This window comes from Rattus norvegicus, chromosome 1 (assembly GCF_036323735.1).
Source record: "Rattus norvegicus strain BN/NHsdMcwi chromosome 1, GRCr8, whole genome shotgun sequence".
Lineage (NCBI taxonomy): Eukaryota > Metazoa > Chordata > Mammalia > Rodentia > Muridae > Rattus > Rattus norvegicus.
Window position 1 is genome coordinate 64,960,537 of NC_086019.1, and position 135,279 is coordinate 65,095,815.

The window sequence follows — 135,279 nt, forward strand, 5'->3', positions numbered from 1 at the left end:
GATTCCAGATGACCTCGCTTCATTCAACCTGACGGATCCAGTCAAAACTTCAGTCAAGTCCTGAGCCTTCTAAACATACAGAGACTGGATAACAGATGCTAAAGCTAGCTTTCTTAAGTCTAACCAAATTTTCTAATTTTCCTACCCCTCCCCACCTTTTAAAGAATTTTCGTCACCCCTATTCAGCAGGAAGAGGTTGTGGAAGAGTCATCATCCCGATCCCTTGGGTTTGGGTGTCTGGTTATGGTTATTTTGTAAATTATAGATATGTTGTCATTTTAAGGGATAATTTGGAAATGGTCATAATTTTGAACAGGAAGGAAATAGAGGGGATGGGTTACTAACTTTATTCTTGAACAAAACATTGTATAGCCAAAATCTTACATTGATGGAAATCTTTGTAATTGATATAAAATCAAAGTTATAATTTCATACATTGGTACACAATTTATATATTGATATAAAGTTAAGGTTTTCATTGATAGAAATCTATATATTGATACATTTGAAATTAATATTGTTAAGTTTAGATAGGCAATGTGCCTATACAGCTCATTCATGCATACAAGGTTTTGACCCAGTCCTTCTAACAGCTGCTATTACAGACTGTTTACCATGATTAAGTCACGCAAGTTAAGGGCCAGATAGTAAACTCATGATTATATTAGATTCTGATTTAATTATTATAAAGCCTTTTCAATTTACTCAAATAGAAATGGCTAAGAGTTGTTAATGTTTAACAGTTCAGATATACTTTGCATAGATAGATAGGCTTCAAAAACATCAGAAATCCACAGAATATGACATTTAATTATTAAGGATCACTGACAATGAGACATATACACTCCTGACAGTTTCCCCACTCCCCTTCAAAGAAGAATTTGAGCATCAAATTTTCCATATAGAGTTGCTCCGGTTATAACAATGACATAACCACTGGACAAAGATTGCCCTATTCATCTACAAACAAAAAATACTGTCCAAGAAAGGACACACAATGCAGAATAGTGCCAAGACAGAACAAACTCGTCCTTCATAATTTCAGATTCATTTCAAGGCCTGTCCAATGCTTCTGGGCCAGAAGGCTGAAGACAGATGCTCCAACATTACAAGAAATTAGGAACTGTCCAGGTAGTCAGCTGTCTCTACAGTTTGTTTAAGTTTTGAAAGCTATGTTTTCCAGGATAGCTAAAGCTATCCTCAACAATAAGAGGACTTCAGGGGGAATCACTATCCCTGAACTCAAGCAGTATTACAGAGCAATAGTGATAAAAACTGCATGGTATTGGTACAGAGACAGACAGATAGACCAATGGAATAGAATTGAAGACCCAGAAATGAACCCACACACCTATGGTCACTTGATTTTTGACAAGGGAGCCAAAACCATCCAATGGAAAAAAGATAGCATTTTCAGCAAATGGTGCTGGTTCAACTGGAGGGCAACATGTAGAAGAATGCAGATCGATCCATGCTTATCACCCTGTACAAAGCTTAAGTCCAAGTGGATCAAGGACCTCCACATCAAACCAGACACACTCAAACTAATAGAAGAAAAACTAGGGAAGCATCTGGAACACATGGGCACTGGAAAAAATTTCCTGAACAAAACACCAATGGCTTATGCTCTAAGATCAAGAATCGACAAATGGGATCTCATAAAACTGCAAAGCTTCTGTAAGGCAAAGGACACTGTGGTTAGGACAAAACGGCAACCAACAGATTGGGAAAAGATCTTTACCAATCCTATAACAGATAGAGGCCTTATATCCAAAATATACAAAGAACTCAAGAAGTTAGACCGCAGGGAAACAAATAACCCTATTAAAAAATGGGGTTCAGAGCTAAACAAAGAATTCACAGCTGAGGAATGCCGAATGGCTGAGAAACACCTAAAGAAATGTTCAACATCTTTAGTCATAAGGGAAATGCAAATCAAAACAACCCTGAGATTTCACCTCACACCAGTGAGAATGGCTAAGATCAAAAACTCAGGTGACAGCAGATGCTGGCGAGGATGTGGAGAGAGAGGAACACTCCTCCATTGTTGGTGGGATTGCAGACTGGTAAAACCATTTTGGAAATCAGTCTGGAGGTTCCTCAGAAAATTGGACATTGAACTGCCTGAGGATCCAGCCATACCTCTCTTGGGCATATACCCAAAAGATGCCTCAACATATAAAAGAGACACGTGCTCCACTATGTTCATCGCAGCCTTATTTATAATAGCCAGAAACTGGAAAGAACCCAGATGCCCTTCAACAGAGGAATGGATACAGAAAATGTGGTACATCTACACAATGGAATATTACTCAGCTATCAAAAACAACGAGTTTATGAAATTCGTAGGCAAATGGTTGGAACTGGAAAATATCATCCTGAGTGAGCTAACCCACTCACAGAAAGACATACATGGTATGCACTCATTGATAAGTGGCTATTAGCCCAAATGCTTGAATTACCCTAGATCCCTAGAACAAACGAAACTCAAGACGGATGATCAAAATGTGAATGCTTCACTCCTTCTTTAAATGAGGAAAAAGAATACCCTTGGCAGGGAAGGGAGAGGCAAAGATTAAAACAGAGACTGAAGGAACACCCATTCAGAGCCTGCCCCACAGGTGGCCCATACATATACAGCCACCCAATTAGACAAGATGGATGAAGCAAAGAAGTGCAGACCGACAGGAGCCGGATGTAGATCGCTCCTGAGAGACACAGCCAGAATACAGCAAATACAGAGGCGAATGCCAGCAGCAAACCACTGAACTGAGAATAGGTCCCCCGTTGAAGGAATCAGAGAAAGAACTGGAAGAGCTTGAAGGTGCTCGAGACCCCAAAAGTACAACAATGTCAAGCAACCAGAGCTTCCAGGGACTAAGCCACTACCTAAAGACTATACATGGACTGACCCTGGACTCTGTCCCCATAGGTAGCAATGAATATCCTAGTAAGAGCACCAGTGGAAGGGGAAGCCCTGGGTCCTGCTAAGACTGAACCCCCAGTGAACTAGACTATGCGGGGAGGGTGGCAATGGGGGGAGGTTTGGGAGGGCAACACCCATAAGGAAGGGGAGGGGGGAGGGTGATGTTTGTCCGGAAACCGGGAAAGGGAATAACACTTGAAATGTATATAAGAAATACTCAAGTTAATAAAAAAAAAAATAAAATACAAAAAAAAAAAAGAAAGAAAGCTATGTTTTTGTGCATCCTGTATATTCAAGTAATAATTCATTCTCAGTTTCTGACAGGGTTGAAGACCAGCTATAGTCTCATACTCAAACTCAGGATGTTTAGCATTGAGAGCAATGATATAGATTTAAAAGGATGGTTTTCAGATGGTAATGCAAGCTTAAATCAGAACATAATTCAGATATAGAACTATAAGTTCTTTAACTTAGGATAGATGGTAGAGTACTTTATCTAGTTGACAAATATGTATATCATGCTTTGTAATTTACATAATTGTTCTGGTTGTGCTCGATTTATGTCTGAAAGAAAAGTCTTTTTAATTGGACAAAAAATGGGAAATGAAGTGGGTTTGGCCTAATGCTGCTTGTGTTATAATGTTAATTTTGGTCCCTAAAACTACACGAGTGTTCATATGTAAGACACTGAGGGACCCCCCCCCCCAGTTGGTTCCAATTGATAAATAAAGTTACCAACAACCAATGACTGGGCAGGGCAGAGAGGCAGGACATTTAGAATTCCTGGGCTTGGGACAGATAGCAGAGAGAGAAGGAGACAGATTCACCAGACTTGGAGGCAGAGGGATCTGGTTAATGAGCTACAGAAGAAAAAAACATCCAAAATGTACGTGGAAAGGAAAAGCAGCCCTATAGAAGGAAATTCCCAGAAGATAACAGGGCAGCAAAGATAAACATCAAATTGTTAGGCCAAGCATACCAGAGGGAAATATATGCTAGCTGCAGGGAGGATTAGGAGTGCCTAGACACTAAGCTAGCCAAAACATACCAAAATTAACTGGTGTATGTGTGTATCTTTCATTCATGAACCCAGAGAGCTTCATGGGCATAACCACCAAGAGCTCAGAGCGGGTTAACTAACTCGCCACTACACTTGGAGATGGCAGAGATAGCCCATTGATCTTATGGCGCTCTAAAAGAAGGCAGAAATGATTTTAAAGGCAATGTTTAAGAGAAGAAACAAAGTTACAAGGAGAGGATACTTTTAAAGACCAGGTAGAAAGTCAAGTGACAGGAGAAAACCTCTTGGAGTATGGGAAATCATGTGCTTACAATTTTAAACATATTATGCTTTAATTAGGAAGTTGCCTAATGTCCCAACTCAACAATGATCTCCTATTCCAACATGCTAGGACAAGAGGTGACAAGTCCTACTCAATCGGGCCATTGTATCTAGGTGATTGATTTGATGGGCTGGAAAGTCTAAGGTAAGAAAAGGAGCAAAAGACACGGGTTCTCTCTAACTCCCAGTGTAGACCTTGAACAAAAGGCAAGTCATGGCCCTTAGGACTCCAAGAGACTCCCAGAGATAATCCCTGAACCTCAGGCAGGATCCACAAGGGCTGCTTTCACTCCGCCTCCTCTTTGATGGAGATTCCTACAAAGCTGTATATTTACAGACCCAAGTCACATTGTTGGCTTTTATTACAGATGAAAGTGATCTACAAGATGCTACCTCTCTCTAACCCACAGCACAACTCTTGAAAGAGCTTACTGCCTCTACTCTGGTGAGGGGCCATTCCTGAAGAATCCAGTCCATGACTCCAGGAATGGTCCTAAGCAATGTCCCAACATGGCTGGCAGTTCTCAGAAGACCAGGAACCCTATGGACACAGCCCAGAGCTTGGGAGTTCCCTCATGCCCTCAAACACAGATGACTCCAGCATACAAGATAAGACAGAACTCTCTCCAGCATAACCTTTGTTCTCCAGAAGCCCATGTGGACCTGACTTTGGACCCTGGAAAAACACAAGTTATCTCAAACTCAGAACTGGTGCACCAGTACTGAGGGGCAGATGGGGAATATCAAAACTCATGGCTGTTCCTCATTCACTAAGCTTGTGAACTCACTAGACATCTTGATCCCTGGCGGAGAAAGTAGTACAGCCTCTACACATCAGAGGTCAGGAACTACTCAGGTGAGGTCAGGCCAGGTCAGGCCAAAGCAAGAATTTACAATTTTAACCCTGTAGGCCTCTGCCTGTTCTTCATTGATTTTTACAAGGGAACCAAACTATAATAACATCTATTTGTCTGCTGCTTCCAAAATATTGTGTAAGAAACTACACAGACACGGAGCTGTGTGTTATCTATGAGCTTCAACTCCCCCATTCCTTTGGTCTCCAGCTATGAGTTTTGCCAGCTAGCAACGGCAAGCCAAGAGCCCTGTAATTATCCTTGAAAAGTCACAGTAATAGAGCCACTCATTTGTCTGTGGCACTACAGACACCACTGAGAGACAGGTGGAACCCCTGTTAGCTGAGCAGCTGGGAAGGACAGACTCACAGCAGTGTTGTAGCTCAATCTGTGGAAGCGAGAACAGCATGGGAAAGTGCCCTGACTGTCTTAGGAGCTGCTCCCACATAGGATAGAGGTCACAGATCTGACGACAATGAAAATTACTAATACACACACTGTCTCAGTAGCTTCTTTACCTTTTGGGTTGCCTAACCACAGGCTGAATGAGTTCCACATATGGTCAAGAACTGTTCTAAACTCAGGAAAGAAATAGAAAGTCATTCATCTCTTGGGAAGAAGCAACATACATACTACAGCTTTGCTGGAGAAAAACCAACCCCACACTGCAACTGGGTAGAGGCTTCCTAAAGAAGCAGACATGGAGGATAAATTCCAGTTTCTTAGGATTATGGTCTCAGAGATAAAGTTTGTGGAACAAAACTGTTGGCATTATCTGGCCCAGCAGGTTCTACCCAGCCAGTGTGTAGTAGTCAGCTGAGGAAGCAGGCAAGCCAAGGTGGGCAAGTCAGGATAACCATGCAACACTCAGTATCCATGAAGACATATGGACCATCAAAGACTCTTTTCCATTCACTGACTTAACCTCTATCCAAGAACCCCACAGACTATCAAGACCAGTGTTCTGGTGTGTTTTGAACTAGAGTCTATGGAAACCCTGAGCCCTGGGGGTCATTTCTTTGTGCTTCTCCCATGGGAATGACTTCCAAAATGGAATTGTCCTACAACAGATTAAAGAGAACCTGGAGAAACATAGTTCTCATAGAGAAGACGAAGACATTGAGAGGAGACCCAGCTGTGGAGGGTGGAGGACCAGAGCCCTAACACACACACACACACACACACACACACACACACACACACACCAGTCTAAAGCAGGGAGCACACACATATATACCAGTCTAAAGTAGAGAGCACATACACACACAAGTCAGAAGCAAGAAGCACACACACACACACACACACACACACACACACACACACACACAAACACCATTCAGAAGCAGGAAGCTACATGCTCCAGGATAGGGGTGAACTTCATAGGCCTAGGACAAGAGTCATTGGCACCTTTACTATGTGGTTTGCCATCTCATTTCTAATTCTCTCTCTCTCTCTCTCTCTCTCTCTCTCTCTCTCTCTCTCTCTGCCTTCCTCCTTCTTTCTCTATTTCTCTATGCCTCTCTGCTCTTGTCTATCTCTCTGTATCTCTTCATCTGTCCCTTCATATCCGTGTCCTACACACACACACACACACACACACACACACACCAGTCACACACACACACCAGTCACACACACTGGTAACTGATGATTTGCTCCACGTTGAGTGACAGGCCCTGGTCTGTTGACACCTCAAAGAGCTCTGCATCTCATTTTTCTATAAGGAACCATTCTATGGAGGCTGACGCCTCTCTTGTACCCAACTTACCTACCCAAGGAAGAGAACAACCTTACGCATCCATACATAGAGATCAAATGTGCTTTGTGCAGCTAAATGAGCGACTGGCCCAATGGGAGCATTGTCCTCTCTAAATTCTACCACAAACAAAGATGTGTGTTCTCATGTCATCTTAATGGTTCTTCTCTGGCAAGCAGACGGCATGTGCACTCCTAAGGCTGGACATTGCTGCTGACAAACATTTCTGTTTCTGGCAGGAAATTAAGGTCTATGAGTTCTGGGCACTTACTTAGAAGAATAAACCAGGAACAGACTCCTCAACACCATTGTTGGCGGGGAATCCTTGTGTCAGTACCAGAGGCTATTAAAGCTGTGGTCCATCTCATGTTTGCTGTGTGCTAACTCATGACTGCAACTCTCCCCAAGAGTACTTCTGTGAAAATGACTAGGACAGTTTGGACAGAGAACCATCACTGCTTATCACATCCCTTCCAGCTGCCCACCTTTCACCTGCCCCACAATATTAATTGATTAGGACTCTTTCTGGGACGTACACTGTCATTTGTGGGACTGAGACAATACTGCACTGTGAGGACTGGGGAGGCGGTCATGGTGATACGAGAACAGGCTAACAGAGAGCAGGCAGTTGTGATTGGCTAAGCCTCCAGAGAAAGGTATACTCTCCCTCCCTGCTAAATAACAACTAACCCACAACTGCTCAGACTCCATAGAGTAACGTCTTAGCTGGCCCGGATGAGCTTCTCGGGTAGTAGACACCAGACACTAGGGGCAGGCAAACTGCAGGCTTGCACTTAATGGGATGGAGGCCCCAACCATAGCCTGTGGTTGCAGGTGGGCAATCATTGTCCAGTACAGTAAAGGTGATGCCACCTGAGGCCGACTGTCACATGAACACATTGGGCTGTGGAGCCTCTTGTATGCTGTAAACATACTGGGAAGCTATAACTGTGACATATAGACATTTTCAAACTGCCAACTCCACTTACCAGGTTCTGTGCTCAAGGACAGAAGATGAGAAAGAAGAAACAGGCTCAACTCCCGTCGTTTTTTTTTTTTTTTTCTTTTTTGGTTCTTTTTTTCGGAGCTGGGGACGGAACCCAGGGCCTTGTGCTTCCTAGGCAAGTGCTCTACCACTGAGCTAAATCCCCAAATCACTTTACTGTACGTGTATGAGCGTCTCGCTTGCCTATATGTATGCATACCAAGTACATGCCTGATTCCCAAGGAGGTTCCTAAGACAGGGCCAGAACCACTGGAGCTGGTGTTATGGATGACTGTGAACCATATAGTTACTGGGATTGAACCTAGAGCCTGTGCAATAATGCCAAGGGCTTTTAACTGCTGAGCCATCTCCAGCCCCCACCTTTCGTTCTTAACCCCTTTTTAGAGCAGATTCCCACATAGCCCAAGTTGTCTTCACATTCACTACGTAGTGGAAAAACGACAAGTTATTGATCTTCCTCCCCCTCCAAAATGCTGGGATTACAGACGCTCACACCCATTTTATTTCATGTTCTTTCCTTCCTTCCTTTTCACTCCGTTTCGTATGAAAAATGGCGTGTAGGATCCGACCAGCGCCTAGCCAGAAGCTCACTGGTGATGGTGAGTTTTCTTTGGGTTAGCCTCACAGTGCAACAATGCTAGCTTCGGATAGCAGCTGTGGGTTTCTGGAGTGACTAAACTGCCTGGAAACTGAGGCTCTGTCTCCACACAGCCAGCTGTTCCTGTCGGCCCAGGGCACATGACACTTTGGGGCCTCCCCAAGGCTGTCATCAGCACAAAAGACATGGGGCAAAAATAAACCTTCATGCCAATAAATGAGCCAATGAAAATAGAAGTTCTTTTTTTGGTTTACTGCTGCCACACATAGACCTATCTTGGGGGTGAGCTGAGACGCTCCGAGTGCATAGCTCCTCCCTCGTCTGACTCCTGCAAACCTGAGGAGGTAGACATTCTATGCTCTGTTTCCAGCCTGTGATAACGCTGCCGCTCACAACACCACAGCCCTCTCACAAGAGCAAAGCACCGTAGCTACGGCTGGCCATTCACACGGGGCTCCTTCTTCAAACAGCTCACAACCCTGTCTCTGCCACAGACATGCCCACTCACTCGGGCAGATGTAAGCACTCAAAGAGTTGAAGTGAAGCAGGAAAGATATATATGCCCAGGACGGTGGTTTTCAACATGTGGGTCTTGACCCCTTTCACAGGGTTTGCCTATCAGATATCCTGCATGTCAAATATTTACATGATGATTCATAACAGTAGCGGTATTGCAGTTATGAAGTAGCAACGAAATAATTTTATGGTTAGGGGGTCACCACAACATGAAGAACTGTACTAAAGGGTCCCAGAATCAGAAAGTTTGAGAAGTGCTGGCCTAGGATGTAAGCTTTCTCACAAATTTATTTACATCTAAGAATGCTCTGAGCCATAATAAAGTCTGACATAGGAGATCACACATTTTTTCTGGGTTAAATAAATATGATGGCTGAGAATTATATAGAGTAAGTCTCTAAGTCCTCATATCTACTCATGGTCTCTTACTTTCTAGAAGCAAATGAAGTGGAAACTACTATCCCTACTCCTTAAAGGGGGAAGGGGGACATTACAAATCAGACAGAGAATTCACACAGAGGTAATACTGCTGGATCCCTGTTAGAACACTGTTGACCAAGGCTCGAGCCCTCATGAGAACCAGAGGGGTTTCGAACACCTCAGGCCCCTTGCCATGCTATGGAAAAGTTGCCACAGCAATAGGGAAGGGGTGAGAAATTCCACCTTCTCATCTCAGCTGGCTTGGTCGGATTTCAGAAGGAAGTTCTATAGCAAAGCCATGTCTGCTGCCCTTAGCCAATTACCCATGACTGCCTTAGCACATAGATGTCAGCTTCACAAAAACGTTCCAAGTACTTGCTGAGTTTCTCTGGCAACATTTGATGCTGTAAACCCTCTACTTACATGAAATGCACAGAGAAAAAAGTGAGTCCCTAGACAGTGTATGTGGGCCACAATGTCCAAGCTTGAGTGAGAGGTTCAGATGAACAATGACGAGATCTCAACGAGAGGCAAGTGCCGGACATCTCCCAAGTCTCCTCTTGAGCCAGCAAACACAAATGGATGATGTACAACCAAGAGGGCAGGTGTGAAGGGAGCCCTATGGTCATAGTCCTCAGAAAAGGATACTTAGCCACGTGCAAAAGGCCATCCCAGTCTAGAAACAATGCGACTTCTCCAGCTAGCCCAGGCCATTGGTCTTTTTTTTGGGGGGGGGGGGGCTAGAAAACAAAGACTGAACAATTTCAGAAAACATATTCAGTGTTCATTTAACTGATGGTACTTGCTTTTTTTTTCTTTGAGACAGGGTACATCTGTGTAGCCCTGGCCTTTACTGGAACTCGCTCTGTAAACTCTGCCTCCTGGGTGTACACCCCAGCTGCCTGGCAGTATTTACTCTTTTAAAAATACTCTAAGAATGGTTCTCAACTTGCGGGTCATGATCCCTAAATGGCCACTGGAAAACACAGATATTTACATTACAGTTCATAACAGCAGCAAAGGTACAGTTACGAAGTAGCAGTGAAAATGATTTTATGGTTGGGGGTCACCACAACATGAGGAACTCGGATTAAGGGTCGCTGTTGAATTAATTATTAATTAGTAAGTCCCAGCGTGAGGTCGCTACCTGCCTCAGTGGTTTATGAAAGACACACACACACATACACACATACACATGCACACAGCCTTTATATTTTAATGTGCCTTATGCACACAAAAGCTGGGCGACTTCCTAACCTCCATGCTGCTAAATTATAACTCCCACTGATAATTCTGAGTTACTACTTACTAAACTCTGTGTTCTATCTTGGCTGCTCTGGACCCAGTTGGGCAACCCTCTGGGCCGTGCTCTCCTAGCTCTTTCACAAGGCAACCCTGCCTCTCTATCCTGTATTCTTCTAAGGCATGGCGATTCTCCTCTCCTCCATACTCTCCCAGAATGGCAGATCTCCTCCTTCTCCTGCCCCCAGGAAAACCTAAAATCCCACCTTGGTCTGTCCTTCCCAACTATTGGCTGCTGACATCTTTATTTACCTATCAGAACCAACTGGGGCAGTTTCCCAGAAGCTACATGCAGACCCTCTTGTGCAAACAGTATTCTGGGGGATACAAATTAGCGTTAGAATACAAGACACTACAGGTGGCAGAGATAGGAAGGTTGAGTACACTGCTCTAGAATATAGGCCATGAGGAGAAGCACAGAGTGAGTGGTGGTCTGAGGGATGGATGCAGATGTGGAGCTCTGGTTCCTGGAGCCTGAAAAAGTTGACCTCTACTCACCCGTTATCTACAGAGTGGTAGATATTAGAGTGAAGCATTCTGGGTAAAATGATTTGAGCCTAGTTGCTTGAGTCAGGCATTAACTTTCCTTTTTGCTTTTCAAAGAGGTCAAAGATTGGAGGCCTAAGAAGAAGAGGACAGAGACTCAATGTTGCTTCTTAGAAAACAGCCTCTCTATCAGGAGAAACATTTCTGTCAAAAAAGTCAATGCCAACCAGATGTCACTAGCTTTTTTTTTTTCCTTCACAAGTCCCCTCAACAGCTGGCAAGAATATCACTTTAAATTATTCACTACAGGTGTACTCTTTTTATTTGTCTCCAGATAAAGGGATTTAAACACTGTTTGTCAGTTTGGGTGGAGAAAGCTACGTGAAGGACTTTTCTAGACTGACGGCATATGGCTGGTTCTTCATTGCCCAGTGCCATCTTCAGTCATAGCTGCAGCTCCCGTGATTCTAAGACAATTCCCTGGACGAGGCAGGCTCAGCAGGCCATGACACCCGTCTACACACCTGCATCAGCTGATGGAACCAACCCACTACATTCGAAGAGTTTCCTGTGTTTTTTGCAGCATCTGGTCTAGAGCATTCTTCCATACAGGCTGTCCCACCGTGCTTGGTTAGTCACAGGAACGCCATCAAGTAGCATGTGTCAATCTGAAGAGCATTGTTATACCTTCATCTACTTCCCTGGGTATTTAAAAATAGAGGTCTCAGAAGTCACTGGATGAGGAAAATCCTGGGACAGAGGAATTTGTGAGACCTTGGTTGATGATGGTTATCTGTAGAAGTTACCATGGGACCTCTCAAACTTGAATTCATTCAGACCTTATCATATGACCCTCACAGAGAACTACTTTGCTGTAGTTATGAGTAGAAGGGAGAGCAGGTTGGACTAGACTGGGCCCTAAACACAGACTGAGGTAATTAAGCAGAAGAAAGACAGAGAGATAGAATGTGACTACATGCTGAGGCAAACCAAAGACGAGTATCTGTAGAGGCCCAAAGAGGCCAGAACAGACTCTTAGGGGAATCATACCCTGCCTAACAGACCTCAGACATCTGTTCTCTTCCACTGTGAAAGAGAGAATTGTGACACTAGCCTACCAAACTTGTGGTATTAATTATAGAGATTGTTTTGGAAATGTCAAAGACAAAGAGAGTAGTAGGTATTAGAGTAAAGCATTCTGGGTAAAATGATTATTAACCCCCCCCAAAAAAAAAAAACCAGCCTGGTTTCCCTTTGATAGAGGCCAGCCTGCAATGAAATAGAACCCCTAAAATAACTGATGCCATAAGGGGGCTAAGGAATCTACCACAGAAGGCCTATTTTATAAAGTGAGTGCCCCCTACCATGTTCTCAGCACCACAGAGAGGAAGTCTCACCCCAGAGGGGCTTCCAGAGTCCTGGTGTCTTGGTCACTGTTCTAGTGCTATGAAGAGACACCATGACCAAGGTAACTCTTAACGAAAGAAAACATTTAATTGAGGGCTGGCTTACAGTTCAGAGGTCTAGTCCGTTATCATTGTAGCAGGAAGCACGGCAGCACGCAGGCAGAGGCTGAGCAGTAGCTCAGAGCTACTTCCTGATCCACAGGCAGAGAGAGAAATGCTGGTGTTGGCACTGGCTTTTGAATACTCGAAGCCCACCCCCAGTGACATGCTTTCCCCAACAGGCCACGCCTACCAATCCTTTTAATCCCTTCAAGTAATACCACTCCTGGTGAGGAGGCAGTCAGATATCTGAGCTTTTGAGGGGCCATTCTTATTTCAACCTGGACCCTAAGAAGTTAACACTAGCACTGAGTGAGTGATGGTGTGGGAACAAAAGGCTCCTGGTGTCAGCTCAAAGCACTAAGTCTTCCGGAGTAACTTCTCAGGTAACTGCTTAGTTTTAACTGGGCAGGTCTCCATTTTACTCTGGGGTCATAACAGGTGAGAAAGTAAAAGACCAGATGCCATTCTTCCTACCCAGAAACCAGGAGATTATACCTAAAGCTGGGTAGTTGGTTAGTTATGGGCTAAAAGCTCATGGTATTAGCTTGCAGCAGGCCCAGGGAGGGGTCAAGCTCTCAGCCACAGCTGGGGCAGGACACTGCAGAACGGCATAGTGCACCTTTCATGCATCAGGCTAGGCAGGGTCTGGGTTCTTGAAGGCAACATCCTTTGTCAATTCTGAAAACATCCAAGGTACTATTTATTCTTGAGGACCTGCACTGATACCCCCACTCCTAGCCCACCCCGGGAGAGTTGAACATGCAACACCTGTTTTTAAGGCTCTAGAGCAAAGCCTACTTTCCTCACCCTCCTTCAGCCTCAAGCTGAAAACAAGGGCATTGAATCATCAACATGGAGAAACAGCGTCGTTGCATGAAAATCGAGAGTGGAAAGTGTTGATTTGCCTGTGTAGTCTAAGTGCTGTGGGGCTGTGGGACCAGGTTCCAGCTTGCAGGCCTTGGGCCTTGCTTTATCTCCCACGTACGGTAGACACATTGCACATCTGTCCTGGGGGCCATAAATGCTCTGCTGTGAGCAGGCACAGGCCCGGTGCCAGGTAACTCAATAAATATTTGTGGAGTGAGTGAGCAAGTGCGATTACAGCCTGGGATAATCCCTGTGCCCTGGCTTGTACACACGACAGCCAACAGGGCTCGAAATGCTGTGTGACAGTAGTGCTGGGGGCGGAGGGTCTGCCAGAGACCAGACCAGCTCTAGCTTGGCTGTAGAGCTCCTCCCCCCTCCCCTGTGCCCTTGAAACATTAGCCCGATGTACACCCTCTCTGGGAGCACGTCGTAGCCTACCTAGGCTCACAATGGAGCCAACAGCTCATCTCAAAAAGATACCAGTGAGGAACCAAATGCTGTTTCAAAGCAACTGCAAGGGGTTAGTAATTGAGGTTTCCCCTCTGACCTGTGGCTTCCCAGTGTCCTGTCTCCTGACTCAGCTCACAAATAACCAAAGCTGCTGCCATAGGAAAAGACAGGAAACAGCCCTGAGCACCAGGCCAAAGCACCTCTGAAGTTCTTGGTTTCCCCACACAAAATGTATTTGAAAGAAGAGCTGCTACCATCCACAGCTGCTCCCGGCACCTGTTATTTATCCCCATTGTTGAAGTCCTAATGTCATTTTTGGAAAGAACTGTGCATTTTTTTGCTGGAGGAGTACCCTGGCCTCTGGACACTCTATTGGCTGCGTTCTAACTGGTGGTGGAGACAAAGGGGCTGAGAGGTAGATGGTAGAACCAGTCGCTGCTGACATCAGCCCCAAACTTCCTTCTTTCCTCCCTCCCTCTTTGTGTGCCCACTCTGCCAGGGCACAGGTGTCCTGACAGGGGTGAGCCAGACTGACCCCTACTGTCATAAGTGTCTGGGGTAATAGAAGCCTTCAAGGAACAAGAAATAAAATCGCAACATCTTAGCAGTCTTCACAGGATGGTGAGCAAGGAACCTGCTCTGGAAATTTCCATCTGTCTCCTTGCAGTCCCTTCCAAGGAGTTGCCCTGTGTGTTGTCAGCTCTGTAGCTGCTAGAAGAGCATATCACAGCAATGGCTTTAGCAGCGCAAGTTATCACTAGAGTCTGAAGGTCAGGGGTTGAACTGGGACTTTATTGTAAAGTCCAGGGGTCCTTAAGGATCTTTCCCCTTAATGACTTCAGAGAGAACCACTCACCGCTCCACCTCAGCTCCCAGGAACCACCCCAGTGGCTCATGGCTTCTCTGCAACTTCAAAACTCATGACCTCTTCCTCTAGACACTCTGAGTCACTGGCCCCGGTGGCTGCCTCCTTCTCCAACTCCAATCCTCATGCCTGCCTCTTCTCGGGGCCACCAGTATTTGGGGAATGATGGGGATGTAGTAGGCCCAAGCATAGTAAACAAGACACTGGCAGGCCTTGCTGTTCCCTCTTCTCTCTCCCTTGCTAAGCCATAGATTCTATCCCTAAAGTTAACCACCAAGGCCTATCCCCTTTATTTGGCCTCTTCTTATATTGAGGCTGATCACCAGAGTCCGGCCATAAAAGTATGGAAGTCCAGCAATCAAAATCCTTCCAGGAGCAAGAAATAAAGTTCCGTATCTTAACAGACCCCACAAGATTGTGAGCAAGGAACCTGCTCTGGAAATTTCCATCTTGCTTACCCTAGTTCATGTGCCCAATCAAAGCAAATCAACTCAACCGAACATGGGATTAACCTTTTTCCCCTTCATAAAATGCCATTTGCCTATCGGCTACACCAAGTCTGTCTCCTCTGTACCCAGAGACAGTCCTTTGTCTCTTGGGGCAAATATCCCTTCCCTTCTTCCTCATCCCCTGTCTCCTAACTTTGTCTCTTATTCCCTGCTTCTTGTCCCTCTGGGGCAAATAAATCTCCTTTGTGCTGACTGAGAACTTGGTCTTGGTGTGTCCCGTGTCAACTCAGGTCCCTTCAGGGAAAAATCCCTGATTTAACCGCATCACAATGCTAGAGAGATGGCTCAGTGGATAAGGGCACTTGTAGCTCTTGCTCTTGCAGAGTACCCTAATTTAGTTCCTGACACCCACATGGTAGGTCACAACCATCCATAGGACCAGCTTGGAGGATCTGATGCCCTCTTTTGACCTCTGAGCACCCTCTGAGTGCCCAAGCTGGACCTATATACATACAGCCAAAACACTCATACAGAGAAATTTGAAGGAAAATTAAGTCTCACCTCCAACCATCCACCCCCCAAATGAGGTTCCAGGATTAGGACAATGGCATCCTAGGGAACTATTGCTCTGTCTACATTATTAATCTATATAAATGCTTAGTGACCAGTTCTATCACTCCATGCCACAGACCTCTTTACCCAGTGTTTGACTTGGCTTGCAGTCTTTGTGGATTGTTTGTTTGTTTGAGACAGAGCTTCTCTGTATAGCCGTGCTTTTTCAAGTTGAATGGATAATTGACTAAACTCTCTCTTGCTTGGCCTAACAATAGGTACTGAGATGCGTTTAGTGAACTCCCACGGTCAAGTTCTGGCTCAGGCTCTGGAAATAACCTGGGAGGCCACAATTCTAATGATAAACCCTGTCAGGTAGTGGTTTGAAAGGGATGGAGGCAATACAGGTCATGTGTGTTCCCCATTCTCATACTTATAACACCTCAGACCCCAACTTATGTCTACAGTCCCTAAGTGCCCAACCCCCCTCCCATGCCTGGTCTTCAAGTCCCTGTCCTCGACATCAGTCAGAAGTAATGGTTTAATCTGACAAACAGGTAAATGAGGAGGGAGGGAGCGGCAGCTCTTGCTCCTTCCTGGAGTCCCTGAGAGAGCCATTCCTTGCTGCTCTAGCCTCACCCCTCCAAACTTCCTAGAACTGACACACTAAGACCTTTGACCAAGGAGCAATAGCCTCAAATAAGCAGAATGGCCCATTAGGGGCAAAATCAACAGATTGATGGGTTCAAGAAGTGGGACACAGAGCTAATCAAAGCCATTAGCATTCATCCTTGGGAACCACAAGATGGTTATTAGACAGATTGAGCTGAGAAACCAAGTCACATCTTCTCATGTGAGTGAGGAATGAGGTTAGAATCCTAACCATCTGTCCTGCACATGACAACTCTACAACTCTATGGAATCTAAACGATGTATTAAAACAGCACCAATTCCTGCAGATGCTGAGGGGTAACTCAGATAGATACACAAGAGAGAAATCCCACATGTCATAGCATTTTTAGCTGGTTGTAGAGGTCAGATCTATGGTCTTGATGGGGATGACTACCTAGAGGGCTCGAGGGTATTCTCTAGGTACAATGGATATGTTTCGCCTAGACCAAAGATTGGGTCTCAGTATATGCTCTTTTGTGTACATGACACATGTAACACATATGTAAATCATAGAATACTATCTTCCTTCACTATATGTAAACCATAACCACATATCTATCTCCCAGTATTGATAAACACATTGCTGTATATAAACTACTGGCATACATTCCCATCACTGTATGTAAATCATTGGAACACGTCTACTCTAGCATGCATAAATCACAGATACACATCCACTTCACTGTATGTAGTTCATAGGTACATGCTCCCTTCACCGTATTAAAAATCACAGTGTAAATCATGTGTAGGTAATTTATTGATGTATGTGTAAATTATTGACAGTTCATAATCTCTATGTAAATCAATTATATACATGTAGCTATGTGCAAATTGTGCTTAAAATAATACTCGTTTTAATAAGAAGGACTAGGCAAGTGTCTGTAATCTCAGAAGTCAGGGCATGAGGACTGAGGATGTGCTCAAAGTCAGCCTGGGCTATATAGCAAGACTCTTTCTCAAAAAGGAAGGAAGAAAGAAAGAAAGAAAGAAAGAAAGAAAGAAAGAAAGAAAGAAAGAAAGAAAGAGGGGGGGAGGGGGGGAGGGAGGGAGGAAGGAAAGAAGGAAGGAAGGAAGGAAGAAAGGAAGGAAGAAAGAAAGAAAGAAAGAAAGAAAGAAAGGGGGGAAGGAAGGAAGAAAGGAGGGAAGGAGGGAAGGAAGGAAGGAAGGAAGAAAAAAGGGAAAAAACAAGAGGAAGAAGATAAAACAAAACCACAGCAACAATCAATATCAATCAATTAATCAATCAATCAATAAATAAATTAAGTCAAAGCACATGAAAGTATTTTTTAAATATCTGGTGATTTCAGATAGGGTGCCCAATGGTCTGTGGAGAAAGCAATCATTTCAGCTAGAAGGGAATGCCCACATTAGAATATATTAAACTGAGTTAGAAGAACTGGGTTAATTTTCATTTCTCGCATTGACAAATGAACTTTAAAAATCACAGTACCTCTTTGGCAAAAGAACAGCTGGCGGCATTCTGAACTGGTATAAATCTTCTGAAGGGAGTTCAGAACAACGTAACAACACTCTTTAGAGTGTTTACTCCTCTTGACAAAACAATGTACTGCTAGCAATTCATCGTAATTAGCAATGAGATAATTGGCGTGTTGAGTGTATGATTATTCAGTAAAATGTTATTAGATTGTCAATATTTTGAGTCAATATAAATAGAAGTGGAAAAATATCTTAGCACACAGAGGACAGCCTGAAGTAATCTTTCCACTTGAAATTTTTTTTACCGGTTGCAAAATGTTGGGCAGGTCTGTTTATTGGTTTGCTGGCTGGTTAGTTGACAAGCGTTACAGTCATGTTATTTCTGTAAGACAGGAGGTAGCACCCAACATCAGATGCCAGGGCTTTAGGGATGAGTTAACAGAGTCCAGAGCACTGGCTCAGCATGAACTGCTGAGTCCCAGTGCCTACATCTCTTCCACTGTGGATCCTTGGCCAGGATGACCACATGATTAATGCGACCCCAACTTTGAGGGAAGCTTAATTCTATATAATCCTTGGCTATAGTTTTTTTGTCTAGGGGGTGAGACCTCATAAGATTTTCATGTTAGCATGACTATTAATGTCCTTGTTTAGATCTTATTTAACCAGGCACACTGTTGAGGTGTCATGGGTGAAGCTTCCCTGACATTTCTGGGAGACAAAATTGCATGGCAGAATTCCTGCTCTGGCTCTCACAGTCTTTTCATTCCCTCGTCTGTGATGGTCCCTGAGCCTTAGACGCAAGATCTGTGATGTAGCTGTACCCACCGAGGCTATGGATTCCATGTCGACCTGTTCTCTGCATTTTGATGAGTTGGAAACTTCTGTGGTGGTCTCCATCTTAAGCAAAGAGAAACTTTTAGGAATGGGGAGAACTACATTTACCTTTGGTTATGTGTGTATAATGCAGCTAGGAGTTATGTTGCTTTAGTACCAGACTAATTATTCTCCTCCTCTTCCCTCCGTCCCTCCCTCCCCCTTCCTCCTCTTTCTCCTTCTCCTTTTCCTCTTCCTCCTCTTCCTCCTCCCCCTCCTCCCCCTCTTCCTCTTCCTCCCTCCCCCTCCTCCTCTTCCTCCTCCTCCATCCCTTCCTCCCTCCCTCCCCCTCCCCTTCCCTCCCCCTCCTCCTCCCTCCCCCTCCTCCTCTCTCTCCTCCTCTTCCTCCTCTCCCTCCTCCCCCTCTTCCTCCTCCTCCTTCTCTTCCTCCTCTCCCTCCTCCTCCCTCCCCCTCCTCCTCTCTCTCCTCCTCTTCCTCCTCTCCCTCCTCCCCCTCTTCCTCCTCCTCCTTCTCTTCCTCCTCTCCCTCCTCCCCCTCTTCCTCCTCCTCCTTCTCTTCCTTCTCTCCCTCCTCCCCCTCTTCCTCCTCCTCCTTCTCTTCCTTCTCTTCCTCCTCTCCCTCCTCCCCCTCTTCCTCCTCCTCCTTCTCTTCCTTCTCTTCCTCCTCTTCCTCCTCCTCCCTCCCCCTCCTCCTCCCTCCCTCCCCCTCCCCCTCCTCCTCCTCCCCCTCTCTCTTCCAATTCCCTCCCTTTCTTCCTCTCTCTTTCCTTCTTCATACCCTCCCTCCTTCCACCTACCCCCTCCCCTGCTCCTTAGGCTGATGTGCAGCAAGAGAGGGACTCAGATCCTATCAAAGATTCATCTCAGGCTGCTTTTTTAAAAAGCGCAGTGGCCCTCATCATTCAGACCAGAGCAGAACCCACAACCTGAACCGCCATTGATATCTGGTGTCCACATGGAGGTTAGCTGGAGTTCAGACATCAGGCTAAGGAATCAGCTACTAATTCTGTCTCCAGAAAGATTTTACCCATCACATATATCTATCCCTCTCTTTTGATAACTTTGAAGCTCAAGTTCACTTTTTAAAAAAAAATTGCCAAGCTTTTCTGACAAAGAGAAGCTTCAGGGCCTAAGAAAGGCTGTGGCTGCCATTTTTCTGTATGAACATTGGTTTAGTTTGAATGTTCTGCTGAAAGTGACCAATCTTCTGGCGGATCATGGACAGTGTGCCATCTTCCCTCCTTTGCAGCAGCAGGCCCAGCCTGACATCCTGAGCAGTTTCCTCTCACGCAGTTTCAGTTTCTCTGTTAAGAATTTAATGAGTGACTCTGGTCTTGTCATTTTTCCCATCTGTGCTTTGGCAAGATATGATACACCCTGCAACACAGTTTCGTTCTGGTTGCTTCCAACACTTAATCTCATTTCTATTGAAGTTGAGATGAGAAGGATGAGTATCCAGAAAACGCTGGCTAAAGAGACTTGTATGTTTTCTAAGAAGCAAGAAAAAAATGAATGTGTTTCTTTTCAAAGGAAGACCTGACAGTGACACTCACTCCCCCATCGACCGTGATATAAGATGGAGACATTTGTTTGTTTGTGTGAGTGAACATAAATACAAGCTGTTGTGTTTTCTAAAACATGCTAATATTTTATGGAGACACATATACTCTTTTTAAATGTCATCTCTGACTTGCTTTCAAATGACAAACATCAGAAATGTCAGGGAATCCTCGAGTATCTCGCTCTTGCCGTGGAACTCCTGTCAATCCTACCTCACAGCACGCTTCCTGTGTGTGAGCTACGTGAGAGTAAGAATAGTACCCTCTTTCTGCAGATTTCTAGGTGTTCAGGTGCCATTTTGGAAACCCTCATTGTCCCTGATGTTTTTCATAAAGTCCATGGACTAAAAAAAAGAGGTGACTTTACTCACCTGACACCAGGTTAAAAAAATACACCCACTCACTGTGTACTTGGGTTGGATCTCAGAATAATCACAGTGCAGTCATACACTCAGATAATATCTGTGTTTGGATTCATGTTAAAGTTACGGATTCTTAGGACCCCTCTCATGACCCGATGCTCAGGCAAAGCTCACTGACAGCAGAAAGTTCTGTAGGAACTTGATCAGAATGACAGCAGAACACGGGCAAGCAGCTGGAGAGTTACTTGCAAAGTTCCAGGCTTCAGGAGCTTCCCACAGCCTGCTTGGCCACAGCCAAGGGCTAAAGGGTCAAAGGGAGAAGAGCATGAAGTGAAACTCCAGGGACAGTCAGGAGCCAGATTACACAAAGTCCTAGGAGGTCAAGTGAAGAATCTGGAACCCTGTGCTGAAGGGAGGCAGAAACTATTATTCATCTTAGCCCATGCTCAGATTAGTGATTTGAAAAGCCCAGTAGAGGCAGCAGGAATAGAACCTTCACAGTCGGACGCACAGCCTCACTACTGCCTCACCAACTCATCCTAGGCTCACTCTAGGATGTGTACAGAGCCTGCATGTGACAGAGTTTAGACCCAAGATTCCAGCACCAAAACCCTTGAGCCAACAGCTCTTTCCACTCGACATAAATTGCTTACTTTGAGCTTTGTAAGATTGTTCATCTGAAAGATACATGGACCAAGGTGGAAGACCTCAGTTAAGCCCATCACCCACATACCACCAGTTAGACGGTCACGGCCCACAGAGAGATCACTGGGCACGTTTAAAAAGTCCATCTTAGAACTTCCACTTGTGGAAGGTTTCAAGTATGCAAGAAAGAAGTGGAGTCAATTCTGACTGCCTTTATCCAGCTTTCATTATTTGGTGAAGCCCCTGTTTTGTCTGGAACTCCCACTTGACAGAACCTCCCATCTGGGGGGATGGAAACAAATTCTCCAACTCATTGTTTCACTCATAAAGGCTTCAGATGGTTGTTTTTTTTTCTCTAAATGATAAGGACTCACCTGGTTACCGAATTCAACAGTGAGAACATATCTTAACTAAATACTGAACAAGTACACTTTTTCAACCACTGACCTTGGTGGACAGCATTTACATTTCTCCGGCTTGCTCATACATTTTTAAACTGTCTGAAATGGGAACCATCTCTAGACACTGCAGTCAGTTGATACAGATCAGCTCCTTTCAATTTGTCAGTTCTCTATCAATTTCTTTGTCGGCCCAGCCCCTTATCTGACCTACATTGTCCAGGGATTGCTGAATATAGACCCATGCTCCCCTCCAGGACTATCTTAGTCTCCTGTGACCCTCTGCTTGATCATGAGATGCAGGTTCAATTTGATAGAAAAAGATTACTTTGTCCCTGGCATTGTTGACCAGTGTAGAACGTACACTCATTGGTTCACAGCAGGACTGACACCTATGGAGCCCTGCCCTTCCAATGAGTACACTTATGCACTGAGCCCTTGAAGAAGCATTTGCAGTGTCAGCGTACTTATATTTTGGTGGTTGCCATTACTTTGAACTTCATAAACACAAAGTAACAAATTAATAAAGTAACAAAGTAACTGCAGTTCTTCTCGCACTCAAAGGAACCAGGGATGCAGAAGAAAAGTAAAGTGCAGGAAGCATAGAATGAATCTGCAGAGAAGAAAGTGCTGGAACACAAGCTCTTGGGAGACAGCCCTAGCCAAGAGGACAGCCCCACTCAGCCCCACTCAGCCCCACTCAGCCCCACTCAACACCATTGCCTCCTTCCTGATATCTAGATAGATGGCCGCAACTGTCTCCACTGGGTAACGCCTTCCCAGGAGTCCATGAGGCTGTGACTAAATTAGCAAAGACACAAGCACCCACTCACTTCCCTGTAAAGTACCTGACCCATGTGGCGAATGATGAGCTGCAGAGCCCTCAAAGACCAGGATTTTAGTAATCAACTTTCCCCGTACTCATACATTCCTGGAAGCACAAAGTTAAGTCCAAACAGAAAAGAAAAATCTATAAACGAGAATATGTCTCTCCCCTCCCCTCCCTCATGACCCGTGGTCTTACTGAGATCCCGAGATGCTGGCTATGGGATTTGACTGGAGGAAATCCGGGGAGAGGGAGAGCAGGGATTGGAGCCTCCTGTTCTGACCACTAGGTCTGCGTTGGCACATATCTTTCCTACTGTGCTGGCCGCTGGCCATACTCCAGTACTCCTCAGAACTTGAAAAATGCTGAGATCCAGCTCAAGATTATTCCCATTAAGAAGGAGCTTCTATTTTTACAGCATCATCCTAAGCGCGTTTGCTGTTCCTTCCTTCCTTGTTCCTTATGGCATACTTGGAGAGAAGCACAGTGCAGGCCTTGGCAGGCATGACCGGAGGCTAAACATGGCTGGGCGCTGTTTGGTGTGGTGAGTCACCACTGGCCCCTCACGCCTATGCTTTTTTATATGGCTGTTTTGGACTGATATACTTGAATTTCCCAGTGCAAGTGGCATCAACCCCATCTCTGAAAAACCACCCCATCACAGATGTGTTCGCTTCTACTGGGGTCCTGGATTCATAGCCAGAAGTTCTAAGCTGCCTACTGTCTTCTTAAGCAGGTCATGTGCTTTCCCTAGATAAGAGATGAATTACTCTTTGTTTTTATAAGAAAGTTGGGAAGATGAAAGTGATGTTTCATCTAAACTCTTTAGGAGACTGGGCCTCACATGAATCCTAGCATGTTACACACTCCTGAGACTGGCATGGTCAGCATACCAGGCACTACACATCCCTAACCGCTTATTGAAGGAAAAACAGAGTCGTCCCATTACCCTTCCCTAGGTCCCCAGATGCTAAGAGCCCCAGAGTGAGCAAGAGAGAGGCTGATGATGTGGTGGGGTGGCATGCGGTGGGGGTTGGGGGGACCGAGCCCTGAACTAATTGACATAGACAGTACCATTAGGCATTACTCTAAACTAATAGCCAAGGTGGTCCTCAGTGAGGACAGTGCCTGGTCATGCTCAAGACAGAAGAATCTGTGGACTGGGCCTTCTTAGCAGTGTTCAACCCCAATGGCCCCCGATACAAAGACTGATATCTGCTCTGTCTGCTTCACCCAGCTAACCATAGGAAGCTTTCTCCCGCTGCTTGCCCTCTTCGTACACAGCAATCAGGCCTCCCTTTCCCCAGTGTGGACTTACCCTCTGAGAACTGAGCCTGTACTGATTCCTTGGAAGCAGCCATTCAGACCAAGAAGGGTCTTACATTCCCAGATCATTATTTGCCTGGATCTCAACGTTGATCCCGCTGCCTGTGAATCCAGGGGCAGGGACTTCACCTACTGGCTCCATTTTTCTCTCCTGTCAGGTAGGAATAATAATACCAGCCTTAGAGGTGGACCATAACGAGGACCTGGCATACAACAGGTGTGCAAAAGAGAACACATTCACCGCTATCTGTGCTCACGGCTGTGCTTGAATTAGCCGGCAACTAACTTCTTGAGTTAACCAGAAATAAACTCACTAACAATTGGGTGAGCATTGTTCTAAGACAGAAGACATTTGCCGTGGTGATAGAAAGTCACTGACATTTGAACCTCGTAAAGTCTTGTTCCAAGTCTTTAAAAATATAAAGTTTGGGAGAAATCACAAGCTCTCCAATGATATCTCATTACCACACAAATATAGCATTAAGAGAGGAAGTGTCACTCTAATGGAGACAACTTGCGATGGCCAATCAGGAGTTCCAGAAAAAGCAGAAGAAACAATTTCCATGCTGCACTGAAACTAGGGAAGGCCTTCATGAAACACCGATGCCGCCTCTCTTCTTGTGAATTGGATGCCTGGGTGGATGACTGAAGAGTAACACCCGAGGTTGTAGTTCATTATATTTATTTTGGAAAAATATTTTTAAAATGAATTTCTTCATTAACAAAACAGTAAAAAAAACTCAAATAACATTTGCACAATATTCCATAAATACATTTATATACAAAAAAATATAGTCACATAGACCCGAAGTGCCTTTGTACATATTTACCAAAAATTTAAATTATAAAAAAAATGAACATCACAAAATACTCAAGCTTTACAGATATCATGAAAAATATTTTTACAAATCCAAAAAAATAACACACGTTTTTTTTCCCCTTCTAGAAAAAAAAAAAAAACAAACCACATTTCAGTATCAAAAAGGACAATAAAGGCAGTTGTGTTTCTAGTTCAAGGAAAGACTGGCTCATAGTAATCCAAGATAGACATGTCCGGCAGTGCGTGCTTCCTGTGTGAATCAAGTCACTCGTCCATTTAAATATATACTCTTCAAAGCAACTGTCCATAGTGCAACGGGAACATCCAGCAGGCAGTACAGCGGCAGCCAACGCCTGGGCTGGCAGTGTCCGGCGCCTCTGCTAACTCCGAGAGAACCAGCTCCGCCTGAGTCTGTTTCTCAGCAGCAGTCCCTGGGGTTTCCTCTCCCTTTCCTCTCTCAGCAGCATTCCTCGGGGCTATATCCTTGGAATTTTATTTAAGAGAAATGGGAACTTTGCCACATCACTTCCACCTTAAACCTAAGGGCCCAGGAGACAGGACAGGAAGTTAACGTCAGGCAGAAAGGAACCTTCTCCACATCACTCCCGTCCGTGACAAGGGGGCCACACACTGACCTCAGTCGCTATAACACACTCATCCTTTTCTGCAGATAGAACATACACCGACTGGTACTTGGTGTCCTTTGAAGTAGAGTAGACAGATTCGGGCCTTTTTCTGTCGGGAACCTCCCCACTGAAAGGAAAATTAGAGAGAACCAATAAACACACGGGGAAGTGGTTGAATAAGCTTATACCCAGAACATGGAGTGGCCTTCCTGCCCTCCTTGCCCAGCTCACAGTACATACCCCCTGAGCGTTGAGGTGCTCTTCTCTTCTCCTACAGAGCCCTGTGACTGGCACTTGGTGTCACGTTTGCTGTGTGCATCCCTGACCGTGGCTTCATCTCCCTTGAGGTCTCGAATGAGGTTATAGTCCACAGTGGGGTATCGGGCCTTAAAGCTGCTCTTGTCAGCACCATGGTCCCCATGAAAGTCCGCCTTCTTGTTGGTGTTCTTGATCTGTGTAGCCCCAATGATGCTAACAGAAACATCCTTCTCACGCTGGCAATTGGCTAGGTTGTTCATGGTCTCTGTCTCTCCCCCGCAAGGATCAGGCGGAGGCTGGTGTTTCTGTAGCTTCAGCCGGACGCAGACCACCACAGCAGCACAGCCCAGCAGCAGCAGGAGGACAAGCACCACCCCGGCACACACAGCCACCCAGGGGAAGGACCCGCCCTGGGCCGCCACTATGAGGTCTGGTGGTGGCTCAGGGAGCAGGAACTGGCAGTTGGCGCCGCCATAGCCCTGGGCGCACTCACACATGTAGCGTTGGCCCCTCTGGTGGCAGGTGGCCCCGTTATGACAGGGTGCATGCTCACACCTGCTGACAGGGGCGCTGCAGTTCCTGCCTGTGTAGCCAGGTGGGCAGGTACAGGAGAAATCGTTCACACTGTCCCGGCAGGTGCCCCCGTTTGCACAGGGAGAAGAGGCACAGTCATCCACATTGTCCTCGCAGTACCTCCCGGAGAAGCCAGTCTGACATCGGCACAGGTAGGAGTTGCCGAGGTCCACACACTTGGCACCTGGAACACAGGGCAAACACAGTCATATTTAGGCACACAGAAGTTTGCTCACCAAACATGAGCAGATATGCCACATGTAAGTCCATAATTCACACACACCACAGATACACTGATAGTTTAGTTTTTGTACTACATAACGTAGGATCTCAAATCCAAGGCTGTGAGGAGAACTCCAGGTAGAGACGTACACAATAGAAGCAGTAAGAGCTTTTTTTTTTTTCCACATATTAGGCAAACACTCTACATCATCAATTCCTCTGGTTCCCACATTTCCCGCCTCCAACAGGGTCTTGCTATATTTTCCAGGGTGGCCTTGAACTTGACTGCCCTGTCCCAGTCTCTGGAGTTTATAGATTACAGGCCTGTGACACCACACCCAGGCTCTAGATCAGTGTTTTGACAGCAGCACTGTGTAAAGCATTTTGCCTGATCGCTGCATTCACCCCACAACCACCAGACAGGGGATAATAAATACACCATTAGATCCAGGTTACAGGTGGAGAAATTAAGAATTAAAGAGAATATCATGCTTACTGACTGTTCGTGGAAAAGTCAGGACTGAAAATGATCAGAAAAGAGGGAAGACAGGAACAAATACAGAAGGCAAGAGAGGGAGAGAGGAAGGAGGGAGAGAGAAAGGAAGAGAGAGGAAGGAAGGAAAAAAAGGAAGAAAAGACAGAAAGGCATCTATAGGCTCAACCTCCTCCCTAAATCTATTTTAGGTGTCTCTCTCTCACTAGCAAGAGGCTTGTGGTATCCAAAGCCTCCTCATACCTGGTACCCAAACTGCTATCTGGAGTAAACTTCCTTCCCAAAACACCATAGCTATGCTTTCTCTACCTGAGCAGAGCCTGCAGAACCGTGAATAGCAGTGATGACGTGCACCTAAACACTACTGGCCCCAAGCAAGCTGTGGGCTGCTGATCAGGTCGTTCCTTGCATTGTGACTATGATCTTAACACTCCTGATGGTCTTCCTTCCTCCTGAGTCCTCATGGAATTGACTTGGGAATCTACACGCCCAAGGTAACCCACAAAGCAATGCATTCCCTAACAAGAATGCACATGCTTTTGAAGAAGCCAGTCCTCCAGACATCCCCCATTGCCCCTCACCGTTAGAACAAGGGGAAGAGCTACAGAGATCAATCTTCTTCTCACAGTTGAAGCCAGAGAAGCCCGCAGGGCAATGGCAGGTGTAGCCTCCATCGGGGTTATCCGAACATCGTCCCCCATTGAAGCAAGGACCATCTGCACACGTCATGGCGCTCAGCTCACAGACCTTGCCATAGAAGCCAGGAGGGCAGGTGCAAGAGTAGCTGTCCTCAAGATCCTGCACAAGGGGACCGACCACACAAGGCTTCCTTAAGCTGTTCCAAGAACCCACACGTTTTATTAAAACTAAGGATCCTGTCTTCAGCAAGCACAGCGCAGTGCACCCCACTCACCGTGCAGCTCCCTCCATTCCTGCAGGGGCTGGGAGCACACTCATCTACCTCCAGCTCACAGTTGGCCCCTGTATACCCGGGTCGGCAAGAGCATGTGTAGCTCCCCTGGCCCGTGTTGGTGCAGGTGGCTCCGTTCCTGCATGGCTTATGGTGAGTGCAGTAGTTCAGATCTGCCGGGTGGAGACAGGAAAAGAGACAGGAAGCCCAAGGTCAAATACAGGAAGAATCTATTTTTCCAGTGGGCATTTGGGCTGCTTTGAGGAGATCTGGCAATCATAGAGGAGGGGCTTACCCTGGTTGCAGAAGAGGCCCCCCCAGCCTTCCTGGCAGTTACACTGCCAGGGCTGCTGGCAGGTACCATGGAGACAGCCTGGGTATCGGATGCATTCATCGCAGTAGCGGCCCTGCCAGCCAACTCTGCACCTTGGAAAAAGCAAAACATGATCATACCACCTCCTAGATTCATAATGGTATCCTAGCACACCCAAAACCACCCATCATCACCAAGAAGCTAGCTGTCCTCGGCCTAGGCAGGACATTGAGCCATTTAAAAGCTTAAACCCCCTAAGCCATCCCCTCTCAGCATCTTTGATGAAGGGCACAGGGGCCATCCTGGTTGTCTTTAACATGCAAAAGGACAATGGATGTGAAATCTCATCTTTCTATACAGACTTTTTAACGGAGGCCTGTATATTTCTATTAAGTATGAGCTTAAGTTCATGGAAACCTACGCTTGTATATTTTCAGACCTTTAGTAGAATAACAGCTCCCACTCAACTAACTCCCCATCCTATATATGAATAATACACACACGCACACACACACACACACACACACACACACACACACACACACACATCAAGAAGAACCAGGCATGGTGGCTTTAGGGAGCCTGGGGAGAAGGATTATGAGTTCAAGGCCTGCCCAGGTTACATAGAAAGGCCCCTGGGCAACGTAGAAAGTCTCGTAGAAAAAAAAAAAAGACAAAGACAACTTTGCAAACTTACTTGCATTCCCCCGGTTTGTCACAATATCCATGTTGGTCATCACAGCCTGGCAGACAAATGGCTACAAACAAATAAAAACATAGGTTGGAGCCCCAGCCCAGGGATTTCCCAGTATCACCAGGTGCGACTGAGACAAAATTAGCAGTACCCACTCTGTAGGTCCTGGCTGAGTGGATCTTAGGTCACAGAGCCTAGCTCACCCTGGCTGGTGGCTTTGGACTTCATTCAGGCCAGGGATGAGCATTCTTCTTAACATAGTGCTTCCAGGACAAAAGGGCTCTCAGAAGCCCCTACTCCTACCCCTGTCCCTTTTTCTTCTAAAAGAGGGTCAGAAGTCTTCTCCCTCCTCCTCCCCCACTTCCCAATTCTATGCACAAAGCCCCACCTCTTAATATCCCAGAAAGTGTGTGTGCAGATAAGAGTGGACAGCTGGTGTGCAGTATGCAGGGCAGGACAGCTGCTCCATTGTCTCTTCCCTCCCGCAGCTGCCCCAGCACAACAATGCTGCCCCCACCCCACCCCCCCCAGCCCTAGCATGTGTGTATGCACTCACACAAGCGTGTGTGCGCACGTACCCTTCTACCAATGGGAGCAGGCAGTGTCCCCACCGCCTTTCCTCAGAGAGATCTAATCTATGGCACGTGTAAGTAGGGGCGGGGAGAGACCCCAGTGTTGGAATAAGAGAAGTTTAGATTTCTGGCTACCCTAGAACTATTGGCCCTGAGAGAGGAAAGCTACTGTGGGAGGCCAGAGGCGCCTGAAGGGGTGGGGGGATGGCCACAGGCTGAGGCTTTGAGCTGGCTCACTTCCCCAGTTATGAAACCCATTAATGATCAGCAACCCCAGTTCTTAAGAAAACAGCCAGCTCTTGGCCAAGGCGGAGCATCAAAGGACATGGAAAACTAGGCAACAATGATGTCCAGGCTCTCACTGAAGTGTGGACCCCCTTCATCCCCAAGCAAAACCTAAAGCTAGATAGCTAATGCATATCCTCCCCCACACACTGACAGAAGTTCCGGGCCTCACACAGTCCAATGTTCAAACTGCTGTGGGGCAGAAGAACAAGAGTTCACCAGGCCCTGATGTTGGGAGGAAATGCCAATCCTACAGGTTGGCCTCAGATTACTGGAGAGAGGCCCCCTGAAGTGCCTATGAGCAGGAACCAGAGCAGAAGTCCTCCCTGTGGCCCTAGTACCCTGGTTTGCAAGAGGGTTATAGGACGTCAGTTACTGCTTTTCTTACAGACAGCGTGCTGTAAGCATTTACACAAGACAAGGTGACCCTCAGCTGTGTAGCCCTGCAGTCTACCTCAGCACACCTGCTAGTTTTGCACAGCCCCAAGGATTGAAGGCCTCCCCACAGGACAGGGCACACAGAGTACAGCACAGGGAATCTTTGGAAATAGATTTCTGTAGGCAGGTCAGGCACCCTAACTCTGTGGAGGAAAGGGAGGGCTTCCCAATGAGACATTGTTGCAACAAGGAGAACTGTTGGAAAATGAGCCCTCCACATCCCCTTTCTGCCCCTCCCTTCCTCTCTTCCCTTTCTAATACAAAGGCCCTAGGGAGAACACAGCCTTACTTCCTGACCCCTGGCCTTGTCTCTGAACTCCTCCCCGTGAAGAAAAGCAGCTTCCTACAGTGGACACAACGTCTCCCTTGTTAAAATGCCTGAATCCAGCCTAACTGCCATCGAGCCTTGCAAAAACACTTCTCTTTAGGCCTCAGTTTCCCCACTGGTCTATCTCTACCATCTCCTGTTGCTAAGTCCCATGTCTTTCCCCATAAATGGACCCAGAGGACTCACGGTCAGTGCAGTACTGGCCTTTCCAGCCAGGGTCGCACATCTTCTCCCCTCTCTCCCCGCAGGTGAAGTGGCCAAAGGCATCATCCCGCGGTCGGCAGAACACGGAGCAGCCTTCTCCATAGTAGTGTTCATCACACACAAACCGGTAAGAGTAGCGGAGGTCTGTGCGGCCGCTACTGTGAAGGTCCTGAGACCACTCTTCTCCCACAGTGAGGTGCCTCTGTGTGGTCAGGCGGCTGATGAGTCTTTCTGGGTTTTCTGGGAGAGAAGAAGCTCAGGTTGGTTCTGATAACACCCAAAAGCTAGGAACTGAGGACACTGCATGGATGCTGTCAAGCCAAGAACCCTTCTCTGAACTCCAGATGCAGAGCGAAGATAGCAGAGGACTGGGGTGAGTGGGTCAAGTAAACTGTGCATCGATGAAGAGAATGTATAGTTGAGGGAGGGGTTTGGAGCCTTACCTGTTGCGAGGTCGTCAGGAGAATCTGTGTGGAGGGCTTCAATGATCAGAGAGAAGGTACCCTAGGAAAAAGGGAGAGGATGCTTGATAAACCAGAAGTATGGAGGGGGGGAGGGAGGAGGAGGAGTTGGAGGACTAGGAGGGGGAGGAGGAGGAGTTGGAGGAGAGGCATTAAAGGGAACCAAGTACAGAGGCTCTCAGATCTCTGGATTGTGCCAATGAAGGTCAACTCATATCAGTTTCCTTAATAGGAAAATTTTAAAGAGTGTTTTTCCCATGAGTGTGGGTTTTTTAAAAAATGTTAATACAGGATATTGTGGTGTTTTTTTTTTTTTTTAAGAGAGAGTACTGAAACCAACAAGGTGGGGTGCTAGAAGAGGGCAGCTGTCATTAGTTTTCTGGGGATAGAACCTCGAGGGTAGCGAGCAGTCGCAGCACTGGGAGCGACCCAACCCAGGCCTAGGAGCTAGGGAACAAGAACTCTCCCAACTTTGGGGGGGGTGGGGGAAGCATTCGACCCTTGAGGTTTGTGAGAAATGCCCCGGGCTTGCAAAAGCTTCTGGTGTCCCACATCCCCTCCTCAACTGCCGGCCAGTTCCCAGAAAGAAGTCAAGACCCCAGGCGTGGCTTTGTGGGATTTCCCAACCCTTATCAGTGGCCCGTGCCTCCCTCCCACTGCCAGCCACCAGCCCGCCACCCCTACCCGGCCAGGCCCAGCGGAGTGCGCGCAGGTGCCCACTCACTGGCCAGGTGAATCCGAAGGGGAATCGGATGGGGTTGCTGAAGGCGGGGTCGATGCCTGCGCCATCAGGCAGGCTGAAGGAGTCGACACCCAGCACTGGCGTGACCGCACTGCCGTAGGTGCAGGGTGGCTCCGGGGACACGCTGGCCTGGTAATGCTTGAGGCATACGCGAAAGAAGGTCCTGCAGGCGCACGGCGGGCCAGAGCCCCCGCGGCAGCAGTTGCGGTTCCCCAGCAGCCCCTTCTTGTTGACGAACTCCTGCAGCTTCAGCTCAAATACGCCAGAGCTCCAGACCTGCGCGGGGAAGGGGCGTGAGGACGCGCCGGCGGCGGAGGGACCCGGGGCGCGCGGGCCCTTGCTAGGACGCAGAGGCCGAGCGCACCTCAGCGCCCATCCGGAGCCGCCCGCTGCCGGGCAGCTCTCGGGGTCATCGCTGCGGGAGTCACTTGGGGATGGACAGCTGATCCGCTTGTCCGACTCCCCTCCCTCCACCGCGCAGCAGCCCCGCCCGGCCCCCTACCTGGCACAGCAGGGCTGAGACCACGGCAAGGGCTAGCGCGCTCCGACGGCCCATGGTACCGCTGGACGCCCTTGCTCTCCTAGAGTATCCTCTTTTCTTTCTTCTTCAAAGACCCAGGGATGCCCGGAAAGTCTATGTGACCCGAGGAGCACTGGTGGAAAGGCGCCTCTCGGCTCCAGGTGTGATATCGGGCCAGGTCGCTTCAGGAGGGTGCGGTGCTACAGCTATGTCCCTGACAAGAGCTCTGCGAGGCACTGAGAAAGGACAACTTTCGGTTTCCTCTTCTTCTGGCTTCCAGTCCACGGGTAAGTGAGGGTCGCCTGCTTTCTGGTTTTGTCTTAAGCTTCTTCGCGGAGGGAAAGAGGAGAAAGGAGAGAAGACACAGAGGGAAGAGAGCCCAGATGTTCAGCTTAATTCCCAAGAGAGCTTGCAGTGGCTTCCTTCGCAGGCCTATTAGAGAGCGGCTGTCTGGAAATCCCACCGGTGAGGCGATAATCCGGGGCCCCGAGGGGCACGGTGGGAACGGGCTGGAGGTGGTGGCAAGGACTGCGGCGCGCGCCCTGGTTTCCCGGCCGGGCGTCACTCGGCGGCGGCTGCCGCTCCCAGAGTGTTCTAGACCGGTATCTCTTCCACTATCGCAAAGCCTCGCGTCTTCCTCAAGAATTCAGCCAATGCCATGCGAGAACACACACACCCAGGACCGGAGGCCGAAGCGTGGGAGGCTCCGTGCCGCACCGGTGCTCTCCCGTGACCTGCCTTGGTCAGACAGGGTAACCGCGGGTGCACGCCGGAGGATCTGGCCGGGGCTGGCGCCTGCCACCCTTAAATCCCGCCGGCCGCTCGCATAACTAATGAGATGCAAATGAGCAGCCCCCCAATCTGGCGAGAGCTGTCACAAAGGAGCCACTTTTCCAAACCCTCCTCTCAATGGATCGCCAAATGGTCAGTGAGCTGTAAAATGTGCAACCCTCCTCCCCGCCCCCACCTCCCCGCCCCCTAGTCCTCTCTGCCTCCGCCCTCGCCCCTTCGCCTCCCTCCCCCAGCGCAAAACCCGCTCATTTACATTCCTGCAAAACGTTCGGGGAGACGAACCGCTCTGCTCCCGGAGCTGGAGCTGAGGCCGCGTCGCCCACCGCCCCACCGCCACAGGCCCGAAGACCCTAGGCACGCTGGGCGGCCTGCGCCTCCCACTCGCGGTCACCGTTAGACTCGCTCGCAGGACGCGGCCTCCGGACTCTGGCGTCTCCAACACTGGCAGCCAAGGCTCTCCTCGTTTGTTCAGTCCTGGGGACTGAGGAACCGGGGAGAGGTTAGAGGCCCGCGTCCCCGCTGCTGCCCCTCCTCCCTGGCAGGCTCTTTCTAAGGAGGAGTCTCCCGGAGGCGGCGGGGGGCGGGGTGCCCGGTAGGAAAGGGACCCCTGAAGAGGTGGGCAAAGGGTGGCGAGAACGCCGCGGCAGTTTTGGGAAGTTTGGGGGAGGTTAGGCACGCTTTATACCTCTGGTCGAGGGTGGCAACTGAGCCTTGAAGAGTGCCAATGGGCTCGCGACCCCGGCCGGGCACCCCCAGAGACCGCAGTGTCCCAGAGCCCTAGTGTCTCCGTGTTGTCCACGATCACTGGAAATGGGGAATTCGGCTCCGGGCAGTGTATTCCCTAAGCCAGCAGAGCCAAAAGCTAAGCGAACCCTTCCACAGTGTACACACCCTCTCCCCGGAGATTTTCAACCACCACAACCTTCACTGGGGTCCGGTCCCACTCTCCTGGGTACTCCCCTCAGGCCTCCCTCGGCTTGGTAAAAAGTGAGTTTGGTGTGTGTCGTTCGCGTGGCTGTCATTAAGGCAGTCTGTTATTGTGCGAAGCTGAATCAGTGGCTCTTTGTGCGCTCAGCTGTATGGTAATGCAGACAGCACCTGCTCTCCGCACAATGCGGAGAGAAAGAGCTCCCCCTCCGCGCACGCCGCGGCCTCTGCGACAATGTCCGGCACATGTTTGAAAGACTCCCCCCACCTCACCCCCCAACACATAACCTTTACACAACCGTCACCTTATTAGGTTTTTACACATCCATCAGACATTAGAACTTTTGTTTTCATTTTTTAAAGGGAAATGAGTTTATTGGGAGGGCCCAGGACGCACGTATCACAATGAATTACCTAAACTGCTCCCCTGGTTACAAGCTCCAGAGAAAAGTCAATGGAGGTATAGACTCTGACTTAGCACCTAGCTTTGGGTTGAGCATACAATTAGCTGTGTATTCCCATCTTTGGAGGGGCCTCCTTACTCCACCCCCCAACACCTAGGCAGCTTCTTTAGAATCCCGAGGTGTGATTACTGGAGCTAATGTTGCTTTGATTGTAGCACAGCCCCCAGGGTGTACCTGACAGGTGTCCTCACTGTAGGTGTTGCTGTCCTGTTGGTGAGAATGAGCCCTATCCTAGAAGGTATCTTAGTCATTTAGGCCAGTATCTGGATCAGGATGTATAGAATGCACAGAAAGAGAGGAAAATCTTCCCACGCCCAGAGAAACACTAGTAACAAGAATCTAAGCAGTTACTTGGCAGAATCATCTGTGTTGGGCCATCTGGCAACTGAAATCACAGCTCCTTTTTCGGATGACCCAGCCTGGCTCCTGCTATCCTCTCTCCCAAACACTTTCAAAGTTTCAGAATCAACAGGAATCCGCACTTCAAGTTGTCGTCACTCATAAACAATCAAAGAGTTAACCAAAAACCATGTGTATGATACTCAAGGCTGAGGTGAGAAAAGTGGGCTGGATCCCACTTTAAAAAAAAACAAACCTGTTTATTATATAGAACAAACGGAGGCTTCAAAAGATACTGCCACCCCTATGGCACACCCCCATGGCAGTGGTGAAAACAGAGTCCCTGTCCTTTGTAAACTGTGTAGGGATTTGCTACATCACCACAAGGCTGGCCTAGCTTGAATCCTAACTTAATCTTGCCACCTAGTGTTGGGATTCCTTTTTTCACTACAGTGCTAATGCTAATGTTTCCTCAGAAAGTTACTTTCTGAGAACTGTGTTTCTCAGAGTTCAGAAGCTGCTCCCCGTTGAGGTTGGGAGTGGGACTCAGGTGAGAGAGGGGTTCCTACAGCAGAGGCCATTCAAAGAAGAAACAAGGTCAGATGCGGACTCCTCTGCGTCTTCGAGATTACAAGAAGAAATGAAATATCAGGAACCTTTTAATTAGAAAATGGTAGTGGAAACCAGGCTCGTTTGAATGCCTGTTTAGAAAACGGGAAATGAAAAGTCCCACGCGCAAGGGCTTAGACCTTGAGGGGGGTGGACTTGTCCCAAATCTTTAACAAACCCCCCTTAGTATTAAGTATTTGTTAAATTGACATGGCACAGATTTCTCGATTACAGTGGCAAAGCAGTTCTGAAAGGCATCGTAAAATCCATCAGAATCCTGCCCAAAGCATTCATTCTTTTCCAACTTAATTTATGCCACACCATTCTGTATTGGGGAAATCAAGCAGAAAGCTCTTTTTTTTCCCCTCCCTCCTACTCCTTCTGCTCTTCTTCTTCCTCCTCCTCATCCTCCTGTTTCCCCATTCTCAATCGTCCACCCCTAAGTTGGTTCCTATTCCCCTCTCTTTCAAACACAGAGCTAACGGGGAGACTGTTTAACTTCAGTGATTCTATAGGAGCCTGTTGTAGTTTAACTCCTGCGTACCAGGAGCTGAGAGGAACAAAGGACAGACTCGAGGTCCGGCTATTCATCCTTTCTTTGCACTTTAATTTTCATTGATTGGGAAGACAAGGGGAGCCCTTAGGGATTCGAGCTGGAGGGGGATGACACGCCTTTAGACGCCATCAGCCCCCTAGCCAGCCATCTGCTCTGAACCAAATGGCGTTTTTTCACTCCCTAACTGCATGTCTCTATACTCCCACAGCTAAGCACTCATAACCCCCCAAATGCAGGAGGGAGCTTAAGCCAGAGTATGTTAAATAGATTTGCCTGAATGTTGGCCTAGCCAACAGATTTCCCCTCCCCGCACACCATAAATCCTCACCTTCACCATTAGAAGAAAGGAGGAAACTTTCTTTTAAATGCTTTTTGATGTTTCCGCAAATTTACTGTACAAAGTGAGGCTCATTAGAACTGAGAAGACACCGAATACATCAGATACAGGACTTGAAGGAAGTATTTGTTGTCTGGTGGTAGTGTTGATTTTTTTTCCTCCACCCCCCCCCCGCCAGCATACGCTCCCCCGCCCGCCCCCGGAGTCTGAATAATTGCAGTGGGTGGATAGGGCAGACTCAGGTTGCATAATGATCAGAATTAAAGCCACAATAATTGCATCTGGAGTTCTGTCTGCTATTGATCCTGCTCGTTTTCTATATTTGACTGGTCCGTGTGGTAATAAAAACTCCCAGGCACATTCTTATTGAATTAAACATGCCCATCCTCAGCACAGGTGACCTAAGTCCTGACCCAGCTCCTTCATGTACATACCCAAAAGGCTCCGTTTTCAAGATACGGAATAACCGTGGCTGCCCATAGGGCAGTATCCATGAATAGCTCCCACACAGTTTTCAGACTGGGCCTGCACAGGTTCAGTTTTCTATGTAAACAAATCTGGAGACTTGAGCGGGATTTGTGTTTTCTCAGACCAACTGAACACTGTATACACAACAGAGGGTTCTCTTATTCCTAAGAATTAGAATCCTTGTTCAGAACAACAAAACTGAAACTTCCAAGCAGCAAATCTGGTGTTGATCAAACATGCCAGCTTGCTTGAGGGGAGGAGGAAGAGGAGGAGGAGGAGGAGCCTGCGTATTAATTAGTTCTAGTATCACATCTTGCCCAACAGCCCTTCTGTCCATTTCCCTCAGCCAGTTTTAGGATCAAAAGCAGTTAAAATTTTAGAGGGGGGAAAAAAGTCCTTGCAGTGACATAGAAAGGCAGCCGGCACCTGTGGCCCACCTGTCTGGTGTGATTGTGATAGGGTACTCAACAAAGTCTGCAGCACATCAACTCCCTTTTTAAAGTCTCTCTACGGTGCCAGGGCTGGCCTGGATACTCCTGCCTCAACCTCCCAAATTCTGGGATTACAAGCATGTCCACCATAATCCTGGCGCACACACTTTAATGTTTGTACAGACATGTGCACACTTGAATGCAATTAGCTCCTATTTAGACTAGAGACTTCGAGACTCAGATTCACTGGCACCAAGTGGGCCCGGTAGCCCCAGCCTCCTCTGCGTTTCTGTGGGCAGTACACTCAAAAAAGAATAGTGAACCCAAAAGACTCCGGCATGGCGCCCGTGAACTTCAGAGTGGATGGGGTCCTAACTCTATCATGAGGTAGGATCACAACCCCCTTTCTTCTTTGATGGAACCGGCTGCCGCTTCCTTCTACCCACCTAGCTGGTGTTTCTCCTTTGGGTAACTAGATAGGAAACTCAGAACCATTGTATGTGCTCTGAGGACACCTCACCCTGGGGTGCGTGGGTCTTGGGAAGCCGGCTGCAGAAAGTTGCAAAGGCATGTGCTGATTTACATGAGAAAAGGGGAGGCGCGTGGCTCAGCTGGCGGCTGCCGCGCAGATGACAGATCGCCCCACCCGCGGCCCCTCCCCCTATGCCTCTCCTTCCTCGGAATCGTGGGTTGTCTGCTCCGGGCTGTCCTGCGCTGATTTCCATGACAAAGCGCGTGTTTACCTGCGGCTGCAGCCCGGGCGGGCGGGCCTTTGTCCCTGGATCAGATTACCCTAGCAGCTGCTCGTGGCCAGCCGAAGAGAGTCACGCGTGCACCTCGCTCGGAACTTTCCACGCGCGGCCTGTGGTCTGGAATCGGTGGCGATGGGGTGAGGGGTTTGTGGGAAGAAGGCTCTAACAGGGGAGAGGTTGCTTTTAGCCAGCTCTTATGTTTGTGACTGTCAACTGGAGTTAGCGCCCCTGGGGGCTTCCTTGAGCCTGTGGATGGTGGGTGCGACTTGAGTCACAAAGCTCTGAGGCGAAGTCGTGAATAGTTCCTTGCAGCTGGACCCGGGCCACAGCGCTCTCACCTCACCTGGTGTGGAGCTGTGCGACCGACGTCAGAATGACGAGCCATCTCCACCCTACCCCACCCCCTCCCCCCAACCCCGCCCCGTCCTCTCTCCTCCCCAGTGTCTAATTGCCCAGGCTCTGGCCTTGGGCGGGAGAGTTTAAAGATTAGGCTCCTAAGAGTTTATTAAACAATAACCTCAAAAGCCTGGCGCTCTCAGGCTTAACTAAGGTCTGAGCTAGGCTTGCTGTGTGAGCACGTGTGGTTCACGGCTTCCCCAGGGAAGTCCCTGTCGGACACAACAGCACCCAAAGGCCACTCCCAAGGAGCCCCAGAGAAGCCTAGGCACCATGGTAGCTTTTGGTGCTCTAGGCTTCTCCGGCCTCCCCCACCTCCCTTTTCTGTGAGCATCTGCCCTGCAGAACAGATGTGGGCACCTGCAGTGACAGGCCGCATATGCTCTGTCCTATTCACAGGCATTCAGACGTGGCACAATGAGCGGCTTTTGTGTGCAGAGAGTCACTAAATATATTAATCTGTACTCCCCAGAGCACCGGGCTGTTTAATTTTTCACTAGCAATAACATCTGATCTAATCCTTAAATCGGCTCCCAAAAGCCTTCCCTCCCGCCCACCCCCTCCGCTGAAAAAACGTGTGAAGTTATTCAACTTTCCACCTGTTGCCTGCTGTATTGGGCCGGGTAACTGCAACTTCTCATGTTGGTTCCGGCAGGGGGTGAATGGAAGGCCCCGCGCTGAAAACTGCTTGCTACATGAGCATGGCTGTGGTGTGTTTATCAGAAGGAAACTGAATACCAAGTGTGGAGTGTGGCTCCCCAAATGTTGTGCAAACAAAGGACAATAATTATTAAACAGGCTTCCAAAGCAACTCAGCGCGCAATCACCCTGCCTGTGGGAGCACCTTTAAAAATATACATCGAGTTCCCACTTATCTTTGTGTTTATCAAACTCTAGTGGTTATTAAAAGTACTACTCAATAGGCCACACAGCCCAAGGTAACATAAATCTCAGATGTCTTTTTAAAAAAAAATTGTTGCAGAACTCTTTTATCTTAGGATCCCTTATTCCATTTTGATTTGTTTTTGACCACAATGAATCCTTTAGTGCCATTGTAGATGTCACTATGCACAGGGACATCAGGCTGTGAATGAAGACAGAAGCAGTTTAAACAAGCCAAACCCTTTCTTTCCTTTCTGCCCATTGTCTTATGAATGGGCCTTCGGCTGCATTCTGCTGCTAGGAGACCAGATTTGCAAAGCTCTACTCCAGTAAATCTGCTGGGGAGAAAGAGACCCAAAAAGCAGCCCAAGGTCTAGAGAGGAAAGAAAAGGGACAGGCCATACTTTTCACCCCAGTCCGCACATTTCTCGATCGCAAAACATAAAGCATGCTTCCTAGTGTTACCTTCAAGTTTTTCTGTCTTCTCTTTTCATTCCTCCACTTCCATCAAGGCATAGATTGACAGCCCTGGGCCACCATCAACACTTGTTTTCAAAGTGTGAGATTTTTCTTTTAGCAAAATGAGAACCAGGCCTGGGAATATGACTGTCACCCAGTGCTTTCAGAATGAAAGCTAGTGAGTGAGAACATGGTGATGATTCCTGACTTGAAGTTATGATCACAACTGTGACCTGTGTCCATGATGACTGTCCTCACTGATAAATGACTAGGGATATCACTGCTCTCCAGTTATAAAGGCCATAAAATTCACTCATCACTTGCTAGCTGGCGATCCCTCATTCTTCAGGGATGGATGGAGTTCCATGACCACTCACCAGGTCAGTGGGAAACCAGAGTGACTCAAGAGGCCGGGATGGGGTCCGGCATGGCAGGAAGTGGAAGGCCATTCATTCTCGGCTCACAGGGCTTAGAGTCCGTCTGAAACTAGACATACTGTCTGCTTCTATAATAACTATAAAATGAGTTCCAAAAGGCCGTGTGTGTGTGTGTGTGTGTGTGTGTGTGTGTGTGTGTGTGTTTCCATATCCTAAAAGGGTTTGTGCACAATTAGCACATTTCCTTAAAAACATGGCAGAATTTGCCAGTGAAGTCATTGGTGTTCGGTATTGTTTTCTGCGGAAATGCCTTGCCCAGTTTCTTTAACACACATAGGGATACTCAGCTCTCTTTTTAATTTGGTCAGGTATATGGCTCGAGAAATTCTGTCTAAAAATGTTCAAATAGTTGAGGCTGGAGAGATAACTGTTAAAAGAACTTGCTGCTCTTTCAGAGGACTGGAGCTAGGTTCCTAGTACTCACCTGGTGGCCCACAATCACCCTTAAGTCTGGTTTCAAGGAACCTGACTCCCTCTTCTGGCCTCTGCAGGTACCGGTCATGCACATGATGCATATGCATACATGGAAGCAAAACATTCACACACACACACACACACACACACACACACACACACACACCTTTAACTTGTTAAAAATTCTTTATTCTCTTTACTACAGTGATATCTGTGGTAACACAGGCTGACACTGTTAGTGAAGGTCATCTATGTCTCTCTCTTTATCTCAGAGAACCAATCTTTTGTTCACTAATTTTCTCCATGGATCTAGGCAGCTATTGGGACAGCCATTATTCTTAGCTCATTCATTTTTGATGTCTGAATGTGGTGATTTCAGATTTTTGTCAAGCTTTGTGGCTGTTTAAAGTGGGAGGGAAAGTTCTACTGGAATTATGCCTTCATAAGTGGAAGCTGAAACAGATACTTTTGATGCAAGTAACAGAAAATCCTAGCTCCATACATATGTGAAGAGACTTTGTTTCATTCTATTAGGAGGGAGGAGTGGTGTGAGTGTGAGTAATTTAATGATTCAGATCATTACTCAAACCAAGGCTTCTGTCTGCCCTGTCTTGGTGAGCTCCTATGTCCTGGAGAGTTTCTCACACAGCATGGACTAACAGAAAAAGAGGGGTATCTTCTTCCTAGATGATACATTTTACCAACTGTAAAACATTCAAATAACAATGTGCACCATGCTTTTGTGCCTGTGACTCTCTTCTTTCCCATCTTCAGATGAACCACACCAAATAAAATGGTGGACCCATTTGGTTGCTACATTCAAAGACATTCAGTTCAACATTGTCTTCACTGTCTCTGTAGAAGAACTTCTTCATTACAACCGTTACTATCTTAGTCAGGGTTCCTATTTCTGCACAAAACATCACGAACAAGAAGCAAGTTGAGGAGGAAAGGGTTTATTCAGCTTACACTTCCACACTGCTGTTCATCACCAAAGGAAATCAGGACAGGAACTCACAGGGCAGGAACTTGGAGGCAGGAGCTGATGCAGAGGCCACGGAGGGGGCTGCTTCCTGGCTTTCTTCCCCTGGCTTGCTCAGCTTGCTTTCTTTTTTTTTTTTTTTTTTGGTTCTTTTTTTCGGAGCTGGGGACCAAACCCAGGGCCTTGCGCTTCCTAGGTAAGCGCTCTAACCACTGAGCTAAATCCCCAGCCCCACTCAGCTTGCTTTCTTAAAGAACCCAAGACTACCAGCCCAGGGACAGCACCACCCACAATGGGCTGTCCCCACCACACCTTGATCACTAATTGAGAAAATGCCTTCCAGCTGGGTCTCATGGAGGCATTTCCTCAATGGAGGCTCATTTCTCTGTGATAGCTCCAGCTTGTGTCAAGTTGACACACAAAACCAGCCGGTATGGTTACCTTTTGGGGGGATGTGACCACTGGTAGGTTTCCCAGGTTCGAGTAGTCCCCACATCCCTGCACATTTGGGCAGCGCTAACTGGACTCAATGGGTTGTCAAAACAAAAACAGAAAACAAAATATGAAGTTGAAAGGGATATTTTGGAGGGGAGATTTTTTTTTAAAAAAAGATTTATTTATTTAATGTATATGAGCACACTGTAGCTGTCTACAGACACACCAGAAGAGGGCATCAAATCCCATTACAGATGGTTGTGAGCCACCATGTGGTTGCTGGGAATTGAACTCAGGACCTCTGGAAGAGCAGTCAGTGCTCTTAATCACTGAGCCATCTCTCCAGCCCCGGGGAGATGATTGATAAGGAAAGTGAGCATGGGAAACCTATGTGTGGCCACCTCCTCAAAAGGTCCCTTCAGTAATTATTCATGGGCAGCAGCTCGTCAGCCCTGGCTAAAGCCACATGCTAAAATTTTGGGCTTGCTTGGATCTTGTAGAGGTCCTGTATAGATAAGCACAGCTATTCTGAGTTCATGATTGTGGTAGTCTTGTCATGTCCAGGTAACAGTATTTCATAGCTGCCCTTTGGCTCTTAAATTCTTTTTGCCTCATCTTCCTCCACGTTCCCCAAGTCTTGGTAATTATGAGGTTGATATTGGTGTCCCATTTGGGGCTGAGCTCTCATCTCTTATCCTCAGCATCTTGACCACTTACGTATCTTTCCATCAACTGCTGCCCAGTGCAAAAGGAAGCTTTGCCGACCAGAGCTGGGAGCAGCTCATGTGTCAGAGTATAGGCATAAATATTTAGAAGGTAATTTGAAGGCATAACCAAATAACACTGTAACAATGGCAGGCTGTCTCCTAGGGCCATGTTCTCCCCAGCCAGAGGCTTTTGACTGAGGTTATAATACCAGGCCAAAAAGGTTTTTTTTTTTTTCTCTCCTGTGGAGCAGGCTTCAAATCCAGTCAGAAAATGCTTAGTAACCGGAAAATATTAGTGCCAAGACTGTACCAGTAGGCATATCTTGTCTTGGCAGGCCAGTACTGCAGCATACAGGGTCCAGTATTGGGTAAAACCATTAGTCTTTTCTTTCTCAGCAACCTGCATGGAGGGAAACATCCCCCTGGGTTTAAGACTGATTTCTCTATGTGCTGCAGTCAAAGTATAGTATAGTTTTAGTGGCTACCAATTTCTAGGTACAATTTTTTTCTAGTCTCTCAGGAAAGAAACTTTGAAGTAGTTTCTTACTGGTACAGCCCTTACTGCCCCATAATGACTATTATTATTTTTTTGAGTCAGGGTTTCTCTGTGTAGCCCTGGCTGTTCTGGAACTTACTCTGCAGACTGGGCTGGTCTTGAACTCAGAGATCCACCTGTTTCCACCACCTGAGTACCAGAATGAAAAGCATTCACCACCAGACCTGGATGTGTATAATAATTTTTGTAAGCTTTAGACTTAGACAGGTTGGAGCTTAAGTATGCTACCTACTACTATTACTGCTGCTTATTAACCACTTTAAAATGTTTAAGAGCTTTTCTTTTACCAAATTAATAGAGTAAAAATTCAAGTATTTCTAGATTTGTAACAAAAATAGCCTTTTTCCACACCACACAACTCTGCTCCCAACATGCCCTCTTTTTTCTTTCTTTCTTTCTTTCTTTCTTTCTTTCTTTCTTTCTTTCTTTCTTTTAAAACTTATTTATTCACTCTACATCCCAACTGCCCTCCCAGTCTCCCCATCCCATTCTTCCACCTCCCTCCCCTTCTCCTCTGAGAGAGTGGAGAGATCCCTAAATATAGCCTCCCACCTTCTCACATCAACTCTCTGCAAGGCTAGGTGCACCCTCTCCCACTGAGGCCAGACAAGGCAGCCCAGCTACAAGAGCATATCCTAGGTCCAGCCTGTGTGTGCTCTTTGGTTGGTGGTTGAGTCTCTGAGAGCCCCAAGGGTCCGGGTTAGTTGACTTTGTTGGTCCTCCTGTGGAGTTCCTATTCCCTTCCGGGCCCACAGTTCTTCCCCCAACTCTTCCATAAGGGTCACCAAGCTCCATCCAACATTTGGCTGTCCAACAGCTCCTCTTACTCTGATCTCATAACTGCCTTTAGAATTTACTATCCTATTATACAGGACTGTGTGAGTGTGCATCCTTTCCTATTAAATTACTAGTTACTATTTGCCTTCTAACCGTGTAATTAGAAGCCATGTCTAAATGCGGTTATAAGAAAAAAAATTTTTTTAAGATTTTATTTTATTGTATGAGTACACTGTAGCTGCCTTCAGACACACCAGAAGAGGGCATCAGATCTCATTACAGATGGCTGTGAGCCACCATGTGGTTGCTGTGATTTGAACTCAGGACCTCAGGAAGAGCAGTCGGTGCTCTTAACCACTGAGCCATCTCTCCAGCCCCCATAAGAAAATTTTTTATTGTTCGCCTTTATTGGATTCCGTGCCCAGGTGGTTTATTTGCTTATTGATTTCCATTTGTAGCTATTACTCATTGCCAAACTCTGAAGACCCCGTCTAGTGTTCTAATGTGCTGTGCATTCTGAGGACTTCATTAAATATTCCTTTGTCTGATTCATTTGGATTTCAGCTGGATTCAATGTATTGGCATTATTGTTTCTAGAATTTTAAGGCTAAGCTCCACTGTATCCAACGTCCTAGGAGCTCAGGTGAAGTTTCTTTGTCCATTTGATTGCCGGTCTCTTAAATTGGAACTTTTTGCTTCTTCTTCTAGAGATTTTTTTTGGTTCGCTGGTTTGCTTGTTTGTTTAGACAGATTTCTCATTGTGTGTATCAGGACTGTTTAAACTCAAAGAGATTCACCTGTCCCTACCTCCATGTTCTAGGATTAAAGTCATGTGACAACAATCCCAGCAACTCAAAATCATTTATTTCTGGTGTTTAGCAATCCCGCGAGGATGTAACTTATATAGATCTTTTGAAGTTTGCCTTTTGAGCACTGACTGTCATTTTCAACATGGAAACATACCTTCCAGATATGAAAGTTTTTCTTGAATTATTCCTTTGGTGTTTTTATTCTCTTCGTTTAAAATTTTCTCTTTTCCATTTTTGGATCCCAGACCACATTTTAATCTTGTATTTGCTTTTCAGTTCTCTTCAGTCCCATCATCTTAGATGCCACCCTATTTATCATTGATTTATTTACATAGTAGTTTCTTTATCATTAATAAATTTATAATTTTAATTTTCAAGATTCCCCCTTGCCAGGAGGTGGTGACATACACCTTTAATCCCAGCACTTGGGAAGGAGAGGCAGGAGGATCTCTGACTTAGAGGCCAGTCTGATAGTTCTAGAACAACCAGGGCTGTCTCGGAAAAACCCTGTCTTGAAAACAGAGAAGAAAAACAACAGAATTTTTATTCTCGGTGACTCCTTATGCTTTTTTTCCCCATAAGTGTAATATATTCTGCAATGGCAGATGTAATTTTGCATAATAACATTTTTCTCTTCCTTGCATTTTTTATTTTTCCTAATAACTTTATTTTTGTTAGTTTTTCTTTCTTGGCTGTGTATTTTTAGAAGCCAAATGTTTTGGGAAGCTCCAGGTAGTACACGAGGACTGTCAGATTGGCAGTTGCATGGCACTTTGGTCTGCCTACTTCCACAGTCTACCCTAACTCCCTCTTGCTTCTCATTATGCACCACCCCTTCTTGGAGAATTTGTGTCTACTTGGTTTCATAACCATAACACCCAAGGTTTTACCCTCAACTCTCTGTTAGAATTATACCTCTTGCTAATTGGTCCTTTCTCTTCTAATCCTCTCACCTCCCACCAATGCTTCCACTGTGTCCCTTTTCCTTCCTGTCCTGGTTCTGGGGCTACTCTAAGTACTGTAGACAGAACATAAGCTTTTCTCACAGACCTTGCTCTGGAGTCTGAAATCGGAGTGCCAGGAGGGTCGTGTTCTGGTTATGTCTCTGTTTTTTTGATTTGCCTTTGCCTTGTTTTCTGCATGGTAGAAATAAGGCAAGAGGGCTCACAGGATCAAATTTACCATGGGGATCCATCCACCTACCAAAGCATCCCACTTCCAAAGCCCCCCTCAGATAACATCATAGATTTCAAAGTCTGAACTATTTGAGGCACAAACATCTTAAACCTTACTGTGTGTTTCACTGTGTTCTGGTATCTGGTGTGTTTGCTTGTGTCCTCAACTGTAATGAACTCCTTAAGACCAGAGACCACTTCACATATTTTTGGTGGAACCCAAACATCCCCTACCAGCAGGTTCTGGGCACTGTTTGTTGATTTTACTTGGAAAAAATTCAACAGAAAACAACAGCCTTGATGATCAGAAAGATATCTTTCCAAAACCTTTAATGTATCTGTGGAATAACTTCAATTTAATTATGTATTTTGAGTGCTTTGTCAAGTGCCTACCATTAGTTCGAAAGGAAATAATAGACTGTTTTTCCTGCTTTACTTCCTTGAATGAAGCTTCATTACTTCACAAGGATCAGAAAGTCCTAACTGGGAGGAACACATAAGTTTGGGATGTACTTTAATCAATTTGGTATATTAATCAATGGATTTTGTCAGGAGTTTATATTAAGCAATCACATTGATCTCAAGCCCCCTACGTCTTTCAAGAGCCTGAACAAAGATTCTCCTGATTGTAGAGAAGAAAGGTGGGGTCTACAGAAATGAGTGGTATCGTGTCTTATCAAGAACTCAGAGCATGGAGCATGTGAAAAGGATAAGTCTGAGGATGACTTGAGTGTACACAACCCCACTTAGATCAGAAATCAATTCTTCTTAAACTTGTTGCATGATAGAGGCTAATAATTAGGGAAATATTCACTGAAGCAAACTGTTAACCACATGTTGAATCTTTGTTTCAAGTACCCTTTTGTATTTTTCTCTGTCAGTTGTTGCCTTATTTAGGGTTTCTATTGTTGTAATAAAACACCATGACCAAAAGCAACTTGGGGAGGAAAAGGTTTATTTCATCCTATGACTCTCGGGTTATACTCCATTGTAGAGGAACTTTAATCCTACAACATGGATGCTTTCACAAGGGATCTCATTCAAAGACTTCTAGGTCTATATAATCTGGCTAGAATGCAAACCTTTAACCTCTAACAATGAAGGTGAGGTTAGTTTGTATAAGGAAGCAGCCATGTTCAAACCTGACATTTGATTGAAGGGCACACAAAGTGACAAACCAGAGAAAGATTCGACGAACGAGTCAGAGATACGACATGCCCAACCCACATGACAGTACAGCACAGAAGAGGCTTCTTATGAGCAGAAAGGGGTGGGGAGTGTGTGTGTGTGTGTGTGTGTGTGTGTGTGTGTGTGTGTGTGTGTGAGAGAGAGAGAGAGAGAGAGAGAGAGAGAGAGAGTGTTTTACCAGGACAGTTTTACAGAGACAGAGGCAGAGAGGACAAACTAAACACAGGTGAAGGCAGAACAAGCCAGAGAATGGTAAGCCAGAAGATTAGAACAGATTGCCAAAGTTAGTATAAGGCCAAGCAGAGCAATTCAGGGAGGAGCAGAGGAAGTCGGATTGAATCAGTCAGAATGGAAGATTCTGTACAGAGGTTGTGCAGAGGCTAAAAGATTCCAGGCCTAGGCCTAGGGATAGTTAACACAGAGAAGTTACTCAGCCCAAGCTGGTATTGGCACAGCTTGCGTATGGCTTTCATCTCGTCCCTTCATCTGAAGAAAATCTGGGCAGAAACTAAAAGCCAGAACCTGGAAGCAGGAACTCAATCAGAAGCCATGGAGAAACTGGCTTTTTTGTTTCCCATGCCATGCTTAATCTGTTTTCTTATGCAAGTCAGGATTCCCATAGCCAAGGCTGGCCCTGCTGCAGAGGGCTATGCTCCTGTACATGAATCATTAAGCAAGAAACGTCCCTATAGCTATGCCTACAAGCCATCTGATGAAGATGTTTTCTTAATTGAGCTTTCTCTTCCCAGATAACTCTAGCTTGTGTCAAGTTAGCAAACAAACAAACAAACAAACAAAGCCAAACAGGATAATCAATATCCTGTCAACCTGACAGGATCTCTATTAGACCACAGGTTTTCCCTTGTTTGTTTATCCCCAGGATCTCATGTTGATATCAATATCACAATATAAAACATAAAGAACCTTAAAAGTCCCACAGCTTTCTATTCTTCAGCACCTTTAAAAGTCAAATTTCTCTTTAAAAACACTGTGTCTCTTTAAAGGTCCAAAGTCTCTCAACTGTGGGCTCCCATAAAAATCAAAACTAGTTAAATATTTTCCTACTCCAAGAGCAAATCATCAGGGCACAGTCACATTCAAGTCAACACAAAACCGAATCCAACAGTGTAAAGCTCAGTGACGGATGTGTGGGAATTGTGATCATCTGGGCTCTAAAGGAGTAAGCAACTCCACCCCTGGGTCTGCCGTCCACAGTACCCATAGTACATTTCCCATGCTCAGACACAAGCTGCTGTTGTCCCTGATGGCCATATCTACGGTACTGTCATCTCCAAAATGCTGCTGGAACTGGGCTGCAACTTTACCTGTGCACTTCTCCTGGCTTCTCACAGTGCTAAGCCTTAGCTGTTCCCCACCACTCCTTCATACCTTCGAAACCAGTAGCAACTGGGAGACTCTTATACATCACCAATTTCAGCTGCCAGTACAAAGTACTTGGTACTTGTGATGACACTGGCATAACACTTCAATGGTGTTCTTTCAATTATGCTGGTCAATTCTTAATCATAGAGGATCCTTCAGCACCAGCTGGCCAATATTGATTGTCTCAGCAAAGCAAGTTTCACTTTAATGGTTCTGGTTCCTTGTTAAACATAGCCTGCTCTTCATTTTCTGCTGACCAGAACCACAGCTTCTTTTATTATTTTATGTGAATGAGTGGTTTTGGATGTATGGGCACACATGGCTGCCTGTCAGATGCCCTAGAAAGTCAGAAGAGGGCATCAGATCCCCCTGGGACTGGAATTATAGATTGTGATAAGTTGCCCTGTGGGTGGTATTGGGGATCAAACTTAGGTCCCCTTCAACAGCAACAGGTGCTCTGAACCACTGAGCCGATTCTCTAGCACCTAGTTCCGATTAAAAATATGGAACAGCCCTGACAGAGTCTTACAGAGATGTTCGAGCCTCCCTCTGAAAATTCAGAAGCCAGACTTAAATCATCTGTCTGATCTCAGCATTGCCTTCTAAGTTCCCACAGTAGCCCAGCTCTGAACATTCAGTAGCTTTTCCAGTCCAAAGTTCCAAAGTCCTTCCACGATCATTTCCCAAACACAGTCAGGTCTGTTACAGCAATATCCCATGAGCCTTTTGTTAGGGTTTCTATTACTATGATAAAACACCATAACCAAAAGCAACTTGGGAAGGAAAGAGTTTATTTGGCTTATATATCCTGGGTCCCAGTCCACTGAGGGAAGTCATACAGGAACCTGGAGGCAGGAACTGAATCAGAAGCCATGGAGGAATGCTGCTTACTGCCTTGCTTCCTGTGGTTTGTTCAGCCTGGTTTCTTATACAACTCAGGACCCTCTGCCTGGGGTGGCACTGCCCCCAGTAGGTTGGGTCCTTCAACATGGAATCATTGATCAAGAAAATGTCCTACAGAGTTGCCTACAGGAAGTATTTTCTCAGTTGAAGTTTCTCTTTCCAGATATCTTTAGCTTGTGTCGAGTTGACAAAAATCCATCCAAGACATGCTGGATACTTTGGTTTCTAGACTGACAGCTGTCATCAATCTAGAACACCAGTTGCCTGAGAGAGAATTGAGTGTAGTGGTTTGAATGAGATGTCCCTAATGGGCTCAGATGTTTGAATACTTGGTCCTCAGTTGATGGCAGTTTGGGTAGATTTGGTGGCTTTGTTGTTGGAAGTATGCCCCTGGGGTGGGAGTGGGCTTTGGGGTTTTAAAACTTTGAAACCCTTCCCATTTTACGCATGCGGAGATGAGAATTCGCAGCTCTTCCAGTTACCACACTTCCACTCTGTTGTCGTGACATTTTATCAAAGCAACGGAAAAGTAACTAAAATACTGAGAAACTACCCCAAGGTGGGCAGAGACGAAGGCTGGACTGGGAACCATTGTACGGTTGGTTTCCACCGTCCCCAAATCCCCTAAGACTGAATGATACTGCCACCACCCCTGAACAACTGAAGGACTATTAGGGTGGTGGCAATTGCAGCTTTAGTCTCACCTTTTCTGGAGACTTGGGATTTGTCCATCAAGAAGCTGACCCTGGAGGTTCAACCTGTCATCAGGGCAACTGAAATCAACTGAATTGATTATGCCTCTCCTTTAACTACCAGTGTCCAAAGAAGACTTCATGTCAGCCGTGGATGCCGCAAAGAGACTTTGTTGCTATCAGAGGAAACCACTACCATCAACAACTACCCGGCTGTGGCATTGCCTTAGGAAACTCTGACCATGACACCTGGAGATGGCTCTTAGATCACCCTACTCAAGAACCCCCAGCCCAATAGCAGTATACAGGAGAAGTTTTTACTGCAAGCTGCCCCTGTGCTGCCAATAAAATTTACTCCGAGCGGTTCTGATGCCTCCTTGTAGTCTTTATCATGGGTAGGGTAGCCAGAGTTGGTTGCATAAAAAACAGGTACAGCACCCAGCCGAAGACAGAGGGTTGTTCAACGGGCCATGGAGAGCTGAGACTGTGAATCGCTGCAGAAGTGTTGGGAAAGTATGGCATAGAGGAGAACAGAAACCGCAAAAGATAAAATAATACAAAATGCTGACGCTGGAAAACCTGCAAGCGCCAGCTGCTCCAAGAGTTCTGGAAAGTCACTGAGTTGCTACCTCTGGCTGCTGAGGAAGCATCCTGGAGCTGCAAAGCTAAAGGCTGAAAGCCCAGATACCATAAAGCTAACACAAACTGGGTGTGTTGACTCATCAGTTATTAAGGCTAAACCTATATAACCTTGAGATCCAAGTGTTTCCAGCCCCCCAAGTTGGGGTAAACCGACACACACAAAGGAAGCCTTTGTATTGGAGATTTCCATTCAAAATACCAGACAGCCCGAATGTAGCCTACAAGGATGGCCACTTCTCCCAATAAAGTGACCGTGATTATTGTCTGTGACAACTCTGTATGTGGACTCCCAGCCCTTGATGCTCTGGGTCCAAGTTGCGCCGCCTTTCAGTACTGATATGCCTAAGGAGATTCAAGATCAAATCAGCACCCCAATACTTGGTGTGGTCTATGGCGTTAAAAGGGTTTCCAGTCAGTATCCACTGCGGCCTGTCTGCAAGCACTACTGGAGCAGGACAACCAGGGTTAGTGCCGGCTGCCACTCAGCCTGAAGACTCAGCCAATGGGACAAACCCACTTTTCCGCAGTCGAGTTATCCAGGGGTGGGCGGGTCTCCTAGGCTTTTCCCCGGTTGCTGGGCAACGGGTTCACGCTTCCCTCTCCCCACCCACCCACCCACCCACGCCTGAGCACCACCCACTTCGCCACCCTCTCTAGCGCTTGCGTACTACACCCCTTTCGTCCCTTCGTCCTTTACTTCCAGTTATGTAAGCACAAGCTTCGCTTTGTCAAACCAGGCTCTTCTCCGAGCGGAAGTGCAATAACGGAAGCGGAAGTGAGCACGCCGGAGACTGCGGGTCTGAAATCAGGTTGACGCATCTACAGACACTGACTGCTGTGCTCCTCTGGGTAGGCAAGGCTCCGGGATCGGCCCACGGCCTCTGCAGTCCCACCTCCCTATCCGGCGCTCCTTCCAGCCTTAAATCCGCTATCCCCGCCGTGACCACGCCCCTCCGCGCCCTACGTCCTGGCCTCTCTGCATCCTGGCTGCTCTGCGTCCTGGCTGTTTCCCCGGGGTAGAGGGGAGAGGCAGCCATCCTCCTGCTGAAGCGGGGTAGAGGCCTTTACTGAGCCCAGCTGAGGACCAGCGAGGTAGAGTCTCAGACTCTAGTAGCGGCTGGAGAACTGGTACCTGGGGTAAGGAGGATGTGGGACCTGAAGTGATGGAGAGGCCAGGGGGCTGGGCCTCAGCTGTGTTGAGTTGTTCTGGGGAGGGGACCATCCTTTTGGTTTAGGTTTTTCTACATATGCTCTCAGACCTTTCCATCTCAGGGACTTGCGGTTACCCACGACCACTGTCATCAAGCAGTCTCTCATTTCTCCTATCTCCCATCCATTAGAGGATATTGACTGACGTTAGGGTAGTGTACGAGCGCTAGCTACTTTCCCCTTACCTGTTTTTGAAAGGCACCAGCAACAGATGGGCTATTTCTCTTGCCACTCACCTTGACTATAGCACCTCCCAGTTTAAAAAAAAATTCCAACCGGCCAGTTTACATCCATGAACACCTTTGGCCTGAAAAAAACGTAAATGGATAACATTTGAAGCCATTTGTTTTCACATTCGGAGATTCTATCTCCAAACTGGAATTTGGATGTATTTATAGAGCTGATAATGAAAAGTTCATGCATTAAACCTTTGGAGTCTCCTTGCTTACATGGGAAGATCTCAAGGTACTGGGAACGCAAGACCCCTTGCTCATAATTGTCATTTTTTAAAAAAAGGAAGTATCCTCAGTTACATATTGTAGGCCCTTTACAACTTGCCATTTGTCTTATCTTGCTGCCTTGCAGATGTTCTTGTCCTAATTTTTCCTCTCCATTTCCACCATCTGCAAGGTGTGCTGGATGTTTATGCTGGTCATTGGGTAGAACACTGTGACTTCTGTGTTGCAGATCCTAAATTCATTTCATTTCTGAATTGACTCCACCTTGGTAAGAAGGATATATTCCTTATAATGCTATCAATCGTTGTTCCAGAGCTTAATACAAAGTATAAATAGTTTTAATTTTATAATGGGAGTCTGCAAACTGTGAGTGGAATTTTTTTCTCCTTTATTACATCTGTCTGCCCTTTTTTATTCATTTATTTCAGCAAATAGACACTGGTTCTAGTGTGTCTGTCTGTTCTGACTAGCCTTTGTCTTCACACAATCCCTGTACGAAGTCTGCCTTCTCTATACTGTCTAATATCAAGGCAAGACCCATCGTGTCCCAGAAATGAATATAAACTGTCAGGGGGCAGAGATGTAATTCAGTGGCAGAATGTTTGCCTGCATACATGAGTCCCGCACTACACTGTAAAAGGTACAGCTGCAGAAAGTGTCAGCTTCCTGAAGTCCAAATGATTGATTCCCTGAGTTGAATCATGTCACCAGTAATTATGTCACTGCAGTAACCCAATTACTGTCATTACAATTTGATGATAGATCCTGACATCGTAATCTATCATTTAATAATAATAATAATAATAATAACAATAAAAGCAAGGCTTCTTTACATTTTAACACAAAATGTATAATTTGTTTTCACCCAACTTTTTTTTTCTTTTTTTTTTTTTTTTTCCGGGGCTGGGGATCGAACCCAGGACCTTGCGCTTCCTAGGCAAGCACTCTACCATTGAGCCAAATCCCCAACTTCACCCAACTTTTGATGTCTAAGTTGCTAATGACAGCCTCAAATTCTACCAGTAGGTAGTAACCAGTAAATTCTTAAAATGGTAGTCCTGTGAGGGTGCCTTTTTAATTAAGCCTAGAGTTTTTACAGCTTCTTCATTGGTATGATGGTGCTTAAAGCTTTTGCTACCCATCAGAAAGTTTGTTTCACAGGTTAGTGTGTGTGTGTTTGCGTGTGTGTCTGCGTGTCTGCACATGTGCATGCCTGGCTGGTGCATACACAGTAAAGGCAAGATAATCTCTCTGCCCTAGGTCTTCAAGAGGCATTATTTTGTGTTGCTTTTTATAAATTGAGGATTTGTTGTTAATATTTTATCAAGAATTTAGTGGGTTGATGCCATGTTTTTTAAAAACCATAGGAAAAATAGACCATTAAGATGCATGGTTTCTGTTGGAATTATTTTTACTATTGCTGGACATTGTCTGCCTGAGGAATGTCTTTTATTTCTATACAAGGACTTAGGTAACTACATCTTACTAAGGCAAGAATTCGGCAATACTTTCCCACATTCTGCATACTGACTCTTAAACTATTTTGTTTGAAATCTATATTTCAGTTTTCCATAGAGTCACTATCTCAAATGTTGCAACTATTTAGTATAGTACATTTTTAATAAGTCTCTTTTTAATACCTTTATTGAGTGCGCTTGAAACATTTACCTAGGTTGTTCGATTTAACATTTGCATTAAAATATATCTATCGGCATACTCATACCTGTCACTTCCAACGTGTGTCCTAGCACATGCTTTTTTTCCTGTCTGCCTCCATCAGAGCACCACCATTAGACCACTGCATGCCTGTGTCTCATAGAAAGGAGCTCACCCCTCACACCAAATCTAAGAAAACCTTGAAGAATAATAATTTTATACTTTTATTCAGTACCTTCATGCCTATGACTCCTGGCGAGTAGGCTAGGTCACATGGTATGGAATTAACACACACACATGCACACACACACACACACACACACACACACACACAGAGCCATAAAATTGCAGTCAGAAACTCCCTTTGTTTCTTGTAATCAGAAAGAATTCTGTCTTCCCTTAAGACCCTATCATGCCACCTATGGTTTCATGCTATAGTTCTCTTAATACTCTGGGAACTGAACACGCTGGTTCTTTGGTCTAGTCACCCCGTCATGCTCTTCCTATAATGAACCTCTTGCTTGGACCTGAAGGCTCACTCTCCCAGTCCATTGCCCCATCGTATGGCTGCTTACGGCTGCCATCCCAGCTAGAACTTTAATAAACCTCCCATCTGAAGGGAGATCATGTCAGCCTCTTTCTACAATGCAGTAACTTTATTGTTGTTGTTGTTGTTGTTGTTGTTATTATTACTTATTTGTGACAATCACTAGTCCACTTTCATCACTACAAATTTATTATCAGTGAACTATAATTTTATGTGCATCAAGTCAGTCTGCTTTTTTTTTTCCATCAGGGTGTGTGTGTGTGTGTGTGTGTGTGTGTGTGTGTGTGTCTGTGTCGACTTTTAGTTATCAAAAATAATTCAAGTCGGATGTGATGGAACACTCCTTTAGTCCCACCACTCACCAGAGAGACACAGGTGGATCTCTATAAGTTCAAGGCTAGCCTGGTCTATGTTACATGGTGAAACTCTGTCAAACAAAAAATTAGTACTTTGAAGGTTACCCATGTTTCAATCTATATTTTGGATTTTTAAATTAACTTCTACTTAAGTCCTAGGTGGGAGATAATTACCCATTTAAAAACCTCACTCAGGCTGATGAGATGGCTTAGTGGGTAAAAATGGCTGCTGCCAAGCCTGATGGCTTGAGTTCAACTCCTGGGACCCACATGATAGAGGAGAGGGTACATGAATGGTCCTCGGGCCTCCACACATGCACCATGGCATGTATGCATACCACACATGTGCCATGGCATGTATACTTATCACACATGTGCCATGGCATGTATACTTATCACACGTGTACCATGGCATGTATACTTATCACACATGTGCCATGGCATGTATACATACCACACATGTACCATGGCATGTACGCATACCACACATGTACCACACATGTATGGATACCACCTCCCACCCCCTTTCTCCCCCAGAGAAATAAATAAAATAAAAAGACTTTGCCTCTTTGTATTTAACTGAGGAATGCCTTGACTAGTAAGTGGAATTTTAAAAGATATATAATGTATAATGTCTTTGTGAAAGTCCCACTATAGAAATTAGTGTATGCTTCATAAAACGTCGTCGGTACTTCCACTGAAAACACCCCTAGGCAGTGTGTCATGGAGCTTGGTGACAAACGCTTTTTTTTTAGAACATTAAATATTGTCCGTGTTTGCGTTGGTGAGTGTCTAGAAATAATGCCACAGTCGCTAATCGTGGATTCATTTTATTTTTGCAGATTCATAAAATCCAATTATGGGTGTAAGAGGTTTGCAGGGGTTTGTGGGAAGTACCTGCCCACATATATGTACAACAGTCAATCTCCACGAGCTGGCAGAGAGTCACCGAGCCAAGTACCCTGGAAGTACGCCCACCATTGTGGTGGACGCCATGTGCTGTCTCCGATACTGGTACACAGCAGAGTCCTGGGTGTGCGGCGGCCAGTGGAGAGAATACTATTCGGCTTTGAGAGACTTCCTCGCGGCCTTCACATCTGCTGGCATCAAGCTGATCTTTTTCTTTGACGGCACGGTGGAGCCGGGCAAGCGAGACGAGTGGGTAAAGCGAAGACTTAAAAACAACAGGGAGATATCCAGGATCTTCCACTATATCAAGTCAAAAAGAGAGCAGCCAGGCAGGAACATGTTCTTCATCCCCTCCGGTCTGGCCATATTCACGCGGTTCGCCCTGAAGTCGTTGGGCCAGGAGACTTTCTGCTCATTGCAGGAGGCAGACTACGAGGTGGCTTCTTATGGCCTGCAGCACAACTGCCTTGGGATCCTTGGGGAAGACACTGACTACTTAATTTATGACACTTGCCCCTACTTGTCAATTGGTGACCTCTGTCTGGAGAGTCTCCAAACCATCCTGCTGTGTCGAGAGAAGCTCTGTGAGAGCCTGGGCCTCCGTGTGTCAGACCTCCCTCTGCTGGCCTGTCTACTTGGCAATGACATCACTCCAGAGGGCATGTTCGAAAGCTTTCGGTACAAGTGCTTGTCATCCTATGCTTCTGTGAAAGAGAATGCAGGCAAAAAAGGAAATATTATCCTAGCCGTCTCCGACTATATCTCCAAAGTTCTTCATTTGTATCAAGGTGAGAAGAAGATCGAAGAGATGCTACCCTTGGGGCCAAACAAAGCTCTCTTTTATAAAGGAGTAACATCGTACCTTTTGCCAGGGCAGAAATCTCCATGGTTAGTTCAAAAACCCAAAAGCATAATAACAGACAAGCAAATGGCGAGTTTAAACCCCGGATCCAAGCAAGAAGTCCCCATGTGCATAGATCCTGAATTCAAGCAAGAAGTTCCTGTGTGCACTAATCCCGAGTCCATGCAAGAAGTTCCCATGTGTATGGACCCTGAACCCAACCAGGAAGCTTCCGTGTGCATGGATCGCGAATCCAAGCCAGAGGTTCCCATGTGCACTGATCCTGAATCCAAGCCAGAGGTTCCCCTGTATACAAACCCAGAGAGCAAGCAAAAGTCACCTTCAGAAATAGACCCCAAGTGCAATCTAGAAGCACTCACGTGTACATACCCTGAAGTTAAACAAGAAGATGCCATGGATATGGAACCGGAAATAAAGCAAGCAACCATGGTTTCAGAGTCTGAAATCTTAAAGGCAAGTGGATGTGCCTCCCCCACCTCATCTACAATGTCATGATTGAAAGTATACCTACTAACGGGTTTGATCGGGAGCACTTGTTACCTGCAGGGAGGACCGTAGGAGGATCCAGACGAGAAACCTCTTGAGTCTAGTTAGGAAGATATATGAAACCATGTCATAAATACATTTGATACTGTCTCATGAACGGGATGGGAAAGAGCTGTAGGATTCTAAGGACAGACTGTTGTGAGTTAAAGAGAAGGTTTCCCCATGGAGTCAGGCCCTCTGGAGGACACATTTGCTTTGAATAATTCAAACGCGGGGGGGGGGGTGTTATAGGAACCCTGCAGATGTAGTGATTCAGATTAGTGTCAATGTGAGGCATACTGGTAAACTATCCAGGCAGGAGCCTAGGGCTCAAGGAGAAGGAAAGCTGGAAAGGATAGGGTGTAGCCACAGTCTAAATGTAAATGCTAAGAGCTTTTGCCGACTAAGTTAACATTAAGTCAAAGTGCAGTTCCACAAGAGACACAGGCTTTAGCTTTTCTCTGTCAACTCTTACTTAGAACAGCCCTGTAAAATAGATACTTTTCTAGTCATGCCTATCTCTGCCATGGCTTCACTCGCACTAAGCCTATGCTTAAAACCCTTGGGCCAAATCCCCAGTCCTGTTATCTTGGTCATATAGATAAGGTGGAGATCCACAGAAATGACCAAAGCTTGCAAACTCTGAGCCAAGCATGATTTACCCACAAATGTGTTAGTATTACGATGCTGTCACCACCATTCAGAATACAGATATAGGAATCCCATCTCAGTGTGTATCCCTAGCTGTCCTAGAACTCACTACCAGGCTGACTTGGTACTCACAGACATCTGCCTGCCTCTGCCTCCCTAGTGCTAGGATTAAAGTCCTGTGCCACCCACCTGGCTTTCTCACTTTCCATAACCAGTCTTTGTACTTCTTGTTACTTATATTAAATGGGTTTTCAACTTGTGCAGTATCCATTTCTTCCAGCGTTCTTTTTCCCTGGTTTCAGCTATCTCTTGTGGAAATCACTGTCTTAATTGTCAAGAACTTCTCCTGAGTAAACATGTACCCTTTTTAGTTCATTTGCTATGCTGTGTGGAGAAATCAAGTCCTTTATCTTGTATTTTTCTTGTAATCCTTACTATCTTGTAACAAAAACATGTAGCCAAGAAATAACAGTATCCAGCCTCTGCCTGTCTCTAGCCTCGTGTCCCACTGATTTTCTTCCGTTTCCTTTGGTTATGTGGTCCTCACCATATTGTTCATGCTTTCCCGTCTCGTGGGCAACTGCCACGAACTTTCTCCTGGTTAATGCTTACCAGTCTCTTCTGTTACAGCCTCTGTTAAAAGTGTGTCTTACCCAGCCGTCTGTGGGCTTCAGTTGGAATCTGTTTATGTGATCAGCAGCTCTCTTATAGACCGGCCCTGAGTTTTCCCAATGCCAAATGTCTTACACCTCCATACTGTCTTTTTATAGCCGCTCCTCCTTAAATATTTGTGGGCTAAATGCCTTTCTCCCCCAGCTGTAAGTTAGCTCCTTAGTAATTTCTGTCCCTGCTACAAGCACATCAGTCTCTCCTTTTTAAAAAGCCATTGACCTCTTTTCTGTTAATGGATTGTGACAAGTAAACTAATAGCAATTACAGTAAAATGTAGATTCTCACACTCCTTAAGCGACTCATAGGTGGACGAATACTAAGAATTTAAGAAAGCAAACTGATTGTTTGCACTTGGGAAGCTTTGCTAGTGCTTCGTGGAAGAGAAGGGTAGAAGAGACCTGCAGGGCAGTGCTGGCAGTCTGGGTAGTAGTGAAGTATGTGTGGCCTGGTGGGAAGGGTTGGTGATCGTTAGGACAGGAAGAAGGTGAGTTTGACTTTGCTTAACCTTCAGTTTTATTACGCAGATTAGATGTGATAATGCTACTTCAAGTACAGATCCTGCAAAGATTGTCCTCAGATCCTTGTATCTAAGGAGTCTTATTGAAGGCAGCGCTCACGTTATGCCATTGGGCCACCGCTATGGAGGTAGAAGCTCTCAGCTCCCTTCTGACGTGAGGGCAGAGGTGTCCAAGGCTCCTGATACCCATTACTAAGGCCAGGATTCTCACCCAGCCTTTGGATCTGACCTGGCTACATAGAGATGAAATTGATCAGGAGTTCCAAGAGCACAGAAGTAAACGGGATCCCATGAAGCTGCCTCCTCCTGGTCTCCTGTGTGCCATTTGTGTGATACCTGACACAGGCTTAGCCTGGGCTGTCCCAGAGGGAGGTGATGTTGGCTTAGCCTTGCCAACTGCAGCCACCCAGCTGACTTCTGTCTTCATCTGTCCCCCTTCCCACCCGTTCTCTGACTCAAAGTCTGCTTGTGAGGGACCTCCTGCCTCCTACTAATGCCACAGTTTGGGTAGCGCTCTCAGTTCCTGCAGTAAGGGTGGTCCTGACAGCGTAGGAGAGACCACACAGGGAACCTCACTTGTTATGAAAGAATTTAGTACTTGATTCCTGTACCTAGTGAAGCAGTACTGCACGCTTTTAAATAGAATGTGATGGGATTGAATGATGGTTTTTACACACTGGTTATACTGCAAAGAACAGATCTATACGGTTTTACTACAGTTATACTGAAAAGAACTGATTTAAACTCACTTCTGCAGAAACCTAAGTAAAAGACAAACTTGGATAAACAAGCTAGAATTAGGAAACGGTAGTCAGAGGAGCGCTGCATGGTGCTCTTTGGTGTGGGGGGGTCCCCACACTCATTTTCAAACTAAATAGTTTTTAAAGATAGGTGAAAGAGCCCTTGCCAGTAGAGGGTTAGCAGCAGTTCTGCTATGCATTATGTGTTAGTCGGAAATGCCGAGGGCCTGGGAGGGGCACATAGGAGAGCAACAGATTGTGGCATTTCCATGATCCAATAGCATGATCAAAGTTCTGATATCAGATGGGTGTAGCTCAGCCATAGAACGTATACTTAGCAAGGCCCTAGATTCAGCCCCTGGCACCAAGAAAATAACAAAAGAGCTGATGTCAAGATTTGAATTTATGTTTTTCAATTCAAAGAAAAATATGGAAAAGAATTTTGGGTATCAGCCGCTTCAGAATTCTCGATCTTTCTGCCTAAGCCTCCCAAGTATTAGACTTGCAGGTGTGTGTCACTACAACTGGCTTAGAAGTGAAATTAACAGTAAATAGGTTTGCATTTGGTTGTAGAATTCCTCCTGGAACCCCCGAGTCAGTAGCTGCAGCAGCTAAGGGAGGAGAAGGGCCATTTTCAGGAAGTGATTGAGTTCTACCACACAGGAGTGGAATGCGGCACCTTTGACGTGTGCACACTATGTAAGCCTGAAGTTTTATTCCCAGGAGGAAGGAGACAATTAGAAGCCATTCTCTTTTTATGTGTCTTAAAATTTGTAGGATAGAATCTTAAATATTCAGCAAAGGAACAACAAGGAGAATGAAGAGAAAGCAGTTATAAGAGGAGAAAAGTGATAACAGCTTAGGTACTATAGAGAGTAAGGACTATAGAGCATAGGTACTATAGAGAGTAAGAATTATAGAACATAAGTACTGTAGAGAGTAAGAACTATAGAGCATAGGCACTATAGAGAGTAAGAACTATAGAGCATAGGTACTATAGAGCATTGGTACTATAGAGAGTAAGAATTATAGAGCATAAGTACTGTAGAGAGTAAGGACTATAGAGCATAGGCACTATAGAGAGTAAGAACTATAGAGCATAGGTACTATAGAGCATTGGTACTATAGAGAGTAAGAATTATAGAGCATAAGTACTGTAGAGAGTAAGAATTATAGAGCATAAGTACTGTAGAGAGTAAGAACTGTAGAGCATAAGTACTATAGAGCATTGGTACTATAGAGCATAAATAGTATAGAGCATAGTTACTATAGAGTGCAGGTATTATAGAGAGTAAGTACTGTAGAGCATAGGTGCTATTGAGTGTAAGTACTATTTAGAGCATAGGTACTATAGAGCGTAGGTGCTACAGAGCATAGATACTATAGAGTGTAGACAGAGCAAAGGTATTAGTGAGCATAGGTACTATAGAGCATAGGTGCTACAGAGCATAGGTACTATAGAGTATAGGTACTATAGAGTATAATAGTATAGAGCATAGTTACTATAGAGTGCAGGTATTATAGAGAGTAAATACTATAGAGCATAGGTGCTATTGAGTGTAAGTACTATTTAGAACATAGATACTCTAGAGCGTAGGTGCTACAGAGCATAGCTACTATGGAGCGAAAGTATTAGAGAGCGTAGGTACTATATAGGTCAAGGAATAGGGATGGCCACTGTGGAGCCCACCAAACAAACTTCAATGGCTAGCTTTAAACCCATGCTCACACAGATGTCCCTGGCTATCTTGGTGGGCCATTAGGGTGGGCATGGGTGGTAGGGACATAGGAAGTCAAAACATGGAAACTATAAATATCAAAGTATAAAAAATTAAAAAAAAATTTAAATAGGGCTTGGGCCAAAATGCATCTGGGTTTGGCGATTGGGAGGTGACTATTCTAGTGATTGTGGAGAGCTGCTACAGCACAGGTGTCTGGGTTTAGCTGTTGGGAGATTTCGGTGATTATGGACAGCTGCGACTGCAAAGGTGCAGCTAGACTGCTTGCTGGGGTCTGCAAAGGGCAGCAGAGGAGAAGAGGTCAGGACCTCACAGACATGAGCAAGAGCTGTGCGCTGGATTGACTGATGAACTTAACTGTTTGCCTTTGCCCCCACGCTCACCCTAGTTAAGTCTTGCAAACCTGTCTAACGGCAGCTAGACTTCCATTTTGCGTGATTTAGCCCTATATGAGCAGATATAACTTCCAGTGGAAAGGTTTCCTGTGGAAAGGTTTCCCGTGGAGCAGTGCAGGCATGGCCACAGCCTATTATACAGAACCACACGCTTCTCTGTCAGGCGAGAAATCAGATGGAGCACTGCATTCGTATCGGCCCTGATAATGACTAAGCTGCAGCCAGAGGGCAGGGTGGAAACAAGCACTGGGTGCTGTTAATACAACTGAGTTAAGAAGCCCAAGTGCACAACTTAACTGCCAATACTCAGCCTTCAGAAGGGAGTGTTATATCTTAAAGTATATGTAATTGCCAAAATTCTATTTTATTGGAAGAGTACAATTATATGGCTCATTATGATTTTCTAGGCAAATCCATAAAACTACAAACTAAAATACAAAATAAAGAGTAAGAAGTGGCCTGGGGATGGTAGCCCATTATTTTAATCCTAGGATCTCTGTGACTTTGAGACCAGCCACTTGTCTACACAGTGAATTCCAAGACAGCCAGGCTAAGTAGAGAGACCCTGTCTCAAAAAAGAAAAAAAAAATTAAAAACAATCAAACAACAAAAAAGTCAAAAGTGAAAGTGAGTTAAAAACTAGAAGTGGAGTTGGAGAGATGGTTTAGTGGTTAGGAGCACTGGCTGCTCTTCCAGAGGACCTGGGTTCACTTCCCACTACCCATGGCAGCTCACAGCCCTCTGTAACTCCAGCTCTGGGGAGGGAGAGTCTGACACCCTCCCACCTGTGCACATGAAATAAATAAGTTATTTTTTAAAAAATTAGAAGTAATTTTGCTATTAAAAAATAAACCACCATGAAATCTGTGAACATCTATATTGGAGACTGCATTAGTATTTCTCATTTTCTTTTTTTTTTTTTTTTTGGAGACAGGCTCCCTCTATGTAGCCCTAACTGTCCTGGAACTTGCTCTATAGACCAGGCTAACCTTGAACTCACAGACATCTGCCTGCCTCTGCCTCCAGAATGCTGCAGAGATTAAAAGTGTGCACCACTACCACATAGGCTGGCTTCTCATTTTCAAGGAAAAGACACACCAATTGGTTACCCAGTGCCAAATGGTCTCACTGAAAATATACATGTAAGTATGGACTCAACAGGTGATATTTAGGAATATGTATATGCAAATACATATGTGCCCACAGTAGCAGTTAATGAAAGAAGAAATCTTATACTTGAAAGAGTGTGGAGGGCTGTATGTGAAGGTTTTGAGAGACAGAAGGGAGAAACATTGTAATTCTATCATCATCTCAAAAGCAAAACCTGGTGGTAGGTCCACCTTGGTTTAAAGAAATACTAGCAGCTAAGCAGGCGTTTTGTCATGTGTCTAGTAAGAACAGGTAACTGACTAGTATTGAGTCAATCATTGCTGTTCATTGATAGTGTAAGGAGTCAGACATTTTAAGTACTTTCTGTGTATCAGTTCATTTAAACCTCACAGTGATCCAGTGATTAAGACTCAGATCTCAATACTGAATCTGTATAATTAGGTCTACATAGGTGCATATAAATTAGATCCAAAGATTTGGTTGTATAAGTCGTCCTAACATGACATTTTAAATGCCTTTTGGTAGACAGGTTAGATTTAAAATTCTGAGTAGTACTGTAGACAGAGCATAACCTTTGTTCCCACAATAAAGAGATTCGTTCTCTTCAAGAAAAAAAAAAACCTACATGAAGATCATTATAGACCTTTTGATCTAAAGTACCTCTTTAGTGAGAAAATTTAAATTATATCTTCTGGCATGCTGTGTGACACAAAGAGGACAGATACATGTGCTGGGCAATGGCTTTTGCTAATAATTGAAGCCAGGTGCGGTGGAACATAAAAAAAGGGAGAGAGGGAGAAAAATTGAAGAAGTGAATATAATTTCTAACTCCAGTCTGCGCCATACAAGTAACAGTTGAGCCCCATGAGCAAAGGGTGGTCAGCTCCAGTTGGAAGGAGGGAGAGGTTTGTAGAGATCATGATTGAGGTGAGCCCAAGAGGGCCATGAAGTGGGAGGTCAGGAAGCCGTGGGGCTGGAAGCTCAGTTAGCCCTTTTGTGAGAGCCCTAATTTAAGGACGGTGGTGAGTATAAGTTTATTAGGAGTCTTGAGCCCTGGAGCAGACAGAGTAAAATAAGGTTCTGCACAGGTAAGTATAAGATTGCTAGATTGCAGGAGAAGGGCAAAACAAGTGAAGTTTTGAACTTGTTACTCCAAAACCAAAGCATAAATGTCACTTGACATCATGGATTTGAACTACAGTTCCCTGTTTGAGTATTTTAAACTGATAAGTAGTGTTGACTATTTCTTTCTAAAACTCCAAAGTTCGTTTATTTTCAAGGAGAAATCTGTTGCGTTTGAATCCTTGAACAGGTTGCCAGGATGCATCATGTCCACTCAGAAAGCTACCTAGTGTACAACATTTTGAGCAGTGGAGAGATAGAGTGTAGTAACACCCTGGAGGACGAGCTGGACCAAGCCCTCCCAAGCCAAGCCTTCATCTACCGCCCAGTCCGGCAGCGGGTCTACTCACTCTTACTGGAGGACTGGAAAGGTGAGGTCAGCTGGTCTGTTTGAGCAATGAGTCTGTGTGGAGTTGGATTCTGAGAAATGAAGGAGAGTGCATTCTCTTAGGACAAGCAAACGGCAGGTTTTGTCTATAAAATCTGCTGAAGAACACCGTTAAAGATGAATGCCATAAATCGTTACTCTCTCTGTGAGTTTGAGGCCAACCCAGTCTGTGTAGCGAGCTCCAGGACAGCCAGCACCACAGAGAGAGACCCTGTCACAACAAGCAAACAAGGGGAAGTCGTGGTCCTCCAAACAAGCAAACCAGGAGGATTGTTAGCAGATTGGAGCATCTCAGCAATGATGGTTTAGAATCAACTTTGCTCTTTGCTCCTGCCCAATGCCAGCCCCTTCCCAGGTAGTTGAAATCAGTGTCTCTCCTCCCCACCTTTATAAAGAGGCCAAACAGCCTCTTGGAGGCTGTACACACTTGGAGATGTGTACAAGTGTTTCCTCACACCAAGTTTTAGGCAAGAAACCAGAAATACAAACAGACTTGCATATTTAAATAGCCCTAGGAAAAAACAAGCACAGGGTAAATAGGAAAGGTTTTTCAAAGCGTAAATGCACTGCAGGGAGAGAGGTGGGACGGTGTCACTGAAGACGGTCCATCCCTGCACTGAGTTTACTCCATTAGGTACAGACAGCCTTGGTCAGTTTATTCAGTGTAGATGTCAGGAAGGGTGGATCCATGATGTGACTGTCTATTCCCAGGGCCGTGTGAGCACATCCTGCCTACCCTGTCTTCCCAATTTGCTTCCCTCCCTCCTTTGCCACTGTTGTGAAAACATTTAGTAAGAACTGCTGCCGGATTATGATAGTCCTCTCTGATCTTTAAAACAGTTTTTAAATTTTATATATGAGTGTTTTGCTCGTGTGTATATCTTTGCACCATGTGTGTACCCAGTGCTGTGGAGGTCAGAAGAGAGTGTCAGATCCCCTGAAAGTGGAGCTTTAGGTGTCTGAGAGTGTCCATGTGAGTGCTGGGAATTGAACCCAGGTCCTCTGGAAGAACAAGACCTTTTAACCACCAACCCATCTCTCCAGCCTATTCCTTCTGGTCTTGAAGTCACTTACAAAACTCACATCAGACTTTTAAAAACGAAAGTTCTGTGTGTTTGGTGTGTAATTATTATAAAATTTCAGCTGGCTTGGGGTTTTCTGTTTTCATTATTTCCCCCTTTGCACAAAGCAGTGTGACTTGGGAAATGCAGTAGCTGTTGTCGACATGATCATGTTTATCCCCGGGGTGAGAGGAAAAGTCCTGAGGCCAGTGATGTGCAAGGACTTTGTGCTCCTCTTATACCTACTGACCCATTGTCTTTACACAGACGGAGCCAGCACTGGTCCAGTGGTCAAGGAGTGGTTTGTGTACCCTGGTAACTCCCTGAAGCACCCAGACCTAGTCAGGCCTCTGCAGATGACCGTTCAAGGTATGTAGAGCCTTAAGCTATCCATCTTGGGATGTCAGCTCAGAAAGAATACATCTTATGATTTTCTGTTTGCAGAATTACATGTTGTCTTAGGGCTTCATTGCTGTAAAGAGAAATCATGACCAAAGCAACTCTTTATAAAAGAGAACATTGAATTGGGGCTGGCTTATACTTTCAGAGGTTAAGTCCAATATCATCATAGCAGGAAGCATGGCAGCATCCAGGGAGACATGATGCTGGATAAACCAAGAGTTCTACATCTTGATCAAAGGCAGCCAGACGGAGACTGCCTCTGCCGGCAGCCAAGAGGCCCTCTGCCGTCCTGGGCAGAGCTTGAGCATAGGAGACCTCAAAGCCTGCCTTCACAGTGACACACTTCCTCCAACAAGGCCACCTGACGGTACCACTTTCCAGGGGCCAAGCATATTTAAACCACCACACATGTTGACTGATGTTCATTTTAATTCCTGTTCCCTGAAAGACGCCATTGGCAGGGATCGGGGTAGAGAGGTCAACATTGAGGATCTTCTTAAGTCCACTTTGATTCTGTTTTTTTAAAGACAGAGTCTCTCAATGAACTTGGAATTCACTGATTTGACTAGACTTGCTGACCAGTGAACCATAGAGACTGCCCAGTGTCCATGTCCCCAGCTCTGGGATTGCAGGGGCATGCTGTTGCCCCTGGATTTGTGTGTATGGATTCTGGAGGATTAGGCTTATGCCCTCCTGCTCATGTAGCCATTTTACCTACTAAGCCATCTCTACGACTCCCTGAGACTTCCTGTGACTGCACCATGAAGGCATTGGCCTAATCAATGGCTTAGGCCATTGGTAGAGTCATAATTTGATGGTATTATTGGGCACGTGGGAGGTGGGGGCCTCAAGTTGGGGGAGGTAGGTATGTGAGATATGCCTCTGAAGGCATTCTCCTCACAGAGAGAATCTGTGATACAGACAGATCCTCTCAGCTATCTTTACCTGTCGTCGTAAAGACTTAAAGATGCTTTGTCATACCCTTGAGCATCTTCTCTCCATGTCAGATGGCAGTTTTTCTTTTCTTGAAAAGTAGCATTCACTGGCTGCCACATGGTGCTTCCCTTTTCAGTGAACCTTCTCTGTTCTTTCTCTTTTGTAAAGGCCTCTCCCAAGACTATACTTTGAGGGGTCATTTCTATAGTTCTTTAAAGGCCTTTTCCTTTTTGCTTTCTCAACAAGTAGAAATAAAAAAGAAATCAGGTGTTTTCAATAAAGAACAGGGAGGTAAAGGACTTCAGGGAAAAAATAAAGAGATTCCTTAAGAATTAGGAAGGAGAGTTGGTTGCAATGGGCGGTGCTTGTGAGCTCGGTACCCAGAGAGGAGGAAGGGTCCCAGTTCAAGGCCAGCTCGGGCTGGATAGTGAGACATTGTCTCAAAAAGGAAAAAGAAAAATCAAGAGGAGGTTCAGAAAGGAGGGAACAGACAAAAGGAAGGAAGAAAAAGGAATTAAATATTGGCTAACAAGGAAACAGAAAAGGAAGCAGACTCCTGTCTACTGTGTTCTAAATATGTCCTCCAAACTTATGCACTGGAAGCAGAGCCAGGCACGTGATGGTTCAAGACAGGCAGGGGGCCTTTGAGAAATGAGTGGGTGATTGGGTGGGTTTGTGCCTTTATAGAAAGACACCACAGGAAATTGTCTTGTTCTTTCCTCCAAGGAGACACAGGCTGTCTCTAGACACAAGTAGTTTGCTCTAAGGCTCCCTGCTTAAACCCTGAGAAACCGTTTTGCTGCTATAACCAGCCCAGTGTGTGGTATTTTGTTAAAGCAACCCAAGTGGGCAAAGGCGTGGGTCTGCTGTATTCAAAGAGCTCACTGACAGTCATATTCCCCTCTGGGTCCCTTGTGTTTACATGCTTGCATGTGTGTGCACACCATTCGCTCGGCAGTACCTCGTGAAAGATGGCTTTTTGGTAACCCAGGACAGGATTTAGTTTTGTACTCCAGCTTAAAGACTGCAGGGCTCCTCCATGAGCTGCTGTTCTAGCTTCTCCCCCAATGAGCTTCCTCTCCAGCTTCTCCCCAACCTCATTTATGGTTTTCGTTTCCTGAGGATTGAGTATGGGAATAGTGATGCCTGTTTCCAGAACTAGACAACCTGAAATGCAGGTGATTTCTTCTTGGTGTTGTTTTTTAATCGTAAGTAAGTCTTTATTACAGAAGCTTGGGGAAGCTGATTGAATATGCTGATATAGCTAGCTGTCTCTTGAACAACTGTTAGTGTTGTCTAGCACTTAGTAAGTAAACAGTGCTTTTTGGCTACATAGGGTATCTGACTTCCCACGGGCTTAGTCTTAGAAGACTTGTCATAGAATAAGGAAGATTAAGCCTTTCATTTCATGAAAATGGTTCTGTTTTTAACCCACTTTGTTCCCACTTTCTTGTTTCAGTTCTTCCTGTCCTGAGTAGGTCAGGAAAGATTTCTGTGTCCCAAACATGTGCAACCACATGGAAGGTTATCTGTCTCTGCATTCCTCAACAAATGAGTGTAGACCACATACAAAAACAGAAGGGGCAGGGCGGGGTGGGGAAAAAAGAGAACAGAAGGAAGCTGTCGAGTAAATGTCACAAATGTGGATTATAAGATAAGGGTTGCACCTACACCTTTTATATCCATTGTGACTGTTTCCAGCACACTAGATAGAAACAGGGTACCAAGCGTGGAGTCAGCTTAGCTGTGCATAGATAGGGTTCAGTGTTCTAATGCACTCTAGTCACTGAGCTGTGAATGTTTTATTATGAGAAACGGCCAGTTGAAGTGTACCCAGCTCAGACTCGCTTATTGCCTTTTTTAAACTGAGCTTTTATTCTTATCCTCTGTGGACATAAGACAGACAGTTCCATATTTGTTGGGGTTTTTTTTCTTAATTTGTTTTGCTTTATTCTAGTTAGACTATTTTTTCATCTTAGGAATAAACAAGGAGAAAACCCTTAAAGATAACTAACAGTTTCTGACACTTAATTTGCTTGTTTCTGTTCATTTGCTTATGAGGAGTACATAGAGGCTCTGGTTTCCCATCTTCATGTTTGCCCATCTCCTCTGATTCACTTCTAAGCACTTGTGTTTATAACTGTGTGAACACCAGTTGGGCATTGCTGTGAACTTATTTGGGGAACCCCACTGTAGCTCCCTAGACATGTCTTACAGTCTTCAGAAGTGGCCTCCCATTCCTTGGCCTCGGAACTCCATCCTTCCTAAGGTCTGTACTACCTACTGTCCTTATAGACTTTACCACATTAGAAATTAGGTTTTGAAGCTGATGTTCTCTCACTGTGGTCTGGAGACCAGAGTGTATGTTGTGGCTTCTGAATTCTGGGCGTAAATACCCCAGCTGCATGAAATTTAGGGGTTCCATTGGTTCTTTGTTTTAGCCCAGACTCTAGATGAGAACATGGATGTGAATGTGTGAACTGAGAATGAGTGCCTGAGGGTGTGTGTGCGTGTGTGTTTCACAGTGTGAATGAGTCTAAGTGTATGTGAATGAAAGTGTGTGTTTGCATATGTGTGGGAGTGTGTGTTTGCATGTGTGTGTGTATGTGTACATATGTGTGGGAGTGTGTGTTTGTGTGTGTGTGTGCATATGTGTGGGAGTGTGTGTTTACGTGTGTGTGTGTGTGCATATGTGTGGGAGTGTGTGTTTGCGTGTGTGTGTGTGCATATGTGTGGGAGTGTGTGTTTACATGTCTGTGTGTGTGTGTGTGTACATATGTGTGGGAGTGTGTGTGTGTGTGTGTGTGTGTGTGTGTGTGTGTGCGTGCGTGAGAGAGTACATGTGTGGTTGTGCCTGACATGCATGGACAAGAGTGTGTGTGTACATTTCTCTGCTCTACGAGCTGCTCTCTTGAGCTGATCACCTTTTTGTTTTGTTAAACATACTTCTTGTAAAGTACAATTATTTAACTAAAAATCTCCTCTATTTTGGGGCAGTCTCAGCAACCAGTTAGTTGCTTGTCCCACAATTCCGAAGAATTTATCTAGGCATTCTTCAAATCACATCCCACCCTGCCCTGGTGAAGGTGATACTGGAGACCCATGGAAGAAGAGAACAGTCCTATAACAAAGCCTTTGTGTAGATACACCAGAGGGGCCACATACTCTGGAGGATTCTTTTCTGATATCTGGAGACAAAAACCTTTTATCTCCTACATTTAGTGTACATGGGCATTTGGTGTTTCTTAACAAGTTATTGATTGCATTCGGAAATGAAGTTCTCTGACATTAAGGGATTTGAGGCCATTTCTCCCACCCCACCAAGTTGCTGAAAGAAAGAGTGCCAAGGAAAAGAATGTGGCCCCTGCACCTGCTGTTGTAGAGAAGCAGGAGGCCCAAAGCATGGTGAATCCTGTTTGGAAAAAGGCCTAAGAACTAAGAGATCTCACCCCAATCCATTTAGCCTCGACAGCGAAGCACTGTATGGCTGCAAGCCCCTCCTGCGGTTAACAGTCCACCCCTGGCCTGTCAAACACTGACTCAGCTTCTCAAGCTCCCCCACAAGTGCAGGCCAAAGACAGCAAGAAAAACAGCAGCAGAATTGTTGTCTCATGCCGAGAGAAAAGCTGCTGACTAAGGGACAACCCCACTGAGGGACCACCTGTCCTTTGAGTAGGGGTCAGCACTGTCACTACCTTCATGGAGAACAGGAAGTCTGAGCTGGTGGTGGCCACCCATGATATAGATCTCATTGGGGTAGTAGTCTTCTGCCTGTTTTGTGTTGCAAGATGTTATCCCCTACTGGATCATCAAGGAGAAAGCCAGACTGGAGCACTGGTCCACAGGAAGGCATGCACCGTCATTGCCTTCACACAAGGTAACCAGAAGACAAAGTAGCCCTGGCTAAGCGGGTGAAAGCTATCAGGACTAACCACAGGGGCAGATGTGATGAGATCTGCCCAGAGGCAACAGCCTAGGTCCAAGATCTGTGCCTTGATGCACCAAACTGGAAAAGACAGAAAAGAGCTTTCTCTCCAAACTGGGTTAGATGTACACTGCTGAGTTTCCTGTTGAACATAAATGCAATAAAAGTTGTCCTTCCAAAGAAAGAGAGGGGGGATGAAGGGAGAGGGGAACAGAGAGAAGGAGAGGGAGGGAAAGGAAGAAGTGGGGGAATTGGTTTTGAGGTACTGGGTAGATGGCCCAGCAGTTAGGAGCAGTGCACTGCTCTCACAGAAGACTGGCTTTGGCTCCCAGCACCTACATGGTAGCTCACCACAGTCTGTAACTTCAGTTCCAGAGAGGCTGATAGGTTCTTGCATGCAGTCACACAAGCACAGACACACACAAGCACAGACACACACAAGCACAGACACACACAAGCACAGACACACACAAGCACAGACACACACAAGCACAGAAACACACAAGCACAGACACACACAAGCACAGACACACACAAGCACAGACACACACAAGCACAGACACATACCTTAAAGGAATAAATAGATAAATTTAAAGGAGAGACTTGGTGTGTGGTCTTTCTCTGATGGCTCTCTGTAGTCTCTCACATTTCCAGGCTGCTCAAGGTCACTTTCTAATTGCCCATGAATGGTGAAGCAGTCAAAGGATGCTGGGTGGTATTCAGACTTTGCATGTATCAGAATCTCCTGGTCTGAGCGCAAAAAAAAAAAAAAAAAAAAAAAAAAAAAAAACCAAATCGCTGGCTGAGATTTTCCAGTTGGGTATAGTAGGGTGGGTTGAAACTGTTTTTCTGGGTTACCAGGTTGTCTTGTGGTTGCTACTCATGCAAAAAGACCCAGGTCTAGGAGGAGAGAATGGAGCCCACCAGTTCCATACTTGTTTTTATTCATTGCTGGCATGCCACCAGTGTGACGACGGCCATTGAAAACCAGGAACCAAAGAGATGGCTTGCCCACTCATACGCTCTCTGCCTACAATTCTGGGCACTGTACTGGTCCTTGTGAGGAGGCCTCGCTGCAGATCCATACTTTACAATGGATGCCTCTGCTTTCTAGTGCAGGGAATACCACCTCAGCTTCCCTTAGGGTTGCTGTGTCTGTCCCCTCCCGCCTCGGTCTCCCTTTTGATGTTTCAGTCAGTTCCCACTTCAGCCAGAGTCAGTCCTCTTTCACAGACGTAAGTACAGCCTCCCTTTGTGCTCATCTCCTTTTCATTTCTGTAGTTCCATCCTAAAGACCTGAGATGTTTCCTGTCCCTGAGAGTCTCTTCACCCCAGCTAAATCCTCTGTCTTCAGTCTTAGCTCATGCCCGCCTTCAGGAAACTCTCTGCTTAAGACTATTGTTAGTGCCACCATTTGGACAGTGTCCGCTGCTCCTCTGGGCCGTGCATGAGCTCCCTGGATGCTCACACTGGGCCTGTCTTGTTCCCAGTTGGGCCTTTGGTACCCACCGTCAGAAGCATATGTCACATGGATGGTCTGTATTGCTTCTGAACATTCTCCACAAATCACGTGTGTCTGTGTTTGTTTTGACTTAAATCTGAAATTCCCCACAGGCTCATGGTTTCAACAGTTGGTCCTTGGATGGTGGTGCTGTGGTAAGGGCTGTGAGTGCTTTAGGAGGTACGGGCTGGCTGAAACAGTGGGTCTTCCCTGCTTCGGGTTATGACCTATGTCTACAACTTGTGGGTGGCAGCATGAGTAGCTGCTGTCCAGTGTTCCTATTCCCTCAGGTCACTGTTGTGATGTTGTGAACTCCTCTGAAGCTGTGAGCTAAAATAACTCCTTAGTCCTCTCAGTTGCTCTGTCATGTAGCTTCTGTAATATTAGACTTATGTGTGTGAGCAAGGGGAGCACCAGGCGATCCCACTGTCAGTGGACTCTGAGCAAGGGGAGCACCAGGCGATCCCGCTGTCAGTGGACTCAGCAAGGGGAGCACCAGGCGATCCCGCTGTCAGTGGACTCTCAGCAAGGGGAGCACCAGGCGATCCCGCTGTCAGTGGACTCAGCAAGGGGAGCACCAGGCGATCCCGCTGTCAGTGGACTCTCAGCAAGGGGAGCACCAGGCGATCCCGCTGTCAGTGGACTCAGCAAGGGGAGCACCAGGTGATCCCACTGTCAGTGGACTCAGCAAGGGGAGCACCAGGTGATCCCGCTGTCAGTGGACTCAGCAAGGGGAGCACCAGGTGATCCCGCTGTCAGTGGACTCAGCAAGGGGAGCACCAGGCGATCCCGCTGTCAGTGGACTCAGCAAGGGGAGCACCAGGTGATCCCGCTGTCAGTGGACTCACAGCAAGGGGAGCACCAGGTGATCCCGCTGTCAGTGGACTCAGCAAGGGGAGCACCAGGTGATCCCGCTGTCAGTGGACTCTCAGCAAGGGGAGCACCAGGCGATCCCGCTGTCAGTGGACTCTCAGCAAGGGGAGCACCAGGCGATCCCGCTGTCAGTGGACTCTGAGCAAGGGGAGCACCAGGTGATCCCGCTGTCAGTGGGCTCTCAGCAAGGGGAGCACCAGGCGATCCCGCTGTCAGTGGGCTCTCAGCAAGGGGAGCACCAGGCGATCCCGCTGTCAGTGGGCTCTCAGCAAGGGGAGCACCAGGCGATCCCGCTGTCAGTGGACTCAGCAAGGGGAGCACCAGGCGATCCCGCTGTCAGTGGACTCTGAGCAAGGGGAGCACCAGGTGATCCCGCTGTCAGTGGACTCAGCAAGGGGAGCACCAGGCGATCCCGCTGTCAGTGGACTCTGAGCAAGGGGAGCACCAGGTGATCCCGCTGTCAGTGGGCTCTCAGCAAGGGGAGCACCAGGCGATCCCGCTGTCAGTGGACTCTGAGCAAGGGGAGCACCAGGTGATCCCGCTGTCAGTGGACTCAGCAAGGGGAGCACCAGGTGATCCCGCTGTCAGTGGGCTCTCAGCAAGGGGAACACCAGGCGATCCCGCTGTCAGTGGACTCAGCAAGGGGAGCACCAGGCGATCCCGCTGTCAGTGGACTCTGAGCAAGGGGAGCACCAGGCGATCCCGCTGTCAGTGGGCTCTCAGCACTTGATATTTGGTTATAAGGGAAGGAAGGGACAGAGTCTTAGCATGTGCTCATTGCTGTCTGCCTGCAATTCCAGAAGCCTATTCTCTAAACAGTGCCCAGTCCACACGTGCCTGCCTCTCTTCTTGAAACCTCCTCAGAGCCCCTTCCTCAGTTTACTTTTTCCTCCATTTGAACTGAAGTAATTTTATGGTAAAATCTTTGTATTTCTTTTACATACCTGGGATTTTAACCCAGGTACTTCTGCATGTTAGGCATGTGTCTGCTAGAAAGCTGAACACCAGCCCTTAATCTTTGCATTCTCAACTTCAGTTTACTTACATGGTCTTTTTTTTTTTTCTGTTTTGAGACAGGATCTCTCTGTAGCCCTGGCTGCCTTGGACTCTCTCTTCCATCCATGCTGGCCTTGACCACACAGAGATCCCCCCTGGCTCTGCTACTTCCCAAGTGCTGAGATTAGAAGCTGATGGGTAATCTTTTTGCTGCATTGCTCTTCCCAGGCAGCTGGCAGCCATCATTTTCATGGACCTGCTCAGTATAAACATCCCAGTGATTATAAACATCAGGACATAGGATAGTGCGATCAGAAACCTCTGTGACAAAAAAATGAGTTGACTTGTTTAGATTTTAGTGCTGAGGACCCAATCTAGGCCCTCTAGATGCTAAGTCAGCACTGTACCCCTGAGTATCCCCAGGGCACTCTCTAGGTCAGCACTGTACCCCTGAGGATCCCCAGGGCACTCTCTAGGTCAGCACTGTACCCCTGAGGATCCCCAGGGTACTTTTGTTAGGTGCTTTAAGTCTTTGCACCTCCTGGAGTTGAGACCCTGAGCAAATGGAGGCTGGGAGTGAAAATGGTCACTGTTCACTCAGCCTGGGAGCCCCTCATTCACCACTTCCGCTATCTCTGATACTATATATATTTCACAAATCTTCAGGTTTCTTTAATATTAAACTCCAATGTATCCAGAAGTATCATTTTCATGAAGAAATGGTCTTTACTGTCTCAAGCACTGAAGTGAATCTCTCTTTACTTTGATGCTCCGGTGAGACAGACACCGGTCCTCAGACTATTCTACCTCTGTGTTTTAAAATGCTTTGTCTGGGCGGAAAGATGTAGGGGTTTGTTTATTTGATTTTTAGGAATTGCAACCTCTGACTTTTATAATTTAAAAACTCTCTTCTAAGTACTTTAATATTTGAAAAAACTATGAGAGTAGAAGTTTATTATTTCCCTTCTATCAGAGGCTGTTAGCAAGCCTTTTGTTTCTAATGTCTCACAGTAAGTGTGTTGGGCTTTGTGGGCCCTGTGGCTTTATGTTACTTGTAACCTAGGTCATCAAAGTGGAATCACAGATACTGCGTGCGCAAGGGAGCAGGGCAAGTTTCCAGTTAGACTTGACGAACATCGAACTAACATTGGGATTTTATTTTTGCTTGTACTAGGAAATAGCGGTTTTCTTTTGATTCCCTTTCAACCATTTAAAGCAGACAACGGTTCTTAGTTCCTAGGCTCATCGGGAGTAGTTTCTAACAGGCTCTCAGACGCCCATCCCGACCTTGAAGTGGGATGTCTCAAGCACCAGTGTCTCAGAGGACAGTTGCATGAAACATTTTCTTTCTCTCAGAGAAAATGGCCTTCTTCCCAAAATCAATAACAAAAAACGTGTTTGGCAAATGAAATACTTTAGCCTTTGCGGGACAGCAAGTGACTTACTGCGTCCTTCTGCTTCGGGGGTGGGAAGAGGTGAGAAGGAGTTTCCTGTGAGTCCCGGGCTTCTGACACCATTTGTTTCGGTGCTTTGTTTTCAGGGTGAACATGTGAGATATCTCACCCTCGTTGCTCTGGACTTTTGGCTCAGGCTTTCAATCAGTGCCCAGCAGAGTCGCAGCTGTCTGGAGAGGCACCGCCTCGGGTCTCAGACCGGCACCTTCATGTTTGTGTAGAGTTGCCACTGTTTGTCACCCGTATTCAGGACAGTTTGTCTTCATCGAGTTAACAAGAAAGGGCACTTTTTAAAATTTTTAGTAATTGTTCCAGTGGACCTGCATAATATCAAAATGGAACACTAGAAATCACCTTCTAGGCATTTTTGCTTGGCGGTTTGGGATCCAGACATCTCAGGCTATAGGTTCTCTGAATGCATAGTCACTGGCACATACACCTCTCCCATCAGAAGGTTTGTATCCATCCCAGAAAAGGCATCCCAGGGTCTCCACAGCTGAGTCTTTTGTACATAAGTTTGGAAACCACCCATTTAAGAGGAGTTAGCTCTGACTAACAGGAGGTGGGTGACGGCCTCTCCCCAGGGCATACCGTCCTCTTACCAGATCCTTGAGTGGAAGGTTGTCTTTTCTGAAAATCACTCCTCAGTGTGGTGCATAGAATGAACACAGGTGAAAACCCCACTTCCTCCACCAACTAGTTATCAGGCCGGGTCTTGAGTGGGTATGTGCTGGCCCTGGAGGGCTGTTTTCTTTGAAACCTAGACGCAGGGCTCAAGTGTGCCCGCTGGTTCTGTTAACCTTGAGTGCCCAAGTAAATGAGACAGGGAAGAGATGAATCATTTTTTCACTACACTTCCATAAGTATATTATGATCATGCTATATAGATTTCTTTTTTTTTTTTTAAGGGGGAACGCCTAGCTTGGAAGTTTTGTGGCTGAGCCAAGAGCCAGCAGCCCAGGCCCGGCGCCTGGACACATTGCTAGCCTGCTTCAACCTTTCCTCCTCAAGAGAAGAGCTGCAATCCGTGGAGAGCCCGTTGAGGGCGCTGTGCTGCCTCTTGATCTACCTGTTTGTCCAGGTGAATGCACGCTCGCTCACAGTTCTGTACCTCAGAGGAGGTAGCCCTTCGTCTCTGCCCTCACCTTCCTGGAGTGCTGCGAGGGTCTCCAGGCCAGGCCCAAGGTCTCTTTCCACAGAACACAGTTAATCCTTCAAGATGCTCATGGAGATGACAGGTCAGGACTTTTCACAAGAGATTAGTGTATGGGCAAGTCAATGGTGGACATATTTGTTCACAATCTTGACTCCTCTCTCAGAGTACTGTGGCAAAACTTGAAGAATAAATTATAAAATATAGTTTTATATAATTGAGCTTAAATTGACTTTTTTAAAAATTTCATTTTATGTATATGAATGTCTTGTTCCACCTGTTCCGGGTTTGCGTGTGCACCGCCTGTGTGCCTGGTGCCCGTGGAGGTCAGAAGAGGGCATTAGATTCCCTGGAACTGGGGATATGATTCACTGTGAGCCACCGTTTGGGTGTCTCTGATTTGAGGAAATCTTGGACATACATGATACTTGTTTGACTATTGGTATAATAAAGTCCCTGGCCAAAGCAACATTAGGAAAAAAGTTATTTTGGCCCACAGGTTGAGGGGACAGTCTATCATGACAGGATGACAGGAAGAGGAAGGTGGCAGAGGCTCAAGGCAGTTGATCCTATTTATGGGCAGAATAATAAATGCTGGTGTGACTTTCTCGTCTTCATTCAGCCTGGGGCTTTTGCCCACAAAATGGTTCCACCTATATTCAGGGTGGTTCTTCCATTTTGGCTAACCAAGTCTAGCAACTCACCAACAGACGTGCCCAGATGTTTGTTTCTACCACAAATTCTAAATCCCATAGACTTAACAACCATGCTTAGTTAACTGTGAGAAAAGACACACACGAGAGATGGGCTTTTCCCTAGGCTGGTGTTTTAAGATCAGCCTCCAAACATGACTAATTGTTGGTAAAATTACGTACCAGTGGACCTCAGCCTGAGCAGGGATGGCTGTTCATGGATTTTACCATCTATATGTGTGCTTGGCCTTGTCACAAATCCCACTTCTGCAGGATTTTGTCTAATAATGGTGTAGCCTTCAAAATAAACATGGAGCAGGGAGTGGCCTGGCTGGTTGGTCAGCCTTTCCAGGTCTCCATGACCTGTGTGTGCATGTGGCTGGTAGCTTGTACCTGGGTCAAGTATCTTTACCAGAAATTTTCAGGGTGAGAGTGGTATAAAGCCAGTATTCTTTCTGGTTTGTGGGGACCATTTTATCTGAAAGAGACAAGCAAGCCTTTTATTTTCCAGGTGCCCTTGGTTAAATTTTACCGAAGGATTATCACTGTTATGTTGCTTTCTGCCCTGGTTTTTGCTGCCACCGTGTACTCCTTCCTCTCAGAAGAGCTCTTGTGTAAGAGTAGGATTACTGTGGGAGTGGTTAGCATGTGGCAGATTCTAGTTGATTACCGGTGCGGTCTCTGTGCTGGCTGCTTGGATATCAGTTTGACAGAAGCCAGAGTCATTTCGGAAGAGGGAACCTTGATTGAGAAAACGCCCCAATCAAGTGGCCGTGTCGGGAAGCCCGAGGTGCATTTTCTTGATTGGTGTTGGAGGTTTAGCTTACTGTTGGTGATGTCATCCCTGGGTTGGGGATCTTGGATGGCATATGAAAGACAGAGCAAGCCATAGGAAGCAAGCTAGTAGGCAGCACTCTCCATGGCTTCCACTTCAGTTTCTGCCGCCTGGTGCTTTGGCTTCCTTTGATGATGCCCTAGGATTTAGAAATGTAAGCAAATGCCCCTCCCCCCCCACGCTGCTCTGGTCACACTATTTCATCACAGCACTGGACAGCTAACTAGACACTTGGTTAGTCGCCTTTCTCATTGCTGTGGTCAGACACCTGTCAGAAGCAATGCTGAGTGAGGGGGGGTTTGTTCTGGTTTGTACAGTTTGAGGATGTGTAGTTCATTATGGTGGGGAAGGCAGGGCAGCAGGGACATCAGAAACAGCAGGACACATTGCTTCCACAATCAGGAAGTGAGGAAAATGAATGCAGGTGATCAGCTCAGTCATTCATTAGTCCAGGACCCGCCCCACACCTCCCCCCATGGGATGGGATGGTGCCCACCGAGTCCAGCCTGGGTCTTCTGTCCAGATCAAGCCATTCTGAAGCACCCTCATAGACACACCCACAGGCGTGTTTCCAGGGTGACCCAGAGCCCGGTAGAGTTGGCACTGAAGACTACTCTCATAGTGCCTAAGCGCAGGCAGGGTCAGCCTCAGGCATGTGCGAAGCTGATCTCCTCATCACATAACTTATTTTAAAGGCTGAGTTAGTCCCTGTCTGTTTCCATTTGGATTTTTCCCCCACACTTTGACTCTTTGATCCACAGAGTCGGGGGGCCCTGAGCTATGTTGCTGGGATCTTAGGACAGAGGTTACATCCAGGATTGTCGAGGTTAGATGTTCCTCCAGCCATGGGCACCCCATCTCAGCCTCCGAGTCATCTGTCTGTACATTTTATACAGAATGGTTTACTCTTTTTGAGAGCTTTTGGCCTAGAGCTGTAGATGATAAGGGCAGAGGCTGTGCACTCCCCATCTTCCCACGCCACTGGTTCACTCACTGTGCATATACATGTATACATGTACATTTTCCTAAGTATGCGTGTGTTTGTGTGTGTGCCTGTGTGTGTGTGTGCCTGTGTGTGTGTGTGTTCGTGTGTGTGTGTATGTATGCATTCGTGTGTTTGTGTGTGTGTATGCCTGTGTGTGTGTTCGTGTGTGTGTGTGTGTATGTATGTATGCATGCGTGTGTTTGTGTGTGTGTGTTCGTGTGTGTGTGTGTGTGTTCGTGTGTATGTGTGTGTGCCTGTGTTCGTGTGTATGTATGCATGCGTGTGTGTGTGTGTGTGTGTGTGTGTGTGTGTGTGTAAACACACCCTGTTTAGTAACTGAGACCCACGACAAAGAGTGTTGGTTGTTTTCAGTGGGGCTCACACTGGCCCTTTCCTGTGCTTTCAGGTGGACACTCTTTCCCTGGAAGATCTGCATGCATTTATCGCTCAGGCCTTGTGCCTCCAAGGAAAATCAACCTCCCAGCTTATGCACTTACAGGTATGGTCACGGTCATCGATCACGGCCATGGGTGTACCCATGTCAGTATTCTTCCCAGCCTTTCTGCTGTTGTAGTTGGCACTTCATAGGACATGCAAGGTGGGCATGTTTGGTGAGGGTGTCTCCACAAAAGATTGTTATCCTCTGTCAGTAACTCCAAGATGGCTGTCCTTCCCAACACTGACAGCTGCTATACCCTGCTTCTCAGGAGCCCAGGTTGTTGCAGCTCCTGGTCTGGTTGTCTCACAGTTTGAGAAGCCTTTGTCAGAGAAACAGTGCTTTCTCTGGTCCAAGCTCACCCTCACATCCACTGGTGCACAGCAGTGAAGCCAGGCTGCCCTTCCTGTATCCTCACCCAGCATGCAATGCTTCACATTTACTTTGTGGTTTTATTGAGGAAAGGGGAGCCCCAGAGACCATGTATAGTGGAGTGACTTTAGATCTGCCACTTATGCTGCTTACATTAAGCATACGGTAGCTCAGAATTGCTTCAAAACTATGTTTGTGTATGCATTTTTTTTAAAATGCAGAATTGTGCTATATGTGTAAAGATCTACGTACATATTTTTATACTCTCTCTCTCTGTAGCCATAGGTTCCCCAACTAGCCATTAACTGAAAATAACTTTGTAAGAACTGCATGTGTACAGCTCTTTTTCCTGGTCATTATTCCCATGTAACACTGCATAACGACTCTTTAGATGGTATTTGCATTACACTGGGTATAACTAATCTAGAGGCGACTTGAAGCAGGAGCATGTGTGCAGGGCATGTGCAGATACTGTTTCAGGATTCTAGCAGAGGACATGTTTGCGTAAGTTGTTCTCTAAGATTGAGTGCAGCTTCAGGAGTGACACACATGGCATGGTGAGGGAGGAAGAGGACACCCACCTAGCCAGCCAGCTCAGCTGAATCATCTCTTGGTAATCAGGGGGGTGACAGATATGGCTAGACCGTCCTCATATCCCTGGTCATTTTGTACAAGGGACTCGTTGCTTCTGTGGATTTTGGGTGTCTTAAAACAAATCCTTTGTAGATACTGAAGAGCATTCGTTTCTATATGTGTGGTGCTGAACTGTTACTCTGCCTGGAGCTCCCTCCCAGACACAGACACACACACACACACACACACACACACACACACACACACACACACACACGGCAGTTTAATTTTGATAAACCTTGACTAGCTTAATGACTGGGTACTTCCAAACCTCCCTGCAGCTAGCACACACTCCCCTCTAGTATTCCTTAGTTAACACCTTTTAAATCTTTATTTCATCTCTGCTACCCCTAGACCCAATCACAGAGCGACCCCTGGGGCCTCTTTCCCAGGTTCTTACGTGTCTGTGGGCCCTTAATTCTGATCTCTCTGCTTCCTTGTCACAACGTAGGCTGTACAGCAATTCTTTATTACCAGTCAAAGCCAGCTGGGGGCAGGACAAAGCATTAGAACATATATGTATATAAACTAAGGAATACATGTAACTTAGAATAATTATACGAATTAAAGCAATTTCTTATAGTTTAGAAAAACCATCAGCACTTGTTGGAAGTATATAAAGGACAGTCCAATTCCTGCAACACAGGAGTCTGCTGCTACTTGACCCTAAGGAAGTGCAGGAGAGCTTAGAGTTCACTGAGAGTCCTAGGCTCTCTGCCTGGTCATAGCTGCACAAGCTGTGAATGCAAGTCAGTGCTCACTGGTCTCCTCACAGGTATAGTAACTCAGTGTGGACTTCGCCTTACATTCCCGTAGGACGCACCTGCTTCTGGTACTTTAAAGAGAACACATGACCCATGACAAATAATTGACAGAGCCCATGTGAAAATATAAACACAAATACATCTGCAGTGTACCCTAAGGTGATGTCTGCCAGTGATGGTGAGGGTATTTTATGGGTGCAGCAGAAAGATAGAACCTGTTTCTTAATCTCGTCTGTTAGTCTGTGTCTTTCTATTGAGGAATCAAGACCATGAATATTGAGAGTTACCAGTGATCGGTGTTTATTGATTCCTGTTATTTTGTTATGGCGTAGGTGGGTTTGCCGTTGTTTTGATTTGCTGTTCTGGGATTATTTACTCCTTGTGTCTGTTTTTACTGGACTTAACTTCTTGAGTTAAGTACAGAAGTTTCTGAAGTTTTCCTTCTAGTGTCTTGTATAAATAGACAGAAATAGGTAGAAATTGCTTAAATTTGGTTTTATCATAGGATTTTTTTTTCTCTGTTGACTGTGGTTGATAGTTTACTCTGTATAGTAGTCTGGCTGGCATCCATTCTCTCTCAAGTTTGTAGAATATCCATCCAGGTTTTTCTGGCTTCAGGAGCCTCTATCAAAAAGTCAAGTGTTTTTCTAATGGACCTGCCTTTATATGACTTGGTCTTTTTCCCTTGTAGCTTTTAATGTCCTTTCTTTGCTCTGCATATATAATCTTTTGATCTTTATGTCATGGGGAATTTCTGGTCCTATCTATTTGGTGTTCTGTGTACTTCTTGTATGTTGATAGGCATCTTTTATTATTATTATTATTATTATTATTATTATTATTATTATTATTATTATTTAGATTGGGGAAATTTTCTTCTGTGTTTTTTGTTAAAAATATTTCCTGTGCTTTTGACCTGGGCTTCTTCTCCCTTTGTACCTATCATTCAAAGGTTTGGTCTGTTTATAGTGTCTTGGATTTCCTGGATATTTGTGTCTGAATTTGTTTTAGATTTAGAATTGTATTTGACTGCGCTGTCCTTTCTGCTACATGGTTTTTGAGTTCATATCTGCTGGTGAGCTTACCTTGAGGGCTTTTGTTTGTTATCTTAAGTTTTTCATTTCTGTTTTTTTTTTAACTTGATTTTTCTTTAGTGATTCTATTTCTTGTCTTGAAATATTTCGATTATTTTATTCAACTACTTGTTTGTTTTCAGTCTTCATTCAGGCATTTATTTAGATCCTCTTTAAGGACCTTATATTCATTCATAATTGCTGTTTTAAAGCCCTTGTCCTGTGCGTCAGCTGAATGCTTTCTCAGGGCTTGTTGCAATAGGATTTCTGCCTTCTGTAGGAGGCATGCTGTATTTGCTGCTCAAGTCTGTGTCTTGCTGAGACCCAGCCAAGTGTGGTAACTGTACGGCCTCTGATAGAGAGTGTTTGTAGAGTTCAGGGGTATCACAGAGGAATGGAGATGGCCTGAAAGGCAAGGCTGAACAGGGCAGTGGGAAAGAAGGAGATTTGCACCAAGAGGTAGAGTCTTCAGGGGGTGAGAAGAAGGGCGCCTGCTGGCAGACTTCAGCAGGACTAAAGGAGCTCTGGAGAGGCTGGAATGGAGGCCAAGTAGGATAGTCAAAGTTGCCTCCTGGGTCCCAGATCAGTGTGGACTCTGGAGGTCCCAGGCAGAAAGTGGTACCATGGGATCTGTGAATGTCACAAAGGAGTGGAGATGGCCTGAAGAAAGACTGAAAGGGAGGGGCACTGGAGAAATCTAAGGGGATCCTGGGTCTGCACCAAGAAGCAGAGTTTGTACCTTGATACTCTGTGTCCATGTGATCCGTTCTACCACCCAGACATCCCACTAGACTCGTTCTTCCACTGAGACGAGACGTCCCACTGGACTTTGATTTCCTATTGTGTTTTTCATTCTTTCTCTGGTCTGGTTAGGTTTTCTTCCGTATTTATCTCTTATTCCCTTTAGGTTGTGGATTGGTGTCTTATCCCTTTCTGTTGCCTGTTTGTATTCTCATAGAAAATACTGGAGTCCTCCTCACAATGTTTACCATATTTATAATCATTCTCTTCAATCATACATCCAGAATTTCATCTAAATATCATTAGTTATGAGTCATTCGTATACGGTTGGTGATTTCTGGAGATGAGTTGCCTTGGCTTTTCGTGTTATGTGTGTTTGTGCCCTGGAATTTGCCTATCTGCGGTTTGACTACCGGGTAAAGATGTGTTAGTTGTGTTCTTTGATTCGGCTTGCCTCTCTTCTCTAAGTGGTCACGTTTGCAGTGTTTGGAGGAGGCGAGGTTGTAGAACTGTTTTCATCTCTTAGACTGCTGTCCCAGGCACCGGGCTCTGTCTACAGTCCGCCCCTGTGGTTTGAGAACTGTCTGCAGCTCCGGTAGTTAAACCACTCCAGTAATGGAGTCGCAGGTGACTACAGAACACACTTGCTAAGTAGGGATTAGTGTAGAAAGTGAATGGACCCTGGCGGTGCTGTGAACACAACAAGGCTAAGACGAATGCAGTACTGAGGAGGTGAACGGTTGCTGTGGGGCTAACAGTAAGCTTGGGCTGTTAGATGGGAAGCAGAGGAGAGGGGCCTGCATAGGCCTGGTAATAGAGGGGGAACGGGGAAGATGTGTGGGGGTTTGCATTCATTGTAGACTACAAAGAAGTAAAGATATATACTCAGTGGTAGTAAGCCAAGTCAGCCAAGTGGAATAAGTATCAGAAAAGAAAAGGGAGATTTAAAAGAGAAGAAAAAGTTAAGAAAGAAGAATAAGAGTGCGGAAGGTGAACAGTAGGGGACAGCATTGGCCTATTGCAGTGCCTTCCGTGCTTGTAGATAAGGAATAGCTGTCGCGGGGAAGGAGAGCTGGGTGGACTTAAAAGAAAATGTGAGCTGAATCTGAGTGTTGGTTTTTCCTCTTTGACTGCTCTGCCACTTTGTCTCCTTGGTCCTGGTCCAGGTTGTGTTCTCTTTTGCTTTTAAGTGGCCCCATTTTCTCTGCTGTGGGCTTCCAGCTCCCCTTGTGCATGGAGTTTTCATAACCATTTTGTAGGCTGTGGAGAGTTGAGGTAAACTCAGTGGGGCTGAGGTTCCTGCCTTCCCTCGGGACTGGAAGCTGTACCCAAAGCCCTGTGGGAGTTTGTCTTTAGTTCCCTCGGAAGTTATGTGTTTCCTCATTCCGGTGTTGACTGTGTGTCCGGTGGCAGCCACCGGGAACCCCTTATGTGACATTTGTTCCACCGCTGCTTTGTAGATTTCCTGGTAGGAGGTTTTCAGCCCAGTTTGCTTGCAGGAAATGCTGCTTCAGAAGGAAGGAGTGGCTGTTTGAGTGGCAGGCGCAGATCCGTTCATAGTATTCCATGGGTCCATGGTAGAGAGGCTGGTTGAGGTGTTGATCAAATCTATTTCAGGACTTGGAAAAGTAGCAGATGGAGTGATAAAATATTCATATTCCCTTTAATTCCCAAACTGTAATCAGCGACTGCATCCAACGTGGCTTCTGTTCTGCCATCTTCTCCAGAAGTTCTCTGAAAGGAAAGTCTCAAGGGAGTTGCAAAAACAAAACAAAACAGGATGACAGACCCTCATACAGAATTCAATTGCATGCCCACATATTACCAGTGAGCACAAGAAACTGAAATATGAAAGCAATACCATTCATAACTGTTTTCCTAAATTGAATTGTCTAGGTACAAATTAAACATATGATCTATAGGTCCAGACTTGCACTCTTGCTAGATGTTGTGGTACATTCCTTTAATCCCAGCTCCTGGGATGGAGACAGGCAGAGGCAGGATCGACATAGCAAGTTCCAAGACAGCCAGGGCTACATAGAGAGCCCTACCCACCTCCCCCAAAGAATGTAGTCTTGATAAAACAAGTGAAAGAAAGAACATCTCATGCATCTGGACATCAACTCACTTTGCTCAGAGAGTAAATGAAAGGAAAATAGGTTTGTATTAGTGGGCTTTGAGAATAGTTCATTAAATTCAGTTCTGCTCATAGCAGACCCTATGCAGACCATGCATAGAAGTTTGACATTAGTGAAGAGCCCCGTCAGAGCCTACAGAGTATTCCCAAGTGGCTCTGTCTAAGGAACGAGCTTCCCAGAGTCCATAAACAGTTCGCGCAGCTGAAACTTGCCCCTTAAGATTAAAGGCTGGATCTGTAGTGATCCAGGTTCATTATAAACAATGTTTTTATTTTGCAAAATAAAATGCAGGGTCTCATACTGTATCCTCTACTGGCCTGGAATTCACCATGCAGGCCAGGCAAGTCATGAACCTGTGGCAGTCAGCGTGCCTTGGCCTCCTCCATTCTGGAACTACAGCTATGCGCTACAGGACACATGGTTTTTAAAATAATTGCCAAAGACACTTAAGCGGGGCCTTGTGTATAAAAGGGTTAAAACACTGATCACCTTCTCGAACCTTTTTTCAGTTTTATTAACTCTTAGATATGTAATGGTGTTTAAGGTAGCATTGGTCACTGTGAGCAAAGCAGATGCTCAGAAGGTGACTGACTCACTGTGCTCCCCTTTCAGTAGGGTTGATAACTTCAGCCTGAGCAGCATCACAGATCCACAGGGAATATGTGTGGCTTCCTGTGGGATGTGGAACCTTTTGTAGCATAAAGGGCAGCTTTTCTCCATCAAGAACAACAACAAAAAATGTTGAATGTACAGATGGATTTAACAAAGAAAAGAAGTATTTCGTGTTAGCAAGAGACTCCCTCTTTTTGAGATTTTTCTTTATCTATTTTAATTTTATGTGTATGAGTAAGTCTTTTGCCTGCATGCACATCTGTCACCATGTGCACCTCTGTACTCTGCCTGCAAAAGCCAGAAGAGAGCATTGAGTCCTTGTAGCTGAGGTTATAGACAGTTGCCATGTGGGTGCTGGGAGTCAAACCCAGGTCCTCTGGAAGAGCAACCACTTCACCACTGAACCATCTCTCCAGAGTTAAGGCAAGACATTCTTAATTTGTAAAAACTCAGGCACCCTTCGAGATTATACCATGTGGCACTTTATTCTTAATGGTATTCAGTCAAAATGAAGTTAAATATGGTTTTTAGAAACACAGGGAGCAGGGGTTGGGGATTTAGCTCAGTGGTAGAGCGCTTGCCTGGCAAGCGCAAGGCCCTGGGTTCGGTCCCAGCTCCGAAAAAGAAAAGAAAAAAAAAAAAAAAAAAAGAACCACAGGGAGCTTCTCTCTCAGTGTTTTTCAGGAGAATAAGCCCAACAATAAATGATCTTATAAGTTTTACCTAGCGACCACATCGTGTGATAGCCTAGATTTTCCTACATCCGTGTCTCAGTTACTTTTCTATTGCTAAGATCAGACAGTTGTGTCCTTGATCATCATGATGGGAGATATGGCAGCAGGCAGACAGGAGAGGTAGAAGAACAGTAGCTAAGAGCTCATATATGATCCGCAAGGCCAAAGCAGGCAGGCCGGAGGGTGGGGGGAGGGGGAGTGGGAGGGGGTGGGACTGGGAATGGTGTGGGCTATTGAAACTTCAAAGCCCACCCCCAGTGACAGGCCTCCTCCTCCTCCAACAAGGCCACACCTCTTAATCCTTTTCAAACAGTTCCACCAACTGAGGATCAAGCATTCAAACTTATGAGCTCATGGGAGCTGGTCCCATTTAAACCACCACAACCAGGATGACTTTCTGGATCGGTGTAAGGAGAGAGCCCATGTGAGCACCTGCTGCCCTAGTGGGTGAATGGCGAACCAAGATGTGGTCCTGGGGGACGGGAGGGGCTCCTGTCATCCTTCTGCTTGTCAGGCCTCGTTCATTCAGAAGAGGCCCAGCTCCCTGTTGAGGGCTTTGCAAGCATCTGTTCTGAAGACTTAAAGGGTCTCGAGACCCTTGGGTTATCTTTTTGCTGCTCACATTTAACTTTTGCTCTGACTCTCCATTTTGAGCTCTCTGTGCACGTATGTCTCCACAGCTGGATTACATCAACTCCAGAGCTGTGCAGCTGGGGTCCCTCCTTGTCCGTGGCCTCACCACATTGGTACTAGTCAACAGTGCATGTGGCTTCCCTTGGACAACCAGCGACTTTATGCCCTGGAATGTATTTGACGGCAAGCTTTTCCATCAGAAGTACCTGCAGTCTGAAAAAGGATATGGCGTGGAGACTCTTTTGGAACAAAATGTGAGTTCTGGTTCTTGTATATCAGAACGATGAGTACGTTTGAAGTCGGTCGCTGTAGTGTGCCTGGAAGTCTGCCCATCGCACTTCAGGAAGCTTTAGGAAAGCAGGCGTGTTCTCTGGCGTCACCCCCATCACCTCACACAGCTGTCAGGACCATGCTCACGTCTCTGTATCTGCTCTACACACATGAGGTCCTCTTGCTCAGAGCATCAGTTGGTATTCACATGGCTAATGGCTTCTGTAGGGAGAATGAGCTGAGAGAAGGGCTTGCACCGTCTGTAGAGGGGTTCCCCCAAACGGCAGACTAGTTGGAGGAGACTCTCCTGCTACAAAAGGCTGCCCATGTCCTGGGGACCCTGACTGCTGCCTCAGCCTTCTCAGTACAATTGCTTCATGATTCCTGGAAGATTTCCAAATGAGGCCTCCCGCCAAGCTCATTTGGAATGTTTTCTTACCCACAGGGATGAGAAGGCAGTGTGACTGAGAGAGAACATGCTGATCTGTTAGATAAAACACTCCCAAGTTTTCACACCAAAGGGAAAACATTTGGCAATGTGTCGCCGTCACCATTTCTCACCAAAGTTCCAGGGTGTTGCAGGGTTTGTGAGTGTTTAGAACTTAGAGGAGCAGAACACGTGGGCAGCCCCTTCTCAGATCTGGACATGGCTCTGGCAGCCACAGAAGGAGATGCAGCCCTGGATCACAGCTGCCCATTATCCTATTTGTGTACCTCAAAATACACAATTCCTCCTTGAGCACCCGGTCTCTCACCAAGCCCACTTAAAAGAATTATCTAGGATGAAATCTCACTAGTAATTCAAGAAGCTACCAGAACAGCTAACATTCATGCCCCTGTGTGCTGCCGTTGTTTTACCCTAGCACCTCCACTCGGTGTTCTTAGATTGTCCAGAGAGTAGATTTTTTTAGCCATTACTATTTAATCTACACAAGGTAGAAGCAGACATCGTAGGTATTTGCCTCCGTTTCCAGGGGACTCTGGAGGGGAACGGTCATCTAAGACCCTCTTCAGATCATGGGAATAGAGAGGTCTCCATCTTTACCTGGCGGAGAGCATGCCTCTACACTGGTTGATGTTGTGGGGACAGAGACCTCTAGGAGGTTGAATCCCACCCCTGCCACCTCACACCCTGCTCCATTCAGCCCCGCTCTTTGACGGAGCATTTTCATCTGATCTGTTCACAGAGATCGTGGCTCACCACGTTCCACAACCTGAAGGCAGTGGTCTGCAAGGCCTGCTCCAAGGAGAACCGACGAATTGTAGGCAGGATACATTGGAACTCTCATTACACAGGTGGGCGAGGGCTGGGTACGTCCCTCTTCCTGTCACTTAATGTGCTAGGGCTCATGGAGACTTACCTGATAAGAGAGTGGTGAAATTATGACAGATGAATATGACTGGGCTGTCTTTGTAACATAAATTCTGGTCCCATAAGGAGAAACATTTCAGAAAGGATTCATTTGTTAATTGAATAAAGAACTCCTTCTCTAATGCCTCCCTAGGGGAATTCTCACAATTCCCCTAGTTAAAGACTACATGGATAGTGTTTGTCTATAGGACAAAAGTTGAGGTTTATTTTTTCTCATAACCAAGGGGCATTAGAAAAATTCAACATCTAATATACATACATGTGCAGAGTGACAGTGGAAAAAAAGATCATGATTTTAAAGGCAAGTAGGGAGGGGAAAATGGGAGGGACTTGGAGGAAGGGAGAAATGTTGCAATTAAATTATAATCTCAAAAGGAAAACATTTAAAAAGGAACTGTAAAAAGTCTTACGGTTCTGTGGCCTAAAATGAGACCCGTCGAAAGATGATAAATTTCTGAAGTTCCTGTCAAGGGTCTCACTCAGCCTTCTACACAGCACTTCCCACCATGTTGAACACTGGCTGGTCTTCCTTCACTGCTGTCCATGACATATGTCCATGCCTCTGAAGGACATCATACATCTGCTGTCCTCAGGGGCTCTGGCCACGTTCCACACCGCCAGTGGTCCAGACAACCAAGGAGCCCCGTGGCGAGGGTGTCAGTAAGGGGCATCCCAATATGCCCATTGTCCACCGCCAGTCAGGAGGCCTTGCTCAGGGAGTAGGGTAAGAGCTGATGTTTGTAATATCCATTACAAATTGAGGAGCCTTTAAAGGTTTTGGGGTGCTGTTATCAGGAATGTGCTCTCAGGACAGCAACTGCTCTGACAGTGGAGGAAATGGGCTCAGGAGGCGCCCCGTGGATTGTCCTGGGCCCGGGTAAGAGGTGGCCCTGGGGAAAGTGCCAGCATCCTTGGGACCTCTTGGTTACTACTGGGTGAACTTAGTGGTATGGGTGTGTGGATCCTTATCCTTTCTGGCCACCATGCCTCCAAACAGAAGAGGGGTTTAGTCTCTGAAGGTCACATCATGCATGTGTTGCACTTGGGGGTTCCTGGCCAAATGCCACACTGATCAGACACACCCCAGAGCCTGTGATTGGCACTTATGACAGGAACTCATCCTCCTGTGGAACACGTGAAATAAAGATACCTTAAGTGCAAGGTAGTGCATGGTTAGTGGAAATCAGTGATCCCAGGGCGATGTCAGACTGTAAAGATGTTCATGCATTTGTGAGAAGCATTGGAGAGCTCACCACATGCCCGGAGACCGCTCAAGGGAAAAGTATCCGTATCCTTGTGTTACCTAAAGCAACTGTAAGTGGGCCTCCATGCTGGAGGTGCTAGCTTTGACGGTTGTTGCCTCTAGGTAAGGAACGAGACCCCAAAAGGCACATGGTGAGCTGGTTCTTCCTGTCCTAGGCTGCCATCTGGCTCCCAGTACAGACTGGCTGATCTCTTTCGGCCTTTGGAGTCCGTCAGTCCCACTGTGCTGCTCTGAGCACACTGAATGTTCCCTGGCTTGCTCTCACTTACTGCACCATTAAGTGTGAGACAGGCTGAGTGGCCGTGTACTGATGTGTTGCCCATGTTCCCACAGGGAGGCAGGGGAGACAGGGCCACGGCTCCTACAGATCAGGCTCCACACATGGCCATTCTGGGCAGTCATGGAGAGACCAGGGTTCAGGTAAGAGGCTACCACATCAGCCATCACCTGCTTATAGGTCCTGCATCCCTTCACACTGTGTTTGTACTGAGGACCCTTTCCTGTGTTTCAAAACAATTACAATTAGAAAACAAATCAATATGTTGGCATTCCTAATTCTTTGTTTAATGGAATAGACACAAATAATAATGATCTCGCTCGGTGGTAAGATGTCTCTCCTTGATGCTTTGTTTTCTGCTAATTCATTCGTCTCTTAAAAACTCATTTTTTTTGTTTTTTTACCATTTGTTGAAGGATTTTTCGAAAGGTTGCTAATAGAGGGCTCAGATAGTAATGTTCTGTTATCTTGCATGTCATGGGTTACATTTATAATGTTGGAAACACAGCTTCTTATATGTCATACAGATGGATTGAAATCACACTGTACTTTTTTAAATATGTAATTATTTACATTTAAATATATAGAGAACCTCTCCTCAGTATTTAAATTCATGTCCCTTATACATTTCAGAGCTAAACTAGGTAGTAGACTGAAATTACCTAAGATTTATGGGTTTTGTCCTTTCACGGAAGCACAAATGTGATTTTTTTACTTTTGCAAACTGGGCACAGTTTTACATGTTGCTCAGATTGCTGAGAAAGGAGCTCATTAGGCTGCAGACAGCAGGTCACGTGTACATTGCCCGGGCTGTAGACAGCACGTGAGAATGGATATTGAGCAAACGTCGAAGCTGCTGTGTAATTTAGAATAATTCAGTTCCTTTGGGCACCTTTAAAAGTCTCCTCCCTGGAGATGGGGGACTCTGTCATTGCAGACTTGGATTAGATTTTTAATTTCCTTGAACTAGCTAAACTTACAGAAAGTACTCTACCACATCCTGCCACTGACTGACTTCTGGGGCCTGTGGTGGCCCAGCTGGGGTCCCCTGAACTCCAGGACAGACTATTTCTGGGGCTTCCTGCCACGATAACCACTGGCCCACAACTCTGAGCTGACCCAGAGAGATGTTTGTCCAGAAAAATGGCAAGGGGGAAAGGCTGCCTCTCTGATGAGATAGATATCCTTTAGGGCTGAAGGCCACCAAAAGTAACCAAAAACGATAGGTCTTCCTTGTAAAGCTGACCATGACACTGGTGATTACTTTAGCCACTTGAGTTAGGTAGGATCTAGGCCTAGGCCTGGCCATCCGCATGCCCCACCCCGGCAGTGTTTGGGCAGCCTGAATTCTGCCCAAGGCAGAGTCAGGCTAATGCCCTTGTTATGCTGAGGGGAAAGCTGGTGACTCCTCTTTGAGGCAGCCAGTCTCTAATGATAGCTCTCCCCTGCAGAAGTCACTGTTTCCTCAGCCTGCCTTTCCCTGACAGCAGCCGTCCAGCTTGCCTCCTATGCTGCAGAAGAGGATGCTTTTCTTTTGTCCTCTCTGGCTTACCGTTGTCCCATTCCCATGTCCAGAACCTCAGAGCTAGGCCAGATGACAACTGTACACTTGTGAACAATAAGAGGCTGTAAGTCTCTAGCGAGGCTAGCACTCCCACCAGCAACGGGAGAACGTCTCCGGTGTTCCCACATCTCCACATGTGGACTGTGTCTGATGACTGTCTCAGTCACTGTCCTGCCTCCTTCTTCTCTGACAGTCAGCTGCCAGCATCACTAAGCCTGTGTCCGTGTAGCTCTAGAGGGCTATGATTCTTTGATTCTTGGTTGGTGAGTGAAAAAGATGCTATTTGCAGAGGTGCCAAAGAGCCAGGCCCATGCCAGTCTCCCCTGGGTAGCCGAGTCTTAGTCACCTCACCTGTAGCTCTTAGAACAGTGGCCACCATCTCATAACCCACACCAGCCCTACGAAGAGCTGGCTGTACCCTCAGAGTCCTGTTCCAGACTGAACGCCCAGGGAAAATGTCATAAGAATTTGATTATTCTCAGTTAGTGCTGTGGCCGAAGTTATAGAGGTATATGTTTCAGATATACTTTGGGTCGTTGGTCATAAGGGTTATTGATTTCTTCACATTCTTTAGAGAGTATTGAGCATGTCATCATAGAAAAAAATAATAGAATTGCTCCCTAGGAGAGCTGCTTTCTGAGTCCTGGGTCTCTGCCAGAGTTATGTTCACCTGAATCCCACATCACTTAGCTTTTCCAATAGCCCAGAGATGTCAAGGCATCTGACTGTCATGGCACCAGGATGCGTGGTCCCTATGTGATGGTGTCCTTGTGGCCAGTGATAACCACATGTACAGTGGATACTAGTCTTAGGACAATAAGACTGAAGTAAAAAAAAAAAAAAAATGGTGGTAACTTCCTGTTGGGCCTGTCCCTGGGAAGGAAAGCACAGGTCAGGAGAAGTCTGAATTCTAAGACTACAACTCCAGTGGGTGAGCTGGAAGGCTGGTCTTCAGTTGTCCCCAGGACAGCTAGCTCCTCAGAGGTAATCCTATCCAAGTTGTATGTGCCCTCAAGGGTCCCGCATGTTTGTAAAAGCAGTTACTACCAAGGGGGAGTGGACGCATAGTGAAGAACTCCCCATGTGGGGGAAGGACGCTCAGGCCCTGGGCAGTTAACCCTGTCCAGTGATTGGGTGAACAGTAGCACACATCTCTTCACACAACTGACCGACTCACAGGCTGGAAATTTCCAGGAGCTGGCTGCTATCCCCCACCCACATGGCCACACTAAACTTGACACTTTGGGAGCCTTTAGCAGCATGGGTATTATCCAGCTTCAGGACCAGAGAAGCCCATTTATCCTAACGTGGCACTGGCTACATTAGTTAAAGCCTAAAACTACATAGACATTGGGTCCTGGCTTGAGACTGGAACTTTTGAAGGACATCTCCACTTTATTGGGGTGGGTTATAATAGAAACATAATCAATCTTGATTGGGAAGGTTGGGCTGGGAAAAGTTCTAGGGACCTGAGACAAAAAGGCCAGTTTGAGTGGCCTCGTGCTGGGTCGATGTCAGGCCTAATGACTGGAGTTGAGTCTAGAAGCAGCTAGGGGCAGTGTGTGCAAGGACAGAGCTTCATTGGCACCTTGCCCATGTGGAAGAGAGTCCACAGGCCACCTGCTGCGACGGCTGTGTTAGGGCTTTACTTATGTGCCCGTTTGTGCAGTTGGTCCTTAATTGGAGTTTTTTGTTGTTGTTTTAAAGATGAAGCAATCTACTTTTTCAGTGAAATGACTGGGCTTGTGTTTTGGGCCAGCACATTTTCCTAGTGGGGTTTTCCTGTCTTTAATACTTTTTTTTTTTAATTTCTACAACATATAAAGTAGAAAGGTGTTACTATTTCAAGATTAGGAAAAAACTGGACAAAACTCTTCGTGTTAGGAAAGGCTCAGAATGCTTGGAAGTGTTCACTTTGGGCATAGTTGACACAGCATACAATATCATGACTGTATACATGGTTGAGCCGCCAGGGTCACTGCTGGGGCTGCAGCCTGGCAAATGGGGTGGAGTGCACCCCAGAGGTCGTCAACATCAAAATCTAGGCCCAGCTCAGCCACCCTGTGAGCAAATGGGGGCGAGAGCTGAAGCTTTGACCTGTCCCTGGCTACTGTTCAGCCCAGCTGGTGAGGAAAACCTGTTAACATTCCATTAAGAGCTGTAAACTTCGGCGAGATTCTTCACTCTGTCTCTCTCGGTGACTGAGAGGGGCCTGCACACTAGGAAACCACAGGGGTGGGAGCAGCGATGACAGGGGTGGCGAAGGTTGTGTTCATCTGGACACCTGTTTGGGTTGTCACCCTCACACTTTAGGGGTCATTGGGCCGTGCATGTTAAAGCCATCACGTCCGTGTAGCAAAGAAAGCCAAGAACAAGACTTACAGAAAAGCATGGTGTTGCAGGGTCAGGATCTCACTCTGCGGCATTATCCTGGCTGGTACTCACAGAAATCCACCTGCCTCTGAGTCCTGAGTACCATCATGCCCAACCAAAAGGTGTTGTTTTTAAGATATGGAAACTCTCAGTTTCCTTCAAGGCTAGTTCAGCTCCAAGCCCCTTCCCAACACCCCGTGTCTGTCAGAGGCAGGAAGTGGCCAGCTACACTGCGGGGTTGGGGCACTTGAGTGCTCAGCCCTGGAAAAGCTACACGTGGCTCTCTCTGCGCTTGGCAGGAAGTCGTCTGAGAGCCATCTGCATATGAATTTCCATTTCCACAGTCATTAGCAGTAATAAACATCTAGATGTCCTGCAGATGGTCAGAACTGGCACCAAAAGAAACAATTTTGACAGTTTCCTTCTACTAATAGCACTGCCTCCTAATTAATTGCTTCCACTTTAATGGAATAATTATGGAGCAAAATTTAATGACAGGTGGTCACAACTGAAAAATGTTCTGTCTCCCAGTACAGCTCAGCAATCCGTCTTTGTGCACACTTAGAACCAGGCCGCTTCTCTGAGTTGGTGTCTGGAGACATTTCTTCTCACTTTGGTGTTCGTCTCTGTTTGGTACAGGAGGCAGACAGCATGAGCATGACCACTGGAGAAGATACTAGGTGCTGTACAGGTAAAGTCCTCCCCAGCCCCTCAGTGAACCAGCAGATGCTCTGTCTTCATAGCTGAGGGCCAAATAGTTAATGTGTCTCGTGGGCCAGCTTCCCAACCGGGATCCACCGACTTGTTTCAAGCTGTGTCTGCTTCTTCCAGAAGAGTGTGGGAAAAGGTTCAACGCCGGGACTCCGCCCTCCTTCAAGGAGTGTTTAGAGTGGCATCACCCAGTCTCATCAGAGGGACAGTAACTGGGACCACACTTTAAAGGAAGGAAAGATTGCTTTTCAGTGGATTCTCCTGCACATACTGTAAAAAGATCCCATCGGTTTGTTTCAGACGTTGCTCCTGACTCCCATGACCCAGAACACGAGACACTAACGTCAAGAATGCTCTTCTGACCTTAGCAGGAGTCTAATTCCAAACATTTGCTGACTATTAAATTGTGAAAATGTTTCCTCAAATCATTGGTCTTTGAAATCATGATGTCTTCTTATTTTTCTGTTATTGTGAAAAGGAACCATGACCAAAGCGACTTACAAAAGAAAGCATTTAATTTAGGTCTTAGGGTTCCAGAGGGTGGTAGAGCCTATGGCCATCGTGTTGGGGCTAGCCAACTGAGAATGGCTCAGGGTTTTGAAACTTTAAAGCCCACCCCCCCCCCCAGCAACACACCTCCATCAGCAAAGCCACGCCCCCTCCAGTAAGGCCACGCCTCCTAACCCTTTCCACCAACCAGAGACCAAGCTTTCAGACATACTAGCTTATGGGGCTATTCTCATTCAGACCACCATACATAATATCTAATAGCTATATGATCAGTCAGAAATTACTTTTTCATTAGAAAAATCTAGCAGAAATAAGCATTCATCTGTTTTTTCTTTTTTTTTTTTTTTTTTTTTTTGGTTCTTTTTTTTTTCGGAGCTGGGGACCGAACCCAGGGCCTTGGGCTTCCTAGGCAAGCGCTCTACTACTGAGCTAAATCCCCAACCCCCTGTTTTTTTTCTTGATCCACAAAGTATTTGGATAGGAAAAAAAAAACCTAAATTCTTGCTTTCTTGTGGGAGAGTTGGTTCTGATTAGAGGAATGATGGCTCAGTGGTTAAGAACAGTGGCAGCTCTTCCAGAGACCCAAGGTCTGATCCCCATCACCCACACGGTGGCTCACAACTGTAACTCCAGTTCCAGGGCAATCGAAAGCCTCTTCTGGTCTCTGTGAGCACTAAGCACACAGTGATGCCCAGACATGCATACAGGAAAAACACCCCTAAAGATGAAATACATGTTAAAAAAAAAAGATTTTTAAAGAAGCAGAGTGGGTTACAGTAAGATCTTCTTTAAACTCTGAGGTTCTTATCCATCTCCACTGGGGAAACAAGAGTAGCTGAGCCTGTCCAGGGCCCTTACAGCCCTGCTCTATCTCTAGGGACACGCAGTTCCCTGAGGAGATGCAAGCTCACTGGAAGATGTGTCCTTTTCGTGCTCCGGTCTTTAAGATTTTGATAAGCTTCTAAAATGTTCCTTGTCGTCTTTACAGTTTTGCAGACCACTGGCTCAGCCATGCTGTAGGAGCTCTTGGGTTTCTCCTTGAGATTCTTGTGTTTACCAGAAGGGTACAGCCCCATCTCCCGCATTTGAGCATGCTTGTGTTTGTTCAGCCCCTTTCTGCTCCCGGAGGACTGAGCATAGTGTGTCCGGAGAGCTTGTACTGCTATGTCTGCTGCCTAGACTAGGAACTGGCTTTTCTGGTCCTTCCCTTGAACACCGTCTTCTTCCTGTCTGCTACTCTCTGACATCGCTGCCTTTAGGAGTTCTGTTTCCTTGCTGTTTACCTGTGTGACTGTGAATTAAGATTCTGATCTCTTAGACTGAAAGTATATTTCCGTGAAAGTTGTTTTCCGTCACAGAAGCTGCATCCTGACTTGTCAATAAAGTGTGTATGTCAGTCACATTTAAATAAGTTTAAATAAGCCACTGTGTTGATGGAATATTAATCACATTTAGAACTTTTCCGGGGACAGCATTGTTTTCCAGTCAAGTCTTGTGATAGAATTTCCACATATCAATTTAAAATAAAAATACATTTTTAAACTCATACTTCACTTCTTTTTTTTTTTTTTTTTAAAGACAAGGTCCTATTCTGTGGTCCAGACAGCCCTCTGCGTCCTCTCTGCCTTTGGTGTCAAGCCTTGTGTTACCATTTTTGGCAGGCATACTATATCTTTCATTTCTTTATAGAAAAATAATGTTGAGTTCGGAGTCCTATAATCAGTGTTTCTAGAGTAGGGGGAAAGAAATCAACACGTTTTCAGGAATCAAAACTTTGACCCATATATCCTTTCTAAGAGGAAATGGGCGTGCTCAGGCTGAACGACCGCTCTGTGCCATGGAATGCAGAGACTGTGTGACTCGGCATTGGGAAAGAAATCAGTGACGTGTGCAGATATGACTAAGCAGTTCTGAACTCTAAAGGCTAATACTGGGTGAGACAAAAAGAAAGGCACATTTCCTTTTCTTGCTTAGAAAACAATATTTTTTATTATCTGTCAATATTTTTAGAAATATAAATATAATATGAACTAGGAAAAGGGTGAAAAGAAAAGCCACTCACATTCTATGCTAGGATCAATCTCAAAGCACAAGTCAAATGCAAGATGGATAGCATAACATTCATTCTAGAAACGAACAGGTCAGGTACAGCAAGAACAATGACATTCATTTCAACAAGTTAATAAATAAGTGTCTTCTAATAGGAACAGAGCAGCAAATGCCTCTCAGTGTGTGTTCTTTTTGAACACATGTGGATAGTTCATAGGACCTAACTATGAACCTCAGACAAAATAATAAAAGCTAATTTACTAAAATCACATTTTCTGCCTATAAGAAAATAATATAAACAGCAACAGAAAGATAAAAGCAAGTCTTTGCCCATAACAGTTAGCTCGCCATTCTAAAATATCCGTCAAGAAAATCATTTGCAAATTTATTTTAGACCAATAAACGTATTGCATTTAAAAACTCGCTGCTGATGCCAAGAAGTGCATGCTGACAGGAGCCTGATATAGCTGTCTCCTGAGAGGGCTCTGCTAGAGCCTGACAAATACAGAGGTGGATGATCGCAGCCAACCATTGAACTGAGAATGAGGTTCTCATTGGAGGACTTAAAGAAAGGATTGAAGGAGCCAAAGGGCTTTGCAACCCCATAAGAATAACAATACCAACCAACCAGAGCTCCCAGGAACTAAACCACCATCCAAAGAGTACACATGGGCAGACCCATGGCTCCAGCTGCATATGTAGCAGAGGATGGCCTTGTTGGGCACCAATGAGAGGGGAAGCCCTTGGCCAAGACTGGACCACCCAGTGTAGGGGTATGTCAGTGCCAGGAGGCAGGAAAGGGTGGGTGGTTGGGGGGGAGACACCCTCATAGAAGAAGGGGTAAGGGGAATGGGATGGGGGCTTATGGACAGGAAACTGGGAAAGGGGATAGCATTTAAAATGTAAATAAAAAAATCCAATTTAAAAAAAAAAAAGAGGGGCTGGAGAGATGGCTCAGTGGTTAAGAGCACCCGACTGCTCTTCCAGAGGTCATGAGTTCAATTCCCAGCAACCACATGGTGGCTCACAACCATCTGTAAAGAGATCTGATGCCCTCTTCTGGTGTATCTGAAGACAGCTACAGTGTACTTACATATAATAAATAAATAAATCTCTAAAAAAAAAAAAAAATTTAAAAAAAAAAAAAAAAAAAAAAAAAAGAAAACTCATTGCAGTGCTGGAAAGATGACTCAGCAGTTAAAAGCACTGGCTGCTCTTGTAAAGGACCTGGGTTCAATTCACAGCACACACACATGGCAGTTCACAACTGTAACTCCAGCTCCAGGGGATCTGACACACACAGACAGACATGCAGGCAAAACACTGATGCACATAAAGATTAATAAGTAAAACTCACTGGAGAGCGTTGATATCACAGAAGATATCAGGTCGCTCTGAACGTCCTTAACTCCAGTTGAGTAGCAGTCATACAAGGTAAGCTTGATTGATACATTAGCTAATTTCTACTTCAGTTCTCAGCCAGTGATAGCCCTGTGTACATTTCTGGTTTAGACTGCCAGGGCCAAACAAGTAGGACACCTTGCCCTTCGAGTAATGGGGCACTGTGTGGCAGCTGCTGGTTTGGTTTCCTGAGAAGCAGGCACAGAGGCTGGCCATCATGTGTTAACTCCCCTAACTTGAGTAACTTCCACAAGATTTAAAAAAAAAAAAAAAACCTGGAAATAGGAGTCGGAGAGATGTCTCAATAGTTAAGAGCACCCAGGTTTGTTTCTGGCACCCACAGAGTAGCCAACAAGGATTTCTCAGAGTACATATGTGGTACACAGACATACTCACAGGCAGAATACCCATACATGTAAAGTAAATTTTTTGTCATTCAGGGAGCCAATCTTTTAAGGATCATAACATTCAAAAGCAACCTAGTGTAAGGGCAAATTTAGAAGTCAAACATACATGGTCAGGAAAAGGAGGAGACCCAGAAAGGGTCTTTTATACAAGAATCCAGGCTTTTCACTCAAGTTGTCTCGCAGCACCAAGATATCTTTCAGTCATCAGAGATCAAACCCTGGGAATCAAGACTGGTTCTCAGAGGTATAATTCCATAAAATTCAACATTTTTAATTTTCATCAACAAAGTCACACATATAACAAATCAGAAAGATGTGGTGCATTCAAAAGATATCCCAGAAGAAATCAACACATCAGAGTCATTGGACAAGACTTCCTTAAACATGCTTGCAACTCTGAAAGAAGGCATGAATAACATCTATTAAGAAATGTATACGACTAAGAGCACAGACTGCTCTTCCAGTGATCCTGAGTTCAATTCCCAGCAACTACATGGTGACTCACAATCATCTGTAATGGGATCCAATGCCTCCTTCTGGTGTGTCTGAAGACAGCTACAGTGTAATCATATACATAAAATTGATCATTCTTTTTAAAAATGCATGAATAAAACAAAGACCATTTACATATATATGTATGGTATATATATATGTGTGTATATGTATATGTGTGTGTGTGTGTGTACCAAAAGATATGTGTGTATGTATATATCAAAAGAGTATAATAACAGAAATAAAGACAAATCCCCAGAAACATTATGGAGTAGATTTGAGTAGACAAAGAGCAAATTTGGAAGTTATTACGACTTAGAAATGTAAAGAATAACAGGAAACAATGTAAGGAGCCCACGGAGCCCCATATCCATTACTTTTCCATTGCCATGATAACCAAGGAGACTTATAGAAGAGTTCATTTAGACTTCTGGCTCCAGAGGGATAAGGCTGTTGGCAGAATGGAGGTAGGGCAGCTGGAACTGGAAGCCATAAGCTCACATTCTTGACCATAAGAAGGGGTAGAGCAAATTCGGGGCAGGACAAGGCTTTAAGCTCTCAAAGCCCAGCCACAGTGACACTTCCTTCAGTAAGGGTGCGCCTCTGAGCCTCCCAACACCACCACCAAATGTGTTCAAGTGCCCAAGGCTACGGGGTATCTCATTCAAACCACCAGGGACTCCACCGTGCAGCAAGAATTCTGTAAAACTTGGAACACAAATGGAGAAGGAGTGCAGAGCACAGAAAAATGTTCAAAGCTCCCCCCAAAAGAATGTATACATCCAAGAAAACAGGACGTCTAGAGAGACACATAGACTTATGAGAGCCAGCAATATAGAATCTTGAACAAAGCAAGTGAGAACTGACTTATCAGATACAAGGGACTCCCAAGATTACCACTGATATTTTTTAAGAAGTCTTGGGAGATAGACAACACATTTATATATTCAAAATACTGGAGAGGTGTCTCACTGTCCCACACCCACACGAGGCATCTCATAACTGCCCGTAACTTCAGTATCAAGGGGATCCAATGCCCTTGGCCCCCATGGGTACTTCACGTCCATGGTGCATGTACAAGCAGGCACATTCACATAAATAACTGTTGTTAAGTTATTGCAAAAGAAAACTTGTCAACCAAGAATTTTTATCAGGCAAACCTGTCTTTCTAAAATAAGGACAAGGTTAAGGTACTCCCAACAAGCTAAAGAGATTTATCACTAGACCAGCCTTATAGGAAATGCCAAAAGAGCCAGTGCGACGGTTCAGCAGGTGAAGCCACCCGGTACAAGCTGGAGAACCTAAGTCAGATGCCTATGCCCACACAGTGGGAGAGGCCACTCAAGCAAAGATGAGCACGCTGTCTTCAGGTCTACACACACACACACACACACACACACACACACACACACATACATACACACAAGCACACACAAGCACACACACAAGCACACACACACAAGCACACACACACAAGCACACACATGCACACACATGCACACACACATGCACACACACATGCACACACATGCACACACACATGCACACACAAGTACACAGACACAAGCACACATACACATGCACACACATACACACACAAGCACACACACAAGCACACACATGCACACACAAACACACACAAGCACACACACATGCACACACACATGCACACACAAGCACACACACATGCACACACACATGCACACACAAGTACACACACACAAGCACACACACATGCACACACAAGTACACACACACAAGCACACACACATGCACACACAAGCACACACACACAAGCACACACACATGCACACACAAGCACACACACACAAGCACACACACAAGCATGCACACACAAGCACACACACATGCACACACAAGCACACATACACAAGCACACACACACACAAACACACAGGTAATAAAAATGGTAAATAACTTAAAATCTTTAAAGGAAGAAATGCAGAAGAAAGTCCCTCAGATTGAAATGGAAGTTAGCCAGACCATAACAAAGTCAAATAAAGAAATACAGACCTCCAGTAAGGTGATTACACGGGCAGTAAGAAAGTAAATCTATTGCAATTTTGATTTGCCGCTCTGCTTTTCCTATGTGCTTTGAAAGACAAGTGCAGTCCGTTACTGGCCATGTGAAGGATGAATGTAATTTCTACAGAAACCAGATAAATTAGCTACAGGTTGCACATAGGAGGAAATGACAAAGGAATCAAAACATCACTCTAGAAATATTAGAAGAACTGAAGATATAATGGCAAGCCGTTTTGTGAGAATACAAAATGTGAATTTTGGCGTATTTTTGTAATCTTTGGCCAGAGGCCAATCAAATTCAAGGTACTCTTTTCTCGGCCTCCTAATAGGATTACAGGGCTGCAATACCATGTCCAGTAAAGTGAGTCCTTTCTTAGTAAAGATTAATTTATATTTGTGCTGTGCTTGTCTACGTCTGAACTGCTTGGATACCTGATCTGGGGGACAGAAGAGGGCATCAGCTCCCCTAGGACTGGAGGAAAAGACAGGGTTTTTTTTCTGTTGTTTTTATTTATTCTGTATTTATTTATTTTATGTATGTGAATACACTGTCGCTGTCTTCAGACATACCAAAAGAGGGCATCCAATCCCATTATGGATGTTTGTGAGCCAACATGTGGTTGCTGGGAATCGAACTCAGGACCTCTAGAAGAGCAGTCAGTGCTCTTAACCACTGAGCCATCTCTCCAGCCTTAAAAGACAGTTCTAAACAGCCATGTGGGGGTTGGAAATTGAACCCATATATATGGTACAGGCCTGTAATTGTAATCAGTTAGAGGGCTGAAACAGAAGAATTACAAATTCAAGGTCTGCCTGGGCTCTAAAGGGAGTTCGAGACCAGCCTGGGGAAGTTTTGAAACCATTTCTCAAACAGTAGACAGAGTGCTTGCTTAGCTTACACAAAGCTCTAAATTCAATCCCCAATACTGGCGATGGGGGAGGGGTGCAGGGAGGTGTATCTCGACTGACACAGAAAGTTTGTCCCTGCCTAGTAACTAAGTTTGTCCCTCTGACCCTTTCTCCACGTGATCTTCATAGAAAGAACTATCGAGTGTTCTCCTGTCTACCTCCTAATAACACCTTTGTGCAGGATTTTTCCACTGAGAAGCAGAAATCTGAAGGCATATTAACAGCTTATCAGGCCCTTCTTGAGCACCAGTCTAGCAGGCCGGAGAGATGGCTCATTGGTTAAGAGCACTGACTGCTCTTCCAGAGGTCATGAGTTCAATTCCCAGCAACCACATGGTGGCTCACAACCATCTGTAATGGGATCTGATGCCCTCTTCTGGTGTGTCTGAAGACAGCTACTGTGTACAGTATACAGATAAATAAGTTTGTTTAAAAAAGAATCTTTAAAAAAAAAAAAAACAGCAGGAATCTACTGTTGACATTCCTACAGCGGGCAAGAGATAGTGGATATTACCTAAGGGGCCTGGCCAGTTTTTTCTGTTAACTTAACACAAGTTAGAGTCAACTGAGAGGAGGGAAGCTCAATTGAGAGAATACCTCTATAAGATCAGACTGCGGGCAAGCCTGTAATTAGCAATCAGTGTGGGCAGTGCCATCCTCAGGCTGACGGTCCTGGGTTCTATAAGAAAGCAGGCTGAACAAGCCAGGAGGAGCACCCCGGGAATAGCACTCCTCCCCAGCCTCTGCAGCAGCTCCGGCTTTCAAGTACCCACACAGTTTGCATTCTGCTTCGGCTTCCCTCAGTGGACTGTGAACTCGGGACATGTAAGCTGAATAAACCCTTTCCTCCCCAAGCTGCTTCTGATCATGAGGTTTCATCACAGCTATAGAAACCAAACTAATGTACCAAGGTCACTAGACAACAAACTATGCGGGTACTGGTTTCAAATGAGCAGGATATTCATGAATCCAGTCAATATTATAATAGACCTGAGAGTAGAGACCAGGGACAGAATGAAGTCGTAGGGACACTCTCCACTGAGCTTTGTTAGGTCTGAGGTCCAGCAGACACTGCAGTAATGAACCTGAGGAGAAACAGTGACACCTTTAGTGGCTACTGGGCCCCATGTCCCATCCTTCACCTACCCTGGTGGATACATAGAGACTCTCGGCCCAGTGTCTATCAGGCCTGGGCCTTGGAGCTGGCTAGATGGTGCTGGTGGGAATCTACAAATAGATCCTTGTAGGCTTGGCGGAGCAGTCAGTATGAAATAGGCACACCATGGTACCTGTATTATTGATTCTTTCCTAAGCCCCCCTTGAACAAATCCCACACCCAAGATGACGGAGAGAAATATTTGACATCCCATTTGGCCATCGCAAAGGTCAGTCAAATACAGAGAGTACCTGAGCCACAGGAAGCTGAGGTCACTGTGTCATACTAGCCAGTATTCAACTATCACGAGAGCGTATTTCCAACTTCTCAGCTCTTGCCACCTCTCAGGACACCATGGATTCTCCCTTGATCTTATTCACAAAAGAAAAGTGTGATTTCGGCTGTAAACAGCCACATAAACTAGAAGCTGAAAATGCAGGCCGGCCAAGCGACAGCTGCTAAATGAGGCTGGGTGGCTGCCGCGGCTACTGATGTGGCCTCTGGTTAAGCAGGGCTGACGCTGCACTGCAGTGTTGGGAGCCGTACAGCAGCCCCCAGAACGCTAATTTCAGGCAGTGCCCTCTGACAATGCACCCCAATGAGAAGGGAGACAAGGAAATGTCAGGTTATGTCCCAGGCCCACCTCCTGCCCACCCTCCATCTGTGCCTGTGTCAGGGCTCACAGGAACATATGCTGCCTGTTGCTCACTGACCATCTGTTCACAGAGCTGTGAAGTGTGCCCGTTACCTTGGTGATGGGACCCTTGATTGGCGCAACACCACAAACATTTGCTACTCAGGTTCCACTTTTATCTGTGCTCTGGAATGGAGTTAGGGGAGGCAGAGGGGAAGGGGGCAAGCTGGAGGGAAGTGTGAGCTGAGAGGCCAGGCAAAGGGGAACAGCCTGGAGGAGGGGCGGGATCCACAGTGGCCTTCTTTCCTAGGCATTCCTGTTTGTTCTCCCTCTCACCCCACCCACTGTCCCCGGGCCCCACTCAGGCACAGCTGGGGGTGGGGCTGAGGAATCTGAAAGCAAGGTCTGCCTCTCTTTCCCAGGGCTCACTGGGCCTGACTCCAGCACTGGCCTATTTCTGTGGAGCCTCAGCCTTCCATCCCAGCTCTGCCCCATGATCGGACATCTGTCTTCCCCCACCCTGTTGGATCTGGCGTGAGGGGGGACAAACAAGCTGTCATTAACAACAGTCGGTCCTGGGAAACATCTCTTGCCTAGTTTGAGTGGTGGAGGGGAGCTCTGCTGTGGTCCTAGGAGTTCCAGGCCTCTGTCAAGGGTCAGGAAATTGGAACCACATCTTATAACAAGCCACCCCGTTCATGTTGCAGTCCTCCCAGCATAGGACGGTCACCTGAGCACAAGGTCAGGGTCAGAATGGGCTCTGTTCTTTTCATATTAGAAATTTGGGGATCAAGGGTCACAAAGTCCCGTCTACTTTCTTCTGCCAATGCACAGTCTGATAGCAAACTGATCCACATGGAGGGTACATTTAAGCACATAAAGGCCATTTGGAAGGGGAGTTATGACCCTGGGGACCACTTTGGTGTTTCATCTCAGTGGGCAAAGTGTGCTGGCGTCTCCAGCAGAACGAAAGGCTAGACAGCTGTGGTCTAGTTGCCCAGCTTCCCACACAACTGGGGCCAGATTGGACCAAGCTCTGCTTGGGGTCTCTGGAGCCTCTTTGTCCAGTGTCTTCCATATGTCCCCAGGAAGACAGCATCCCTGTAAGTATCTGTTTAGGATGGAGAGAAGCCATGTCTCAGAACGCCATCATTCCTTCCCTGCCCGAAGCCACACACCCTTGAGGTCCTTCCGATGTGCTTATTGTGATCACAACTTCCAGAATCTTCCTATGTCTATAAAAGCTTCTTTGTGGCATTAGAAAGTGCCCAGACCTCAATCAGGGCCTGGATCTCACAGGCCATATTACCAGCTTGTCCTTCCCAGTTTAGCAGGGGCCTGCTCTCTCTCCTACCTCCTGAGTCCTCCAAGGCCAAAGGACGTCTTCTGACCTTAGCACCACCCTCTGTGTCCTCAATACCCCCTCATCCACAGCCAGACATCTACTGAATGCCTAGCTATGCCTGTAAGAACCAGCTTCCTCAAAGACTGTGCATATCCAGTCAAGTCCCTATCACTGCAACTGTTGGGCCTAAATAGTATCATTTAAATAAAATTAAAATATGATCTTTAAACAACTTCCAAAAAGCAAATGTGTTGGGCACCAGATGGATGTGAGAAGTTAAGAATTTTTACCAACTCCTAGTTTACACATTATCACAACTAGACTGGGACAAATTTCTCCACGTCATTTACACTTTAATTTCTGTAGATGTTCACAAAAGACCCATCTCCAAGGCAGAGGTGGGAGAATAAGTAAAAGATCATTTTTGGCTATACAGTAAGGTGGAAGCCGGCTGAGGTGCCGGGGTGCCATGATACCCTGTGTTTTCAAACAAACAAACAATACTCACTCTCAGATCCTCAGTATAAGGAACGAGAATTCTCAGTTTTCGTGTTATCTCCTCGGAATCCACTCTTGGTGTTCCTGACACAGACAAAAACGTCTCAAGTTTCCTTACGGAGCTAGCATAGCATTTCTATCCAAGAGATGAGTTAGAGACAGCTTCTAAAAGCTGTTGTCTAAACAGCCATGTAAAATCCTGCACGAGGCCTGGGCAAACTGCATCTCTGAGAGCCCACTCAGCCTACAGGTAAAGGCTTGTAGACTCGCCATTTAATAGACCAAGCAAGAACAACAGCGTGATCGTTCAGAGTTAGACACTGACCGACAAGATGAAGTCAGGGTCTGCCCAGTCTCTCTTAGGCTGCTGCTGCTGAAGAGGAAGTGCTGTGGGACACTGGTGTACGCTCTCAGGTGAAGGGGACACTGGTGTGTGCTCTCGTTGAGGAAAAAACCCAAGTTACAGATGAAGAAAATGCAAAGGTGGAAAACGAGAAAAGTGAGGTTCTTTGAAGATTATTTTACTATACATCTGGATAATTCCAGGGAGGCAACTGTTAAAAAAATGAGAGAATTGGTCAGGTGTAAAATTAGAATAAAAAAGTCATGGGGTTGGGGATTTAGCTCAGTGGTAGAGCGCTTGCCTAGCAAGCGCAAGGCCCTGGGTTCGGTCCCCAGCTCCGAAAAAAAAAAAAAAAAGAAAAGAAAAGTCAGGAGTCTCCTGGTTCCCGAATGGAATACCCACTGATCTTTAAAAGACAAGACTATGACTAAGAAGTGTTGGAGACCCACAAGACAGATTTGAAGTATTTCTAAGGGACACACACCGGATACATGACAACTTAGCCATTTTTGCAACATCCTTTAGCATATCTGGTGCAACCCCTGTTAAGGGATTATTTGGGTGTTTTTTTTTTCTTAAGCAGCCAGACTAAATCTAAGTGTCTGAGAAGAAATATCCAAGAAAAAAATATGACAACCCTATAAACAGGAGAGGAAGTAATAGACAAATTTGTTTCATCAGATATTAACTTTCTCTGATGTGCTCTTTAAAGCGATATGCTACTAGCAAAACGAGTAACTGGAAAATACAGAATTTTCAAAAAATGTGAGAAAGATATTTAAATTATCGCAGGATTTTTCCTTGCTGTAGTGTTGAGCTGATAATTTTCTAAAAAAAAAAATTAGGACAAAGCTTGTCTGAACTCAATAAGAATTGATTCTAGGAAGATCAGAGGTTTAAATTCTATGGGTACAGTGGAGATTCTGAGTTCAATTTCCAGCAACCACATGGTGGCTCAGAACCATCTGTAATGGGATCCGATACCCTCTGTAATGTGTCTGAAGACAGCAATAGTGTGTACTCACATACATAAAATAAATAAAATCTTTAAAAAAAAGAAAAAAGAAAAGAACATGGGGGAAGTTTTTGTTGTGCAGAATCATAGTGCCCTAAATATAATATGACTAGAACCTACATAATAATAAATAGTATTCTACATGTTGAAAACATTTGTACCTAGTGCAACTGTTAATGGAAGGCATTCAAGCTGCTCAGAACATGTGAAAAGCCCAATTGTCACACACAGCCACTGTTTGCCCCACACAGGTTACATTTGTGGAGCACTGATTCAAGCTGGTTCTCTCCAACACTTCCTTCCTTTCCAGAGGAATTGTTCGTATCCATCAGAATTAGAGAGACACACAGAATTTTCCCAGAGGTTCTATCTCTCTAAATTGATTCTGACAGAACCCTTGAACCTGTGAAAGAAAGTTTGTGTGTGGTTGTTCAGGAAGGCATTGCTATAAAAGTTTAGAAATAGAAACTCTGCCCCTAGTGGACCAGCCTAGCGTCCAGGCACAGGCACCTGTGGTCTTGCATACCACTGTTAACTGGGCACCACTCCTGGGGCATCTACCTACAGATGTTCCTGGTTGACAGGCACATGTACTGCCCTACTGAGCATGGTCAGCTCTGACCGCCACAGACAGCCTGACCCTAACACTCAGATTCTGACTACAGGGTTTATTACTGTAAAGAGCTGATAGGCTGCTGGTCAGGAGGAAGCAGCGGGATAAATACAGAGAACATAGCCTCCAGAACCATCAATCAGCACTTGAGAACTCGGTATGAAGCCCCAGCCATAAGTCTTGGTGTTCTTACTCCCCTCCCAGAGAAAGGAGTTATTGGGAGAAATTCCAATTCTTGCTTCCAAGGCATCCTGACAGGTAGGAAGCCCCTGGGAGTACCTGACGCCACACTAAAGACTTGCATAAACGTGTGTCCCCCAATCTTTAGCATGGCTTAGTTGAAGGCAGGGTAGGGTTAGTACTAGGTCTGGGCCATAGAAGGAAAGCCCTGGACCCATTTAGTCTGGTATGAACTAGGTGATGTCACTGGACAGGCGGCCTTCAACTCTAAGGCTTTTCCTGAGGCTCATTGGACCCCCAGCTGTGTGCTTATGAACAGTTGACCTAATTACTAGAAATTCTGTGTACTTGACCCCTCCAAGCATCTGTGCTTCTCCATCAGAAATACATTATGCTTATGACTGTCACCTTGGATTTTCTGGACTCAAGGGGTTGTGGCCTGGAGATAAGAGAGTTCCCGTAAGATGAGGTTGGTACCAAGAACAGAAGCTGCCTCCTGAATCAAACAACTACTTCCACAGAGCCTGAGATAGTGAGGTACAAAAGGGAAGTGGGGAGCAAGTGCCAGTGTCACGAGGCTACACGTTGTAAGGCTGGAAAGATAGGCCAGCGGTTAATAGTGTTTCCTTCTCCTGGAGGACCCAAGTTCAGTTCCCAGCACCAGCATCAGGTGGCTCTCCATTGACTGTAATTTCAACTCTGGGAGATGTGATGCTCTCTTCTGACCTTCGCAGGCACATCTACACAGGTCACACACACACACACACACACACACACACACACACACACACATGCACGTACACACACAAATCTTACTTCAAAAGGCTACATGTTGGAGTCTTTGAGTGCCATTAGGATACCCCAGGGGTGTTTTTTTATGCTGTAAGTGGCCTAATATGGCTAAATATGAGCCTATGGAATCCTCAAAGCTGGCCCAAGCGCAGGGTAAAAGACCAGCATTACTTGAAGCCAGTCACTGTGTGTCACTACGGGAAGTTTACTCAAGCCTTGATGAAGACTCTGAAGGATGGGATGCATAGAGCTCTAGGCCAGATCTACCTTCCTCTTCCAAACTGGCTGGAGACTGTGGTGGGGATACAAGTTTCGAGGCTCCAGGTGAGTGTCCACTCTGTACCCACCGCCTTGTGCTTCTTGAAAGGGTTAGACTGGGCCTCTGGGGTGGTAGCTACTGCTGTGCAGAAAAAGAAGAGACTCTTGGAAGGTCTTCGGGAGCCCATTAATAAAGAGGGTGGTGTGCCCAGTACCCAGGGGGGTGTGCTGTAACCAGAAGTGAAGCATAAAACAGCGGTGGTTGTTTTAATTCATCAAGGCTGTCTGTCTCCAGACACTGCCTTCCTGGTTCCATCATTTCTCATGGCCCCACCGGGTCCCAGCATACCCCTCTACCTCCTAGTGCTATTCCACCTGAATACATCTTTTCCCATAGCCATGGGTAAAAGCACACCTCTTGGTATTCCAGTGTCCAACACCTATTCCTGAGGTGATCCCAAGCTGGTCCAGTCCTACACTGGTGGGAAGCTATATTGTCCCCCAAGAACCTCCATTTGGATCCAGCCCTCTCCTGAGCACCTGACCAGGATGTTAGTCAGGGACTTCCACTGAGGAACATGTGTCCCAAGAGGCTTAACTGTGGCCTTGAGCTCTCTCCACTCCTCTGCCCCATACTCTAAGAAGGTTCACCTGTTGTGGCAAACTACATGCCTGTCAGGGTGGACTGTGGACTATGGCGGAAGCAGGCAAGTTGTAGACACCAAAGGAAGCCACATTTCTTTTGAGAAGTCACAATCTGGGATGAAGTTGCCCCTGTATTAGTCACTTGTAATTGTTCATTGCTGTGAGCAAATGCCTGAAGAGTCCACTTAAGGGGAAAAAGTTTTCTGGTCAGTTTGAGGGATACAGTCCATACGGTAAAGGAAGGCCGTGGTGGAGGGCCATGCAGGAGCATGAGGTAACTGGTCACACTGTGTCCACGGTCAGGAAGCTGAACGCTGGTGTTGAGCTTGTTTTCTGATTTTCTTCCCTTTCTTCAGTCCAGGCCATGAAATGGTGCTACCAATATTCAGGGTGTATCCTCCTTCATTAGTTAAAAGCTCTCTGTAAACACTGTCACAGACACACCCATCAGTGTCCCAGACTCAGTCACAAAGATGCCACTTTCTGCTGATAGCAGGGTCTGAATGACACATGGCCCTGGGACTTGTTGCTAGCACCCATAGGACAGCTCCAGTCCCAGAGGATAGCTGATCTCCTTGGATACCAGCCATGCATGGTGAACATACATGGGCAGGAAAACACTCATACACAAAAAATACTCTTTTTTTGGGGGGGGTCTTTTTTTTTTTTTTTTTTTTGGAGCTGGGGACCGAACCCAGGGCCTTGTGCTTCCTAGGTAAGCGCTCTACCACTGAGCTAAATCCCCAGCCCACTTTTTTAAGAGCTAAAGAAACACGGATGCTACGTTCCTCTTTGATATTTAGAAATAACTTGCCTGGCTCCCCTGAAAGTGTTGTTGAAGGGCAAGCACAGCACAGTCTCCTGGGACCTAACCAGACCCATAGGGCTATATGACTCTAGATACTTCTCTGCCCCAACCCCGAGCAGCTTCCCTGTAGCAATAGCTGGCCTGGATGCCTTTTAGTAATCTGCTTCATATAGTCCAAGCCACTATTAAAGAACCAGGGTTAGGCAAGACAGAAGACCTGGAGGTCACCAACAAGACCCCAACATGGGAGGAGTTGAAAGACCCCGAACAAGAGTCACGGATCTAAAATTATGACCTGCAAGTCTGCAAGCTATATATGTTGTATGCTGGAGAGACAACATGCTCCTATTCCCATAGACTGCACAAGGCAGACAAGGTCCCAACCAGAAGCAGGGCTTCTCTCAAGGCACAGCCAGGGACTGATTCTGGTGAGAATTTGACTTGATGGATCAGAGTCAAGACATGGAGTTTACAATCACACTGGCAGATGTACAGAAATCCAATTCTACCTCCAAAGCCATGCACAAGTTTCAAAAATTAAGAAACAAAAGTTTTATAAATAGAGACAAGGTGTTGTCTAGAACATTTTCAACATGCCAGCAAGAAGCAGTGTGTGTGTGTGTGTGTGTGTGTGTGTGTGTGTGTGTGTGTGTGCTTATTAATAGAAGGAGTAATAGTAGCAGCAGCAGGGGAAGAGAGGGAGGGAGAGATGAAGGAAGGAAGGGAGGGAGGGAGTGAACAAGAAGAAAGAAGGAGGAGGAGGAGGAAGGAGAAGAAGAAGGAGAAGGAGAAGGAGACGAAGGAGAAAAAAAGAGAGGTCTGTCTCTTCCAACCCAAGCACATTATTGGAGGGGTGGAGATCAAGGATTTTGTCAAAGACAGATGCTGTAGCCCTTGCTGTCTGCAGCAGGCAGGCTCACATTAGACTCAGTTTATGAGCAAACAAGCCAGGCTAGGGTGCTAATTCTTGCTGGAACTGGCCATAGCCACCCTTAACCTTTGGTACTCAGAAAAATCCAGCAAGGCTGTGAGGCCAGCCCAGTTTTAGTACTCAGAGATCAGCATTCTACATTAGCTACCTGTGATTATGATTTAAAAACATTTTACATTTTTTTCTTAGCTAAATGAAACAGTTGCTCCCTGGTCCATAGTAATAAATGGCCTGGTCTATAGCTGGGGTAGGAGGAGGGATGTCCATGGCTGTGTGTCCTTGGAAGGACTGCATTCTCTGGAACTTGAGAAGGTATGGCCTCAGCCGTGTCCAGTTCTCTGGTCCCTCTGTGTTCCCTCTCCTCACCAGTTCTAGCCTTTCTCATTTCCTTCCTATTCTTTGCCAAGATCAAGCCCCTAACCAGCCTTCCTGAAACCTGTGTTCTGCCCTCACTGTCCTGCTCTCTGGTGACTCACATCACAGGAGGAGTGCAAGCAGCGCTTACATAGCTCCTGTGCAGCAAGGGGACTCCCCCTTTACTCCCCAGCACCCAGTAGCTTCAATAGACTCTCAATAGCTTCACAGAGGCTTCTCTGAAGAGCCAAGATACATCTCCTGCCTGAATGTTAAACGCCATTTTCTCATCTATTCTGTTTCTTAACCTCTGTGTTAAGCGCTCATCACACAGTGTTCAAAGGTCCTCCCTGCTGTGCTCTGACATTCAAGAGAACAAACTGTGAGGTGGGAGCACCCCACCCCCGCCAAGGCTAACTTCAGCCAGCCCTTCATACTTCATACGTGAAAAGGGAAGCCATGTTATACAGATACATGAACAGTTATAAGCACACGTCACACATCTGTACCTCATGCCACGTGTCCACACGCCATGCATAAAAACATTTAATACATATGTATTCATGCTCGCCACATGGTCTACACACACATACCCCACATAGTTGACATGCAGTTGACACATGTTTTTCACACATGTCATACAGGCACAAATACACACTGATATCAGGTGCTTCAAGGAGCCTATCCTCCTCCACCTCCATTCCTTTGGTACCACCATGGGTTCCTAGTCAGTTGACTAACTCCTGCTGCTGCTTCTTCCCTCCCATCTCCTGACCTCATTTCTCCCCACCTCAGATCTAATATCCAAGCTTTAATGGGAGTTATGAGTCGTGATAGTAGACACTGATCTCCTACTCACCAACATAGACACAACCACCTGAAGGATCCCGGGATGAACACAGCATGACCAGTGCTCTGCTTACCCATTCTCCACCCGCTGGGAGTGGAATCAGGGGTCAGAGGCCAGTGGGTTCTTTCCACTGGACTTCTCCAGGCCCAAACCGCTGCTCTGCTCCTGTTGATTGCGCCTTTTGCACTGAATCCCACACATCTAAAGTCAGGACATCTACTGTGGCTGTGAGCCTGCTTCCTGTGGCAGAGGGACACAGGAATCCACACATATCAACGTAGAGGGCCCTCCTATACCTACCTGACAGTGCCTGATGCAAGGATAGCAGAGAAGGCTGCAGCTTCGGTGTAGTTCTGAGGAACTGCCTACAATCTGTCTTCTATACATGCTGCATGTGCAGCCCAGGCAACTTGTTGCATAATGAGGATCAAGACAGAATGGGGTATGCATGACACATGAAAGGATGCTGGCCTAATGGTTCATGCACATGAAAGGATGCTGGCCTAATGGTTCATGCACATGAAAGGATGCTGGCCTAATGGCTCATGACTGAGTGCAGGCAGAGTGCTAATGAGCGGGGAGAGGTAGTTGATTGAATCTACTCAGACGACAGACAGCAGGCCACTTGACCTGTCCTTTGGCATCTCCTATGTGGAGTGTTGGGACAGGGACACATTTCTTCACCCTTGATTTTTCTACAAGCTCACATAGCTTTTATAGGTAAAAGACAAGCTTAGGTATAAGTTGAACAGAGAGGGACCATAGGTCCATTTCTCCCTAGTTTCACCTATGTTCTGGTCCCTATCCCTTGGCAAAAATACTGTTTCCCCATGAAAATTCCAAAGATTAAGAAGATGCTGAGAAAGGAGGGCGTCCTGGTTTTACAGAGGGCAGAGATTAGAGTGTCCTCTGGTGGGTGTTGCAGCCTGCCTTTGTGCAACAGAAACAACTCTAAGGCTCTGGAAGCAGTGGCCTTGTGGTGAAGGGGTGTGGGGGGAGGAAGTGCAAAGACTTGCAGTATCTTGGTGCTGCTGGTGGCTTTGAAGTGTATTTGCTCTTTCACAGCACCTCCACTGAGTTTTCTCACACTTAGCTCTGAGAAGCAGGGATCATCTCTTCCCTGACCTCATGTCCTCTGGCCATGTGCTTGATTCTCACAGGCTGGATGGTGCTACTCACTGAGCCCAAGTGACAGAATCTATACAAACAGCATAGACGCTGTGAAGGACCAGGGAGAGGACAGTTAAGATGGGCTGGTTATAAAAAGGAGAAATGGTTCAGCGGTTAAAAGCACTGGCTGCTCTTTCCGAGGTCCTGAGTTCAATTCCCAGCAACCATATGGTGGCCCACAACCATCTCTAATGGGATGCAATGCCCTCTTCTGGAGGGTCTGAAGGGAGCAATAGTGTACTCATATACATTAAGTAAATAAATCTTTAAAAAAAAAAAAAAAGGAGAAACCAGCCAGGTGGTAGTAGTGCATGCCTTTTAATCCCAGCTCTTGGGAGGAAGAGGCAGGCAGATTCTTGAGTCTGAGGCCAGCCTGATCTACAGGGTGAGTTCTATGACAGCCAGAAATACACAGAGAAACCTTGTCTTAAAATAAAAAACAAAACAAACAAGCAAACAAAAAGGAGAAACCGCTCTAGAGAGAAGGCAGGATGTGCTTGGCTGGGATTCTCTGTATAAAGAACATCGACATTCTTTCTCCCTGCCTATGTGGCTCAGGATTTCAGATCCAAGCTAACACAGGTTTTCTGAGCCAAGACCCAAGCAGGGAGCAGGTAGAAGGCATCCAGTTTGTCAGGGATAGGGTAGTTTGGAGGCTTACTTAAGTTCTAAGAGTTCTCTTTAGTAACTTTCTAGGCTTCTCCAAGACTCGGTTTCCTTTGCCAACAGTGGATAACAAGAAATAACAATGGAATTGTGGTGGAGATCAACAAAATATGGAGAATATTCACATCATGCCTAGCATAAAACCCGCTCCTTTTTAATAGAACATCCATTGCCTCTTAAGCACAAGACCAGTAGGAGTCAGTGAGATTCACAGACACAGACACACAGACATGCACACATGCACACACAAGTCACACACAGAGAGACACATAGTCACACAGTCTCTCTCTCTCTCTCTCTCTCTGTGTGTGTGTGTGTGTGTGTGTGTGTGTGTGTGTGTGTGAGAGAGAGAGAGAGAGAGAGAGAGAGAGAGAGAGAGAGAGAGAGCAAAACAAAATGTGTCAGCAGAGTATCTTGAAGTGCACCGATGAAGTGTGGGATTGACAGCTCCCAGTGCCTATCTGTCCAAGCCACTGTCCCCACCACTGAACAGTCAGGCCTGTGAAGAACCACAACCCCTACAATTTCCCTCCCTGAGGTTTGCTTAACAGATAACACAGTGATCATGACATTACATCATCTGGTCAGCTATGTGTTTGTGTATTAAAACCCTTGATAGCTGCTGTGGTGTAAAACCAGTCAGTATATGGTCCTCTTGCTCCCTCCCTTGGGAGATGTGAGATTTCTGCCACTAAGAGGCTCCCTCATCATCTTACATAGATCTGTTCATGTCCAGCAGCAGCCAACAGACAGGTTCGTAGGCAGATGTTGGGAGTGCTCCTCTGGCCCCTGCATAACTACCAACGCCTGGGATGTCTTCTTCCAGCTCTGGGCAGAAGCTGGTAAGAACTTTCTAGAACACTTCTACTTCTGCCAAACTTGGATGTTTCCCCTAGGGAAGCCCTGGGTTCCCTCAGGAACCAAACGCCTAACTGTTCTGGTTGTGGATCTCTGTGACAGTTACTGGTCCTGGAGCTATCAACCCATAGTAGTCAGCAGCTCTTCCTGCACAGGGCAAAGGTCATGCATCTGTCCTTACCACATATGGATTCTGATGTCTAGCAGCAGCCACTGACCTGGTTTGCAGATGAAATGCTGCCCTGGTCAGCCTTACACAGCCCAAAGAGTCACCACTTGTACATGGGCCATCGAGCTTGACTGAAATAGCACAGGGTTTGCCTCAGCTCCATTGTGCTGACTACTATGACTGTGTAGGACTACCATGGGGAGTTTTGTTATAGACCTTCGTTGTGGGTTTTTTTTTTTTTTTTTGGTTCTTTTTTTTTGGAGCTGGGGACCGAACCCAGGGCCTTGCGCTTCCTAGGTAAGCGCTCTACCACTGAGCTAAATCCCCAGCCCCTGGGTTTTTTTTTTAAAGCCAAAGGTGGGCTTTGTAGAGCCAGGTAGGGTGTGGTGGGTGGGGGTACCTCAGCAGGACCATGCTCAGGCATCCCTCCTCCCCAAGGTACCAGCTATGTGACAGGTTGAATATAAAATAGAGTTTATTTCAGGGCATGGGAAGGGGAGTTGAAAAGGGAGTAGAAGCAGAAAAAGAGAAGGGACAGAGAAGGACAGAGAGAGAGAGAAAGGGAAGAGGCTGGCCAAGAACATGTGGAGAGAGAGGGGGGAGAAGGAAGGGAAAAGAGGGGAAAGGGGGTCAGAGAAGGGAAGGGGGCAGAGCCAGAGAGAGCAAGAGGGAGAGGGAGAGGCCAACAGCCTCCTTTAGAACAAGCCAGGCCTGCCTGGCTTTTGCCAGGTAACTGGTGGGTGGAGCCTAGAAGAAGTGCTAACAATGACGCCCATATAAATCCCTAGCAGCGAGGCTACCAAGTGATGTGGGAGAGAGGGGGAAGGAGTGAGGATAGAAAGAGGGAAGGGGAGTCAGTGTATATGTGTGTGTGCACCCTGTGACGAGCCAAGGCTCAGTTAACAGAGAGACCCTCACTGTCCCACACATTGCTTCAGAGTGGAGCATGGCCACTTCAGCACTCCCTCTTCCGTGGCAGTTCGAGACCTGCCCAACATGCTTCAGCAAGCCTTGTTAGACCTGCGTTCTCTGCACCTCCACTGGCCTGTGGAGCTATCTGAAGACAGCTTTTGCATGAGAGACAGCAGGTCTCCATTCTAGATTTCTATGCAGTCTGAGCATTCTGTGGGCATCATTCCCTTTGAAATGTACAGTACAGAGAACTTCCCAGAACTCTCAGCTTCGTGAAAAATGACATAAAAATATTTGCTCGGGTTTCAGACCACAGCAAAAGGAGGGGACAAACAGCTCCTTTGCAGACACTGTGGGTGTACATTGTTCCTGAAGAGGCAGCGCTTGTGTCCTTCATAGATGAGAAAAGCATCAGGACACCGGCCACTCTGTCCAACCCCTACCCCCAGAAAAGCCACCAAGGGATGGAATATGTCTGGTTTGACTGCCTGTGGAGCTCTAACATCTATACACCACATTTTCTCTAAGCACAGAAACAGTTTTGTGTTCCCCAGATGCTAAAAGTCTGAAATGGATGTAACCTGGACCACACAGGCTCAAAGCTCCACTCTGGGCTGCCTCCAGGGTCATGCTGCCCTGGTTTAAGTTTGCACAGCCCCTTTGGAGGGTCACCCAATAAACCAGTTTGCTCAGGGGCTTGGCATGTTGTGGACATGCACTGTCTGCCCACATTCTAAAGACCATCCTACCATTGTACTGCCTGTTCCCCGTATAATAGGACGGAACAGATCAATGTCTCCATGACATATTTCATATTAGTGCAGACCCGGCATCCATTGGGATCTCCATCTCTGAGTGTCACACTCTTTTGAGATGACACTGAGCCTTGTGTGTGTGCATGAATGAGAGTCAATTTTCACACAGGTAAAGACTCTGGCATCCATAACATATTTAGTGTCCAGATTCTTGGTCCTGTTTGAAGCAAAGCACTGAAATACAGAGGCCAAGATACCGTTCTGCCATGTGCAAAGTGCTCATTGGAGAATGAGGGTTGCAGGCTTCAGGAAGTCAGGCATGTCTGTCCTTAAATTCAGGCTATACCAGGGTTCACTCCTAACGTATCCTGTGCTCCTGGATTTTGGCTCGGGGCTAGGTGGAGAATAGCAGCTGCTGTCGAAGCCTGGTGATTACAAGTTAAGGGAAAAGCCCAGGAAAGGCCTCTATCTGCCCATCTGAGTGCCCGGGCATCAGTACAGTAGAAGGATCTGCTGTGATAAATACCGTCCCTGGTGAGCCTCCATGTAGTTGATAGCCCAGCTTTTCTGTGCAGCCCTCGGACAGAACAAAGATCAAGGAGAAATCTGTGTTTCCTGACATTTTTTCAGTTTTCCCATCTCTTGTTGCCTTGCTTGTTGCCAGGAACAGAAGAGGATTGGTTCCGTTGTGCTTGGGAACCGTCCTCCTCAGGTGGTAGAGGAAGGTAGATCAACCTGCTTCCTCCAAAACCCTGACTGCAGTTACAGGTCACCTCCAGGGGCTGCGGAGGTCAGAACTGCTGCACTGGCCACCCCTCCTGCCTGGCTCAGAGTCCGTCTCGGCATACACAGCTGTGCTGTTGCATTTCTGAACCATCCTTGTAGATCCTGAGCCCAGGGAGTCCTCCGTTCTGAAGGTCATGAGCCCCCTCAGAAGCAAAACTTGGAAATAATTGTCACTTCTAGACTCCACCCCACAGTTATCTGACAACAGCCAGGTATGCCTGACTCGCTATAAAGGGGGCTGTCCGCCCCCTCCTCACTCTATTACTTTTTTACTCTCTTACTCTCTTCCCTCGCTGTCCCTTCTCTCCCCATTCTCCTACCCCCTCTCTCCCCAAATGTTCGTGGCAGGCCTCTCCTCTCTCCTCTCTTCTCCTCTCCTCTCCTCTCCTCTTTCCTCTCCCCTCCCCTCCCCTCCTCTCTTCTCTTCTCTTCTCTCTTTCTCTCTCTCTATCTCTATCTCTGATTTTCTCTGTCTCTACTCCCCCATCAACTCCCCTTCTCATGCCCTAAATAAACTCTATTTCATACTATATCTGTCTTATGGCTGGTACCACAGTGGGAAGGGACGCCCCAGCATGGGCCTGCAGAGGTATCCCCTTCCTTTCCCTCCCCCAACACCACATACATACCAAACATACTCCTGGTTCTTCCTTTTTTATAAAGCACAACAATGGGATCTCCCAAGAATACTGTGGAAAGCTTCTTCAAATGAGAGCCCCACACAGCATCCTGCAAACGTACAGGCTGCCACCCACCATACCCTCTCGAGGGTCACTGTGTAGTCTGGATCCTCACTGAGGTATAAGGAAGGCTGCTAGGAATTCAGCAGTGCAAACAAAAACAAAGAAGGGGGAGGTAGGATGTCTAGCAGTTAAGTTTTAAAATTCAGTTAAAGAAAAAAATTCATCTTCACTGTACATATCTGAATACAATATCTGAGACAGGCTTATCCTTAAAAAAAAAATGGTTGCTCATCTAAAAGTCAAGCTTAGCAGGACACTGGGGTGTTTTACCTGGTCCTGTCCTTCCCAGAGCTTGTGGCTAGCCCTCGGGGATCAGAGATCCTCTCTAACCCAGACCACAGAGCTCTCGCTGTTTACCCCTTCCTCTCCCTCAGCCTTCTTACTCTACTGAAACTCTCATCATTTCACAGTAACCCACTAACTTCTCTTGTTCCTTCACACTGTATGGAGAGCTCTCATGATAGAATTTAAGGCAGGAGTCAGGGCTCAGATTGGGTATGCAGCTGGGTCTGCATAATAAAGGTATCTGGAACTTCTCAAGGCTTTTTCAGAAGAGAAGTGGGTTGAGGAAGGGTCTTCAGGGCCAGGAAGTAATGTTAGCCCATCAGCAGCTTTGAGTGGCCAAAAGCTCTGGCAGCGGTAAGCATACAGAGACAGACTAAAACCCTGCACAGCTGTGACATCGTCCCTTCCCGTCCATGCTCTGTCCTGGAGGTGAAGGCCACCAGGGAACACTTTTTGTTTCTTGAAGCAAGTGGCAATGGTAAGCATGAAGGCACAGCTCCATGATTGCCACAGCAGCCTGAGGTGTTCATGTGATCCTTTGGTGACTTTGACTCAGATGAAACCAGATCTGATGTTTCTCTTCAGGAAAGAATTTCAGACAAGCACCGCAAAGCAATAAGTTCTAATTATAGTGAACACAGTCATGCATATACTGTCTTACGTTTCATCCTTCATAATTTTTTTTGTAATTTCCTTAGATATTCTGTAACATGGCTTTGCTTTCTAGTTTTGCCCCCACATCTTTTTGTTTCCATTTTGAAACAATCTTTAGATGGCAAAATTGTCATCTAAAATCTTTTTAAATCTAAAAGCATTCTTTTTAACCTTCCTTACTAAAATAACTCGCTTTTGTAACTTTTAATATTTCTTTTTTCATATTTGATAGCTATCTTATAACATTTAAACATTTATTTTCTTTAATTATTTTATTACTTTTAAATTTTGCTGTGTGTGTTTGTGTGAGTGTGAATATTACTTGCCTGCCACCGTGTGCATGTGGAGATCGGAGGATGATTTTGGACGTTGGTTCTCTCCTTCCCTTGTGGATTCTGGGAATTGAACTTAAGTCATCAGGCTTGGTGTCATGTGTGATGTGTTTATAAAAAGATAAAGAGATGGGGATATGTTTGTTCTATGGAGGTGTGGTGAGGTATGGGGAAGGGGGTGCCTTGGTGGGCCCATGCTGAGGCAGCCCTTCCCCCTGAGGGACCAGCCACAGGAAGGTATGGCATAGAATAGAGTTTATTCAGGGCATGGGGAGGGGAGTTAAGGGGGTAATAGAGGGGGAGAAAGGCAGAGAGAGAGAGAGAGAGAGAGAGGAGCAAGAGAAAGAGAGGAGGGGGCAAGCAGCCCCTTCTACAGTGAGTCAGGCCTCTCGGGGCTTAGAATGCTAACAATGTGACTTATCTGTACTCAGCCCTCTTACTACCCAAAATAAATCCAATCATAATAAAAATGATATTGCACTAGATACAGAGGTTCTTCCTTTTGCCATAACTTAGACAAAAAATCCTAACCGAAATTCTTTGCTCAGGGTGTCTTTGCCACCGTCTGAGGTGTGGTCATCTGAGTTTCCTGTGATTTCTAACACTAAGGAACACTGGGCAATGAGACGCATGGCTGTTTAAGCTGTTACTTCCGGATCTTACCTACTCTAAAAGCCTCCTACCAATACTCCAGGATCCCCATGACCATCTGAAGCTCCTTTACATTTACAGGCATAGGGCCATTGTAGAATATTTTCAGTAACTTTGTAAGTTATCATACATGTCTTATCAGACCACAATACTTCCAAGAATTTTACAGCTCTGTTGGGCTCTTGAACCTTGTGTGGGTTGAACCCCCATCACTATTCCTTTAGGCATGTTGTATGTCTTTTACATGCTTTTCCACATGAGCGAAGGCATGCAGAAGTTAATATTATGTTACCCGTGTAATGAAACCTTCCCACAGAGGGTGGTCAGGATAGGAAGCAAGATCTCAGGCCACTGTACCATGGCAAATAGTGGGACTCTGAAGATCCACTGTTGACTATTTCAAGTGTCTGAAAATTGGTTGTGAGGTCCACCAGCCCAAGGAATACTAAAAAATGTCCTACCAGAGTCTAAGGGAGCATGGAAAGCCTTCCATTACTTGGATCTGTGGTTCAGTCAAAAGCACATCATTGGGCACAGCGGTATAAATGATAGATCGGCCTGAATGAGCTCTCTGTAATCCATGGTTGTTCTCCAAAAGCCACCTGGCTTCTTCACAAACCATACTGGGATTGAAAGGGACCTTTGGCTGGGTGAATAATCTCTACCTTTCCTAGCTCTTCTGTGGTTCCACCATAGCTTCTGTACGGTTTGATATTTCACCACCTACTCAGGCAATTTTACAGGCTGCCATTTTGTTCAACTATTACCTTTACAGTTCAAGCCCTCAGGGGGGAAAAAAGCCTCTCCTTCAGGTATAGTCTATCAATATATCCACTTCCAGAATGCGCTTTACAATAGAGAAATGTACACTGTGTGTTTTATGGTTGATATGTTTTGTAATGTGACGGCAAGAGGTGGCAGGAGGAGGTGCCTTAGCAGACCCATGCTGAGGCACACCCCCCCCCAACCCCAGGTACCAACCATATGATAGGTCTAGTATAAAATGAAGTTTATTTTGGGACATGAGAAGGGTAGTTGAGAAGGGAGTAGGGGCAGAGAAAGAAAAGAGACAGAGAGGGACAGAAAGAGAGAAGACGGGGTTGGGGATTTAGCTCAGCGGTAGAGCGCTTGCCTAGGAAGCGCAAGGCCCTGGGTTCGGTCCCCAGCTTCGAAAAAAAAAAGAAAGAAAGAAAAGAAAGAGAGAAGACAGAGGAAGAGCGAACAGGAGAGAGAGAGAGAGAGAGAGAGAGAGAGAGAGAGAGAGAGGGAGGGAGAGAGAGAGGCCAAATTCCTTTTATAGCAAGCTAGGTAACTGTTGGGTGGAGCCTAGAAGAAATGCTAACAATGGTAGAAGTGTCCTCCTATAAGACAAGCTTGGTCATTTTTGCCTTTACTGTTTATCCCCATATGCATCGCAGCTGCCCATTGTCCCAGGTACTCTCTGGGCTGCTTGCATTATGAAAAACTTGGCTCCAGTATCCACCAGACCCAAATAATTTGAACATAAATAGCAGACTAATGTTTTTATAATTTTAACTGAGGGTTGATGGGACAAGGAGAAGGAATCTGGCTCTACTAAGGGTCTTTAGCATTTTGTCTAGGCTCTGCCCCACAGTTACCTGGCAACAGCCAGGTGTGCCTGACTCACTATAAAAGGTATGCCTCACTGCGGAGGAACCCCCTTCCCTAACACCTTACTCCACCTCCATAGAACATAATCCTTCTCTCCCTTACCTTTTTATAAAACACAACACTGTGGATTTGGGGAGTGGGAGGCACCTGGGACCCTTTTAAACAAGATTTTATGAAGGTGTGGGTCAGTCGTGATGCTTGGTCAGCAGCCCAAAGCCTAGGTATCTGCAAGGCAGGGTACGTGGGCAATTGAGTAGCCAACCAGGTCTAGAGGGCAGAGGCTTTTCCCCCATCATCTCATGCTGAAGTAAATTCTGGATCAGCTGAAACTTCCTTAAGCAGCCATGACTCTGGGTCATTTGTGGTGGCCTTTGGAGCCAAGGCTCCCTTTGAGATGGGATCATGTATATTTGAGAAAGAAATATATGCTGTAAATGGAAAGAGCTATGTGTGATCTATGTCCTAGATAAGCCTCATAGCCTACAGTCTAAACAGACAGCATCCACTGTCTAACCCTAGGGCCTCTTCTGAGACCTTGTAGTCTGGAGAAGGTCTTTCCTGACTCAGCCCAGCAGGCTGTGAAGGGCAGGGCTAGATGGCTGCACGTACTACCAAATCTACTCTTCAGACTAGAAAGTATGTTGCCCAGAGAGAGGCCTGTACTTGTAATGGGCAGACCTATTTGGAGTGTAAGTGTCGGGGAGTGGCATTAAGAGGAGCCCATGGAGCAAGTGCTTGGCCTGGAATATTCTGTGCAGACACTGTATTGATCTGGTAGAAGAGCACACTTCTCAATTCAGGAGGCAGGATACATTCTGCTCCTCCTGTCAGAACCAGTGTTGGGGTTTAAATCTCAGCCTGCTCCTGAACAGAACACACCAAACCAGGATGGTTCCACATGGAGAGATTTAATGAGAGAAGGAGAGGAGAGGAGAAGAAAGGCTGGCCATGAGCACGTGGAGGGGAGGAGGGGGTGTAGAGAGAAGGGACAGGGAAGAGGGGACAGCAAAGAAGAGAAGAACAAAGAGAAAGCAAGAGAGGGAGGAGTGGGCAAGCAGCCCCCTTTATAGTCAGGCATAGCTGGCTTTTGCTAGGCAACTGTGGGGCGGAGCATACCTGGCTGTTGCCAGGTAGCTGTGGGGTGGAGCTTAGACAGAATTCCAACACCCCCCTCCCAGGCTCCCCTGTACTTCAAACGTTGCCTGCAGAAGGACCAAAACCAGCAACTGCCACATGGGTTCTAAGAGGACTCCCTAACTTCCAGGATGCTCAGCCTCAGGGAAATGTCTAACAGCCCAATGCCTAGTTCGCATACTGCAAAGAAAGTCAGAAATCCATGTCTCCAGGCCTGTCAGATAGGATAGGAAGTCATAGTAAACACCGAAATTTCTTAGACATTCTGCATTCTTACATAAGCCTGTAAGGAGGAAGCCGTTCCTACAGGAAGCAGTTCATTTTTAACTCTTTCTCATGCCTATTCTCTCCTGGACAGAGCTGTTAGGTTTCCCTGCCCAATTCTTACTTCCAAGAACAGCCCCAGGGACCCACCTGAATTTCAAGCCCCTTTGTGAATTCAAGGGTCTGATAAAATTCAACCATTCACGCTTGCCCGAGAAATAGAGCTGCCTCACCTCCTTCCTTTTTCTCTGCTTCCAAACAGCCCTGTGGATGAGATCAAAAGCTAGCCCTATTCTCACAACAGCCCTAAGGAACTCACAACTGCCCAGGTGTGGAGGGCCGCATGGCTGAGGCAGCCCTGAAAGGCGGTGAGGAAGGGAGAGATGCTGGGTAGCCACCACTAGGCAGGGAGCACGATGAAAGAACTTCTCCCCTGCTTTAGATGATGGTTTGGGGAACACTGTCTTCCAGGAATCCTGTTGTCCTCACAGTGGCCCTTGTGGGGGGTGGGAGTCTTAGAGGTCCCGCAGTGCTCCCCACTTGACATTTTCCAGCCACAGCCCTCACAGACCTTGCTACTGGGACTGGTGTGCAGGACTGTCTTACTAGAAAAAGTCAGGACAATAAATAAATAAAAATAGAGGAGAATGTGGTGGGAAGTCTGTGTGTGAGAAACCTAAATCAGGAGCTGGGGTGGAAAACACGGAATTCCTCAGACAGCCAATCCCCCCGGTCTTTTCTCACAGAGTTGTCTCCGTTTTGGCAAGAGCTGGTAGAGCAGCTACTTGAACAACTAGCCAGCCATGAGGTACAAGTGTGATCACTCTGGTTAGTCTCTGAAATGGCCCAGAGGCCAGGGGGAGGTACCTGGCTCCCCAGCCTCTGCCTCTGCACCCTCTGATAACTTTTCTTACCGAGTAAATGACCCGATTCATGACAGACTGAATCCTGTGGCTTCTTTACTGACAACTAATAACTTACCTGAAACTTTTCAAATGATGCATTTTATTGCTCGCTACTTCTATTAATTTGTTATAGATACCAATTTAAAGTAGTAGTTCCAAGTAACTTAGCCTTTGTTGTGTCCACAACTCTTTGGCTTGGTTGGGGGAATTTCTGCTTTGGCTTCTAAATTGCTTTTCTTAAACAAGTAGCTTTCAGGTAATTTTAGGCTACAGAAGCCTGAAACCCACATCCAAAAAGCAATGTGGCTAAGAGTTAGATTTTCTGATAGTCAGACAGATAGGGAGAGGGACCACAACTAGATAACGAAGATGGTGCGTGTTCAAAATGGCAGCTGCTTCTTCACCCTCCTGACCTGAGAGCAAGCATGGAGAGTCCCCTGCCTGTGGCTTGTAGGAGGGAAAATGACCTCTTGGCATAAATATACACCAAGGGAACGTAAAAGCAACCTAAGCAGCTGAAAGAGATCTTCAGCCCCACTCAGGCTGACATGATGTCCTCATCTTAGACCTCCAGCCTCTGTGTCTGGGAGGGAATAAATTCCTGTGCTTTAAGCTGTCCAGATGTGTTAACTTGCTATGGCAGCTTCACGTCTCCTACTAGACCCCGAGACTCAGGGTAACTACGGAGATCCCATATAAAAGATGCTGTCTCTGAGTGAAGGCAAAACAGAGCCAATAGTGGTACATAATCCACCCATTGGTTCCCTCTCAGAGCTATACGGACAAGAAACATTCATATAATAGTACACAGCACAGACTCCCTGCAGTTGCTGCTGTCTCCTGGCTCACGGGTATGCGCTTCGGTGGCTTATTACTTCAGAGGTATGTAGACAGACCGAGGAACTCGAGCCTGACAGAATCTGCTCTGGTCTACTCTAGTCCAACCCTCTGGTGTTTAGAAAACAGGAGGCCTACTTGAGTCTGACCCAGGCTCCTACTTAGAATTGTCATCTGAGCTGCTATGGCTCTCAGCTGTCTTTGATGTCATTTGACTGCTGTTGATCATAGAGTGGGAGAACCCCCTCCTCAGGGATGCTTTTGTTGGGTCAAAGGTGAGGCAAGTGACCTCACTCATCCGTTCCAGACAAGACCCACTGTGTACCTGAATAGCCTTGATCTTGTTCTTTCTACCTATAGGGCCTGGGATTCTTGCTGGTGCGGGAGGCCACGCGTTCCTCCTGCTCAGAGCAGTTGTGTGTTCCACCGTGGACAGCAGCGAATGTCTAGTGCAGGAGTCTAAAAGCAAGATCTGAAAAAATGAGTTTCAGGCCCCTCTGACTTCATTTAAAGAGTCATAAATGACAAACTTACCTCAAAAGAGCGCTGTGAAATCTTTGTCAGAGATCGTGGGCACAGAGCAGACTTCCCAACATGTAATTCCACCATGTTGGGCCCAGGAGCACCACAGTCATGCGGTAGTCATCACTGTCCTCCAACAACAAAGAGATGCAGGTTCTGGAGAAAGTCTTGTGCTCCCTTCCTATTTTCTAAAGGAGACATAGGCTGCCCTTCAGCTTGGTGCTGTTGGAACCTCGCTTCAGCTGTGGTCTCTTCTTCCAATAGAATCATAACATCTACTGAGTGATCAATCAAAACCACCAAGTTCCTATCTCTGCTTTGCACTTGCAATGTCTGTCAGCTTCCTGACCCTTAGGATACTCCTTCCCTTTCCCCAAGCATCCTATAGAAAGTAGACTTCAACTGCCCACACATAAGGCCCATGCACTGTTGGAAGGTGTGGTGGTTTGAATAAGAATGACCCCCATAGGCTCATATGTTTGAATGCTTAGGTATAAGGAAGTCGCACCATTTTAAAGGATTAGGAGGCATGGCCTTGCTGAAGGAACTGTATCACTGGGGGCGGGTTTTAAGGTTTCAAAAGCTCAAACCAGGCCTACAGTCTATCTCTTCCTGCTATCTGCAGATCTGGATGTAGAACCCTCCGCTATTTCTACAGCACCAGGTCTACCTGCATGTGGCCATGTTTCCTGACATGATGATAGTGAACTAAACCTCTGAAACTGTAATACACACACACACACACACACACACACACACACACAATTTTTTTAATATAAGAATTGCACATTGCAAGGGCAAAGTAGAGATAGGAGGTTTGTGGTTTTGATTGATCACTCAATAGATATAATGATTCTATTGGAAGAAGAGATCATAGCTTAAGCTAGGTTGGAACAGCACCAAGCTGAAGGGCAACCCATGTCTCCATCAGGAAAGAGGGAAGGGGCACAAGACTTTCTCCAGAACCTAGACTCCTTTGTTCTTATATTAAATGGTGTCTCTTCACAGGAATAGAACACTGACTAAGATAGAAGTTGGTACCTGAGAGTGGAGTGTTGCTGTGACAGGCCTGGAGAGGCTGCTCGTTGGCAGAATGTGGACTTTGGAATTTTGGGTTAGGAAAGGAGTTGAATGTTTATGGAGGGCTTAATGAGCCAGACTTGTAAGAAGACTGGAAGACAGTGGTACTGAGAGGAATGTAGACAAAAACATTGAGGTTTGAAACTTCAAAGCCCACCCTCAGTGACACACTTCCTCCTACAAGGCCACGCCTCCTAATCACTTTCAAGTAGAGCCACTCCTTAAGGACCAAGCCTTCAAATATTTGAATTAGTGAGGGCCATTCCTATTTGAGCTACCACATTCTACCTCCTGGCCCCCCACGGACTTGGCATTATAATGAAAAAGTGCACTCAGGCTGTCTTAGTTAGGGTTTTAGTGCTGTGAGCAGACACCATGACCAAGGACAACATTTAATTGGGGCTGGCTTACCGGTTCAGAGGTTCAGTCCATTATCATCAAGGTGGATGCATGGCAGCGTTCAGGCAGGCATGGTGCAGGAGAAGCTGGGAGCTCTACATCTTCATCTGAAGGCTGCTAGCAGAATATTGGCTTCCAGACAGCTAGGATGAAGTCTTAAAGCCCACACCCACAGTGATATACCTACTCCAACAGGGTCACACCTTCTAATAGTGCTATTCCCTGGACCAAGCATATACAAACCATCACACAGGCCAACTACAAAAGTCCTCTTAACAATCCCCTGCTCAAGAGCTTTCAGGGAAGAGGAATATTAGTAAGTGGTCTAGTGATCACTCTTGTTATAGTTTGGTGAAGAATCTACTTTCTGCCCTTGCCTCAAAAAAATCTGCCTGAGGCTATATTGAAGAGGTTGGCAGGGGAGATTTCTTTTTTTTTAAGATTTATTTATTTATTATATATGAGTACACTGTAGCTGTCTTCAGATACACCAGAAGAGGGCATCGGATCTCTTTACAGATGGTTGTGAGCCACCATGTAGTTGCTGGGAGTTGAACTCATGACCTCTGGAAGAGCAGTCGGGTGCTCTTAACCGCTGAGCCATCTCTCCAGCCCGGCAGGGGAGATTTCAAGACAGCCTAATGTTGACTCTGTCATGAGGTTTCTAGTGGTCACTCTTTTGCATGTCTATATGAAAATGGGGAAACTGAGTCAGAAAAAATTTAAAATGCACAGTTTGCAGAGAACAGGGGCACTAGGAAGTATAGTGGAGCTAAGTCCTGTATTCAAGAAGATAATTGGATTAAAGAAAAGCCTGACACTAAAGGCAATAAAAAGAAGTGGTGACCTCGAGCCAAATCCCCACCTAACTAAGATTCCAACTTGTGGAAAGGAATTAAAGAAAAATTTTAAGGAGTAAAGGAAACCATGAAAAACAGAAGGCTGGATAAGGGGTCCAAGATCCAACCCCACCAAGGAGAACTTGGCAGCTTTGTCCACGCGGTTCTTGCTTTAGAGTCAAGGATACAAGAAAGGGAATCCCTTGGCTAAGGAATGCCACTGCAGCTGGGCATGCATCAGGGGTATCCCTGAACGGAGGGGTCACTGTATGAAGCTATAAAGATGAAGCCTGGATTGTGTTGGAGCCCCCAAGATGTCGGAGATGTCAGGGCCATGGTATATCTGCAGAGGAAATCTGCTAATAGGATATAGAATCAGCCCAAGAGAAAGAAGAGTATTTTAGTCAACAAACCTGAAGGGAATTGAGGATCTGAAAAGCTCAGACATGGAGGTGCAGAATTTGGAGATTTCCCTACTGGTTTTTGGTCTTGCTTTAGTCTAGTATTTCCTCATATGCTCTGTTTCCTCCATTTTAGAATGGTAAGGTATATTCTGTGCTATTGTGTGTTGAAAGTATGTGATTTGGTTTTGGGTTTTTTTGTGTGTGTGTGTGCATGTGTTTGTTTTTGTTTTTGTTTTCAGGGGATTATAGTTAAGAGACTGCCATAAGTCTCAGAAGAGACTTTAGACTTTTGTACAATGTTGGGATTGTTAAGAGGACTTTTGTAGTTGGCCTGTGTGATGGTTTGTATATGCTTGGTCCAGGGAATAGCACTATTAGAAGGTGTGACCCTGTTGGAGTAGGTATATCACTGTGGGTGTGGGCTTTAAGACTTCATCCTAGCTGTCTGGAAGCCAATATTCTGCTAGCAGCCTTCAGATGAAGATGTAGAGCTCCCAGCTTCTCCTGCACCATGCCTGCCTGAACGCTGCCATGCATCCACCTTGATGATAATGGACTGAACCTCTGAACCGGTAAGCCAGCCCCAATTAAATGTTGTCCTTGGTCATGGTGTCTGCTCACAGCACTAAAACCCTAACTAAGACAGCCTGAGTGCACTTTTTCATTATAATGCCAAGTCCGTGGGGGGCCAGGAGGTAGAATGTGGTAGCTCAAATAGGAATGGCCCTCACTAATTCAAATATTTGAAGGCTTGGTCCTTAAGGAGTGGCTCTACTTGAAAGTGATTAGGAGGCGTGGCCTTGTAGGAGGAAGTGTGTCACTGAGGGTGGGCTTTGAAGTTTCAAACCTCAAATCAGATCCAGTGTCCCTTCTTCCTGCCGCCTGCAGACCTGGAAGGAGAACTCTCAGCTTCTTCTCCAGTACCTGGTCTGCCTGTGTGTGGTCATGCTTCCTATCACAATGGTAGCGCACTAAGCTTCTGAAACTGTCAGCAAACCCCAATTAAATGGTTTCTTTCATGAGAGTTGCCTTGGTCATGGTGTCTCTGCAATAATGGAACACTGATTAGGACAGAGGTGCAGGCATAAATTTTTTGCAGCCTATTTTAATAAACATTCATCCTCTACTCTTGCCCACCACCCACCAGAGACAGTGTAAGAGAAAAGTTATTAGGATATGGGGGAAGTGGACCTGTTTATTAATAGTCCGTTGGGGACAAGCTCTCTCTTCTTTGTCAGCAGTTCAGTCCCATAGCGAACACCAAATATGAACCAGCAACTTCAGCCTAGTTCTGAAGAAACCACAAGGCTCTCCAACCAGCTAAAAGTGAGGTCACAAGGCCATGGGGAGCAGCAAGAAGCCTCAGGAACTTCATGAGAAGTTCTCTGGCAAGGTTCTTTCAATGGTGGTGTTACCGCTAAGGGAGCTTAGCAATGTACAGCAAACCAATGATACATGTGTGCTGTTAGCAAAGAATAGTGAGGTGGAACAAACCAAACCAATGCTCCCTTCCCCCTGTCTATGGAGCCAGTTATACTGCATCATGAGCCTTTTCATGTGTTTGCTATAGCAAAACATCCTTTCACCTATGTCTGTTTCAGAAAAACATTCTTTTATGTGTCTGTTTTAGCAAGACATCCTTTCACCTGTGTGTCCCAGCCTAACCTCATTTAACATAACTGACTTTCCAAGCAAACCAAAAGTTTCCACTTCACAGAGTGGATAGCACAGGATAGGTTCCATGTTCCCATTCCAGATCTTTTCCTCTGCAGTCTCCCCCAGGGTCTTTTCTATTCATCTCTTCCTTGGAGTACACTTAGACCCATGCTTTAAATTCCATACCTACTATGGCTATTTTCCACCTATTAGTCTGCTAGTCATATCTTCATTCATTTATTAAATAAAAAACAGACATAAAGAGTTCCTTGCACACTGGGGAAGGAATCTTGTGGTGTATCCCAGAGAAGACCACTCAGACACAGTGTCAAGCCAATAGGAAGTCTTTATTAGCCCGTCAGCAACTACCCCGGATGTTCAGGGCCCAAATGCAGTCCTGAGCCTTTCTCACGGTGAGCTTTTAAGCACAAAAGTCACATCCCAGGTTGTCACATCTCAGTCAGCATAAACAGTTAGCCAGAAACGTAACTATGGGAGCCAAAAAAGCAAGTTATTGCATTTAGAGACTTTCCCAGAACTATGGACTTCGATGGATTAGGTCTAGGTCTTGTTCTAGTGTTTTAGCAGGTTTTGCTGCTTATGTGCTAGGTTCTAAGGTCTGGATGATACGTAAGTCACAGTGTCAGCTGTGCTAAGGTCTAGAAGCCTATAACATTTCCCACCAGATCTATAGGCATGAGTCAAATCATGGACTCATCTAAAGGCAAGAGGTTATATTATCTCATTAGCACTAGTAGTTGTACAGAATTTCTTCTTGGTTTTACATAGCTAAGTAGATAGTTGGAGCAAAAGAATCAGTAACCCAGCCATGACCACAAGTAGAGTAGTTAACTAGAGAGATTAGGAAGGAGAACAAAGATTTGTACCAGTTGTTAGATTCTTGATCTCTCTCTCTCTCTCTCTCTCTCTCTCTCTCTCTCTCTCTCTCTCTCTCTTTCTCGTTGTTTTTTCTTAACATGGCTAAACTTTTTTTTTTAAAAAGGCCCTGGGTTCAGTCCTCAACTCAAAAAAAAAAAAGACAAAATACATTACAAGATAATTTAAAAATAAAATTAACCCTGACTGACATAGAAGCAACAAGTTTTTCCTGACGCTGTACAAAGACTTCTTTCTCCCACAGAGGAGAATCCTCTTCAATCTGAAGAGCCACCTCGGCTAAGAGATCTAACTGCGCTTCCAGATGGGAAGCACGGTTTTCTAAGGGCCCCAGTCTGTGTCTACTAGAACACTGAGCTCACTAAAGTTTTTATTCCCCCACAGTGAAGTCTTCACTTTAAGTTCCAACTGCAGCACAACACCCCTAAACCTGCCCCCACCAATGGGGACAGAAAATGGAAGTGCTTGCAGCTCACACGGCAGCCCAGAATCTCAGTTCCGGTTGCCCCTGCTCTCTCCTTCATTATAGATGATGTAACATGCTCAAAGCCACAAAGGATCGGGTCCTCCTCCGGTGTACACAATTTTAGGATTATGAAAAGATCAGTGAGCTCCCCAAATCATATGGTATTCACCTGGCTTCTGGCAGCTTTGGGGACGGTCAACTAGGCAGATAGATCAGAACTCCCTTCCCTTCGCTAGTGGGTCTACAGCCCCAGGGGCGTGCTCCTCCTCAAGCAAACTATCTCCCAGAAGCCTCTGAATGTTTTACAGAAACCTACCTGGAAGGTGAGTTGGGTCACGATTGGCTTCAAGCTCCCCAGTTTCTATCTTTCTTTTTTTTTTCTTCTTCTTTTTTCTTTTTTTCAGAGCTGGGGACCGAACCCAGGGCCTTGCGCTTGCTAGGCAAGCACTCTACCACTGAGCTAAATCCCCAACCCCTAGTTTCTATCTTTCTTAAATTTTATGCTCAAGGTCCTGGCTTATGGGGGTTTGGGTGCCTTTCCTATGGTGAAACAAAAAAGGCTAAATGGAGCAACCATAATTATAGAGCCCATGTCAGTTTTTCCCATGTCAGGGAATTAGAGGTGCTGATGACAACCCACTTGTCCTTACCTTTTGTAGTCTCTCTTTGTGTTGCTATTACACAGGATGACACTGACAACCTTCATGGCTGTAGGGGTAAGGACCACAAAGTGTGGGCCATGGTGCCTCTAGGCTCTGGGTTAGGGTCCTCTTTAACCATACAAGGTGGCTAGGCTGGAACTTGTGGGCAGGCTCAGACACAGGCCAGGGCATGGCCTCTCAAACCATCTGACGAATAGAGCTCTGGAACTGCTGCAGTAAGGACTTGAGGAGGGGGATTGGGGATTTAGCTCAGCGGTAGAGCGCTTGCCTAGCAAGCGCAAGGTCCTGGGTTCGGTCCCCAGCTCCAAAAAAAAAAAAAAAAAAAAAAGGACTCCAAGAGGGATACACCTGGCTCTTATGAGGATAAAAATTAGAAGGATGACCCAATTTTGCTAGCCTCAAGGACATATTTATTTTACCTGTCTTGAGCTTTGTGGCCTCTAGGCACAATGTAGTTTCTAATCAACATTTAGGATCTTTGTCAGGTTTAGGGAAACTTTAGCCGTGAAGCACAGGCCATTGTCAGACCTCATAAGAATCAACCCAAATCTAGGATTTAAAAAAAAAATCTGGACTATCAGAGCCTGAGTAACTCAGCAGTCCTAGTTGCCTCCAGGTGGGGAACCTGGTGGAGTTTGGTTATCATTTGTCTTCCAATAATGACAGAGAGTAAGGGTCTCTTGTCCAGCAAGAACCACCCACTTGCCTCCTGTTTGGCACCTCCTCTTTTTGACAGCTTGGGTTCTTTGTGTATATGTTGGGCTCTGGCGCAGTTCAGGTTCAGGCAGGGTAACCGGGATCTGGAAAGGAAAGGCCCCATTGGTTCTAAGGCTTCTTTCTAGGTGGCCAAGCCTGTTGTCCTGTTCCCTTGGGCCTCTGAGGACTTCCTGTTTGATGCCTTTGCAACAGGCAATGGTTTCCTCTCTTGGCAGCCATAAGGGATACAATGGACAGGTGCTATGGCAAATGCACACTTCCATGTACACAGTGATGTCTTTGTCCTTCCCTCAGCAAAGTGCCTCAGTTAACCCCAGAAGTTCAACCCTTTGTGCTGAAGTCCCTTGGCTGAAGGACTGGGCCCACACCATCCTGTCCAAGCTGACAACTGTGGCCCCAGCATACCTAATGTGTACAAAGCCACTCTCCTACAGACCCTCTTCAAATCTGACAGACTGGACCATTTCAGTCACTTTCAGGAATTTTGGAGGCCAGAGGCTCTTGGCTCACCAGTCCCAGAGAGGAGTGGATGGTGTGGTAGCCACAGCAACAAGGGGAACAGCAAGAAGGGCTGGAGCCAGAGAGGCCCAGCCAAGACAGCATCTGGACCTGGACCAAATAAACCTTCATGGGGTCAGTACCAGGGGACCTTACCTGCATCCACTACAGCATCATGAACTCATACCCTGCCATGCTCCCATCTGGTCAGTGGAATCTGCTGACCCTAACTTGGCTGCTATCTTGGGAAAGCTCTACTAGGCTATCGTCTGGCAGAAGGTTGGTTAAACTGATGGCTAAATTTTTACAGAATTGGATATGGGGCTGGTCCAGAAGTATCTGATAAAGCATTATTTGGTGATTGTATGTCCACCCCTGGGGTCCACTGGAGAGAGGCATGTACAAATTAGGAACAGTTCCTCGCCCTTCTTTGTTAGATTTTCCACTGCTGTGATGAAATACTATGACCAAAGCAACTTGGGAGGAAAGGATTTATTTGGTTTACACTTCCATATCGCTGTTCATCATGGAAGGAAGTCAGGACAGGAACACAAACAGAGCAGGAACCTGGAAGCAGGAACCGA

General features: G+C 46.1%; 2 protein-coding genes and 1 long non-coding RNA gene across 12 annotated transcripts; 1 reads left to right on the forward strand and 2 right to left on the reverse strand.

The window, feature by feature from the left end:
- Window positions 1-24,624: 24,624 nt before the first annotated feature.
- On the reverse strand, window positions 24,625-32,738 carry Dll1 (delta like canonical Notch ligand 1). Its single transcript, NM_032063.3, has 11 exons — window positions 32,401-32,738; window positions 31,881-32,174; window positions 31,139-31,199; window positions 30,678-30,935; window positions 28,872-28,932; window positions 28,157-28,287; window positions 27,865-28,034; window positions 27,533-27,749; window positions 25,646-26,420; window positions 25,415-25,532; window positions 24,625-25,318 (listed from the first exon to the last, which is right to left on the reverse strand). Exons 1-11 carry the CDS (start codon window positions 32,452-32,454, stop codon window positions 25,313-25,315), a joined length of 2,145 nt encoding a protein of 714 aa, NP_114452.2. The 5' UTR covers window positions 32,455-32,738; the 3' UTR covers window positions 24,625-25,312.
- Window positions 32,568-97,624, forward strand: Fam120b (family with sequence similarity 120 member B). 10 transcript variants are annotated; one of them, XM_039110806.2, is made up of 11 exons: window positions 51,515-52,067; window positions 55,999-57,380; window positions 64,589-64,769; window positions 66,115-66,216; window positions 76,843-77,015; window positions 80,006-80,098; window positions 87,783-87,989; window positions 89,193-89,301; window positions 90,975-91,061; window positions 95,495-95,546; window positions 95,687-95,784. In XM_039110806.2, exons 2-10 carry the CDS (start codon window positions 56,016-56,018, stop codon window positions 95,533-95,535), a joined length of 2,358 nt encoding a protein of 785 aa, XP_038966734.1. In that variant the 5' UTR covers window positions 51,515-52,067; window positions 55,999-56,015; the 3' UTR covers window positions 95,536-95,546; window positions 95,687-95,784. The 10 variants fall into 10 exon arrangements, 9 of the variants coding, with proteins under 9 accessions (XP_038966726.1, XP_038966734.1, XP_038966731.1 ...); XM_039110798.2 differs by lacking the exon at window positions 51,515-52,067 and adding an exon at window positions 32,568-32,705 and having other exon boundaries at window positions 95,495-97,622; XM_039110803.2 differs by having other exon boundaries at window positions 51,518-51,779; window positions 95,495-97,622.
- A 34,159-nt stretch (window positions 97,625-131,783) lies between these two features.
- LOC102557016 (uncharacterized) lies at window positions 131,784-133,532 on the reverse strand. The gene is made up of 2 exons (XR_001835622.3): window positions 133,469-133,532; window positions 131,784-131,944 (listed from the first exon to the last, which is right to left on the reverse strand). It is a non-coding gene; the product is annotated as an uncharacterized LOC102557016 (long non-coding RNA).
- Between the last annotated feature and the right edge of the window lie 1,747 nt (window positions 133,533-135,279).

Bases quoted from the DNA above. Each gene is read 5' to 3' on its own strand.
- Dll1 (NM_032063.3), bottom strand. From the start codon at position 32,454: ATGGGCCGTCGGAGCGCGCTAGCCCTTGCCGTGGTCTCAGCCCTGCTG. The intron at 30,936-31,138 runs GTAAGGCTCCAA...CTTCTCTCCCAG, and splicing joins TCCTGACGACCTCGCAACAG to AAAACCCAGAAAGACTCATC. The intron at 28,933-30,677 runs GTGAGTCCTCTG...ATTTGTTTGTAG, and splicing joins AGGCCAGTACTGCACTGACC to CCATTTGTCTGCCAGGCTGT.
- Fam120b (XM_039110798.2), top strand. From the start codon at position 56,016: ATGGGTGTAAGAGGTTTGCAGGGGTTTGTGGGAAGTACCTGCCCACAT. The intron at 66,217-76,842 runs GTATGTAGAGCC...TTTTTTTTTAAG, and splicing joins TCTGCAGATGACCGTTCAAG to GGGGAACGCCTAGCTTGGAA. The intron at 77,016-80,005 runs GTGAATGCACGC...CTGTGCTTTCAG, and splicing joins TGATCTACCTGTTTGTCCAG to GTGGACACTCTTTCCCTGGA.